At 48.6% G+C, this 142,027-nt stretch overlaps 2 protein-coding genes and 1 long non-coding RNA gene across 13 annotated transcripts in view; 2 read left to right on the top strand and 1 right to left on the bottom strand.

Moving 5' to 3' along the window:
• Positions 1–444, bottom strand: part of LOC118672838 — a 2,600-nt gene extending 2,156 nt beyond the window's left edge. Inside the window, exons 1-2 of the long non-coding RNA XR_004973225.1 lie at positions 291–444; positions 1–79 (exon numbers count right to left, since the gene is read on the bottom strand). The exon at positions 1–79 is cut by the window's left edge and continues 18 nt beyond it. This is a non-coding gene — a long non-coding RNA (uncharacterized LOC118672838). The remainder of the gene's footprint in view (positions 80–290) is intronic.
• Positions 445–13,475: 13,031 nt separating this feature from the next.
• ATP2B4 (ATPase plasma membrane Ca2+ transporting 4) lies at positions 13,476–111,416 on the top strand. Of its 8 annotated transcripts, none has more exons than XM_036343251.1 (22): positions 13,477–13,908; positions 60,651–61,279; positions 76,840–77,037; positions 77,647–77,904; positions 78,303–78,428; positions 79,059–79,184; positions 80,227–80,262; positions 81,778–81,939; positions 84,443–84,657; positions 85,000–85,242; positions 85,991–86,232; positions 87,174–87,405; positions 88,875–89,054; positions 89,705–89,792; positions 90,507–90,613; positions 93,253–93,444; positions 93,907–94,120; positions 94,646–94,857; positions 95,542–95,649; positions 97,382–97,558; positions 100,873–100,980; positions 106,913–111,416. In XM_036343251.1, exons 2-22 carry the CDS (start codon positions 61,087–61,089, stop codon positions 107,225–107,227), a joined length of 3,732 nt encoding a protein of 1,243 aa, XP_036199144.1. In that variant the 5' UTR covers positions 13,477–13,908; positions 60,651–61,086; the 3' UTR covers positions 107,228–111,416. The 8 variants fall into 8 exon arrangements, 6 of the variants coding, with proteins under 6 accessions (XP_036199143.1, XP_036199144.1, XP_036199141.1 ...); XM_036343248.1 differs by having other exon boundaries at positions 100,873–101,053; positions 106,913–107,074; XR_004973272.1 differs by lacking the exon at positions 100,873–100,980 and having other exon boundaries at positions 95,542–95,563; positions 106,913–107,050.
• A 10,645-nt stretch (positions 111,417–122,061) lies between these two features.
• On the top strand, positions 122,062–132,251 carry LAX1 (lymphocyte transmembrane adaptor 1). Of its 4 annotated transcripts, XM_036344214.1 has the most exons (7): positions 122,062–122,791; positions 123,400–123,974; positions 124,164–124,346; positions 127,546–127,655; positions 128,019–128,129; positions 128,965–129,050; positions 131,001–132,251. In XM_036344214.1, the coding sequence occupies exons 3-7, from the start codon at positions 124,258–124,260 to the stop codon at positions 131,793–131,795; spliced, it is 1,191 nt and encodes a 396-aa protein (XP_036200107.1). In that variant the 5' UTR covers positions 122,062–122,791; positions 123,400–123,974; positions 124,164–124,257; the 3' UTR covers positions 131,796–132,251. The 4 variants fall into 4 exon arrangements, with proteins under 4 accessions (XP_036200107.1, XP_036200109.1, XP_036200110.1 ...); XM_036344216.1 differs by lacking the exon at positions 122,062–122,791 and having other exon boundaries at positions 123,318–123,974; positions 131,028–132,251; XM_036344217.1 differs by lacking the exons at positions 122,062–122,791; positions 127,546–127,655 and having other exon boundaries at positions 123,318–123,974.
• Positions 132,252–142,027: the final 9,776 nt, after the last annotated feature.

The following is a 142,027-nucleotide window of genomic DNA, read 5'->3' on the forward strand; positions in this document are numbered from 1 at the left end:
TTTCCACTTCCGGTGAGTGTCCGTCATAATTTGAGATAAGAATGACTCAGGTTAGACTTTCTGAAGAATTTACTCGATTCTGATAGACAAAAGCAAGAATATTTAACGTGAGGGAGCAACAGAGTCTGCTTGGGGGGGGGGGGGAGCGGGGCGGGATTGAAGAAGAGGCCTCTACCGGTGGAGCCTGTGCAGGTCTGCTTGGAGGCAGAGTGACATCCCAGGAGGAGCACAGGTGCCTCCTCCTCCAGCAGAGGGTCGGGGGCAGAGCAGGGCAGCCCTTCAGGCCCTACCTTCACTTTCGGGTATGCTGTTCTTTTGCTTCCTCTTGCTCACCCCATCCGTCCCACTTCCCAGGTGAAGTGGTTCTCCTCTCCCGTCCTCCTTCTCCCTTGACTAAGAGCCTTTACGGTGGGCACATCTCCGTTCCTGCCTTCCGGAAGCTGTTAACCTGAGATGGACACACAGAGTAGCCAGATACTTAAAATCTCTCTCTTTCCTCCCTGCCGGCCACTGGGGCAACTGGGTCTAGACACGGCCCAGTCTTGTGTCTTTTCTTTCTAGGAGTCAGCCTGAGCAGAGCTGGCCCGGCTCTGCGAGCACTGGTCGCCCACCCTCTCTGAGCTTCATTTCCCATGGTACTAGTGAATTAGTCCCCACTTCGCAGGGACTGCCGGAGGGAAAGGAGGCCATGCAAGTGAAGTGGCTGGCCCATTGTCTGGCATATAATGGGGCTCCATAAATATCAGTTGGGTGGTTGACTGAAAGGTAAGTGTCCAACCTGAGCATTGGCCCAAACCCCAGAGGAGGCCTTCGGCTCACTAACTAGGTGTCTGGAAGGGGTCATGATGATGGGGCTAAGTTGCTGCTTAAATAATAGGGGAGGAAATGGGCTGAGCCTCCCCATCAGAGTAAATTCCATTCTAGTTCCTGTGAGGGCCCACTTCTCACTCCTCCCAGGTGAGAAGGAGAAGGCAGGAATCTAGTGTCAGCTTGAGAACCAGAAGGGCTAGAACTCAATCCTGGAAGAGAGGCAAGTTCCACTGCCGCCTTGCCTTCCCACTGCCCGTCCCAGCCAGGGCTGTTCTCCCCAGAACTCCCCAAGTTCCCCATGACTCCCTGTACTCCCCAAGTCTCCTCATACTCCCCAAGTCTCCCAGTGCTCCCACATCCCCTAGTACTCTCCAAGTCTCCAAGTACTCCCCTGTTCCCCCAGTACTCACGTGTCTCCCAGTACTCCCCATCCTGCAGCCTGAAGAACTGGCCTGAGGGGTGGAGAGTCAGAAAGCCTGTCTACTCAAGGGAGGGGACAAGAGTCATGGGCTTGCTTTCACAGGACCTCTGTTATATGCCTCCCATGAACCTCAAGCAATCAGTCAACCTGTCTGAGCCTCAGTTTCCCCAACTGTAAAAAACTGTGGCTGTGGATATGGGTGTGCAAGCAAGACCATGCCCACCTGTCCTGGTTTTTGGAGACTGCAGACCTGTGGGAATAATAACTCACATCCTAACCTGCCTCCCGTATAGGACTATTGCAAGGTTCAAATGGAATAATCTCTGTGGAAAAGCACTTGGTAAACTGCAAACACAGAAGCACAATCAAAGGCTCTGGAACAGAGGACCTGCGAGGTGGGACAGGTTGCAAAGGCTTCCTGTTTGACATGGGAGCCAGGAAGGATCCTTCCAATTGGCTTTGCTTTGATCTTATTTGAAACTTAATGAGCACTTAAGGCATTGCTGACACGCTAATTAGGACTGAAAATTAAATTTAAAAGTCATCACTTGTTCCCTTCCTTCCACATTCATTTCCTCAGCTCTATTGAGCACAACTATTAACTAAAATCTATTTTTAAATGGCACGAATTTGCTGTTCACTAAAACAAATGAGAGACAAATACTTTGTTCGAAAGACAAATTGCAAACCAAACTTGAGGTTAATGGGGGAAAATAACCTAGTTAATGAGTTCAACTGTCAACCAAACAACTGTCGCTTCGAAAACAATTGAACCCGAATGAACCTGGGACAGCAAGATATGCGCCCCAGGAAATCAAACGGATCCCACATGTCATCAAAGCACCTCGGGCCAAAGGCGCTTCTGGCCTCTCCTGGGTGGGTCGGCCTTCCCACATCAGATCCTGCGCTGCTTCATGTAACAGCGCGGCCCTGATATGACGAAGCGGGGTATCCCCTGCCCACTGGGTGCTGCTGGGGTTGGAGTTCCCACAATAGCTCGAGAAAAAGAATGTCCTGAGACTCACACAGGAAGATGAGAGATTTTTATTTGTGTGGAATGATATCCCTGGGTTTCTCTTAGTCCAGTCATCGAGGAGGTGCAGCTGGGGTTTCAGTACAGCGAGAAGCAAAGCCAGGGTCCAGAGTTTCCATTCCAGTTGCATTTGGGTCCAGTACAGCATCAGACTAGTCGCAGCCCATTAGTCCATTGTGGGGTCCACATGGCCGTGGGGTCCACATGACCCTGGGCCACAGGGGTGAATGCAAGAGAGCCCAGACGAGCAAGTCCCAAGAGTCCAGGAGCAGCAAGAGGAACCAAGCGCATAATAAGAGCACAAGAGCCCGAAGTTCTTTGTTCAGGGAATGAAGTATCCCAATTTTCCTGTGACCACGCCCCTCCAGGCCAACCATCTCTGTCCCCAGGAATGATTGATAGCAAGCACCTTCACTAGTCCCCCCAACTTTAATGAGCAGTGTCTATTTTCCCTGTGTTGGACCCCTGAGGGGTGTAAAGTTCTAGCTTCCTGGTGAAGCTGTCTAAATGACATGCCTATGATATTTGGCCTCCCCTTCTTTCCTGTTACTAATAATTAGGTTAATGACAATGGTATCGGCCCTAGATGTCATCGATGTGCTAAGTCACCAGCAATGCAAAGATGAAGAGGTGATGCCCGGCCGGTGTGGCTCAGTGGTTGAGCGTGGACCTATGAACCAGGAGGTCATGGTTTGATTCCTGGTCAGGGCACATGCCCAGGTTGCGGGCTCAGTCCCCACTGTGAGGTGTGCAGGAGGCAGCCAACCAATGATTCCCCACATTGATGCTTCTATCTCTCTCTCCCTCTCCCTTCCTCTCTGAAATCAATAAAAAAATTTTTTAAGAAGAAAGAAAGAGAGAGAGAGAGAGAGAGAGAGAGAGAGAGAGAGAGAAAGAGATGACCCTTCCTACAGGAGCCTGTGGCCCAGCACTCAGGGTTCTCCTATGAAAACAAACTCCCACTGCCCAGCTCAGAGGCCTTCTCCCCCTAACCTCCTCGAACAGGACATCTGCCTGAAATCAAAGAGTAGGACGGAACTCGGCACCCCCACTAAACCTAGTTATTGCCAGAATCAGAGCATGAAACCAGCAACACAACGGAACACCGAAAGTACAACAAACCAAAGTTGAGCCAAAAAGGTCTCTGTGGTGACAGGCTGCGTTCCTCTGACACCAGCTCCTCCAAGCCGCAGAGATGGCCTCCTTGGATGTAATTCTGCATCACCCTGGCAGATTGTGACACACGTTCTCTCATGATCGCAGGAAAGGCTGTCCCACCCGGGCCTCTCCACAGGAATCGCAGGAAGCGGGGAAATGAGAGTGTTGCTTGTTGAGTGTAGATGACCTCCCACACTCAGCAAGGGCGTGAGCTGGAAGCCAGTTCTCCTGTGGAGGGCCCAGCAAGGTTCCTACAGAGGAAGAATAGCAGGGCTTGCTGCTGAGACAGCTGCTATCTCGAATACTGCCAGAACCACCCATCCTTATCTTCCTTGGACCCTCCCAGCTGAAGTCATCCTTGTCTTCCAGGAACGGAGTTCTCCCACTCTGGTTCCTAAAGCAATGGTCACCACAGGCTTGAGAGTCAGCTGTTTGATTGTAGATGAACTTGTCTCGAAGGGTGAACCTGGGCTATCTGTGTTCTTATCTAGTTGCAGCCTTCCTTTAGCCCCTATCATCTTGGGAATTTCTTTTTTTTTTTTTTAAGTATGTATATATTTTTGTTGATTTCAGAGAGAGGAAAGGAGAAGGGGAGAAAGAAACATCAATGATGAGAGAATCATCCATGGACTGTCTCCTGCACGCCCCCTACTGGGGATCGCTCCCAAACCCGGGCATGTGCCCTGACCAGGAATAAAACTCTGACCTCCTGGTTCATGGATTGACACTCAACCACAGATCCACATCAGCTGGGCAAGGAATTTCAGCCTTGATATCTCTGCCGAGCACTTCAGCCCCCAGTCCCTTAGTTGGCAGTCTTGTGGGCCAGTCTGCAGCTAAATTGGTTTCCCACGCTCTCTCTTCCAGGATCCAGCTTCCACCCCATCAGTAACCTTGGGTTATGTATGATAAGGACAGCTAAAGGTCATGAGGGCAGATGTTGCTTAGATAAATGTCTCTTGTCCACACTGCCTTCAGCCATCCCCAGACTTGTTCTGCAGAGGCATGAGAGACACTTGGAAGAATTCCAAAGTCCAGCTGGCATCCCACCAGCTCTAAGAAAGCTCAAACCAGACTTCCATTGGACTTGCCATCTGGACCTAAGTTTTAGACTTAATCACATACTTTGTTTCGTTGTGTATCTGTTTTATGTATTTCCACAACTAGAGGCTTCTGTAAGAAAGGGACTGTGTCATATGTTGAGATAAGAATGTCCAAACTTGTAGAAAAAATGTATAAGCATTTATTAGAGTTTAGTTGAGCCAGAGAGGACACTCCTGGAAGCAAGATCTCAACAGACTGGTGGGAAATGTTTCCTAGAATGACAGTTTGTAGTCCTGTTTATGTATTTGAAATTAAGGAGGGAATGTAAGAAAGGTTTATGAATATGGAAGAAAGCAAGGCAGGGAACTCTCTATGATCAGATTATAGGATAGTTATAAGATTATGTTCTTTCTTAAGGGTGGTTACTCCTCTGAGGGGTCTGAAAAGGGGGCATTTCAAGGCTGTGTAAACCTAGGTGTACAAAAACAATGGACAGGGCTTGCTTAAGGCAAAGATACCTTTTACTAAAGAAGTTACAGGCCTGAGGCATGACTACCCACCATGACCTGCCCAGTAGGAATTTATGATCAGATCACTCTGTGAGGTTACTTTCAGTTAGATTTATTACAGAACACCTTTTTGTCCACACACACAGATCTATGTTATATAAAATTACCCCACATTGCACCAGGCACAGATTTTCCCCACCTGCCACATAGGTAGCCAATTGACCCAATAGGTTTCCAATTGAGCCAGATTGATAACCACAGACCGATGAAGCCACTCAGGGCCCTCAAGAGTTTAGTCCCAGCCTCCACTCTATTTTTCTACCTCCATACCTTGGCTCATATCATTACCCTTACTGCTCCCTCTAATCCCCTACCCAAAACAGTTTCAAGATTATTCTTCAAGATTTTCCAAATACTAGAACCTTCTAAAGTTCCTGTCAGAAGGAAGCACTCCTGGAATTTCTATAAGTGTATTTTCTTTCTTTCTTTTTTTTTAAAAAAAATATATTTTCTTTGGATCCTGTCTGGAGTCACAGCTGAAAAAAAAAAAAAAAAATATATATATATATATATATATATATATATATATATATAATTGATTTTTTTACAGAGAGGAAGGGAGAGAGATAGAGAGTTAGAAACATTGGATCAGCTGCTTCCTGCACATCCCCCACTGGGGAAGTGCGCGCAACCCAGGTACATGCCCTTGACAGGAATCGAACCTGGGACCTTTCAGTCCGCAGGCCGACGCTCTATCCACTGAGCCAAACCGGTTTCGGCTATAAGTGTATTTTCATACTTCATCTTTTCATATGTACTACCAGCACATAGTAGGCACTCAATAAATATGTTTAAAAGAATAATTATAACACCTTCTATTTTTATTATTTATTCTATGAATATATCTTTTTCCTCCACTAAATTATAAGTGTTATTATCTCTGTATACATCATCTGGGCCCAGTGGATGTTGAAACAGTAGACATTCAAGAAATGTGTACTGACTTGAATAGTAGGTAGTCATTCATGAATACAATTCCCTGAAATGAGTGCACCTAAATGGTAGGTACCAGCTCAAAGGATTCCTATATTCCTATCTACATTACATTTCTATATTACTTAATACAAGTGGCCAAAGAAACTCCACAATTTAACCATGCAGAATGAGCCGTGTGATTAACTCATTGCAGGAACATCAAGGGTACCGTAGGATATGCAATGGAGTTGACTCAAATGCTGCCAAGACTCATTCAGCGCTCTCCTCTGCCTCACTCCACCTATAAGCTCTACTCTTCCCTACTGGCAGGCTTCTTCCATGTGGCAGGAAGTGTGACCCCTGATATTCTCAGAGCTTCACTCCACACAAGTGTCCACTGCTGGAGGGACACTCTTTGGTCTAAGTTTAAAAATTCCAGGAAAGGATATAATTGGCTCAGTTTAGATCAGATAGGAGTGGGACCTCTAAAAAAAATAATAATAATAACAGTTCCCATATTAACAGTGAGGAGAAACCATCTTAAAGAAGCATTGGGTCTGGGGGTGGGGGGACACTTGCTGTTCTATACAGACAAACTATAGGTGCCCATGATGGGAAGAGTTTGCATTCAAGGGAGGTAGAGAGAAATGGCAAAGGTGGTTGGGGATCTCAAGTTGGAGCTCTCGGGAGGCCAGAGGAACATGTGTGTTAAACACCTAAGGGAGAGACGAGGCTGACTACATTTTCTTCCAGCGAGAGATGGGGGAGGGACAAGGTCCATGCCGACACCAACCTGCCCTGGAGAGCCCCTGACATCCAGCTAAGAAGAGCCAGCCTAGAGCTACAGAAGCAGAGAAACTGGGAAGTCAAGGAAGTGCTCTTAGAGTCCCTACTAAGCGGCTAGGGCAGCCAGCCTCGCACAGCAGCCTAACCAGGAACTCTTGATGGTGGAGACAGTGCCTCCCTCTTGCCACGGTGGGGGGAAGGGGCCCAACTCCACTTTCCCACATGCAGTGGTTATTTTTATGGGTAGATTTATTTTTATCCATTTAGACCTCGAGCTGCTGCTGGAAGAAGCAAGGCACCAAGACTTCTGGGTTTTCACAAAGCACAGGCTTCGATGGTGGGCTCAGCTGTAGTGATCCGGCTGCTGCTGCCCCTGGAGTCACTTGGACCCACCTCTCGCATCCTTCTCTCCTGTCTACATGGGGCTGAGGGTTGGAGTGAGGCGGGGAGTGACTCTTCTCTCATCCTGCAACCCCTCACCGGGGATGGGGAGCACTGGGCTCTTCAAGAAGGGAGGACCTACCTGCTGGCTACCACCGAACTCATCCTCTTGGCCTGCCCTGAATCCCAGTCTACCTGGGGTGGGCAGACATCAGAGACTCTTTGGGCAGTGCCTCGCCTGCAGAGCCTGCCTCCCTGAACCCAAGAAGTTTGAGGAGAGGATCTTGCCTTTCAAATACGAGCCAGGCATCATTTTCAGCTCCACATGCCAGGCAGCCAAAGCAGACTTCTCCTCTGATGGGACCACACATCTGGCCTAAATTGTGATTCACCCCCCCCCTCCAGACAAGTTTACTGAACCCTGAGGCAATGCCTCCCCTCACAGCCACTGTAGACAAGCTTAAAATAACTTTAGTATAGTGAAAGCACCACGTCAGAAACTGTCTTTCTCATGATAAAGATGCATTTGACACTCATTGGGCATCAAAATGTCAAACTGTTGCGATCCAGCAGGGAACCTGACAAGCCATTAAGTCTGAAGCCCTATCCAGTTGATTCCTTTCTATTCATTCTGTCTTTCCAACAATGGATCTGGGCTCCTGAAGCTGACATTTTGATAGGAATTTTCAAACTCCAACAAGGTACCATCTCTATTCCTGCCATTAGTTCTACCCCTGAAATGCCCTGGAGAGTAGGGTGGGAGGGACCAGGGAAGTTTGGAGATGGGCAGGGAGTGAATGAGAAAAAAGTCTCACCTTTGGTGTCCTCCTAGTGCAAGGAGGGTGAGACCTTCAATCTCTAGAAAGGATGCCTAAAAACCTACCCATAGGTGGCTTCCATAGAGGGTGGCCCTACACTCCCCTCCCCACTTCTGCAAGCTTCCATCAGCTGGGCTGGGCTGGGCTGGGGAGGAGAGGCACAAGGACAGACAGGGGGTTATTTTGGATTTGGTTCCCAAGATAGATGGCAGCAGGAAGTCTCTAGTACCACATTGGGAACTCCAAGTTCTGAGCCCAGCCCAACCAATCTGAAAAAACGTTTCTTCAGGTAATTCACGGAGACCCACCACCCTACCCAACTTTCAGACCCACTTGAACCCTTTCTGGTGGCTTTCCCATAAAAATAGCCTGTCTTAGCTCATGCTGCGCACTTTTCTAAAATCTCTCAAAGGCTCATAAACCCCAAACAAGCAGCAGCTGGCCTTGGTGTGCCTGTGCCTCTTGCTAAGTGGCCCCAGGCCTGGCATTAGTGGCAGCTGGCCTTGGTTTGCTGTTTGGCCTCTTCCAGTCACTCCAAGCCCAGTACAAGTAGCAGCCATCTGCAAATCACTTTGTAGCTCACACTAGGTGGCCCCAGGCAGGGCACAGGCGGTAGCTGACCTTGGCCTGCACCTCCTAGGAGGCCCCAAAGCCAGCACACCCTTCAGACCATGCCAGAGCACCATCCAACCACCTCCAGGAGCGACACACTCAAGGGGTGAACTTGTCAGGCATCAGAAGTAAAGCAAGTCCTGTTCTGTGGGGTCAGCCCCGGCACAGCAGATCCTCTGCTGTGGTTGTGGTCAGTCATCACAGCCAACTGACCTTGGGGTAAATCCCTCACATTGACATGACAACAGCACTTGAGCCTCAACTATAATAGGAGGGTGCACATAGCCCACACTGGGGAGGAGGGGACAACTGGAATGCCCAGCTTACGTGATCAGGGAGGCTGTGCAACTGGGCCCACAGGACCCAGAAGGCCACTCCACCAAGACCAGGAGACATAGCAGCTCTGCCTAATACATAGAAACAAACACAGGGAGGCTGCCAAAATGAGGAGACAAAGAAACACGTCCCAAACGAAAGGACAGGACAACAATCCAGAAATAAACAAACAAACAAACAAAATGGACACAAGCAATTTATCAGACACAGAATTCAAAAGACTGGTTGTAAGAATGTTCAATGAACTCAGGGGAAGAGTAGATGAACTTAGTGAGAACCTCAACAAAAAGACAGGAAACATAAAAATGAGGATAGAAAACATAAAAAAGAACCAGTCAGAAATGAAGAACACAATAACTGAAGTGAAGCATACACTACAGGCAATCAGCAGTAGGTTGATAAAGTAGAAGATCACATCAGTGATTTGGAAGATAAGGAAGCAGAATACACCCATAAGGACAACAAAAAGAAAAAACAATCCCCAAAAACGAGGACAGTTTAAGGAGCCTCTGGGACTACTTCAAGCAAACCAACATTTGCATCATGGGGGTGCTGGAAAGAAAGAAAGGAATTGAAAGCCTATTTAAAATAATAATAATGGAAAACTTCTCTATGCTGGTGAAGGAAATAGATATACAAGTCTAGGAAGTGCAGAGGGTCCCAAACAAGATGAACCTAAAGAGACCCACACCGAGACACATCATAATTAAAATGCCAAGGGTTAAAGACAAAGAGAATCTTAAAAGCAGCAAGAAAAAAGCAATTAGCAACCTACAAGGGGGCTCCCATAAGACTTTCAATTGATTTCTCAACCCAAACTTTATAGGCCAGAAGGGAATGACACAAAATATTCAAAGTGATGAAAAGCAAGTACCTACAACCTTTACAATCAAAGGACAGATAAAGAGCTTCCCAGACAAGAAAAAGCTAAGGGAGTTCATCACCACCAAACCAGTATTATATGAAATGTTAAAGTGTCTCCTTTAAGAAGGAAAACAAAAATTAAAAAATAGAAATAATAAAATGGCAATAGATACATGCATATCAATAATGATTTTATTTTTAAATATGTTTTAATTGATTTCAGAGAGGAAGGGAGAGAGAGAGAGAGAGAGAGAGAGAGAGAAACATCAATGATGAGAAAGAATCATTGAGCAGCTGCCTCCTGCATGCCCCCTACTGGTGTTCGAGCCCACAACCTGGGCATGTGCCCTAACCAGGAATCAAACCGTGACCTCCTGGTTCATGGGTCTATACAACCAATGAGCCACACCAACCAGGCTATTAACAATTACTTTAAATGCAAATGGATTAAACGCTCCAATCAAGCCCATCTATCAAGAATTACTTTATTTTTATTTATTTTTTATTTATTTTAAACATCAGGAGAGTTATATATATATATATATATATATATATATATATATATATATATATATATATATATATATAAAGAGAGAGAGATTTCAGAGAGGAAGGGAGAGGGAGAAACATCAATGATGAGAGGAAATCATTGATTGGTTGCCTCCTGCAGGTCTCCCACCAAGGATCAAGCCTGCAACCCAGGCATGTGCCCTGAGTGGAATCGAACCCTGACCTTTTTGTTCATAGGTCAATGCTCAGCCATGCCAGGTCAGGCAACAATTACTTTAAATGCAAATGGTTAAAAGCTCCAATGAAGCCCAGCTATCAATAATTACTTTAAATGCCAATAGATTAAAAGCTCCAATCAAGCCCAGCCAACATGGCTCAGTGGTTGAGCATCGACCTATGAACAAGGAGGTCAGGGTTCGATTCCCAGTCAGGGCACATGCCTGGGTTGCAGGCTTAATCCCCAATCCCTGGTAGGGGCTGTGCAGTAGGCAGTCAATCAATGATTCTCTCTCATCATTGATGTTTTTATCTCTCTCCCTCTTCCTTCCTCTCTGAAATAAATAAAAACATATTTTAAAATAAAAGCTCATATGTAGATGAATGGATAACAAAACATGACCCTTACACACTTCAGACAGATAGACACACAGAGACTTAAAGAGATGGAAAAAATATTTCATGAACATGAAAATACAGCAAAACAAAAGCCGGGGTAGCAATAGTTATACAGAAATATTTCATCACTTAGAATATTTCGTGCCATTCCCTCTGGCCTGCAATAGTTATACCAGACTTCTTGTTACGAAGTGTATAACAAGAGACAAAAAAGGACCCAGCAATTTCACTTCTGGACTTCTGTGTGTTTATCTGAAGAAACCCAAAACACTAAATAAAAAAGACCTATACATCCATATGTTTAGTGCAGCATTATTTACAATAGCCAAGATATAGAAACAAACTAAGTGTCCATCAACAGATGAATAAATAAAGAAGTGGTGCATATATACAATGGAATATGACTCAGCCATAAGAGAGAATAAAATCTTGCCATCTGCAACACCATGGATGGTCCTAAAGGGTATTGTGCTGAGTAAAATAAGTCAGACAGAGAAAGACAATGCCACATGATTTCACTTATACGTGGAATCTGAAAACCAAAACAAACAAGCAAACCAGAAACAGACTCATAGATACAGAGAACATTTGGCCAGTGACCCAGATGGGAGGAGTTCTGGGGGAGAGGATGGTGAAAAAGGTGAAGGGATTAAGAAGCACAAATTGGCCTTGGCCAGTGTGGTTCAGTTGGTTGAGCATCGTCCAGTACACCAAAAGGTCGCAGGTTCGATTCCAAGTCAGGGCACATACCCAGGTTGCAGGTTCAATCCCTGGTGGGGGTACATACTGGAGACTACTGATCAATGTTTCTCTCTCACACTGAGGTTTCTCTCTCCCCCTTTCTCTCTCTCTAAAAATCAATAAAAGCATTAAAAAGATTTTTTAAAGAAGTACAAATGGGTCATTACAGAATAGTCATGGGACAGCAGAAGGAATATAGTGAAGTACAGCATAGAGAATGTAGTCAGTAATACTGTAATAACTATGTATGCTGTCAGATGAGTACTAGATCAGTTTGTCCGTTACATAAATGTCTACTGGGTTGTATGACTGAAACTAAATAATAGTGCATGTCAACTGTAATTTAAAAATAAGAAATATTTTTAACTGTTTAAGTCTAATCAGATAAATATACCTTGCTTTAGGGAACAATATTTTTAAAAAATTATTTCACTTTTGTCTGTTTAACTTTCCCTAGCTCAGAAATAGGATGTCGATGAGTTGTTGAAAAATAGGAGGATAGGAAAGTTAAGAGTGAACAGAAAGGACCCAAATGTGAGGAAATTGGGAAGGGTGCTCATGGGCAGAGGAAAACCAGTGCCTAGGGTGTAATTCACAATTCTGTTTCTCAATGTGCATGTGCTTCTTTGGCCTGGGGCAGGAAGGACAGATGGCAAAGGAGGACCCTCCCGGTGTGAAAAGTTGGGTGGCGATGGGAGGATCAAAGAGGCCTCTTCTCCAAACCCTGAAGTTGTGGTGAGTCACTTTCTTCACAGCTCTTTGCAACTCTAACCTGCCTTCCACATAAGCATATGTAGATGAGGGAGTGTGTGTGTGAGGTAGGTGTGGGAACAGCTCAGTCAATGAAGACGTGGTGTGTTGAGTGAACCAGTTATGGTGCGTGTTCGTACTTGAAAGCCATAAGGTTCTGGGCGAAATCTATGGGTGGCACTGTTGTACAATGCTGGTAGGTGTGTGGCTGCGGGGGTGTGATTAACAGTTTGTAGGCTGTGCGCAAGTGTGCGCGACATCTGACTGTGTGCAGATTAAAATGGAAATGTGTGCTGGCGTGTGATACAGCTGCAGAACAGTCCAGGAAGCCTTGGTCGTCCGTCTGACTTGGTCTTGCATCCTGGTTCATCCAGATGTGTAACCTCGGGCCCATCACTGACCCTCGATTTTCTTACCTCTGAAACAAGGGTAATAATAAGGACCTTGTAAGAGTGTCATGTGTATTCAAAAGGAAACCCTGCATGCAAAGCGTTTGGTGCCACAGGCCACACATAGTAGGTCTCAAAAATAGGCAGCTGTTATCATGCACTGTGGAGGTGCCTCTTGGGGGTACAGGGGCAAGAGGGAGCAGCAAGCGACCCAGGACTGTGTGTGTGTGATCTGGTGAGGACTGTGTACGAGGCGTGTGCCTTCGCGTGTGCGCACCCAAGCCATTCCTTTTCCTTCTCCGCTGAGCCCCCTATTCAGACCGGGGCAGCGGGTGAGAGGAGATGGTACAAGTTTCCGCAGACACCTCGGGTTTCTGGTTCCTGTGTCTAAGTGAGTAAGAGGTTGAGGGGCCCCGAGGAGCTGCAGGAAGCCAACCGCCTGCACAAGCTTCCTTTTTTCCCTCCACCCAGCAACGGCTGAGCCCTGCAACCCACCTCCACGCCCCACCTCCGCCCGCACCTACTTTCCTTTCAACAAGTAAGCGAGCCGGGGAGGCCAGCACACCCCCAGGAGGAAGGATTCCTCCCCTTCCTTTCCCCCAGTCCCCCTTAAGACGGACCAGGAAGCAGCGCGGCTCGCGGCCGGGCCACCTTAACGGCGGAGCGCGGCTGGCCCCGCGCCAAGCCCCGCCCCCTCGCCGCTCGCGCTCCGCCCCTTCTCCTCCCGCGCGGCTGGGGAGAGCGGGCGGGCGGGCGGACTGGAGTCGGTCCGAGTTGGCCGAAGCTGTTGCCATGACAAGCGTTTTCTTAAGAAAGCTCCGCCGTTGAGACCAGCCGAGCTGGGGCTCGAGGGGGAAGGCGCGAACTTCCTGGGGAACCATCCTTCCGAGGAGAGCCGGACCGGAGGCACCCGCCCAGCTCCCCCGCAGCATTTGCTTCCAGGAACCTGAGGTCCTTCCCGGCGGGAGGGCCGGCGGAGGAGACCGGCCCGCTCTCGGGCCGCTGCAAAAAAAAAAGGCAGGAGAGCAAGCCGGCATCTCTAGCGTGGCTGCTCATTGGGGAGACCAGTGGTCACCCCCGCCCTACCCTGTCCATGGAACCCCGGAGGGAGAGAGCTGCTTGCAGAAGCCTGGATCTTTGCTAGAAAGAAAGCGAGGTAAGGCTTGCAGAGAATGAATTGACTCGCGATGTGCAAACTTTGTTTCTTTCCTCTCGCTGGCTTCTAAAACTCCCTGAATTTCCTGTTCCTGGCATATTTCTTGCTACTGGGTTTGGGGTGTGTGTGTGTGTGTGTGTGTGTGTGTGTGTGTGTACGCGCGCGCGCACAGATTTGTCAAATACTGTATTTCCTTCCTAGACTCAGTTCTGAGAAATCGTATAATCAAACAAGTGACTTATTTTTGTTTTCCTAGTGTTTGTCATTCCTGGGCCGTGGGGGTAGGGAAATGGAGGGATTGTCCTTTTCACACCCAAATGGAGCTTTTGGAAAAAACAGTTCATTGCCCCCATCTGCTCCTGCCCTCCCCCTCCCGCTCCCCCTGGGCTTGGGAATGAGCCGCTGAATGGAAAACTTGCAAAAATATTTTCCGCGTCTGTTCCCTTTCTCGAAAGCCCCAAAGAGAGATGGAAAAAAAAAAAAAAAGGAAAAAAGAACGGAGTAAGAAATCTGCAACGAGAAGGAGGGGCTGCGGTGGGGACTGGGAGATGGGCGCACTGGAGGGGGCGCGGGGAGGTAGCTGGGAGAAGTGGGGTGAGGAAGGGGTGCCCAAATGGAATTTCTTCGGCTTTGTGGAGAAACCTCAGCAGTTTCTCTCTGCCACTTGCAAAACATCCTCAGACTTTCACGTCTATAATTAGCTGTGGAAAAGCTGAGAGATCCCTGCGCCCTGTTGTTTGACTGTGTGCGAAGAGTCAAGAACCAACTGTGTGAGTGTCTCCGAGGGCAACGCCCCGTGCAGCTCTGGTCCCAGAGGGAAGAAAGGGGAGGAGGTGGCGTTGGAAAGTTTGCAATTTCCAGGCTGGTGCAGGGGGGGCTGGTGGGCGCTCCGCGGTGGGGGGCTGGTCGTAGGCGTCCTGGGGAGGAGCGTCCCCGAGTGTCTTGGGGCTGAAGAGGGAGACATTTAGGCTGATTGTCCCTCCCGCCCTCCCGTCGCACACGCTCACTCACATTCCTGGCTGGCTCTTGGGGTGGAGGAGGCTGACTGGCATCCTCCCCGGAGTGAGTGCAGCCTCACACTCCTCCATCTCTTTGAAGGACCCAGCGCGCTCCTCCTCGGCTGGGTGTGGAGGGCGCGGGAGGGGCCGGCCACATCCTGGGAGCGAGTGGGCACTCTGCTGGCCGGAGGCAGCTCCCTCCTGGGCATTCCTGCTGGACTCACAATCACTCGCAGACGCGACGTCGGCGCCGGTTGGCCTGGTTGGGGGGGATGTCAGATGAAGAAATTCACTGGCCCGCAACTGACGCCGCTGGGGGAGGGGAAGCGAAATCCATTCTGCTGCGCCACCTCCGCCTCTGGGTGGAGATCCTCTGCTGTTTTCTTATTTCTTATTTTATTTTTTATTTTACCCACCGCTCTTAGGGTCCTCCCTTCCCTCCTTGAGCCCCTCCCAAAGCTGCCCCTTCTGGTCTTCCAACGTGGAGGTGCCCCTCCAGCCCCCCCCTGAGCTCCCAGCCCTCTTTGCCTGGAAGGAGGGAAGAGATGAGGGTCTTCGTTGGCCGCCGGGACTGGCCCTGGGGAGGGGCCGTGGAGAGGGGCCTCGGGTCAGGAGGGACTGGGTGGGGAAGGTATGGGGGGAGGAGGCAGGAAGAGGCGGTGGCTCTGAGGGCTAGTGAGCCAGGCTCGCCCCCACACGTGTGGGGGTCAGGCAGGGGGAGAGGGAGCAGCTGCCCTCCGCCCCAGCTAGTTTGGTTGGAGGAGTGTTAGTTAAATCGAGCTTAGAAACTGGAGAGAAGGGGCTGGGAGGAGAGCTTAAATGGGGCCCGGGAAACAATAGGAACCAGTTTTTATTTTGAGGTGCTGGATGGTTGACCTGACTGCCCCCCAAAGCTGAACAGCTCTTCCCTCCCTCCCTGTATTCTGATCCAGACAGGAATGAGGGCTTCCCCGTTGGGCAGGAGATCCAAGATAGAATCCAGCCCTTGTCCTGCAGGAAGAAGGTGGGGGTCCATGTCTTCGCTCCTGCACGGGAGCCCTATCTCCCTGCCACCATCTTGCCAGGGTACACCCCCTAAATCATGACGCTCCCCATCCCCACGCCTTCCCTCTTGGCGCATAATCCCACCGTTCCGCAGCACACCTTCCTATTTTCAGTTCTCTGACTAGGGGTGGGTTCTGGTAGGTTCTAGGGGGAGGGGTCTCTATTTAGCGTGCTCTGAGGACCCTGCTCCCGCGGCCTTGAGCAGTGGGTCAGGAGCTGCAGGGCTGGATCCTGTTCGTCCTGAACCTGCTGCCCCTCCCTGGCGGCTCTGCGCCCGGTGCCCGCCTGCACCGCTGCCGGCTCCCCGCGCGCCTCGGCTCCACCCCCGGCTCTGCCTGGACCCGAGTTCTCGGTGCAGAAGGTGCTCCGAGCCGCCGAGGAGGGAGCCTCAGTCCTTTCCCCTGACAGTGTCCACCTCCGTGTCCCAGGCTAAGTTCAAGGTCAAGTCCAAGGAGCACAGTCCCTTAGCCTCTGGGACTCCCCGCACCTACCACAGTGCCCAAGCGTAAAACAGCGCTTGGTCAATGTTTGTTGGAAGAAGCAAGTAGCATTTGGGGGGAGCCTGGGAATCAACCTCACCCAGGCAGATGCTCCCACAGTAACAGTGGGAGGACGTGGCTGAGTCAGATTAGTCGGATTTCTATGGTCTTTGGTGTCAAAAGAAAGTTAACATGGGAGGGCCAATATAGAGCAGTTAAGAGTTTCCCCTTGGTGTGCGTGCTGGGAGAAGTGTGGTGGTGTGGTGGGAGGTGAAGTTCCTAAGCACAGGTATTGGGGAGCCTTCGTGTTCCCCACTCTCACACCCTGGAGGGTCTGGAGAGGAAAGGGCCTGGGCTGACGCAGCACTGAGCCAGCTGCCACCTGTCAGCAATTCAAGCATTCCACCGCAAACTGCCTCCTACTCAAGAATTTAGCTTCTCTCAGTAACCTCCAGGGGCCCTTTTCTCGTTTATTCTATGCTGCTGGCCGTGACCAGCACCCAAAGACATGGATAAGCCTGTCCATCGAGGGCAGCGGTTCTCAACCTGTGGGTCGCGACCCCTTTGGGGGTCAAATGACCCTTTCACAGGGGTCGCCTAAGACCATCGGAAAACACATATATAATTACATATTGTTTTTGTGATTAATCACTACACTTTAATTATGTTCAATTAGTAACAATGAAAACACATCCTGCACATCAGATATTTACATTACGATTCATAACAGTAGCAACATTACAGTTATGAAGTAGCAACGAAAATAATTTTATGGTTGGGGGTCACCACAACATGAAGAACTGTATTAAAGGGTCGCGGCATTAGGAAGGTTAAGAACCACTGATCTAGGACATTCCAGATCCGCCACGCTTTGCAGGAAGGAAAGGAAAGTGCTCATTCTTGGTCCCCAGGCATGTTTGGCTTAGGGTGACCCAGGTATTTGATTTGACCTTGAAGAGGAATGCCCTACCCTGGGCCTCACTGGCTTCCCTGGGGGAATTCTTCCTACCCTCTGACCTCTTCCCCTGAGCCTACCCCTTAGGCAGGACTCCCTTCAGTTCCCTGCTCCTCAGCTATGCATCGATTCCTGTCCTCCCCAGTTGCTATTTGGTGGTAGGGGTGAGAAGGAGAGAGGGATGAGAAAGGCAAGGCTCTGGGTCACAAGGAAGCAGAACTCCCGGCCCCCCTCAAACTGGGAGAGCATCCTTTCCCCCACTCATTTCCCCTTTCTGTAGAGTGGTCATAGCAATAAGGCAGGTGCCTGGGCTGGAGTCCAAGGGGCTGGTGTGGAATGTTTTATGCTCAGCTTCCTCTCCCGTCATCTCTGTCTCCTTTTTCCTTTGTATGAGCCATTCTTGTTCCACTGACTTACCTCCTCTGCACGTGTTAAAACAGAAATGACAGGGACTTTAGACATCTGCCTCCACCCTGCCCCAGTCCCTCGTGATCAATCGGCCCACGTGAAGGTGGATTGAGGAGGGAAACCAGGCAGGATCTAGTTAGAACCAGAGCCCAGGCAGGGGAGGAGCTGTCGAAGGCCGTTTGTGTTGGGGGATAGTGGAGAGGCCAAAGGCAAGAACAGGGAGGTGAGAACATAGGTGTCATGGGGCGAGGGTCCCCTGCTCTCCTTTGCCTCTCCTCACTATCACTCCTGTCTGGCTAAAGCCTTCAGCCTCATCACTTCTTTCTGCTCTGGTTTTCCGAATGGAGTACGGAAATTCAGAAGGATGAACTGGGATGGAATCAAGAGACCTTTGCTCTTGCCAGACCTCCAGGGCAGAGGGAGCTTGGGGTAGTGTGTTACTGGTGGGAAGGTTCAAGACTCTTAGGTTGGCTCAGAGAACCTCCCAGCTCAGAACACCTCCTAGATTTTAAATCAATGCCAGGCGTACAAACCAGCACCGCTCCTATGGCGGGGAAGTGAGCAATACCTAACAAAGCAACATAAGCATTTACCCAGCAGTCCAACTTCTAGGAATTTATCCAGAAAAATGCACATTCACGATTATAAAATGCATACGCACAAGGTGATTCTCTGAGCCATGTTTGTAATAGGTTAGGAAATCATTGGAAACTACCCAAGGTCCATCTTTAATAGACTGGTTGAATGAACAACAGTACATCCATATAGTGGAGTACTATGAGGCCAAAAACAAGGAATAGGAAGGAGCCCTATGAACTTATATCATTTTTAGGATGAGTTATTAAATGAAAAAAAGCAAGATGCAAAAGAATGTATGTAGTATAACACCTTTGGGTTGAGAAAACGGCAGATTTTTTTTTTTTTTTTTTTTTGCGGACATACATGCGCACACACACACACACACAGGAAAGACAAACTAGAAATTAATTAAAATGGTTACCTATATGGGGTGGGTGGGAACAAAGTAAAGGAGATAGGAATGGAAGTAAAAGTTTACAGATTATACCTTTTTAGGCAGTTTTTATTTTTAAAATGTATATATATTTATCGACTTCAGAGAGGAAGGGAGAGGGGGAGAGAGAGAGAAACATCAATGATGAGAGAGAATCATTGATCAGCTGCCTTGAAACTTGGGCATATACCCTGACTGGGAATCAAACCATGACCTCCTGGTTCATAGGTCGACACTCAACCACTGAGTCACACCGGCCGGGCCAGGCAATTTTGATTTTTGAACCAGGTAAATAGTTTACATATTCACAAATTAAATTAGATCCAAAGAAAGAAAAAAACAAACCCTAAAGCTGACCACACAGAGGCAATGAACTTACCTGTATATCAACTTGATTACTCTATAAGAAAAAAAGTAAGTCAAGTAATTGTTTAGTTTAATTCTTTAGTCCTGACTCTGTATTCTTAATGGAATATATAGTCTAAGGATAGAAAGAACTGAAAAAAAAATCTTAAACTTTACTCTGCAGGTCTGTTATTGGTCATGTCATTGATGTCATAAATTGGAAACTTTTTTGTTTATTGTAGAGATAGATCAAGTGAGGAACTATTGATATTACTGAAAAGTAGGGTTTCACTATGGAAGAAGAGAGACAAAAATATGGGCTGGGGAAAGGTGAGAAAGAACCCTGTGTTTCTCTATGTCCCTCCTAGGTCTGTCCACTGGGAGAGTGCAGAAGCAAGGCTGCACCTTAACACTGAACACACCTCATGCCCAGGCTTTCATTCCTAAGCACCACTCCCCAGTGACAGAAAGTAGTGCTCCTGGGAGAAATGGCTGACTTCAGGTCTGGGACTGGCAAACTACAAGTGAGTCATGTTATGCAGAAAGCTAGAGCATGCCCGTGACAAAGGGACATGGGAGTTGGCTTCAAGGGACTCCCACTGCGCAAATTTGGGACACATTGAGCATCAAAAAGAATAACATTAATAGACTGCAAGACACAGCATAAAAAATTCCATGTGTCTATTCTGACAGTTAAAATGGAGCAGGGAGGGAAAACTCTTAACAAATAAATGCCAGCTAATGAAATGTAGAAGTAATGACAGAATTTGAAATGGACCAGTTTGCAACCCCCAGTATAATAGCTGACTCAGGCTAGGCTTACTAATGGATGCTAACCCCATTGAGAACAAGGTTGGTCTCAGTGTATCACCTCGTGGATTACTTCTTACAAAAGGAGAAACCTGTCTGTACAGAGAGTCAGTGCTATCCACCTTAACCAAGTAACCAGTGCTAGTGGCATTACCTGGCATTAATTCCTCTTGATATGCTAGAACAGTGGTTCTCAACCTTGGCTGCACATTAGAATCACCTGGGAATCTTTTTAAAATCCTGACTTCTGGGCCTCATCCTCCGGAAATTCTGTGTCTTTGTTATGGGGTGGGGCCACAACATTAGTAACAAAGAAACAGAATTTCCGGAGGATGAGGCCCATAAATCAGGATTTTAAAAAGATTCCCAGGTGATTCTAATGTGCAGCCAAGGTTGAGAACCACTGATCTAAGTGAAGGGTCTGAGTTGTTTATTGTACTTTGTTTCCAATGCTTCAGGTTTGAAATTTTCCTAACACTAAGTTGGGGAGAGAAGTCAATTTCAAGAAGGACTCCTACAGCCCTAGACTCCACTCACTCATCCCCCAAACTCCCAGCCAAGTAAGCTCCCTGGTCCCCACTGGCACACACACAAGGGAGTCCTGACAATGTGATTTCCCTCTGGGAGTCTTCCCTCTCACCCTCATTGCTGCCAACACCAGGCTTTTCCTTCCAGATGGGAAGCAGCTGGGCACAGTGGGTGGGCCAGCTGGGCCCCGGGGCAGCAGGTGGGAGCAGGCATTCCCCCACCCCCCACCTCCTCCCATCCCATGGGCCAGCTGAGGAAGCCTATACACAGAGGGCTTCCAGAAGCACTCACCTTACCTTTTGAGGAGGGGTCTCCCAAGGAATCCATCAGAGACATCCTCTCTGAATTCTATAATCGAGTGATTTGGAGAGAACCCAGCTGTGCCTGCCCTGATATTTCAAGCCTGGGTTAAGCAAGACCTAACGCTGCCTAAAGACTTGGCACTGTCTGTGACCCAAATCACCATGCTGCCCCCACCCCCCAGCCCAGCTCTGGAGAGAGATCAGGTTTCCGGGACTGCTCATCTCTCTCTCTGTCTCCTCTCCCTGGAAACCCTGGGGCCAGGCCTAGCGTGACTCAGGCTCTTTTCATGTAGGAGAGGGCTATTATTGATCCGTTAGTCAATTCCCCTTCTGTCTTGCTAGGGAGCCTGAAAAAGTGGGAGCCAGGAAGTTGGAAGGGGGCAGACAGGGAGGAGTTTGTTCTCCGGTGCTGCCAGGGCTGCCAGAAGAGCACGGGACTGGGAGTCCGGAAACTGGTGATCTGGGCTGCGGTGGGACCCAGACCCGGGCAGCTGATGAAGAGGAGCTTGGATACAGGCATTTCTGATTCAAGACTCTCCTTTTCTACAAAGAGGCAGTGCTCTCAGTGCCTACAGCACACCCTTTTGTCATAGACCAGTGATGGCGAACCTATGACACGCGTGTCAGAGGTGACACGCGAAATCATTTTTTTTTTGGTTGATTTTTCTTTGTTAAATGGCATTTAAATATATAAAATAAATATCAAAAATATAAGTCTTTGTTTTACTATGGTTGCAAATGTCAAAAAATTTCTATATGTGACACGACACCAGAGTTAAGTTAGGGTTTTTCAAAATGCTGACATGCCGAGCTCAAAAGGTTCGCCATCACTGTCATAGACTGTAGCACAATCTAACAGCCTGTAGTTAAGTTCCATCTTTCTACTGGGGGTGACCAACGGAGACCTGAGAGGTTCTGCCTTGTGGGCAGCCACCCTTGAGGTCTAAGGGTAGGACGTGTATTAATACTCCCCATCTCACCTGCCTGGTCGTTCAACTGAGAAGTGCCTACTCAGTAGCTTCCGAGGCCACAACTCGACGATGTCCTAAGCCAGAAACAGAAAGACTGGCTGGAGATACAGAGATCCAAGCCTTCAGCGTGTTCACTGTCTCCTAGGGCTCATGATCCCCAAATAGTCACTAGGTCCAGCCAGATGAAATTGCCAACATGCGACCACTTTTGACCCACAAAAGACAACTGAATATGGTTCGATCTGATATTAGTATGATTAGACACTGGGAACCAGGGACCAGTCAATGCTATGGGATGCAGAGAGAAGGTTTTCATCTGAACTGTGGGTTGGGTTTGAAAAAAAAATTTGGGTAAAGTTTCCAGCTGCTAGGCCAGTCTGCCTTCCCTCTCTTGGCCCTGGAAGTAGACGCATTGGCTGAGCCCTTGTCCAGACTCTGGTTGAGAGCCCAGCATTAGCCTTTCTGGTAACTGGCCAGAGCTGCTGCCCATGGATAGAGAGGAGAGTACTGTCCATTTGTAGTCCACTATCCATGTGCCCTGAATGCCCTGCTTCATATCTTAGGAGCTAAGGAAGGAGGAACCTAAGAAAGGAGGCAGTAGAAAAATACTCATCCTATTCTTCCCCCTGTCTAGTGGCAGATAGAGCAGGGACACACCCTTAAGGCCTCATCTGGCACAGTGTCACATGATGCTGGGAGCCAAGGGGTATTGTGGGAATGGGGAGACCAGAATTTGGCAGGGCTCACCTGGAAGTCATCCTTGGAGGAGGTGCTTGCCAAACAGGATATGAATGAGGAGAGGGGACAGATTTGATGGAGAAGAGGATGGGGAGGGGAGGGGGTTGGGAGCAAGGGCGGTGCTGCTGCATCTGGTCGAGGACACTCAGCATCATGGAGAGTCAGATGCTCTGGCAGGTGAGGGAGGCTGTCTCCCTCCCACCCACACCCCCCACTGGGCCACCTCATCCTGGAGCCAGCACCGGTGTCCAGGGCAGGATGGCGCCTGGCCTCAGCAGCCTGCTTTCTGAAAGTCTGCTCATGGTGCTCATGGACCCTTAGGGTGATATCTGGATGTGGCCTCCCCGCCGTGTGCACCACAGCCTCTGTTGGGGAAGCATCAGAGGACATCTGTTAGGATGCTGGAACAGGTGCAGCTGCACCAGACTTCCAGGGGCTTTCTGACCTTGGTCCAGAGGACGTCCGTCACCAGGCTTTGGACCGGGTGCAGGGGTTGGGGAGGGAGGGTGTTTAGAGCATTTGAGATGGATAGAGTTGAAGAAATGGTCCAATTTCCCTCTTTTGTAAGTGAGAAAACTGAAACCTAGAGAGTTGCCCAAGGACACCAGACTAGTTTGAGCCTGAGCCAGAGCTGGAGGGGGCCTGTGAGTGGGCCCCCGACCCCATCAGTGTCTCACTTTGTGACCTAGATAAACGACAAACCTCCTCGGTCCCCAATTTCGCTACCCGTGTCAGAGGGAGAACCATTCCAGCCCCTGCAAGGATGCTGTGTGCCGTGAGGTCATGTGCTAGGAGCACTTGGGAAGAAAGATGCTAGAAACCCTAAGTTCTGTGCTGGGATGGTTGCTGCTATTATTAACAATTAAGGTCATTAGCATGCGAGAAGATGCAGAGAAGAAACACTCTAGGCACCACCCCCATCACCGTGCGGCTCCCAGTGGAGCCCTGAGCCAGAGAAGCAGCATGGTGAGAGGGTGCAGAAGTCCTGGGTAGGCCGGGCAGAGCCTTCCTCCTGCCTGGGCACCCTTGCCCCTGCCCTTTCTCAGCGTAGCTTCTCTGAAAGGTCAGAGGAAGTATGGAGGGGAAGCACTCTGACCAGTTTCTTCCTCAGCAGCTGATTCAGCCCGGGTGGCTGTGGAGCCCTGATTTGGGGGCTCCGAGTCAGCAGAGCGAGGTTGCTATCATGTGACAACACAGGCTGATTGTCTTGCCAGAGCCAACCTGTCATTCATTCACTTGCTCATTTGTTTATTCAACAAACATTGTCGTGGATTCAAACTGCAGGTCAGGCACTGTGCTAGGCGTTGGGGAGAAGTGGTGTCCAGGAGGCAGGGAGTGGCTGCTTTCAGCCACAGGATGAGTATCCTGGGCCTGGGGTGTGCAGCAGGCCCTGACGGGAACAGTGTTCTAAGGCACTTGCACTTGTGTCCCTAGAGAACACTTGGACCCCGACTTCAGGAATAGAAGGCCTTGACTCCATACACAGTTGAACTGGAGGGGCCTTGGAGATCACTGCAGGAGAGCCCCCAGGTACCAAGAGATTGCAGCCTGTGGTGAAGGACTTGCCCTTGCCCTTGGCCAGAGCCAGGCTTCTCCCGGGCCAGGGCCTGGCTCTGGTGCTGAAGCTGGGTGCTCAGCTAGCCTGGTATGTCTTTCCCTGGGGTGGGACCCCAGTGTTACCTGATTTTGACACCCCGCCCCCCGGCTTATACTTTGGGGCCTCTGGGTCTGCTGGGACGCCCAGAAGGGATCTGAATGGAACCTTGGAATGAAACCCTCAGTTTCTCTTGTAATCCTTACTTCTTATTTTGGCCCCTCGCCCTACTTTCCAGAGGTAGTGTAGTATTACAGGATAAAACAGTGGACTTAGATTTGGTTGGTACATATTATACACACTTTTATTGAGCCTCAGTTTCCCCATCTATAAAATGTGTAATATCACCTTCTATTATGCACCCTATAGAGTGGCCTGATAAACAATGAGACCTGGGAGGCGAGAGCACTGCACGAATGCTGACGTGCTAGGTCTGTGTGCTGCCCTCTCATTTCCGGCCCTTCTCTTCACTGCCCAGCCCCAGCACCTCACTCTCCACTCCAGAGCCTGCTCTTACCGTGTCTTATCTCCTCACCTAGCCCAGTGATGGCGAACCTTTTGAGCTCAGCGTGTCAGCATTTTGAAAAACCCTAACTTAACTCTGGTGCCGTGTCACATCTAGAAATTTTTTGATATTTGCAACCATAGTAAAACAAAGACTTATATTTTTGATATTTATTTCATATATTTAAATGCCATTTAACAAAGAAAAATCAACCAAAAAGGTGAGTTCGCGTGTCACCTCTGACACGCGTGTCATAGGTTCGCCATCACTGACCTAGATCAAGACCTACAACAATACTTGTTGCATCTTAAATAATAATAACCACAGTGCAAGCGATAGTCTGAGCTAACTCACATTCATTCATTATGTGCTAGGTATTAAATTTGGATTCCTCATTTAATATTCTTAGCAAATAATGAAGTCAATGCTAGTGTTGTCTTCATTTTGCAGGTTAGTAAGGATATTCATAAAGCATAAGGCTGAGGTCCTACCCTGCTGCAGCCCATATATGGATTTCCTCTTTCCATTGCTAAGTGACTGACTGCTTGACAAGAAAAGGGAGAGATTCAAGAGCATTTATTGAGTGTCAACGAAATGCCAGCTGCTTTCAAGTTTTGTCACAACAACCACCTTCTGAGACGGGTACAGGATTTGTCTTGGAGATTATCTGGTTGTAAGAACAGAAACCCACTCAAAGAAGTGAACGTAAAAGGGGCTTGACTGGGAGGTCACAGAGAAACATCACAGACGTGGTGCCTTCTGTAGAGCCAGAAAGACTCGCCCCGTAGCACTCCCTTATCCATGTGAGCACCCGGGGTGGCTAACCAAGCCGCAGGTTCAGTGGCCAAGTTTATAGGACCTTCCCACTTACCTCTCCAGGGTAAGTTAACTCAGTCTGTCAGTCCAAATGCCAGGAGATGCTGGTTCCAGCCAGGTCCAATGTGCATCCCTGCTGTCTGTGGCCTGCTGGGGGGGGGGGGGGGGTAGGTCTATCCCTTCATCGGGGCCTATGGTGGGAGCAGGTGTTTCTAGGGGGGAAATTCCTTGACCTTAGGTGGATTCAAATCAAAGTATGCTCTTCACCTCACCTGACTCTCTCTAAGATATCATGGAGATGATGCCCTGGTTGCAGAAATAAGAGGCCATGTGAGTTGTCCTGGAATATGTGGGTTTAGATGTGCCTGGAAAATAGGTTACCATTTTGAACCCTGCTCTATGCCAGGTGTTTCATATACATTATCTGTAATCATTATAACATCCCTACAATATGCTATTGTCTCTGTTTTACAGATGAGAAAGCTAACATTCAGGGAGTGAAGTAGCTTGCCCAGAGGTCATCTGGCTGGTTAGGGTTGGTTATTTGACCCAGGCCTTCTCTAACACTAAGATCCATGCTCTTTCTTTTAAAGAAAGAAAGAAAAGGAAGGAAGAAAGGAAGGAAGGAAGGAAGGAAGGAAGGAAGGAAGGAAGGAAGGAAGGGAGGAAGGAAGGAAGGAAGGGAGGGAGGGAGGAGGAGGGAGGAGGGAGGGAGGAAGGAACTATTTCACTTTGATTCTGTTGGAACATACGTTCCATGAGGGCAAGGATCTTATTCTTTTTGTTCACTGATGTGCCCCAGGCACCTGTAACAGTACCTGACACATTGTAAATGTTCAATAAGAACATTTCTGAGTGGACTTTGCTTTGGTATCATCTGCATGCCTGGGCTTCCCATGGTCAGAGAAGAAAAAGGAAGAGTCTAGGCCGTGGAAAAGGGGCCACTGAAATATGTAGGGGTGTGCCTCTGGGTGTGCCTCTGATTTACTCAACTCCCACAGTCAACTCTGATGGGGGCATTAGGCACAGTCCCTCAAAGTGGAGGAGTCCAGGAAAGCATAGCCCTAGAGCCCTATACATCAGACACTCAACCCAGTGAGGGGAGCAGGAGAAAGGAGAGACCCCTAACACTGGGTCACCCACTTACTGAGCCGAGGAAACGGATGCCAAGGCCCGATTTCCACTGGGTTTTCAGCCCCAGGGGTGAGAGTTCACCAAATCCTGACTCTCTCCCGGGGCCTTTCTCCATAGCAATTCCCTGTGTCCTCAGCCACCAGTCAGCCTTCCCAAGGCCAGCTGCATGGTTTTCTATCACAGCACAGATTTGGGAGTCAGTGGAACTGGGTTCCAGTCTGCCTGGCCAGCTGTATGACCCTGGACAAATTATTTAACCTCAAAGACTCCATTTTCTCTGGAAAATGAGGATAATACATGAATATCAAGGGTGATACATGTTCCAGGGGCCTGGCCCATAGTAAGTGTTCGTTGAATTTTTATTTTTCCTCTTCCGTCCTTCCATTTCTCTTTTCCTTCTCCATGGATGTTGGCACAAACCTGCCCATCTACTCTCTGCTAACCTTTGGCTTCACACCTCTATCAGAGGGTTATAGTCTCTTATCCGCCAGGAACAGAAAGGACCAGTAGCCCCAGCCTGCCGCAAAGGGCCTGCCGAGGCCCCGGGGACTCCATCATTTCCACATGACAGGCTGTCCTCAGTGCCAGCTCTGGGGTTGTGCTTGATGCTTGCGCAACAAGAGTCCCAGCAAGATAAGGCAGAGTGGCAGGTGCGGAGCTGCACCCACCTCGCCTTGTTTGTTCCTGCCCTGCATTCCTCCCCCAGGAGCAGATGCTGTCAGAGCCACTGCTGGGAAGGGAAGTTTCTCGTTGATGGAGAAAACCAGACTGAGCTCCACTTGCTCATGGAAACTGGGGCCGAAGGATGTGATCACCATTTGGTCCCCGAGAGAAGCCACCGGCTGTCATCCGAATGGAGCAGGCCACTGGGTACATAGCCAGGGGAGTCCCAGCCTGGGACTTCCTCTCTCCCCAGCGCACACCCACACAGAACTTTTAGGGACAGCTTGGCCAAGGCAATGCACGAACCAGAACTTGCCTTCCCTGAAAGGGGCTTGGCATTGAGTGGCTGGGTTGGGTCCCTGTTCTTGCTCCTGCTTCTGATCCATCACCTAAGTGCTCCAGGCTCTCTTGGGGTGGGGGAAGTTCTCCAGCCCCCTTGCAGTTTCTCAGGGATGGGAGATGCTTTCAGAAGAAGTGAGGGCATGGCGATGAGCTGAGAGCGCATGCGAGCAGGCCTGAGGCAGCAGGGTTGATGAGATGTGTCAACTGGTGAGTTCTGGCTGCGGCATCAGCCCAGCCCACTCACAGCCTATGACAGGGGTGGGCAAACTTTTTGACTCGAGGGCCACAATGGGTTCTTAAACTGGACCGGAGGGCCGGAACAAAAGCATGGATGGAGTGTTTGTGTGAACTAATATAAATTCAAAGTAAACATCATTACATAAAAGGGTATGGTCTTTTTTTTTTTTTTTTAGTTTTATTCATTTCAAACGGGCCGTAGTTTACCCACGGCTGGCCTATGAGCTCCTTGAAAGAAGTGGTGCCTTCGTCATCTCTGCATACCCAGTGTTTAGCACAGTCCTTGGCTCATAGAGTCATCATCCATAAACGATGGATGGATGGATGGATGGATGGATGGATGGATGGATGGATGGCAATAAGCAGATACAAATTTTTCTTTAACTAGAGTGCAGAGCACAGCAAAGTTTGCCTTTTTCTTTCCCGGGGTCATCATCCCTGTTGAACACTCCATCACCTCATGCCTGAGTAAGTGCAAAGGCACCCTAGTGACAGGCAGGTGGCCTGGAGGAATGAGTTCTAGCTTGGCAGGTGAGGGGCCTGGGATTTGAACCATTTATCACTTTTGGGAAATCACTAGACCTTTCTGGGCTTCAACTTGGTCATGTTTAAAGTGAATACTTTGGCCTAAATGTACTTCAAGGACATTTCAACTCTCAAATTCTCTGCCTCCTCCTAGCTAAACAGCCGTGAAGATTAATTATAGTTGGTTAAAATTTTTAAACATAAAATTTCACATAGAAATCCAAATGTCTTGCTTCTTTTCAAAAAACCAGAAGCTCTGACCGTCCCGGCCTGCCTTTCCCCAGGGCAGTGGTCAGCAGGGACTGTCCCTGCGCTCCCTTCAGACCAGCCTGTGCTTTCTGGCTTACCGCAGCCTCCGCCTCTCCCTGACCCACAGTGCTCAGCCTGCTTTGCTTATTTTTGTGCCTGTCTGGTCCCAGTCAGCATTTGAACGTGCAAACCGAGAATGGAAAAAATAAAACTTCTAAGAGCGAAGCCAGGGCACTTGGGTGGCAGGCACCGTGGGGATCTTCCTGGGACGTTGGTGACTGGGTTGTGTAAAGACACAGTGGTCAGTGCCCCAGGAGACTTTGCTTAGGGACTTGGCCTCCCAGAACTGTTGAGCCCTTGACTGACGGCTGTCCCCCTTCACCCACCTCCCCCACCTTGGGCCCCGCTGGGAGCTTGGGAGGCTCCCTGGGGCCTCCTCTGTGTAACTGTGTGTGGGCACTGCTTGGAGGTGGGGAGAGGGCTGGGACTCCATTGTAGGAGGACGTTGGCAATGGTGGCAATTCCCCTTTCACTTCTTTCTTTTGTCCAACCTCATCTCCTGGCACCTGTTGCCGTAAACAGCTGCACTTTAGAGCTCCCGGGGCAGGCCATCCCAATGTCCCTTGTCTCCCCGGAGCTCACCTGTGCCCAGTTTATGTCAGAGCTGTTTCCCACTCAGCTCCTTGGTCATCCTCTCTGAGCCCTGGCAGCTCTGCCATCTCCTACCCTACCCAGATAGAGCATCCCCTGCCTACCCCTGTCAGTCTCTTCATACCTGTGGGTTGCATACTTTTTTTTTTTGAGGGTTGGAGGAACCGGTTCTTTATTTTAAAAGGACACTTGTTAATTTTCAGTATCAAAACTGTTGCACTGTTGGTTTCTCTTTCTCCCAAATGGCCCCCAAAGAGACCGCACCAAAGGAGAGGTCGTTGTAAGCCAATAAGCTGCAGGGTGCACACTGCACAGACCTCGCAGCAACCTCACCGAGGAGGGGGTCTTGGGTAGGGGAAGGAACCGGCAAAGGTCAGCACAGCGCCAGCCCAGACCAGCGAGCCCTCACAGCCAGATGGGATGGCCAGTGCGCCCCAACCCCAAGGAAGCAACGTTTCAAAATAATACAAAATTTAAAAACAGTTTTGTCCATGTGTACATAAACTATTCAAGATTTCTCCAGCACCAACTGGTGTATACTTTTCTTAGGCTTGTTTTTTATAGTTTATTCTGAGGTCTGATCTAGCCCTGTGATTTTTTTTTCTCCCAAGAGCCTCTCTGTTTCCTTTCATCGGCCTGGCATTCCTCAGTCTTCTCTCCTCGTGTGACACCCTCCCCTTGTCGTGGCTTCCTTCTCATATAGACAGGGACATCTGAACTCCGGTTTACATTATGATGATTCTTTTTTAATTAAAAATAAATTTTTTCAATTACAGTTTACATTCAATATTATTTTGTGTTCATTTCAGGTGTGCAGCATAGTGGTTAGACAATCATATACTTTTACAGAGAGTTCCCCCTGATATGTCCGGTACCCACCTGGCACCATACACACTTACTACAGTATCATTGATTATCTCTCCTATCCTGCACTTTACACCCCATGACTGTTGTGTAACTACCCATCTGGACTTCGCATTCCCTTCACCTTTTTCACCTGGCCCCCCACTCCCTTTCCCCTCGGCCAGTCATCAGTCTGTTCCTTGAGTCTGTTTCTATTTTGTTTGCTTGTTTATATTGTTCTTTAGATTCCACATATAAGTGAAATCATATGGCACTTGTCTTTCTCTGACTATTTTCACTTAGCATGAGACCCTCTATCAGCGGTTCTCAACCTGTGGGTCGTGACCCCTGAAAATACTTCCTGCATATCAGATATTTACATGACGATTCATAACAGTAGCAAAATTACAGTTATGAAGTAGCAACAAAAATAATTTTATGGTTGGAGGTCACCACAACATGAGGAACTGTATTAAAGGGTCGCGGCATTAGGAAGGTTGAGAACCACTGCAAGTGCATCCAGGCTTTTGCAATCAATCCATTATGATGATTCTTGTCCCGGTCACTTTCAGAGACATGGCATGACTTTTGGTGTTTCCCAGGTATCCTTTCATCTAAATCAGGGGTGGGGGACGTCGGGCCTGCAGGCCCTGTAAGGCCCACAAAATCATTAGGTCTGGCCCTGCCAAGGCATTAGGGGTGAGTTAAATTAAATGTTGGACCAAATACAGCAGGCTCACATTTTTTATTATTATTATTATTATTATTATTATTATAGCAGGCTTTTAAGTTGATAGTTTTATATGGCCCACGAATGATGTCATATATATCCACATGGCCTTTGGCAGAAAAAAGGTTCCCCACCCCTACTCTAAATGGTGGGTTTTGAGCTAGGCAGGGCTTCAGTTTTTTAAAGATACTTACTTTCTTTTTTCCTGAGTGTAAAGCAATACATAACAATAAATCCCTAACAGTCACTGAGCACTTACTATCTGTCAGGCGCCATGCCAAATGCTGACATTCCATGACCTCATTTCCTCCTTTGGACAACTCTGTAAAGTAGGTGTCATTCCTGGTCTTTCCCAGAGAAGAAAGTGAGGTTCCAAGAGTGGAAATATTTTATCCAGGGTTCCATGGCTACTAAGTGGGGGATGTGGAATTCAAACCATGTCTCTTAAAGTCTGAACTCTGTTGCTTCCATATAAGATCTTTCTAGAAAGTTTGGAAAATTCAGAAAAACATAAAGGAAAAACATAAGATTTCTATAAGTCCAGAGATAACAACATTTTGGTATGTTCCATTTTATTCTCTTATTTCACTTTTTTTTTTAAATATGTTTTCCCTTTTTTATTGATTTTGAGAGAGAAAGGAAGGGAGAGGGATAGAGAGATAGAGACATCGATTAGAGAGGAGCATCATCGATCAGCTGCCTCCTGCACGCCCCCTACTGGGGATCGAGCCCACAACCCAGGCATGTGCCCTGACCAGGAATCGAGCCTGCAACCTTTTGGTTCCTGGGAGGATGCTCAACCACTGAGCCATACCAGCCAGGCCCCTTTTATTCTTTTATATATGTGAGTGAATATATACATTTTTTAATAAATTGGAAACACATTGAATATTGAATTGTTTTTAAATTTTATTTGTTGATTGATTTTAGAAAGAGAGGAAGAGGGGCAGAGAAATATCGATTTGTTGTTTCATTTATTTATGCATTCATTGGTTGATTCCTGAGCTACCCAGGCAGGGCAAATACTGAATTTTTTTATTCAGATCTTTTCCTAACTGATACTATATCATGAGTGTTTTCCTACATCATAAGGAATTGGCCACCAGTCAGTCCCAAACGTGGTTATGGAATCCAATAATAGCGGAAACCAGAGGTGACAGGTCAATGTGATTTTTGAAGGGAAATAATGACACTGATGCCTGCAGCTCTTGCCATGAAAGGGGACAGTCCGGAGCCAGCCTGGGTGGAGCGCCGAGGTCTGAGTGTGGGGTGAAGAGATCAGAGAAGGGAGAGAGCTTGGAGCTCTTGAAACTGCCTTTGAAAAGTTCCGTCCCTCCCTTTGTGTGCCTGGATCCCACATGAAGGTGCAGGCCAACCTGTGTTTGAAGTGAGAGTTAAAAATGCAGAGTGGCTTTTCCCGGGGCTCAGCTCAGGGCCAGGCTTTCTGGAAGCCGTGGAACACCCTAAATCCATCCCCCTGTAAACCTGTGGGTAGAGTTACTCATTATGGTCAGGGAGGCTGGCTCCTGCTGGGTTTCTACTCTTACCCTGGCCTCTGGTTAGAGAGAACCAGGAGGCTTTCCTGCCTTTGTTCTCCGGGATGTGTATGTGTGAAAGAGGCAGAGTATACTTTTTTAAAGAAAATACACTTTTTAAGGTGCGCTCTCCATCTGGGGAGCACGCCTGCACCTTTCTTCCCCCACAGTCAAGAGGGCATCTCCTAAACTCTAAGGGACCCCACCAGACTTGCAACCAGGGGAACAATGGGCGGCAGCAGCCCCCCCGCCCCAGCCTGTCTCCAAGGCCCCCCTTTTCTCTGACTCTCCAGTGAGCTAAAGCAGCCTTGCCTTGGCCCATTGCTTTCCTGTAACATTGCTAGGGAACCAGAGCGGCCCCACCTAGGTGTCTCCTGTTTGCTTCTTCTCTGCTCAGCCCTTCCTTGCTTCCATGTCCTCAGCATTTATAAATGTATCTTCAAAATAAAAAAATAAAAGAGACTTTAAAAAATGATCAAGAATAAAAGCAGGGAGGCACAGAGAGAAAAAAAAGTTAGCAAATGTAGGGCTGGGGGCCAAGACAGGGTCCAGTGTGTACGACAGGGACAGGGGTCCCGTGCTTGTGGCAGATGACTCAGCACCCTTAGCAGTCAGGGTGCTCTGGAATGACATCCTGAGGGGCCAGCCTCTTGGAGGTTGCCCCAACCAGCTCTTAGAAACTCGAGAGTGAGTGCCGTTGGCCTCCATCAGATGCTGGCTTGTCCAAAGAATGTTGGCACATGCTCAGTGCAGGCTCCAGGGCTGGAACACGAAGTCTCTGGTTCATCCATGAGCTGGTACCACCTCGTGTGTGACTCTGAGAAGCTTTCCACCATAGGAAGGTCTCACCCCTGCACCTTCCTCCTCCCTGGGCCATCTTAGAGGTGGATGAGAAAAGTGCAGGGAGATGCTTCGAATGTATGACTACAGAGGATTCTTCATTATTACATTGGTTACCCTAGAACAGTGATGGCGAACCTATGACACATGTATCAGAGGTGACACGCAAACTCATTTTTTTTAAAAAATATATTTTATTGATTTTTTACAGAGAGGAAGGGAGAGAGAGAGAGAGTTAGAAACATCGATGAGAGAGAATCATCGATCAGCTGCCTCCTGCACATCTCCTACTGGGGATATGCCCGCAACCCAGGTACATGCCCTTGACCGGAATCAAACCTGGGACCTCTCAGTCCGCAGGCCGACGCTCTATCCACTGAGCCAAACCGGTTTCGGCGCAAACTCATTTTTTTTTGGTTGATTTTTCTTTGTTAAATGGCATTTAAATATATAAAATAAATATCAACAATATAAGTCTTTGTTTTACTATGGTTGCAAATATCAAAAAATTTCTAGATGTGACACGGCACCAGAGTTAAGTTAGGGTTTTTCAAAATGCTGACACGCCGAGCTCAAAAGGTTCGCCATCGCTGCCCTAGAAGCTCCTGAGACAAGGCAAGAAGAGAACAGAGTGTTGTTGTTGCACGTGTCACTTAACTGTTACACTCCAGCCTTTCCACAGCCTTTTCACGCCTTAAAATGCCAGATAATATCATCTTGACTACCTTTCAGTATTTTTACAAGAATCACAAGGGATAGTGGATACGAAAGTGCTTTGAGCCCTGGCTGGGTAACTCAGTTGGTTAGAGCATCATCCCTATCAGCCAAGGTTGTGGGTTCGATCCCCGGTTAGGGCACAAACAAAAACATACAAGAATCAACCAATCAATGCACAAATAAGTGGATCAACAAATCAGTGTTTCTCTGTGTGTGTGTCTCTCCCTCCTTCTCTCTAAAAATCAATCAATTTTTTTTAGAAAAAGAAAGTACTTTGTAAACCGTAGAGTGCCTACACATATGTAGATTATGATGTATGAAGATTCCTGAATGGGGACGCCCCTGCTCCTCTGAGGACTGGAAAGCCATGGCTCCAGCTCTTGTAAAACGTTAGCCCTCTTTGTTGGGTGGGATGAGTTGAGTCCCAGGAAGTGAATGACTTGCCCAAAGTGGGTGAAAGATTTGGGAGTTTCCAGGCATTAGGAAGAGCCCTTGGTCGAGTTGCACTCTTGACCGGCCACTTGTGCAAGTCCCTTAACCTCTGAGCTTCTCTTTCCTCATCTGTCATTTGTTTCTAACCGCAAAGGATTATTAGGATAATCTATTCTAGGGGGGGAGTGTGGCATCCAAATGGAAGTGTGTGGGGGAATTAAAAGCACCCTATAACAAAGGACATTGTTAGGGCTCACCGGTGTCCCTGGGGATGCTGACATGAACCAATGTTTGATGAAGCCTACAAGTCCTCGAACTGGAAGGGCCATAACTCAGCGCCCTCCGTTCTACAGACCAGACCAGTTGAGGCCAAGGAAACCACGAGGTCGGTCCCTCACGCGGCACCGGACCAAGTCTCACCCTCTACTCCAGGGGTCGGGTTCCCCATATGCGAAGCGGGGAGCCCTCCAGTTGGCCTCCCTGTCCTCCCAGCACTGCAGCGCCAGGACTCATGAGATCACGCCGCCTGTATGTGCTGTGACATCCTGTGTTCGAGCAGACCCGCCGGACGCCAACAGCGTCTTTCATGCTGACATCCCGGGATCGCCCCGGTTTTTGTTCCCGGTCTCTGCTGAGCGAAGCCCGGGGCGGCCGAGTCCTCGTTCCCAGCGCCCGCGGCAGCGTAGAGCGGGAGGAAGCGGCGGGGAGGTCGCGGAGCCCTGAAACCCCAGGGGTTTGCTCTTGGTGTGTGGAGGGAGCCAGGTGAAGGGCGGGGTGAGAACTGGGCGGGTCCCGGCCTCGGAGGCTGCGGCGGAGATTCCTCCCCGGGGTGTGGCGGGGGAGGACGGGTAGGGGGGGGGAAGGAGGGAGGGAGGGAGGGCGGCTTGGCTGCTGGACCGATTGAGTCACGGCCCTCCCGTGAGTAATCCCTGGCTGGATGGTGCAGCCGCCGCCTTTTCTGCCTGCGGTGCAGAGCCGCCTGCAGAAGGGCTGAGGAGCTGCTGCCGCAGCTGCACCGGGGCGGGGCCGGGCGGGGCGGGCCGGGGCGCGGGGAGCCGAACTGCGCCTGCAGGTCTCGACCTGCGCCCCAAGCTCTGCTTCGGGGCTGGAGGGGGTGAAGCTGGAGATCGAGGCCCAGGGGACTTCCCGAGGGCGGGAGGCTCGCTCGCTCGCTGCCTCGGGCCTTCCCAGCCCAGAGCTCCCAGTATGGGGGGTGGGGAGGGGGTGGGGGGTGGGGGGTGGGGGAGGGAGGCTGGTGTCGGTTTTAGGGCCCAGGAAGTCGCGGTGGAAAGGGGTTGGGGTTCTTCCCGGGGTGTTGTACTCTGGATGCTAGAGGCCTGTGTCCCCAGTTGCTGACGCCCTGAGTTTCCCTCCATTGTGAAATGCGATGCCTCTCTTCTGCCTCCCTCGCCCCCCCCCCCCCCCCCCCCCCCGCACGCAACCCCCCAAAATAAGCTGGAGACCACGCCGCTGCCAAGCTTCCCCACCTCTGTGTGCCGCTCCCTGCTTCCCTTACGCCCCCTCTCCCCCCACCTCAGCTCTAGAATAAGAATTCCTAAGATTGATATTTTTTATTAGGCTGATATGGTCAACGCAGTCTATTGACTATGTAGTTAAGTGACAATTTTGGACCATGAAGTTGACAGAAGTTCTCATCTAAAAGAGTCTTGACAAATTTTGGTAGATCCATGGCTGTCTTTGATCATGCTGATGACAAAGTGTTGCTGGCAGAAATAGTGGAAACCTATTTGGTTTTTTTCTCTCTCTCTCTCTCTCCTCTATCTTTATCGCTTTCTTCCCTTCTCAGGTGCATTTTATATATTTCAATAGCCTAATGAAGACACCTGAACCCACTCCCCAAGCCAAAAAGTGAGATCCCTACCATAACTTGCATCCACCTATGTGCCTTTTCTAGCCTGTCCCCTCACCTCATCACCCAATGTAGCCACTATCCTGAATTCTGTGATGATCATTCTCTTGGTAAACATATCTAAACAAATATTATATTTCGTTTTGCTTTGTATTCTGTATTAAAAATATATACCACGCAAAGTCTTCTGGGGCTTGCTTATTTTCATTCAATATTATAGTACTAAATTTATGCCTCTCTTGAGTGGGGTACTGGATACTTTGGAATGACATCCTGAGGTTCATTCATTTTCACTGCTATATACTATTCCACTGGTGAAGCTAGCGGCCTTTTTCACCGTTGTGAAGAGCACCACCACGAACATTCCTGGCCATGTCTTCTGCTGTGCCTGTGCAAGTTTCTCCTGGGAAGTGAGCTCAGACAGGAATTGCTAGGTCTTGGTATATGAATATTCAAATTTACATGGTAGTGACAGGTTGTTTCCCAAGACATCTGAGGTAGTTTAGCCCCTGCCAGTGAAGTGTAAGAGATGCTGTTGATCCACGCCCTCTCAAGAACTAGGTATTGGCAAAGTTTTTCATTTTTGCCAGCAGAATAGTATAAATACTAGTAGTATCTCTTAGTGGTGTTGCTTTGTATGCCCCTGGTTATCAATGAAGTTGAGGAGCAGAAATAACATTCCACAGATCAGACCCACAAAAATTGCAGATATTGGAGTGGTTGTAACCCACAACCCTTCGGTGCAGGGGCCATCGGTCTAGCCCAGCCGTGGGCAAACTACGGCCTGCAGGCCGGATCCGCCCGTTTGAAATGAATAAAACTAAAAAAAAAAAAGACCGTACCCTTTTATGTAATGATGTTTACTTTGAATTTATATTAGTTCACACAGACACTCCATCCATGCTTTTGTTCCAGCCCTCCGGTCCAGTTCAAGAACCCATTGTGGCCCTCGAGTCAAAAAGTTTGCACACCCCTGGTCTAGCCACTGGGCCACACCGGCCAGAGTGGAGTGGTTGTATATAGAAAATGTAAAATCTATATTTAATATGTTAAAAGGAAGAGGGTAATAAAAGAATGGTGAAGGGAAACAAAACTCAATTGACTAGATTGAGCTCTCTTTAGATATCTCTTTTGTCTCAGATGTCCAAAGAGAACTAGAAATGAAAGAAAGACAATGAAGGAAATTAAAGTTTCAGTGAAGCCGAAACCAGTTTGGCTCAGTGGATAGAGCGTCGGCCTGCGGACTGAAAGGTCCCAGGTTCGATTCCGGTCAAGGACATGTACCTGGGTTGCGGGCATATCCCCGGTAGGAGATGTGCAGGAGGCAGCTGATCGATGTTTCTCTCTCATCGATGTTTCTAACTCTCTATCTCTCTCCCTTCCTCTCTGTAAAAAATCAATAAAATATATTTTTAAAAAAATAAAATAAAATAAAAAAAATAAAGTTGCAGTGAAAAGGTGTAATGTAATTAGAGGTGACGACAAAATTAGTGAATTGGAAGATATTTCTAGAGAAATTATATAGAAGATGGAAAAATGTGGAAGAGGCATCGAGGCATAGAAAAGAGAGCAGGAGTCAGTAAATTACTTTCTGTAAAGGGCCAGCTAGTAAATGTGTTAGGCTTTAGGGCCCAATATGGTCTCTGTCATAACTACTCAACTCTCCTATTGTAGTATGAAATTAGCCTGGGTGCTAATAAAACTATATATTTACAAAACCAGACAGCAGGCCAGATTTGTTACACAGTTTGCCCACTTCCAGAATAGAGTAAAAAGGTCCCCAATATGCATTAAACTAATGTTCCATAAGGAGATAATACAGAGAATAAGAATATGACAATAATGAAGAAGCAATGGTCAAGAGTTGGCTAAATACAATTATTATACTTATGAGGCCTAATGAATCGCATGAAGAAGAAATAAACTTCACCCCTAGAAACATCATAATGAAACTACCAAGGATAAATAATTTCAAAGTAAACTCAAAAGTAAATTGCCTTCTAGGGAATAACAATTAGAATGACAACTGATTTCTCCATCTCAATAATAAAAGCCAGAAGATAGTGGAATAATGGATACGAAAGTGCTTTGAGCCAAGACAATAACTGCTAACAAGGAATTCTATTATCAGTGGAAATCTTCCAAGAAAGAGGGCAAAATTAAGGCCCTTTGAGGACAAACAAAAAGAGGTTTCCACTAAAACAGCTCCTAATGGAAATAGTTCAAGAAGAAACATTACCTAAAAGAAACATCTAAGATTCAGGAAGGAATGATAGGCAAAGGAAATTGTGAGCATGGTGCTAAGTCTAACTAGTAATCGCAAAGAAAATACAGATAGCAATGTCTAACTTATAGGGATAAAATGAAGCTATAATTAATCAAATGAATCTCTCGTAACAATAGCATGTCAGTTGGAAAGTTAGTGATTGGAGTTTAAGTGGTCTAAGGCCCTAGTATGGTTTGGGAAGAGGTTAAAGATGTTAGGTTTCTAGGCTAACACTGAAAAACTAGGAATAATACAACTTCCAAACTACAAGAGGGGAGGAAAATCAAAAGAAAGAAAAGGAAACATGAAGACAATAGGAAATGTGGCAGTTAAAAAAATTAAGGCTGTGATGTAGAAGCAAATAATAAATGTTACCATTTATTATTTCAGACCCACAGTAGCTACTGTGTTAGTAATTTTGAGGCATTCATATTCATAATGTCAGGCAGTAAAGATAAGGGTGTCAGGCACAAAATAGGCATACCATTCAGGTTTCCTTATTACTGTACTTTTGTGCGTAAAACAAGGTCTGGAACTTAGTAGGCACTCATTTATTGAAGAGAGGATTAAATGGTAGTGGGTATCGATTCTTATCTCAGGATGAGCAAACTGAGGCTCTGAGGAGCAGCGTGGCGGTGAGAAAAGCCTCAGACAGCGTGAGTATGAAACTTGCCTCTTAGAAACGTCGTTGTGTTGAGCATAACATGCTCTTCTGTTTTCTCATCTGTAAAAGTGAGTCAGAGTGCTTGTTAGGTAATAATGTTCATTAAATGCCAGGCATTCGCTAAATGACGGATGTTACTGGCAGAGAACTTTTTCACAGTCACAGGGCCTGGATTTCAGGCATTTGGGATTCACCTAAACCGCTTTCCCCTCTACCATGTGGTAGACTGTCCTGTTCTCTAAGGCAGAAGTAGCACGTCACGGCTGAGAATGTGAGCTCTGGAGTCAGGCGGGCCTGAGTTCATGGCCCAGCCTGGTCACTAGTTACCTCTAGGACTTGGGGCCTTCGTTTCTTCAGCTGTTGAACCGAAATCAAAATAGCTGTCACAAAAGGTGGTTGTAAGATTGCAAGAATGTTGCTGGAACCGGTTTGGCTCAGTGGATAGAGTGTCGGCCTGCGGACTGAAAGGTCCCAGGTTCGATTCCGGTCAAGGGCATGTACCTGGGTTGCGGGCACATCCCCAGTAGGAGGTGTGCAGGAGGCAGCTGATCGATGTTTCTCTCTCATCGATGTTTCTAACTCTCTATCTCTCTCTCTTCCTCTCTGTAAAAAATCAATAAAATATATTTTTAAAAAAAGAAAAAAAAAAAGAATGTGTGCCCATCACTTTGGTGATGGTCACAAATTAGGTCCCAGTTTATTTTATCATTTTTTAATATGTTTTTAATGATTTGAGAGAGACATCAATGTGAGAAAGGTTGATTGGCTGCCTCCTGCACGCCTCCTACTGTGAATCAAGCCTGCAAACCAGGTCGAACCAGTGACCTCTCTGGGCATGGGATGACTTTCAGCCACCTGAGCCACACTGACCAGGGCTAGGTCCCAGTTTAATACAGGCATACCTTGGGGACGTCATGGGTTCAGTTCCAGACCGCCGAAAAAAAGTGTCATCATCTTCTTGCTGGTGGAGGGTCTTGCCTTCAACTTGTAAAAAATGCAACGTCTGTGAGGCCCAGTAAAATGAGGTTTGCCTGTATTAGAAAGAATAAGAGCTAATGCGCAGGCTCTTAGGTAACAGTAAGAAGAAATGGTTTCCAGTATTGGAAAAGAGATTCGTCTACATGACCTTCAGTCCCTTCCAACCTTGGGGTGTTTCTTTCTTCCTGAAACAGAAACAAGGGAAGTAGGGCTGTATCTGTCTGCTCACTCACATTCTGACTGATGAGCAGGTCCCCAGTGGCAGGGACTGACTGATAGCGTTATATAATAGCCACAGTGATTCCATTTGAATGCTTACCATGGAGCAGCACCATGTGCCTGTACATGGATTAATTATCTGAAATATTTTAAAGGGGGCCGCTGTTATTATCCCAAATGTATCAGTGCCAAAACTAAAGAACAGAGACATGGACTAACTTTCCCAAGGTCAAACAGGTAGCGATGGTGGATCGGGACTTGGGTTCATCCGCCCACAGGGCCTGTGCTCTTGATCACTGCACTGTACATTAGAGGTGACCTGGTCCCTGAGAAAAAGAGTTCTCGTTTCTGGAAAGCACCTTCAGGGCAGTCCTACAGAGCAAGTGCATCCTTTGCCAAACCCAGGTTTGAAATCTGGCTCTACTTCTTCCTGTGGCTCTAGACAAGGTATTTAACCAGTTTTCTTCTCTACAACATGGGGACAGTATTATCCATTTCCCATGTTTGTTGGGAGGATCAAATGAAATAACATCTGAGGTTTTCAAAAAGACTAGACTCTATATTTCCATTGTGAATCTGGAAGGCCTCAGCCCTAAGCAGATGCCTGTGTGCTCTGAGCTGATGCTGGGGTGACTTTCCGAGAGTGAGGAAATGAAAGCTGACTTTCCCCTGCTCCTTGAAAAGACGACTTGTCCATTGTTCTCAACGCCCTTCCACTCCCGTCACCCCCATGTACACGGAGCATGGTCTTCAGAAGCCCCGTGTGTTTCCCCTCCCCTTGGCTTTGCCACTCAGCCTTGCCAGGGGAGTTGTTTGATGTTGTGCCTCTGGGGGCTCCCAGTCCTGGGCATGTCAGAGGTCACTGTCTGGGATAAGTGACCTCTATCCCACTGGGCTTCCACCCCCAATAGAAGGTGGTCCTGAGGTCCTGGTGACTGTGGGAGCTAGGCTCACAGCCCTGGATTTACTTCTGCTCTTCCCTTCCCCACCCTTCTCCCCTCTCTATGCCAGCACTATTCTATTTGCTTTCCTGTTTCCTTCTTTTGAAAAAATATTTTTATGGTGGTGAATGGCTTTAACTACATTCACATTATTATTGTGCTACCATCACTACTATCCATTACAGAACTTTTTCATCACCCCAAATAGAAACTCTGTACCCATTACACAATAACCCCACCCTATACCTTCTCCCCCAATCCCTGACAACCTCTACTCTACTTCCCGTCCTTATGAATTTGTGCCTAGAGTAGGCACTTCATCTACGTCGAATCATACAATATCGACCCTTTTGTTTCTGGTTTCTTTCATTTAGCATACTGTTTTCTTTTTCTGTTTGTTTTCTTTTTTTAATTTAATTTTATTTTAACAAAATTTTAATTTGTTATTGAATTTATTGGGATGACATTGGTTACAATAGCGTAACATTTTCAAGTTTCACCCATGTTATAGCATGTATCCGAATTTCACTCCTTTTTAAGGCTGAGTATTATTTTACTGTATGGATATACCACCTTTTGTTTATGCATTCATCTGTTGATAGATGCTCTCTTTTCTTTTCTTTTTTGTTTTTGTCTTAATTTATCAATGCCTCTATCTTATAAGTAGAAAAATTGAGACATTTCCTGAAAAATGAAATCTGTATTACAGTGCATAATGCGGATGCTCTCTTTTCTTTAACCAAACTTGGGGCGATCAAAATTTGCAGTGACATGGAGAGAACAGCCTACTCTTTCCTTGAAGCAGGAAACTGGCGAGTCACCATCCCAGGTGGTGAGGAGTTACGCCCAGTGTTCTGTTTGCAAAGTCTGCTCTGAAGCCACTCCTGGGATGTCACACTTCCAAAGGTCTCTCAACAAGTGACACCACCTGGCCCCAGAAGTGCTAGTTGGAAAGGAGAGAAGGGATTGTCTGGGGCCCCAGCCACACCTTTGCTTGCCTTCCGGGGACAGAGCCCGTGTTGCCTGGGATGCCTGGGATGCTCTGTTTCGGGGCTGTAGGCAAAGGATCTGGAGACTAGAGCAGCTTTTGTTTTACCTGTTTATACTAGTAGTTCTGAGCTTGTGTTTGTTTTGTTTTGTATATTTCTTCTCCTTGTCAACTCTGTCATTTCTGGTCTCCAACTTGGCTTCGATGCCCTTCAGTATTTCTGTTCTACTCCACTGTAATCATAGGGCTTCCTAATTTGGGTGTGTAGTGTCTTCTTTATTTAGACTCCGAGTCTAGCAGTTCCTGGAGGGGAAGGGCCCCCTTCCTTCCTTCCTTTCTCTCAGTCTTCCTCCATCCTTTTTTGTTCTCTTTTCTCTGTTTCTTTTACACCACTCCATTCCCTAGGAATTGCATAACCTCTTTCTTGGCCATAGTCTGTACCCTCAAGGTGTCCCCACCTCCTCTAACTCGGCCACAATCTGTACCCTGAAGGTGTCCACAGCCTAAGAGGATGACACACCACATTACACACACACTCAGCATGTGTCACAGTTGCCTCTGGGAGGAAGTAGGAAAACCCATATCAATCATCTGAGCTCATCAGGGCAGGAACCCTCTAGCTCCAAAGGCCTGGGTTGGGCCTAAAATTTTTAGACTGTTTCATACTGGCTGCTCTCCTGCTCTCTTATTCCTGTTTATCTTTCTTTGTAGGACCTTGGAGCACAGAGTATATCCTAGCTTCTTTTAGGCTCTTTCTGCAGTTGCCTGGCCTTAACTGAGTCACATCACCATAACGACCATGTGATATAAAATCTGCAGACGGAGTAATGTCATCAGTGCTGGCTTTCTTAAAAGGCTGTCCAAAGATAACACATCAGAGTGCTTTACCCGGATGTGAGTTCTTACCACAGTCTTCTTCGACTCTCATGAACTTTTCTGCCTTTCTTTTTCTTTTTTTAATATATTTTTGTTTATTTCAGAAAGAGAGAGAAAGAAACATCAATGATGAGAGAGAATCATTGATCACCTGCCTCCTGTACACCCCCCTACTAGAGATCGAGCCTGCAACCCAGGCATGTGCCCTTGACTGGAATTGACCTGGAACCCTTCAATCTGCAGGTCAACACTCTAACCACTGAGCCAAACCAGATAGGGCGCTTTTTTTTTTCCTTTTTTAAAAAAGAAAGTGATTTTTATTGATTTTTAGAGAGAGAGGAAGGGAGAGGGAGAAAGATATAGAAACATTGATGAGAGAGAAACAGCAATCGGCTGGCTCCTGCAGGTCCCCTTCTGGGGATTGAGCCCACAACCCAGACATGTGCCCTGACCAGGAATCAAACCTGAGACTTCCTGGTGCATGGGTCCATGCTCAACCACTGAGCCACACCTGTCGGGCTCTGCCTTTCTCTCTTGCCAACGCCACTTATGAGGGAACCTTGGGCAGACAGATTCCCCAGATATACCTGCAAAAGTTGGAGATGCTGGACAAGTCCATGAATGGCAGTACTAGTGTCTGCCTGGTACACACAGGCCAGGATATGGAGCCAGGCCTGTAAAGTATAGGAGAAGGGCCCAGAGGCACTGGGAGCCTCTGACGAGGGGTAGCCTCCCTTTGCTTCCGAAGTTCAATAGCTTCTTAATTCAGTTGATCTTCATCTAAGGGCACTGGTCCCTTATACATGAAAGAAGTAATAATTTTTTCAAGTTCTGTGTGAGGTAGATTACTTTCATTATTTCCACTCTTCAGGTAAGAAATTAAGACCCAGGGAGAAGGGATTTGGAGGAAGGTGTGCTGAGAGGAAGGCCAATCTGGTGCTACTTGGAAGGAGCTGTGATGGGAGAGCCTGTGAGCTGTGAGGGGCAAGAGCCTGGCCCACACGGACAGAGCAGTCTGGCCCCCCGAACAGAGCTCCAGGGGGCCTGGGCCCATGGGTCTGGCTGATTTGACATCTTCAGCCCTTCTGGCGCATCCACTGGTCAAACTGGACTCACTTCTGGTTTTCTTCCTTAGATATTTCATAGGGCCTGTAACCCACAGCAATACTAGTATTTGGCAGTTTATTGCAGCTGCTAGCCCATAGCAGCTTATAAAGACGTTAGAAAGATGCCCCTTCAGATGAATGCAGCCCATCGGTGCACGGCCTACCCAGCAACACTAATGGCGTTTCGTCTCCCAACAACCTCCTCACCTGGTGCCCATGTTCAGGGCACATTTTGCACACGCGTGTGTAGCAGCTCTGGGAAGCCCTAAGGAAGCTCCCCGTGACTCGGGGTATGGGTCTGAGCCCGAGCCCATTGGGGGAGGCTCATGCTGTGAGTGAGTTCTTCCCCAGCAGCTGATGGCTGCACCTGGCCTGCGGGGCGACCCTGGAGGTGTCCTACCAGGTGATCTTGCTCTTCATTTGACACCTAATGCAGATTTCATTGCATCAGCTGCATCTGCCTATATCCTGCTTTCCAATCTGTAGCCTACCTCTTTGTCCCAGTGTCCCAGTGACTCATACATGCTTCACTGTAAAATATAATTCAGTGTAAAATAGTGTTCGACTTTCTCCAAAGTTCCCCGCACGGCTGTGATTCTGGGGTGCTCTGGGATGTTTGATGCAGTTGGAAAACTGGGGTACCTGCTCCCTGAAAAGGTCAAGAATTTACTAGCTAGTGCAATGACTAGTGATGAAATGGTGGTTAGGGCTGGCCTTCCTCCGCGCTCGTAGTCATTTGACCCCTGGCCCCTCTCTGCTTTGAGAAGATAACAGGGCGTTCATGGTCCTTACCCTCCAATGGTGCCACAGTCGCTGCCTTTGGGTGTAGCAGAGTCCTGAGCAGCTGTCTCCTTTCCATCTCTCCAGCGGAGCCAAGCTGGCACCAGCTCTGGAGGTGGAGGGGAAGGCATCCAGAGGGTACAATGCTGCCCAGGAATATGAAAGGGAACCCTTTGGCCAGGTGGCCCTGTTCAGCTGACAGCTCCTGCTGGGAGGACATGGTAGATTTTGGCACATGGCACTGTTCTGCCCATCTGGCTCCTTTAGAATGAGAGTTGAAGACTCCTGGCCAGGGGACCTGGGAGGTGAGGCACTGATGCCAGTGTAGCAGGGGCCAGCGGGCTGGGCCTTAGTTCTGGGTAACAGCATCTCTACATATCACTTCTGGGGATAGTTATCCCGCCTGCCTTCTTGCAGGCAAAACTCAGAGCCTTTGGAGGACCTTGCCTTTCCCAAAGCAGCTCAATTTGGCCTCTGTGTCTCCTGCCTCCTGTGGTAGGTCGGCTGAGCATCCAATATAGACAGCTGCTCATCTTCCTATTGACTTCCTAGGCTTCTCACTCCTCAGTGGTGCCTTTTTATTCTCTAAATGGGACCTTCCACCCTGGCCTATACAGGGAGAATGGGAACTGTCGGGGCTGTCCATTTTCTCTCCCCTGTAACCTCTGTAATCTTCTCATTTTACCCTATTCCCCTCCTATCTTGGCTCTTGAAACTATTCCCATAGGAAGAAAAAGGCAGTTCGCCCTCCCACCCCTCTTTAGGGCCAAACCTCTGTTTGTTGTCTTGGAAACCATGGTAACATAGCCTAAGATGCCCCTTCTACCATTTTGGAAGTTGATGTTCTCAAGCCTCGTACTCCCAGCTGTGAGTTTTCTACAGACGTTTCCCAAAGGGAGACATGAGCCTCTGATGTTTCAGATCTGCTCTAAGGAGAATGTTTCAAAGCAACCAATCCCTAGAAAATCCTTTTCAAAGTGGGTTAGGAAAGTGTCCGCCGTAGGATCTTTTGGGGTATGACGGTGCTAACATTGGCTGGGAGTCCAGAAGAGTATTCTGGGATGTGGTCTACACCTCTTTCTCTTGTGCCCTTTCCCCTCCTCACACTCAATTACTCACAACACTAGTGTTGGAGGTGGTTATCTTTCAGCTCCCACCAACTCTTTCCTGCTTTTTCTTCTCCTTGACATGTTTGTCCTTCTTGCTCTGGTGCTACCTTTTAAAGCCCCAAGTCGGGAATCCAGGCCGCTGGGATGATTAACTGCAGGAGCCCAGTCGAAGAATTCCACAGCCTTAGACGGCAAAGTTTCCATAGCCTCACTGCTGTGGGACTTCCCCGCGAAGGAGTCCTCTTTCTTCAGCTGGCTGTGGAGGAGGGCGGGGGAGAGCAGGCTGGTGTGTCCTCGGCTTCCCTTTGGATTTGACTGCTGGCAGAGGGGAGCGTCCAGTGGCTGAAACCCTGCAGGGAGGGCACTGATCCCTCCCCCCACCCCGAAAAGGCTTGCTCTCCTGGTGATGGAGATCTTACTGATTTGGACCAGCCAGCCCGGGTGTGTGAGACTAGAGAAGCTGGGACAAGAGTGCTCCTGCAACATTTTATTGAAGGAAATGTTGGGCAAATAGTGGGAGATGCCTACAAAGGTCTGGCTCTGCTGGGTTAGGGTGCCTTTTGCTCCTCCTGCTCCTCTGGTCCCTTCTGGGAACCTTTGAATTCTTGCATAGTGGTGAGGAGAGCTGGAAGAAGGCAGCCATGTCACCAGGGAGCTGGACTTCAGCCTCCTATGCCTGTTCCCTACCCAAGCTTTACAGGCTGAGAGTAGAACTGAGAGGTGACCATGGAGCCACAGTCTTGCAGCTTGTCGGTCAGCTTGTCAGTAGGAAGGGCTAGCTTATCGTGCTCAGTTCTTGAATTTTCAACTCCCATGTGAGCATTGAAAGGAGCCAGAGTCAGATTGTAGTCCTAGGTGCCTTTTATATTTAGTCTCCCAGCCTCCTTCCTCCATCAGGCTACTTCCCTATTTATGCTGGAGTGGAAACTTGGCTGAGCATACTAAATCCTGACTCTAGTTTTAAATTCATAGGAATAGTCTCATATCCTTCCTCTTCCTCCGTCTCTGTTAGGACTCCTCACTTTGAGTCCTCAGTGTTAGCCGTTTGCCTCTGCTCCAAGCATAGTGAGATGCTACATATTTGACTTAGCCAGGCCATCTCCAGTGGATTTGGGAGAGTGCAGATTGGCTCATGGAGTTCGTCCTCTGTGCCTTTGGCCCATCATCCATGACCCCAGTGACACTGCCTGGCCCTGTGTTGGTGCCAGCCATGGCAACCTACTGGCTTCTCAGCATATCCATATTCCTTCCACTGTTTGAACCAGTGTGGACTGGACGGGTGATTGATTTCAGAAATTACCCAGGTAAGGGGAATAGAATTCCATCCAAGTAGACTGTCCCTAGAGATGTGCAAAAGAGAGAATAAGAGAGATTCTGAGATTGAGGTAGATAAGTGGTGGTGGGGAGAGGGAGGGAGGGAGGGAGGGAGGGAGGGAGGGAGGGAGGGAGGGAGGGAGGGAGGGAGGAGGAGGAGAGGCGGAGAGGGAATAGAAGGAGGGAGGAAGTTAGGGAGACAGGACAAGATAGGGAAAGGGATATACATAGATCTGAAAAACAGTGAGAAGTTGGGAATGAGGTATATCGAGAAAAATGAGGAGGTGGGAAGAGTTTGGTACCAGATATCTTCCCTATCATTTCTGGCAGTTCAGTGCTTCAGAAATAATCTTGAAAGCATCCTTTTTTGCCACTTCCTACAGACTTCCCCATCACCACCATCACCATAGTTCTTCTCCCCTGTCTTCCCTCGGGGGCTCTGCAGTGGTGTTTAAAATGCTGTGTGTGGGAGTTCAGAATCCAATGGGTGTTGAGAGAACTTCAATTCTTTATGTTTCCCTTTGCTTCTCCCTAGAGAGGTAGATGGTTCCCACAGTGATAGCTGGTCTTCCTTCTCCCTGCACCGGAAAAGCCCTGTATTATGTCCTGGAGAACAAGGGAGATATGCCTCCAACCCATTCAGTCTACCTCCCCCAGGGCCCCAAAAGGGAGAGGGTGGAGAGGGGGAAAGTGCTAAGAAGTGGTTCTGGGAACTTACAGATAACGGTTTATCTCTGGAGATTGGCAGAGAAGGGTGGCTCTTTCATTCACTCCTCGTGTTAGGTCAGGCACTAGGGCAGAGGCTGGGATAGAGAGATGGTACCACCTTTCTGTCCACTTAGAACAGCAGTTCTCAACCTGTGGATCACGACCCCTTTGGGGGTCCTATGACCCTTTCTCAGGGGTTGCCTAAGACCATCGGAAAACACATATGTAATTACATATTGTTTTTGTGATTAATCACTATGCTTTAATTATGTTCAATTTGTAACAATGAAAATACATCCTGCATATCAGATATTTACATTACGATTCATAACAGTAGCAAAACTACAGTTATGAAGTAGCAACGAAAATAATTTTATGGTTGGGGGTCACCACAACATGAGGAACTGTATTAAAGGGTCGCGGCATTAGGAAGGTTGAGAACCACTGACTTAGAAGCATGCACAGTACCTTGCACTTTCTCTTCCCTGAGCCTTCCATCAACAATGACCAGCCGGGGCTGAGCTGCCTTTGTCTCCTACCCATTGTCTCTTTCAACAATGGGCCCTCTGTCCCTCACCTTGGATCCGAGCCCTGTGGTGAATAGATGCATCCTTTTATGTATCCCCAAGTAATGGCCACTCAGCTTGAGCTGATACCCTGAGACTCAGAAACAGGAACACTGGTGTCAGGGACACGAGCTCACCTGCGGTGTCTTTCCACCAGGCTGCTCCCAGCTGTCCAGGATGGTGCCCCACGTGGGACCCTTTCCTCACCTCCTCCAGCCCCCTCCTGCCCCACAGGAAGAGTGGAGCGCTGATGACAGTTGGGTTGACAGGCTCAGAAACCAGGCCTGCTCTGCTCTTCTGACCTCAAGGAGCTGCCAAGACTGATTTCTGCCCCAAGTCCCAATTTTCCCAGCAAGACTTTGTCAGCGAACCAGGGCTGTCAGTTGGGACGGTGACCACTCCTGGGGCAGCAGAGGGTGCTTCCCCGATGGAATCAGCAGCAGCCTCCCCCTTCTCCTGCCCTCTCTCCTTCCCGTGGGGTTCGTTCTCATTGATACTTTTTCTGAGCCATCGTGGCAGCTGGGAGGCATTCCATTTCATTCTGAGATGGTGCTCTTCTTAACGGTGCCCTAGCTTTACTTATATCTGATTCACGCGCCCATCAGCAATGGGGTAGGAGTAGGTTTCTCCTCTTAAGATCATATGAATCCAATGGAGCTGGAATGGGTGGAGGAAGAGGGATGATAAAATCCCACATCATCTTCCGTATTCCAAGTAGCTGTTTCTGGAAGGTGGTTCTCTTTCTCTCACTTGGATGTCATGTTGTGATGGACAACCTATAGCATATGTGTCAACGTCAGTATCCACTTCCAGCTTAGTTGTGTGTGTGACTCCCATGGCTGATTTCTGATCCCTCTCCACCTCCTCTGCCCAAACCTGGCCTAGGTGCCTGGGAACCTGGAGACGTATGTGTCCCAGAGGAATCAGCCTCACTTTCGATCATTCTTCAGCATCTGAATCTTGAATGCTGACTGCGTGGTGCTGGCGAGATGTCCTCACCACCTCGACTACAACTGAAATCTTGCTGTGCAGAAGTTCCCCTTCCCCCCAGGGCTCCCTAAGGAGTGAGGACAGGATGCAAGCTAGCACTCTACAGGTGGAGGACAGACCTGTGTCCCTTCCTCCAGAGGCACCTCTGAGGTCACCCCCTTCGGACCTCCATCAGGGAGTGGCCCGGCTGCATGCGGACGGCACTGCACCCTGGGAGGGGGGGACTCTGCTCTGAGGCTCTCTTCCCAGGACCCCTGGTGGATCCTCAGTCTCTTCATCCTGGTGACAGTGGGGATGGTGGCGAGGGGGGAGGGTGTGAGGAACGCTGCTGGCTGGAGCCCGGCTTAGCCAGGAAGGGAGAAGACTGAGTGTAGGTGGTGCACAGGTGAGAAGAGCCTGAGCCATGGCCTCTCTGTGATGAGCTGAGCCGAGGCTGCATGGACCAGCAGCCCGCCTTCCCTTTAGAGGAACTTACCCCGTCCCCGCACTGCTCACTTGGGTCTTCCCCTGGCTGGCTCAAGCCCTAAGCGCTGTTGGCCAGCTCTATTCTTCTTGTTCCTGAGAACGTTGTGGTGGCTCTTTTTTATTTTTATTTTTTGAGGCTGCTTTAGGGGGCTGGGAAAGGGAAACTTTCAAAGTAAAATAATAAAAACAGACCACTCTGCCATCACAGGCACATAAATAGCGCCGGGCCAGGCTGCACACTTGCTTTGCCATAGCAACCTAAACCGAGTGTTTACAGCAGCCCGTCGCCGACTGGAAAACAGCAGCTGCTGCTGCCCCGCCAGCTGCGCCTGTGCCCATGCCACTGCCTGTGCCCCTCAGAGCAGTGGGTAGGTGCCCCCCCTGCGGGGGTCGTGGCCAGCCCTCCTGTAGGGGCTTCGGGGGTGGCAGGGAAAAGGCAGCCAGGGTTCAGATGCGCCAGGGGCAGTGAGACTTGGGGAGCCTGAAGTGAGTGGTGGGTGTCTTTTGTCCTCTCATTTTCCCTTCCAGCTCTGTCTCCTGCGGATGGAGGGAACAGGAGTGCAGGGGATGCTGGGTGCCCCTCCACCAGAAAGGGTCTCGGTGTGTCTCTGACCCTGGGTGTACCTCGGTGTGCTTTGCTGAATACCTTTTGGTTCTGCCACAGGGACGTCCTTCCTCTCCACTCTGTGTTCTCACAGGACAGGGCCTTTCCTTGGGAAGACCAGGGGTCTCTGGGGAGGGGACTGCCCTGAGATGAATGGAAGCAGAGCATCCTGGGGAGGGGGCGCGGAGGAGGGAGAAGGGAAAGCAGGAGATAATAGATGGCGAGACCCTCCTGTGCCTCTCCTGTCAGCCTCGATCTGGGGCAGTGTTTGGACTGGACCCCACTCAAGGCCTTCCAGAGTGTTAGCCTTGTGTTGTTGGACGTTGTCATGGCACTATTTGCAGAGATGCTTCGTAACTTCTGCAGCGTAAGAAAGTCTGGTCCCCAAACCAGCAGCGTCAGCATCCCCGGTTAGGGAACTTGCTAGAAGTACGTGTTCCCTGGCCCCACCCCACAACTCCTGAATCAGAAACTGGGAGCTGGCCCAGCAGTAGGTTTTAACCAGCCCTCCTGGCGAGGTGATGCTCACTGAGGTGGGAGAACCACTGCTCTGAAACACGACACAAGTCCAGGCTGACTTAGTGGCTCCTGTCTGTGCAATGAGTGAACAAGAAGGAGAGGCACCGGGGCACTGAGGGGACAGGTTGCTAGGGAGTGCAGTGCGCCCAGCTCTCTTCTGGATAACGCCTCCTCTCGGCATGGAGTTCTTGCCCGATTCCCTGGGACTTCCAGGAAACAGTGGGCTGAGAGAAGGCCGGGCCAGGCAAAGCCGTGGTTCCCTCACTCTGTCAGGTGGCTGCCGTGGAGTGCAGGGAGGCGATGGAGCGCTGGCCAGGCGTGATGTCCAGTGTGTGGTGCCCTGGCTAGTGTCCGGGTCACACAGGAATGTTATTTTGCTTCCTCTCTTGCTGAGCCCCTGTGGGAAGAGCAGCTGCCCACAGCACTCCCTTTCGGTGTCTGTGGCCTCCTCTGTCGGAGGCCAGACAGCTTTCTCCTCACCCCTGAGAGCTCCAGTAGAACCCGCGGCCTGGGAACAACAGGATCCTGACCCAGTAGCCCAGGGAGACTGGCCTTCCTCTCCCTCTCCATGGGCAGGCGCGATTCTGCTGAGATTTGTGTCTAAAAATAACGCAGGACCCAGTCCAGCTGCTAAAAAGCCCCTTTGTGCCCTTGGGACCAAAATGTGGAAAAACCACAGCAGCCCCAAGAAAGGCAATCTGTGTTGCCCAAGAGAGGGCCCAGGCGAGACATCTGAATGTTACTGCTCAAGGCTGCGTCCTGTCTGCTAGCCTAGTAGCTTCCTGTCCCAGGCCCAAGGAGCTGCACCTTACTAGTACTGAGCGTGAAAGACAGATTCTTTGCTCACTCATATCCTGAGCATTTCCCACAGTCGGATGCGAGGGATCAAGAGGGGCTGCCAGCACCCCTTTCCTTAAACAACAGGCCTTCTGATGGCACTGCCACTCCCACCTGAAATCAGCCCTGCCCTCCTTCTCGGAAGGAAAAGGTCAGTATTCCTGTTTCATCTCTGGCTTGCAGCGAACACCCCCACCCCTGAGTTGTAGGAGGTGACCTGGGCCAGCACGACTCGGATTCTTTGGAGGAGGGTACATCCCCCCTGGCTCTTTCATCTTGATATATTGATGCTATTTTTGGATGGAGACGGGAGGTGGGGGCTGGAGGCATTGCCCTCTTGGGCACATTCCTGGTTCGGTTTCTTGATCCATGCCATGAAGCGTCTGTCTTCATCTTTCCTGGGGTCTCTGACATGGGCTGGTTCCTCAGGCCAGATGATCAGGAACAGAGGGGCAATCCTGGATCAGTTCTTGGTATCACTCTTTTGAGAATGTCTATGCTCTCTGTGGGCCCTACCTTCCCCCCGACTGCTGAAGGCATCTGGCCAGAGCTGATAAAATGAGTTTGTCATTTTCATAACAGGTCTTAGTCCAGCTCTTCCAGGTCTGAAAGGGTTCAGCAGCGTGGTGTGTTTTGGTTTTAGCTTTTGGACCTCACGCACAGAGCACTGAGTTGATCAATAATGGACTCGTGGCCCATTTTTATCATTTGGCTCATGCGAGGCCCTTCCTGTGCTCAGTGTTTCCCCACATCCCACATCTGTTGCCTTTTGTGTGTGTGAGCAGCATTCTAATGTGTTCTTTTGTTTAAATATGTTCCTTCAAATGTATAGAGTTGCTTTTTTTTAAGTCTTTATTGTTGGAAGAATTACATGTGTCCCCTTTTTTCTCCCATTGACCTCTTCTGGCCCACCCCCCGCCCCAGGCCCTCACCACCCCACTGTCTGTGTCCATGGGTTATACATATATGCATACAAGTTCTTTGGTTGATCTCTTCCTCCCTCCATTGAAGAGCTGCTTTAGATGCATGTGTTTCTAATTCATGTAAAAGCTGTTACAGCACCCTTTGCCCCCACTAAGCACTGTTTTTTAAGATAACCAGTATTATCTTGTGTACATCTGATCTGTATTTCTAACTGTTGGCAAAATATCCCCTTTATCACCTCGCCCATCGATCCCAGGTGGCCTTCAGTTCCCTGTCACCACAAGCATGTCCCGCTGAGCCTCCTTGCACACGTCCCCTTCTGGACCTGTGTGAGACTCTCTCTGGGAGAGGCACCCAGCGGTAGATGACTGGGGCCTTCGTATCCATGGTCTCAACTTGGCCAAGAAGTACCAAATGGTTCTGGGAGAAGGAGTGAATTCTGGGTCCCTGAGACCCAGCGGTGGAGAGTGATATATCTTCTCCAGACAGATGCTTCGATTTTAGTGCTACATTTTGCTGCTAGATTGAAAACGCTGTCAGGATGGACCTGGAAAATATTATGCTGTGAAATAAGCCAGTCTGAGGAAGACAAATATCACATGATCTCGCTTATTCATGGACTATAATAAACACAGTGAATTGACCAACGAAATAAGACCTGAAGCAGGGAGGCATGGGACAGACTGACATACTTCAATGTGGGGTTGGGGAGACAAAACAAGATAAACCGAAGAACTTACGTGCTTATATGCACAGCCCATGAACATGGGCAATAGGGTAGTGAAGACCTGGGGAAAAAAGAAAAGAAAACACTGTCAGGATAGTCAATCTGGGGTAGGGACGGGGGTGGGCGAGGGAGCCTGTATGTGTGTGTGTGTGTGTGTGTGTGTGTGGTGTGTGTGTGTGCGCGCGCGCATGCGCGCGCACGTATGAACCACCTCTTAACCAAGAGGTGATGTTCTCTCTTTAGGACATGCTGAGAATTTGCATAAAATTCCAAGCCCAGGCCCACAGGCTACAGTGTGCCATCCTGTGGGCAGTGCAGAGACCTGGTTTTGGTGCCCCAGCCCTCACTGGGCTTCCTGCATGGCCTAGTGCCGTGGTCGGCAGACTGCGGCTCGCGAGCCACATGCGGCTCTTTGGCCCCTTGAGTGTGGCTCTTCCTAAGCCTTAGGAGTACCCTAATTAAGTTAATAACAGTGTACCTACCTATATAGTTTAAGTTTAAAAAATTTGGCTCTCAAAAGAAATTTCAATCATTGTACTGTTGATATTTGGCTCTGTTGACTAATGAGTTTGCAGACCACTGGCCTAGTGGTTGCTGATGATAACAGGTGTGCCACCTACACCTGAACTTTATCCAATATGCTCTGCCTCTGACCTCCTTCCCACAGGCCTCCACAGAGCCTCAGCAGACTGAAGGGGAGGGTGTGTGCTCGGGTCTGCTTCTGCAGGCCGGCAGGCATAGAGGGGCGATGACGGCGGGCAGGCATGGGGAGCGAAGGAAGACCCGGGACCACGACTAGTCCTGAGGAAACCTTCAGAGAGAAGGTCCAGCGAGGGGAGGTTGGGGGAGGGCGGGGACTTGCCAGAAGTTTCAGGGATCCTGGAGGAGCTTGCCAGAAGCACAGGAGTGCCTGAGAGGAGTAAAGACCCTGTAGGTGATGGCACAGGAAGTGCCCTGCTGGAGAGAGGAGGGAGCATCTAGAGCAGGTCTCTGAGCCTCTCCCAAGTCACTGCGGGTTGCAAGGCCAATGGTGTGAGATGACAGAGTGGAGGAAGCCCTCATTCCCACTCCCAGGTCTGCAGGTGGGAAATGGATATGCTTGGAATCATGCCAGTCCAGGGCCTACTGTATTCTGGCTGGGGAGGAGGGGTGCTATATGTGGTAGAGGAAGGGCTGGGTGGAGTGTTTGCCCCTGAGAAGCCCTGGGTCTAGCCCTACACTGCCCAGAAAGTTCAAAGAGCTTAAGGAGGTGTTTCCCTGTTTCTGAGCTTTTATGGGTCATGGGCAAGGCGCAGGTAGGTTTATGTGGGCCAAGTATGTCAAACTCGAGGCCGGCAGACCACATGCCTCGTTGGCCTGCCAGCCGCGAGTTTGACATGCTTGAGTGGGCCTTCTCATCAAACTGTAGGAAGTAAACCCATAGCTTTGTTTCTGTTTTCTTCGTGTCCTTGTACTTGAGGCAGGGTGGCTTTGAGTTCAGGCTAGTCACACATCCTGGCTCTCTGAATCTGGGTTTCCCTGCATGAGATGGGGTGCCCTCCTTAGAGGGTTGTTGGTGAGGATCCGTGAAACAATAGTCGTCATAATGATACTAACTACTGTGCATGGACCATCCACTACATATCAGCCACTATGCTAAGCACAGCATAAGAATACGTGTGTGTATGTATCTGCGTGTATATGTGTGTGTGCATATATATGTAGGTGCATATATATGTACATATATATGATTTTTCACATGAAGTGCTTAGCATGGTACCTGGCTCATTGTAGATGCTCAACAAATATTATTTCCCTCCCTGTCCAACCCCACTGTCGCTCCTGAAATTAGGGAGAAATAGAGCCTCATTTGGGATGAGGAAGGGAGCAAGCATCTGGATCAGAGAAAAGAGAACAGGTTTAATTTGGGGGGGGGGGAGTTGGGAGGGACCCTGAAGCAGGTTTCAGATTTCAGTGAGTGCATCCTAAGGTGGGACCAGCCTACCCCCTGCCCAGGTCTTCCCTTCTTCTCCTTCTCCTTCTCCTCCTCCTTCTCCTCCTCTTCCTCCCCTTCCCCCCACCTCCCTGCTTGGCAGTGATGCTGCCACTCAACTGGAGCATCTCTGAGTGCTACCTCCCTCCTGAGCAGGCGCCCAGCCCCGTGAAGCGTGAAGCGGGCAGGGGAGGGCAGGGAACAGCAGCCCTGCCTGCAGCCCAGAGGCCAGAGCTCGGTGTAGCTGCTTATGATTCCAGGCTGGTCCAGCTGCAGTGCTGCCCCAGCCTGAAGCCCTAGCCCCCGGCCCCTCCTGTTTCCTTTCTCCCATTTCCATTCATGCTTCATCTCCCATGCATCGCGCCAGATTTAATAGGTGCCTTTGGCAGGGAAGACTCAGGGAGTGGGTTCCTTTTAGATCTTCAAAATACCCTCTTCTCTCCCCTTCAGGGGAGTTACCCTTTCTCCTCAGAGCCTGGAGATCTGTCTCTTCTTTAGCATCCCGGGAACTTTTCCAAGAGTAAGAGATTCTTTGGACAAAACTGGAGGAGACAGAGCCCCTGACGATTGTTTATGGTTTGGTGGCTTAGGCCATGATGTTCTTGCCCAGGCAGGTCCTCTTTTCTGGAACTTGCTACTGAGCCTCGTGCAGACTGAGTTGTCAGGAAGTGTGCGGTGGTTTGTTTCTCGGAAATGTATGGCAACGGGACGTAGGGTCTGTTTCACCCTCACTGCCTGGGGTATGATGGAGGTGATTCTGAGAAAGAAAGAGCAAGGGCAAGAGTCAGCATTACCTTTAGATGGAAATGGATATTTTCTGTGCCTAAGAGGGTTCTAGATATATTTTTCCTGCAACTGGGTTCCCCTCCCCACCCGACACTTTTTTGCTGCACAACTAATTGGCCTAAAGCAATTTTGTTTTTTTATCCTTGCCCGAGGACATTTTTCCATTGCTTTTTTAGAGAGAGTGGAAGAGAGAGGGAAAGACAGAGAGAAACATCGATGTGAGAGAAACACATCAATTGGTTGCCTCCTGCACAAGCCCTGACCAGGGCCTGGGCTGAGGAAGAGCCTGCAACCGAGGTACGTGCCCCTGATGGGAATTGAACCCAGAACCCTTCGGTCCGCAGGCCAATGCTCTGTTCACTGAACCAAGCCGGCCAGGGCAGCCGAAAGCAATTTTGCCATAAAAGATAAAATAATACAAAACAAACAGGACATAATGATCATGAAAGATGAAAAATTAAAACCAAAATTTAAGACTATGGAGAAAAACGAAAATACATCTTCCTTTGATAGCATTTATACTTTTTTTAAAATTTGCTTGCTGGTTGGTCCCCTCGTAAGGCATAGCACCTTTCCCTTTTTGCTACCATTTCTTCTTCCTCCACTAAGAGAGGTATCAATTTGCGCCGCCCGGTCAACTTGGTTTTGACAAGTGGGAGGGCTCACCGGGCTCATGGAAGGATTTGCTGGCTGATCTGTGATCATTTTCTGGTAGAGTGTGCAGTCTGGCCGTCCACAGGGCTTTGCAATCTGCTTTATACGTAGCTGTTAGGCACTATTTTAAGAACACCACGTCTACCCCTCACTGTACAGACCGCTGTGAAGGCTGAGATTTATACAATGTGAAATGGGAGTAACTACAAGAACTTCACTCCTGGAGAAATAAAACCCAGCTGACAACTGGCTTAAATACATGAAATCCGCCAAACGTAAACCAAACTGTCAGCCAGTTATTTTATCTTTTACGGCAAAATTGCTTCATGGCCAATTAGTTGTGTAGCAAAAATGCTTGCAACATAGATATTTATAGGGAAATTACCAGCACAAACCCAGAGATGCCTGCATTTTAAAAGACCTCGTAGGCCCTAGCTGGTTTGGCTCAGTGGATAGAGCACATGCCCGGGTTGTAGGCTCATCCCTGGTGGGTGGCGTGTGGGAGGCAGCCATTCAGTGGTTCTCTCTCATCATTAAAGTTTCTGTCTCTCCTCCCTCTCCTTTCCTCTCTGAAATCAATAAAAAATATATATTTTTTTAAACAGACTTCTTAGGTGTTTGTCAGAAAATGAGGAGGTTCAGACTCAGGGAAAGGAGTAAGGTGGAGCAAAAAGGCCGTGAAGTCAAGGTCACTGACTTGCCAAAGGCCCAATAAATCACTTTTTATCTCCTTGGACCACACTGTCTTCATCTGTAAGGTGGGGGTCGCAGCTGTCCTACCTAGAATTGGTGTGACAATGCTTCTACGTATCATTGCAATTTGGAGAACACGTTACAGGACTTTAGGAGGAAAAAAATTAAAATAATTTTATGATCATGTCGAATGATAGGATTTCTTGGCCCCACAGAAGGGACGAGAGATTTCTCTCTCCCATCCTATCATCCCTTAGGCTGGCTAAATGCTGGAAAGGGAGTGAGAACATACCTTACCCAGAATGCCCGGAGGAATGATTAATCCTGACCTGACAAGAGGTCTTACCGCCCAGGCATTGTGTCTGAGGCCGAGGCAGTGGAGCGCTTACAGAGTATTCTTTGCTGGTTGCCTAATAAGGTTAGGGACCAGGCAAGTACAGCAGTTGTAGGGAGCTCATGTTCTCAGAGCTCAGAGCTCAGGGAGACAGGGGCACCTGCCTCACCTCCAAATCCCAGAAGAACTTTCCTGGAGAAATAAATAGGCTCTCAGCTGGGCACTGCCCCCTTGACTTTGTGCCAGCAGCTTAAGTGTCTCTAGCACTGGGCATCTTTCATCTAAGATTTCCAAGCACTATTTCTATCTATAATCCCATTCCTTCATCACTTTTTTAGGATGGTGTGCAAAGGTAGGGCTGATTCTTCTCCCCGCGGCCCCCCGCCCCCCCCCCCCAGCTTAAGGTGGGAGGAATTGAGCCCTAAGAAGGCTAAATGACTTGCCCAACGGGTGCCTGGGAAGATGGTAAATGTGGTTCTGAATCTGCTATTGTTCATTCAATAAAAGATTTAGCTGGATGCCCACCACGTGCAGGTTCTCCTCTAGGCACTGGGGATAAAGCTGTGAACAGGATGAGTAAAATCGCTACATTTGGAACGAACAGTGTGGTGGGCAGAGACAGAGGACAGAAGATCTGAGTTCCAGTTTAGCACTGTCAGCGCGGTCCTCAGCATCCTCTTGAAAGCTTACGGAGGTCTACGTGAGGATCAAGGTGGGCTTCTTACTACGATAGAATCTTTGTCACCTGCTGCTCCAGAGTAGCTTGGAGGAGAAGCTGAACCGGAGAGGAAGCTCCGTGGAGCTGCTGATCTCTGTGCCCGTCTGAATGAAGGGAGTTGGACACCCTGCCGCAGGTTTTTCCCAGACCTCCTTGTTTCCAGGATCTCTGATGGCATCTAAAAGAAAGGGAATGTGATGTTAAAAACAATAACAACAACGAAAGAAAACCCTGCTTGCTTAACCCGGTGTAAGTCGGGAGAGCTCTAAATATCTGGGATAGGAGGCGGCGGCAGAGGCCCATTGGGACAGGGGGTCTGCAATCACCTCTCTCCCCGGGGACCCTGCTGAGAACAGGATTGATCGGGATCAGCAGGAACTTTGGCCACATGTGATTTCTGGAAAGGTAATTGATAAAAGTCCTCATCTGCTAGTTCGTGTGCTTTGTTCATCTTCTAAGAAGCGAGGGTGTCATCTATGTATTAGAGGGCGGCTGAGCAGAGCTCCTTGCTGATGGACAGTTTAACGAAGGCTGGCCTCCAGGTTCTGGTGCTGCGTTCAGGAAGAGCCCCTTCACATGTCAGTGGCTGACGTGTGGCAATGGTCCTGCATGACACACAGAAGCCTCTCTGAAGCTGAAGCCGAGAGCAGGGCTCTGCATAAGCCTTCACGCCTCCAGCCCCCATATCCTCACCTGCCCATAGCTCTGCTCCTCTGCAGCCAGCATGTGCGAGAGGCAGCACATGCCTTCCTGGATGGCGGGGGCGGGGGGCTGGGGACTGGGGGGGGGGGGGATGCTGATTTGAGAGCCTCGGGTGCTCACTCCTCGGAGGCTAACTCTGTTTCTCTGCAACCTTGCTGTGGCCCTAGGCTCTATCGGAATCAAACGCTGTCTTATCCCTGAGCCCCCCCTCCCCCCCCCCCCCCCGCCCAAAAAACACTAACACTCACAGGCTTTAAACTCACTATCTTTTCTCCTCAGAGGTCCTCTCCCCCTTTGTGTAAAAAGGTCCCACCCTGTTTCACCAACTGCCAGAGCATGTCACTCTCCCCTTCCCTCCAGAAGCTTTGTGGAGGAGGGAGGGGCTGAGCGCCAAGGCCTGAGCTGGCTTGCCTGGCCTGTTGACAACTGCAATCTGCGGGATTTCCATACAGCTGGAGGCTGGGTATTCTGAGGGGCCTTAGAGAATTGGGCCGTCTCCCATCGGTCATCTTCCTGGTTTGTAAATGTACGTGCTGAGAGTAGGGAAGGGTATGGAGCAGGAGGGCGCGTGGCAGACTGGCCGGCCATCCTCCTGTGCACTCAGGTCCGCGCTCCTCTTCTGACCTCTTCTCACCTCATAGAAGTGAGGTCGGGATGAAAGGATTCTGCAGCGGGTCCCACAAACAGGGAGGCCATCAGAGCCGTGAGAGCTCAGAGCCTTTTATTTCCAAGTGTCTGAAGTTGTGGGATTTGTGTTGCTTGGTCTGGGAGAGAAGAGCTAGGAAGCCTGGGTGTGTCTGAAATTACTTCCCTACATTGGACTTTACAGGCTGCCAAGGCCTCTGAGGGAGGAAGGGGCCTCTCCGGAATGAGTTCACTGATCTCAGGATTCCGCTGTCAGTTCGGGTCGGGCACCAACTGTCATCTGAACCCTTGTGCTAGAACGAGTATCTCTTGCCGTGGCAGGTGCTGGCTCACCATGACTGCTCTAATTGTTTCTTTTTGTCTGTCTTTGAATCTTTATTCCAGAGATCCAGTTGTCATTGGTATCCAGGGAGCCCTCCTCCTCCTCCTGCTGCCTCTCTACCATCGCAGTTCCTGGTTGTTGCTAAGGTTGCCTCCATGGTAACATGCGCATGCTGTTTACACTTCCATCTGGGCAAGCTGGTCTGAGCTAGGAACCTACCTACCCTAGACGACCACGGTCTATCGCCACCTGGGGACACCAAACATCGTGACACGTGGTCCAGCTTCCACTCGGTTCCCCCGTCCTCTTCCTCTTCTTGCTGCCAAGCTTCCTAAGGAAAAAAGGACCAAGACAGAGCCCATCAGTTTCCTCACTGGGCTCCCACAGAAGCAAGGAACAGGAAGTAGGCAGAGAAGCAGGAGACCCTGGCCAGTTGAAGGGGAGCTCCACATTTGCTCTGACTGAGGGTGTCTGAAGGGCTTGGAAACAGCAGGCAAAATGACCAACACTACAGAACATGCCTTGCCGGCCAACTCGACGGCTGAGAGCCGTGAAAAGGAATTTGGCCTCACAGTCATGGAGCTCAGGAAGCTCATGGAGCTGCGTTCGACGGATGCTCTGATCCAGATCAATGACCACCATGGAGGTGTGATGAATCTCTGCAGTAAACTGAGAACCAACCCTGTGGAAGGTAAAGGCCGTAGGAGGCGTGGGGAGTTGGAGGAAGTGGCGAGGGTTAAAAAATAGTGTTTGTCCAGCTTCTGAAGAGGCACCTGGAGCCATGACTGGTATCCCTGTGTCTCGTGGGGAGAGTATGGCATATGAAGCACTAAAAGGTGGTGAGGCCATAGAGAGCCATGTTCCCCCACACACACAATGTAATGTTGAGGGAGTGTGCTGTTCTCTGAAAATTATTCTTCCCTCCCTTTTCTATATCAATGGACAGAAAGGAGGATATTTATCTCTATTTTGGAAACATTTATGTTAGAGATGCTTTTATCAGTAAATAATCATCAAGTCCCTTATTCTGCCTTAGTCTTTTATTGCAACAGGATTAAGATATAATTTTCCCCCACACTGATCTCACAGTGTGTGAGATATACAGTTGTAAGGTATACAGTTGAAAATAAGGGGGTGAGTCATAAGGGATATAATTATAATAGTACCCACCAAATTTTTGGATTACTCCTATTTCCTGTCACGAAATTATTGATGACTTTTCAACCCTGCCTGATGCACTTCTAATGTGGTTCTTCTTAATCTATACAGTACTTAAAAGAAACTGAAATATCCAGCTTTTTGCTTGCCTGGCTCAGCCCAATTGCCCAGTGAGCCATGGTAATATGAAATTTTTGCCTCATCAAAAATGGAGAAAGAACAAAACGAACCTTGCGCCTCACTTTTGCCTGGTTTCAGCATCTGTGCTACAGGTTCTTGTTTGGTCCTATCAGTCAGGCAGGCCGTGGTTGAGTAGCATGAGGTGAAATAAAGATCTTATCCTTTAAATGCCTTCAGCCTCTGAGGTATACTATTTCTGAGCCTTCCGTGGAGGCCACATCATATTTTTTGCCAACTCTAAGACTCTTTAGGATTTAAAAGAGGCGGGGAGAGGGGGGAAATTTTTATCTCGATATCTGTTCATTGCCCATGACTTGTTTTCTTTGCAATCTAAGAACTGCTCTACATGTTCTCTTTACTTCTGGAATTCAGTTTCCTGTCTTACAGGCTTTGATTCCAATAGCAGCTCTATCATTACTACCTGGGTAACACGGAACAGTTTACTCGGCCTCTCTGAGTGTGTTTCTGCTTTGAAAATGATTTTAATGCCTAGCCCAAGGAGTTATTGGGATTAAATACTGCAGTGCATGTTATAGTGCTCCGATTTATGATGGGGATTCAGGAAATTAGCTGTCTCAGATTAACCTGGGGCCCATGTGTCTGAAGATCTTGCCCGAATATGAGTGCAGTGCATTATTATATCTCTAAAGGTTACTTCATGTAACTGCAACCACTGTCCACTTCTTCCATTCCCCTCTTGATGTCAAAAAGAGATCTAGTTGGGGAAAACAAAAGCAGCAAAAAGAAAGAGAGAGGGAGAGAGATCTGGTTGAGTTGGCTGGGCTTAGTTGCTTTCAGGTGGCTCTGTCTTATCAGCTACCTTTCTTTATTCTGCCACTCTTGTAGGAGTATTGACCTTATTAAAGAGAGGCGATTCCTGTTAGGTTTTTACTCAGATAATGCACCCACCAGAATTTAGACGGGATCTCTTCTCCCCCTTTCTATCCTGCTCTTGATCCCTTGGGTGAGTTGTTTCTCTCACAAAGTGAAACTATGGAGTCCAAATAAGCTGGAACCTGGGACCCAGACTTCCTCCCCAAATTTCTAAGTCCTTTGTCATAGCTGCTACTGTTGACTTTCTGGTTCCTAGAGAGCTTCCATTCCCAAAGCCAACGTATATTCTACTTAAATTCAACGTCAGGTATCGAATGTTACAGAGTTAATGCTCTTAGATTCTTTCCCAGTCCGGTTTCTGGACTTGAAAACCTCCTCTTTGGACAGCAGGCGCCTCTGTTGCCACAGACCCTGGCCATGCCTAGAGCCCATACCTCTACCGTTGGCACAGTTGGTCACTGCCATTCTCCTGCTTCCTAGATCACACACGCGCATCCTGGTTTATTTCCGTGCAAGATTTATCCTGGTGCTGGTAGTTGAGCTGGAGAGTTAGGGTGTTAGAAAACAACTTTTCTATGAGTAATCTTTTACCCCCCAAATGCCAACAATGACGTCTTCATATCTGAAAGGAATAAAGGGGCAGGAAAAGGAACCACCAAATAGCTCTGATACAGGGCTCTCCCCCCAGACACGGGTAGTGCTGAGCTGTTTAGTTGGGCTGGCTGAGAAAAGACCAGTGATATCAAGTACCCCATTGAGCTGATGCTGTAAAAAACCAGCCTCTTCACAGAAGACCACACTGAAGTGCCTAACAGCCTAGCACAGTCTTGTCACCTGTGGGAGGCCCCTGTAGACCAAAATATGGGTAAAGAAGTTTACCTGGTACTTGAATTCTGTTGTTTGGAAACCAAGGTGAAGTAAGGCTGGGAAAATGGATTCCTAGCGTATGACCCTTCACCTTCATTTTTTGTCAGTTGACAGCATCTGTAGTATAGATTGACATTTTTTTTTTTTTAACCATAGCAACCAAGGGGCCTTATTGAACTTGGGAGTTTATAACATTTCTGACACTAACATTATTTATTTTTTTAATTTTATCTTTCAATTATAGTTTATATTCTGTGTTATTTTGCATTAGTTTCAGGTGTACCACATAGTGGTTACATAATCAAATATTTTACAAAGTGTTCCCCCTGATATTTTTAGTGCCCATCTGGCACCATACATAGTTATTATAGGATTATTGGCTCTACTTCCTAGGCTGTACTGTACATCCCCATGACTATTTTGTAACTACCAGTTAGTACTTTTTAATCCCTTCACCTTTTTCACCCAGTCCCCCAACCTCTCCCCTAATCTGGCAACCATCAGCCTGTTCTCTGTGTTTTTGAGTCTGTTTCAATTTTGTTTGTTCATTTATTTTGTTCTTTGGATACTACACATAAGTAAAATCATATGATATTTGTCTTTCTCTGACTGACTTATTTAACTTAGCATAATACCCTCCAGGTCCATCCATGTTGTTGCAAATAGTAATATTTCTTTTTTTTTCTGACCAAGCAATATTCCATTATATCTATATATATATCACAGCTTTTTTATCCACTCATCTATTGATGGGCACTTGGGGTGCTTCCATATCTTGGATAATGCAAATAATGCTGCAGTGAACATAGGGGTACATATATTATTTTGAATTAGTGTTTCAGGTTTCTTTGGATAAATTCCCAGAAGTGGAATTGCTGGGTCATAAGGCAATTCCATTTTTAATTTTTTGAGGAACCTCCATACTGTTTTCCATAGTGGCTGCACCAATCTGCATTCCCACCAGCAGTGCACAGGGCTTCCTTTTCTCCACATCCTCACCAACACTTGTTGTTTGCTGATGTATTGATGACAGCCATTCGGACAGGTGTAAGGTGATTTCTCATTGTGGTTTTAATTTGTATTTCTCTGATGGTTAGTAACATTGAGCATCTTTGCATCTGTCTATTGCCACATCTGTATGTTCTCTTTGGAGATGTGTCTGTTTAGGTCCTTTGCCCATTTTTTAATTAGATTGTTTGGGGTTTTTTGGTGTTGAGTTCTTTACAAATTTTTTATGTTTAACCCTTTATTGGATGTTTCATTGGGAATATCTTCTTCCATTCAGTACGTTGTTTTTTCATTTTGTTGACGGTTTCCTTTGCTGTGCAAAAACTTTACCCTGAAGTAGTCCCATTTGTTTATTTTTTCTTTTGTTTCCTTTGCCTGAGGAGATCTATCAGAAAAAAATATTGCTAAGAGAAATGTCAGAGATTTTACTGCCTATATTTCCTTCTAAGATATTTATGGTTTCAAGTCTTACATTTAAGTCTTTAATCCATTTTGAATTTATTCTTGTATATGGTATATGAAGGTGGTCTAGTTTCATTTTTTGCATGTATCTGTCCAATTTTTCCAGCACCATTTTTTTTTTTTTTTTTTTTTTTTTAATATATTTTATTGATTTTTTACAGAGAGGAAGGGAGAGAGATAGAAAGTTAGAAACATCGATGAGAGAGAAACATCGATCAGCCGCCTCCTGCACATCTCCAACTGGGGATATGCCCGCAACCCAGGTACATGCCCTTGACCGGTATCGAACCTGGGACCTTTCAGTCCGCAGGCCGACGCTCTATCCACTGAGCCAAACCGGTTTTGGCTCCAGCACCATTTATTGAGTAGACTGTCTTTACCCCATTGTATGTTCTTGCCTCCTTGTCAAATATTAATTGACCATATAGGTGTGGGTTTATTTATGGGCTCTCTGTCTGTTCCATTGATCTATATGTATGTTTTAGTGCCAGTACCATGCTGTTTTGATTACCATAGCCTTGTAGTATAGTTTGATATCAGGTAGTATGATACCTCCAACTTTGTGCTTCTTTCTCAAGATTGCTGGAGTCTTTGTGTTTCCATATAAAATTTTTGGTTATTTGTTCTAGCTCTATGAAACCACCATTGATATTTTGATAGGAATTGTGTTGAATCTATAGATTGCTTTGGATAGTATGGACATTTTAATAATATTAATTCGTCCAATCCATGAACACAGTATATGCTTTCATTTATTTGTATCTTTTTCACTCTCTTTCTGGAGTGTCTTATAATTTTTCAAGTACCTGCTTGGTTAAATTTATTTACAAGTAATTTTTTGTGGCAATGACAAATGGGATTGTTTTCTTAATTTCCCTTTCTAATAGTTTTATTATTGGTATATAAAAATATACTCAATATCTGAATATTTATTTTGTATCCTGCTACTTTACTGAATTCATTTATCAGTTCTAGTATTTTTTTGGTGAACTCTTTAGGTTTTTCTATGTACAATATATGTCACCTGCGAATAATAGCAGTTTTACTTCCTCCTTTCCAATTTTTATGTCCTTTATTTCTTTTTCTTATCTGATTGCTGTGGCTAGGACTTCTAGAACTATTTGAAAAAGAGTGGTAAAACTAGACATCCCTTCTCTTTTTTTCTGATCTTAAAGGAAACACCTTTAGTTTTTGCCTATTGAGTATAAATATTGGCAGTAGGTTTGTCATATGTAGTCTTTTTTATGTTGAGGTATGTTCCCTCTATTCCCACTCTGCTGAGAGTTTTTATCACAAATGGATGCTGAATTTTGTCAAATGCTTTTTATACATCTATTAATATGATATATGATTTTATATATTTTATTTTGTTTATGTGGTATATTATGTTAATTGATTTTCAGATATTGTACAAACCTTGTATCCAGGAGTAAATCCCACTTGATTATGGTGTGTGATCTTTTTAATGTATTCCTGAATTTTATTTGCTAATATTTTGTTAAGGTCTTTTGCATCTATGTTCATTGGGGATATTGGCCTATAATTTTATTTTCTTTGTAGTGTCTTTATCTGGTTTTGAAATTAGGATAATGTTGGCCTCATAAAATGAGCTTGGGAATCTTCCCTCCTCTTGAATTTTTTAGAATAGTTTGAGAAGGATAGGTGTTAGTTATTCTTTGAATATTTGGTAAAATTTACCCATGAAGCCATCTGGTCCAGGACTTTTGTTTGTTGGGAGTTTTTTATTACTGCTTCGATTTTGTTAGTTATAATCGGTCTATTCATATTTTATGTTTCTTCTTTGATTCGACTTTGGGAGATTGTATGTTTCCAGGAATTTAACCATTTCTTCTCGATTGTCCAATTTGTCGGCATATAGTTTTCATAATATTTTCTTATCTTTTGTATTTCTGTGGTGTCAATTGTTACTTATCCTCTTTCCTAACATGGTTTTATTATTGTAAATTTACACATTCTAGAGGCAAGTGGGACTTAATTTTAAAATTTTAATTCATATATACCCCTTCTCTTAACAGGCCAAAAGGTGCTAGATTAGTCGCCTAAGGTCTTACTACAGGTTAAAACACAATGGAATGTTTCATGGTTTCCGACTCACAGTCCTCATGCTAGAGCAGCAACAGGGAATCTCAAATCACAGATAATTTAAGTTTATTTTATTTACAACATGAGAACATCCAAACTTGTAGAGAATTTTTATAAGAGTTTGTTTGAGCCAAACCATTGACATGCTGGGAAGCGAGATCTCAGATGCTCCAGAGCAGGGGTCCTCAAACTTTTTAAACAGGGGGCCAGTTCACTGTCCCTCAGACCGTTGGAGGGCCGGACTGTAGTTTAAAAAAAACTATGAACAAATTCCTATGCACACTGCACATATCTTATTTTGAAATAAAAAAACAAAACGGGAACAAATACAATATTTGTATTTGCATGTGGCCCGCGGGCCGTAGTTTGAGGACCCCTGCTCCAGAGAATGACAGTTCTGCAGCTCCTTTTACTCATTTAGAATGAAGGAGGGAATGGAAGGAAGATTACATGGAGGCGGGAGAAAGCAAGGCAGAGAAATCTCTGTGATTGGATTACAGGATATATCAGTTCTTTCCCCATAGAACTTTCCCACATTGGTCCTCAGCTGTGCTACCCTTTTTTAGGAAAAAGAAAGATGAGGAGGAGCCAACAGTAGGAAGAAGATCTATGCCCAGACTAGAAAGGACAGAGAAGGGGAGCCTTCACTAAAGAATAAATCATTGTCTCTGGACTTTGTTCTGAGAGGTAAAGATGATTCCTATTGAATTTGGATCTAGAAGAATGTTGGTGGGAATTATATTTCATGTGCCCTCTGTACCCTGCTACTTCTCTCCTCTGCAGAGTTGAGGGTATGACATGGGATACAGAGGGCTTCCAATTTCTTTGCAATCACATTCAACAAATAATTTAATATCTAGCTAGTGCTGGGGACGCAATGATGAGCACAACAGGCACAGTTCCTTTTTCCATAGAACTTATAGGCTATAAAAAGAATACGCAGAAATTAAGGCAATTTCAGAAATATTGTCAGAGTGCTATGATGGGTGTTACAGGAGTGCACACGTGTAGGGACCGAGGCAGAAGGGATTGCAGGGGACAGGAAGGAGGCCTAGGAGTTGGAGACAGAACTCCTGTATCATCGGACTGCCTAGGGAAGCTGTGGGCTGGCCATGCTCCAGGGTAACGCTACTCTCAATATTCTGGCTGGTCTAGTCATCAAATAGACATGAGACAGATTAGCGAGAGAAAATAACCAAACTTAATACATACATATGAATAGAACCCCACATATAGGAGAGGGTTAGAGACCCCCCCTTGCATGAGAGGTTCAGAGACAGAAAGGGCAATTGAGGTTCTAAGACACTGAGCTAGGGATGAGGTAAGGTGCCTTGGGGCTTCAAAGGGTCATTGCAGGATGATAAGAAGAAAAAATAAAAGTTTGTTCTGCCGTTTGGATAAGTCAAAATGTTACCTCTAATAATCTTATATATGGGAAGCTCCCTAATTCAAGTTCTTCTAGGAAGTTAAAGGGAGGGGCCTAAGTTTCTCCTGAGCCTGAGGCTAAAATTGCCTTTAGCTCAAAACAATCCACACACCACAGAAGAACATGTCTGGGTAGCTGTCCTGAAGGCCCAGGTGATTGCTACCACTTACTGACTGTTCCCGGCTGAAGGTGTGAGCATCTTTGCATAAGTACTGAGCATCTACTAGGTTTAGGGAGCTGAGATTCTTTGGGGAGTAAATGGCAGGAGGGGAGAGAATCTATATATATAAAAGCCTAAGCAACCATTACGACCTGTCGACTGAATGACCAGTCGACAGGTCACTATGACAACACACTGACCACCAGGGGGCAGACAATCAATGCAGGAGCTGCCCCCTGGTGGTCAGTGCACTCCCACAGCCAACCTCCCGCAGCTGGCCAACTTCCCACGGTCCCTCCCCCTTGGCCGGCCCCAATAGGCCCCCATCACCAGCCAGGCTGAGGGGACCCCCCCCCCACCCCCCACCCCCCACCCCCCCCCACACACACACCTGTGCACAAATTTGTGCACCGGGCCTCTAGTCTATTATAAGATAATCAGCCCAAATTTCAATTCTGGTTCATTAACTGCAGAATTTAGGTTAATATCTCCTCCACCTTAAGATCTTAGGGCTCTAACTGTTCCTTTTACCATGTTCTTGTGGCATGTTCTACCATTTTTCCACAGCTGGGACATCCTGGGGTTGTGGCCGATTGGAATTTCTAGTACAGTGGCTGGCAAACTGTGGCTCGGCAAACCGCGGCTCGCGAGCCACATGCGGCTCTTTGGCCCCTTCAGTGTGGATCTTCCACAAAATACCGACTTCTGCACATGGGCCACGAAGTTTCAATCGCACTGTACGTGCGTGCCCACACATGGTATTTTGTGGAAGAGCCACACTGAAGGGGCCAAAGAGCCGCATGTGGCTCGCAAGCCGTGGTTTGCCGACCACGGTTCTGGTAGAATTGTCGATCTAGTAAACAAATTTGAACACATAGCCCCAATAAGTGTTCACCTACAGCACTACTGCATTACTATTAGTACTTCTAACACTAATATTACTTACATAAAATATTCAAGAAATAAAGATGTATGAAGTAATATTAAAAGTTCTAGTATTTTTCCAAGCCTCGACAGATGGATGCACACCCACTACTTAGAGACCACTGCTTTAGAGACTCTTAGTGTTGAGGGGGATGAGTGACTGTGGGTGGGACAGATATAAAATGGGCTTCTTTGAGACTTTCTTCTCTATCTCTGTTTGAGAATATCCATTTTTAGGGGCTCATCAATTTCAGGATAGAAGCATAGCAGAGCTACCTCTCTTTCCTCTCGACCTCTGCCCCGTAGCCATCCCCTTGCCCCCTTGCTCCAGTTCTACTAAAGATGCCAAGTAAATTATCCTAAAAGCAATTTATGTGCGCATAGCTGCAGAGATTCACAATCGGCAGCGGTCACACTTTGGGCAGATATGTTAGCCCCGGTCTAAGATGCGAGAGAAACTCAAAACAAGAGTCTCTTGGAGGGAGGAGGGGAGAGGGTGACAGACCGGCTCCAACAGCCAGAAAGCAGCTCTGCTGTGAAGTGAGTCGCTCAGGCAAGCCCAGTAGCTCCATAAGAGGAATATTTAGTACTTGGTAGAGGGGTGGGCAAGATGTTCACAAAACCTGGGGGAAGCAGCATCCTCAGCCATATGGCGGATGATTGAGAAAAAACGGGAGAGTAAACGTGCCCTCCCTCCGTCCCTCCTCCCTGCAGGGAATTCCACGGTGCATCCTGGGAGTTCTGTCTGGTTTGCGCTCCTGCCTAGGGTTGAATTAGGCCAACAGTGCGTGACAGCTGTGGGCCTTCTCGCGCCAGCTCAACCCCAGGCTCGGGGAATTCTTTTCTATCCAGCCCCTCCCTGCCCAGGGCTGGACTTCTGGGTTAGTTGGCATGATGCTGCCAGGCAGGGGGCTGAGGAATCTTGATGGGGAGAGCAGCTAAATCTTCCTGAACCTGAGCAGCCCACCCCCCACCCCACCCCTTGCTCTCTCCCCTCCCACCAGCCTGGAACCCTCTGCGCTGCTTTCCTTGGGCAGCTCCGCAGAAGCGGTTGTGAGGTTTGTTTTGATTTGCACCTTCTTGGTGCTGCCTTGAACCATCGCGGGGGTCAGCTCCTCTTGACCCTGGACTGAGGCCGGTGCTGCCTCTCCCTGGAGGGGGCCCTCACTCTTGTTGAGCTGTGAGGTGTGAGCGCTGGGAGTGTGACCCCGATGGAAGCACCTGCGCGCCGTGTGGAGAAGGCGGCCGAGGAGAGGGCTGTGGGGGCCCTGGGGGAGCTTGCTCTTCCCTCTGACAGAGTTGAGTGTTCAAAAGGGGCACAGAGCAGAGGGCCAGATAAGGGGCTGTTCCCTGAGGACATGCCCACTCCCACTCCGCAGGGTGTCTTGGAAGAGAATGCGGCGAGGGGGGCATTCTTCTCCAAGCCCCCCCACCTCCTGCTCGCCCCTGGGGAAGGTGCTTTATCTCTGGGGCTGGAAGGCCAAGCTGTGCGTGTGCTCGGCTGGAGAAGCCAAAGAGTGGAAGCAGTTCTGGTCAGCAGCAGGCGCTGGCTAAAGCCTGTGGGTTTCTTTTCTTTCTTTTTTAATATTTTTTTAATTGATTTCAGAGAGGAAGGGAGAGGGAGAGAGAGAAACATCAGTGATGAGAGAGCATCATTGATCACCTGCCTCCTGCACGCCCCACACTGGGGATCAAGCACACAGCCTGGGCATGTGCCCTGATCACGAATCGAACCGTGACCTTCTGGTTCATAGGTCAACACTCAACCACTGAGCTGCACTGGCCGGGCATGCCTGTGGCTTTCTGCATTGACTTGAAGTTACTCCTCCCCGTAGCCCCTTGCCCAGGGTTTACAAGGTAGGACTTGAAGGCCTTCTGGTGTCTGTGCTCATGTCCCAGAGAGGACTGCCTTCGAGTCAGCCCAGAGGAACCCCGCCCTTGCGCTGTCTGTGTGGGCGACGCTCTGGCAAGGTGTCATAACTCAGCCAGCTGGGAAGTCCCTCGTGAGGCCCAACCCGGCCACACCCTTTCTGGGGCTGAGCTGGTTCCGATAAGGGTGCCTCTGCAGACAGTCCTGGGCCTCCTCGGGCGGCTGGCCTCGGCCCTTTCTGCTGGAGCCGGGCCACTGAGGGCTGGGCCGCAGCGTCCCGCCCTAGCCCCGGGTCCCAGCACAGCGCTGCACACACAGAGTTTCCATCTCCCGCCAGCCTGGGCAGGGGCCTGTCACTCCCAGCGTGGGGTGGGGGCGATGACTTCACGGCCTGCGAAATCCTTGTCACCTCTCCCAGCTCATGTGTTCAGTCTGGTCCTGGGGCCAGAGCACTCCTCTGTGGGTGGACTTTCCCATGTTCTTGCGGACAAGGTTTCCTCTCATTTGCTTGACATATTTTAGGGGAAACCCTTTTCCTATGTGTCCAGCATTGTCTCCCCGCCAAGTCTTCCTTCCCCCTGCAGGAAGCCATGCGTTTGAGCAGCAATGCAGAGATCAGGGCGAAACCCCTCTCCCGGGCTGGACAAGTATGAGTGTGCAATGACGGCTGCTGGGCTCGGGCCGGCGGCCTCTCGGGGGCAGGGAGAGTTGGAATGGAAAGCCCAGAATCGGGGATTGGCCCGGCTCCCGGTCCCACATGGCCTTCTGTGCCATGCCACAAGTCAGAGGGAGGATTCCCAAGGCTACTATGCTAATAGCCCAGCCCGCCCCTCCCTGCCACCGGGCATGCTGGGAACGGGACAGCCCCTTGGCTTCTTAAGGTAGCTATTGAAGAGCTTAGCGTGATTAAGGTGGAGCGCACGGATGAGAGAAATGGCACAAAGGGAGTACGTGGGGGACTTTGAGGGCCTCTGGGTGAGAGCAAGGCCTGACCTTTTTTGTTTCCCAGGCTGTGTCTTGTTTCATTTGCTTGGGCCCAAGAAAGGCCAGAATGAACCTTTGATTGAATACAGCATGTATAGGTTGGACTGACAGACGTGGTGTCACCGCCCTTGAGGGCAGAACTGATTCACCCCAACTGTAGGCAGTGGGAACGGGCTGATCTGCTCAGAGGCACAGGAAAGCACCTTGCGGGACTGCCCTGGGTGAATACAGCGGGTGGCCAACCCTCTCTGTCTGCCTGGGACTGAGGGGGTGTGCTCGGGCATTCCCAGGAGGCGGGAGCTTCCTTGCTAAAACCAGGGAAGTCCCAGGCAAACCAAGACGCGCTCGTGGCACTAGGATGGAGCCTCGGGGGCGCGGCTGCCTCTGCCCCAGCCCCTCTGTGGACAGGTTGGCATCCAGGTGCTTCCTGTGGAGCGGGGCAGCCTCGGTCACATACTCCGCTTGAGTAGTTACATACACGTCTTAGTTTGCTTATATGTAAAATGGGCTTAATAGGAGCTACCGCATGGGGTTATTTTACATGAGAAGACACAAAAGTACCTAAGGAAGCATCAGTAATCGCTTAAATGTTAGCAAACTTATTTATTGCTCATTTATTCAGCTCATTCAACAAATATGTATGCGTACCATGTGTCAGGCACTGCTGCAGACCTAAGGAACAAAGTCAGTTTCTGCCCTGGTGGAGGGGGACAGACAAACAATAGATGAATGCATTCATGTATTAGGGGAGAAGGCCAGGAGAGGGGACAATGAGCTGGGTAAGGGAGGTGGGGCGTGCTGGGGCAGAGAAGTCCTAATGTTAAACACAATGGTCAGGGCAGGCCTCACTGTGAAGATGACATTTGTACAAAGACCTGAAGGAGGTGAGAGAATGAACCCTACCTAGTGAAGAGAAATCTGAGCCAAGGGAACAGGGGCCCCGAAATAGAAGCATGTCTAGTGCGTTCGGAGACTGGGAGGAAGGCTCGCTTGGCTGGGATCTCCGTGGCCAAGGGGAACATGGTAGGAGTTAAGGAGTGGGGCCTGGAGGCTCCTAGGGGGCCTAATTGGCCTTCAGTGCCCAGTTTCACCCCAAGGAAAAGCCACCAGAGGATTCTGAGTAGATGGGCGTCATGAGTTGGTTTGGAGAATATTGTTCTGGCTACTCTATTGAAGAGAATGAGAATAGAAGGCAAGGGGGGAAGCAAGGAGACCAGTTAGAAGGCAGTTGTAATAATCCAGGCAAGAGATGATGGTGATGATGATGATGATGATGCTTTAGACATGGATGGTAGCCATAAAAAAGGAGAAAGGAGTAGGCCTTCAATGTACTTTGAAGGTAAAACTAACAGGATTTCCTGACTAAATGGATACAATAGATGAAAGAGAGAGGGCGAGGGCGAGGGCGAGGGCGAGGGAGAGGGAGAGGGAGGAGTCAAGGATGATTACACGGTATTAATATGAGAACAGAGAGAGGCAGGGCCACCTCACATGGGTGGTGGTTGCTGTTGTGGTTGTGGCTGTGGCTGTTGTTGGGCCTTCATTAAGCTACTGTGAAGTTCCTTATGATCATCTCTAGCATCTGATGTCATGGTTTGCCCTCATAGGCGTGAACTCGCTCTTGTAAAGGAGGCAGTGACCACCTCTTTACATTACGAATCCCGTTGCATTGTGAATCCCATTACGCTGTGAATCACTTTATATTATGAATCCTGCCTCCTTGAGAAAGGCCCCAAGTAGACTGACAGACAATCAGAACTCCTGTTCCCTCAAGCAAGGCTGGCCCTCCAGCACAGCAGTCCCAACTTGGCACAGCCTTGCTGCCTCGGGTCCCTGGGGAGAAGGAGCCAGCAAGGCCCTGCCCCTGGCAGCTCTGCCTCTGCCTGCCTGGGGATCACGATGCCCTGCCCAGGAGCACTCCTTTCCCAGGCCCTCGCTTTCCTTCCCTGCTGGGAGCCTGACTTCTCAGAGCCTCTGGGAAGCAGCCTACTTGCCCCTAACGCTCTTGCCGAAGCGTGCTCCCCTTTAGAGCTCAGCAGTGCCACCCAGAGGCCAGGGTGGTGCACCTCGGCCCTGGGAGGCAGGAGTCTGGGGACATGACCATCGGGCACCACTTCCCCCACCAGCTCCTGTTTTCCTCCCCTGAACACTAGCAAGTGGAGGGTTCTCCAATCCCAGACTCCCCAAGTGTGGATGCCAGTTCACCCCCCCTTTATATCCAGGCAGGGTCCCAAATCTACCTTCCCAGGCAGATGAGTATCTCATGTACCTCTCTCCTGGTGGCTTTGTTTTTAGGATAGGGACGTGGAGGCTGTCTCAGACCCTGTAAACAAGAATCCCTTTTAAAAATCATTTTTTTTCTGAAAGTCTTCCTTCAGTCTAACCCACGTCTTCCCTCTTGCTAGTTAAGATAACACTCTTGGGGCCTATTCAGTGGAGATGGAGAGTCGATATTTGCCCTCATGCTACACCCCGCAGCCCTGCCAGGGGAATACCCTGCATGTTGATTTTAGTCTGAAGAAGCTTTTTGGCACCAGTGTCTCCGTTTTCTCCTTACAGAGTCCTGTCATCTGCTTTTCTTTGCACTCTTTTTTTAAAAATATATTTATATTGATTTCAGAGAGGAAGGGAAAGGGAGAGAGAGATAGAAACATCAATGATGAGAATCATTGATTGGCTGCCTCCTGCATACCCCACACTGGGGATCCAGCCTGTAACCCAGGCATGTGCCCTGACTGGGAATCGAATTGTGACCTCCTGGTTCATAGGTCAATGCTAACCACTGAGCATCCCAGCTGGGTTCTTTGCACTCTGTGAAGCTCTATTCTCTGAGTCTAACCTTCCTCATCTGCTGACTTTTTTCAGGACAAAGGTTGCCCCACCCTGCCTGTGAGGAACCCACCCAGCTGTGCAGCCCAGTAACTCCAAGTGCCAAGAAGGGGCTAATTTGCTGTTGTGTGGAAACAGCTTGAAACAAGCCAATTGGCAGTAATGGAAATTTTAGGATTTCCCCACTTCCCTTAAAGTGTAAACCCCTGGGGGCCCAGCAGAGAGGCCCAACTATAAGGAAAGCACTGGGACTAATTCTGTTTTCTCTCTGGGAACATGCTCAGAACATGTGTGCACACTGGTGCCGGTATGCAAGCATAGGTGTGTTAGTGGGAGCATGCTGGTTATCAAGGATGGTGTATTGTCTGACTTTGTGGCTCCAGCTTTCTTTGTTCTCTTTGTATTCAACCTGAATAGCAGTACTTCTCTTAGAACCTAGTACTTAGTCTACATACATAGTACTTAGTAGAATAATAGTACCTCTTAGCGGGGTGTGTTTTTGTTTCTTGGTGTGTGTATCAGAAAGTGAAGGGTATGTGTGCGCCAAGGGGATGCCCAAAGTTGGAGTCTCGGCGCCTCTTTTCTGTTGCTCTCCTAAAGCCACTGAAACTCGAAATCGGGACACCTGGTGGGGCTGTGTCTCCTCCCCTCCGCGCATGATCTTGAGCAGACAGCTTATTCTTTCTGGCCTTCGTGTGTGAGCCAGTGGATGGAAGCTAACTCTGTTTTTAAATCATCACCAGCATTTACATGGTCATATGAGAGAGAGGTACTGTGTGAGACCCAGGAAACATTTTTTTAATATATTTTTATTGATTTCGGAGAGGAAGGGAGAGGGACATAGAAACGTCAATGATGAGAGAGAATCTGTGTGTTCTTAGAATCTGGCGCCTGGTGCATAACTCAATAAGGAGATGAAGTTTAGGAACAGGCTAGCTTACCCTGGGGACTAAGAAGGGTGAGTGGCCGCTATGACCAACATGTTGCAGTTTTTTTGACTGAAAGTTTCACACCCCCTGAGTCCTGAGCAAATTGGGGTGGTTTGACCACCCTAATTGGATCTCATACTTGGGCAGATCAGGAAGCAAGAGGTCTTTTTTGTTGTTTTGTTTTGTTAATCATCACCTGAGGATATTTTTCCATAGATGTTTTAGAGAGAATGGAAGGGAGAAACAGAAAACCATTCACGTGAGAGAGACACATCAATTGGTTGCCTTCGTACATGCCCCGACCATGGCTAGGGATCGAGCCTGCAGTCGTGGTACATGACCTTGACCGGAATCAAACCCAGGATCCTTAGTCCTCAAGCCGATGCTCTAACCACTGAGAAACCTGCTAGGGCGCAAGGGGTCTTCTTTGTACAGGGGTCTTTTCACTGCTTTCCTCTATCATTCATCTCTTCCCCATTTTTCCAGTTCATTCATCCCACTCCTACCTCCTTTTCAGGTCTATCCGGGAACCCAGCAGATCTGGAAAGACGTAAACAAGTGTTTGGACACAACTTAATCCCCCCGAAAAAGCCCAAGACCTTCTTAGAATTAGTGTGGGAAGCCCTTCAAGATGTCACCCTCATCATCCTGGAGATCGCAGCCATCATCTCCCTGGTTCTGTCCTTCTATCGTCCCCATGGTGAAGAAAACGAACGTGAGTGTCGAACAGCCCTGCAGAGCTCTGATCTGGTTCTTTCCACAGCCATCAAAAAGCACTCAGTGGTTGACAGATTATGGCTTAACAGTGTCCCCCGTTATTCAGGCTGGCTTCTCCAAAGGAAACAACAAGTAGCTAATAAGCTTTTCTTCCAACCCATTCTGATCCCGGGGTCTTTCCCCGCTTCTCCCATGAAATTCCTATGTAGAATGTCACAAATCCTCTAGCCTCACCCAACCAACACAGCCCCCTTTCCCAACATGCCCCACACCAATATTGGCATCTGGGGACATACAGCAGGCGCCTGACCGTGCCGGGAGTCATACGTTCTTTACATGTGACCTGCCTTTAATTTGCGTTGACGTGTTTTGCGCTATTTAGTCATTTGCTTCTTTTGGGTTAACATATAGTGATGAAATGAAGCCCAATCCTGCTGTCCTCCAATATCCCTAGAGGGAAGCTCTTTTGCCCAAGAATTTGCATTTTTTTATTATTCTCTTTCCTTGACTCCATTCTGAGGGATGGCAGAAGCAACTACCCCCCATTTCTTTAATGTCAATCAAAGCCCCTAGATCACCCTTTCTTTCTCTCCTTTCGCTGCGCTAGAGTGTGGTCTACCTATCAATAGCCCAGAGGACGAAGGGGAGGCAGAAGCCGGCTGGATCGAGGGCGCAGCCATTCTGTTCTCGGTGATCATCGTGGTGCTTGTGACGGCCTTCAATGATTGGAGCAAAGAGAAGCAGTTCCGAGGGCTGCAGAACCGCATTGAAAAGGAACAGAAATTCTCGGTTATTCGAAATGGTCACATTATCCAGCTCCCCGTGGCTGAAATCGTGGTGGGTGATATCGCCCAAATCAAATACGGTGAGAGCTCCGCACTTCTCTTACCCATGCCACTCTCCCTATTGCTGAGGCCCAGGAAGGTATGATCCCAAATTGGGTCAGCCTCTCGGTCACATTTAAGGGGGTTATGTAAGGAAAATCAGAGAAAGAACTAACGGAAACGCTCCCAAAAGACTGTCAGACTTACGTGTCTTCGGGTTAAAAGTCGATAATATTCAGGCCATGTGAAGGTGTTTTGGGGGAGCAATTGTTTGAAATTGTAATACCTGGAAAATAGTCTTGTCCCAGGTTGTCTTTCAAAGGCTCTCTGGGCCATTGCTGCTAGGTGAGAGATCTGAGGTGGGGTTGGGTGGTCCCCATCCTCCGCCAGGCTCTTACCGCCCCCCTTTCCCTGGCTCCCCTTCCCCTCTGTGCACTAGGTGACCTGCTGCCTGCAGATGGGATCCTGATCCAGGGGAATGATCTCAAGATTGACGAGAGCTCCTTGACTGGGGAATCGGACCATGTCAAGAAATCCTTAGAAAGAGACCCCATGTTGCTCTCAGGTATGGCTTTGGCCACCTTGGTTTCCATCCTGCCTCCTCCCACACAGCCAGGCCACGGAGACCTGATTCAGGCCCCGCTCTGTCTCCTCTCCCCGGGGCAATGGCATATGAGTGGGTTAAATACAAGGATCTAAGGTAACCTAACAGAAGTTCTCGGTGGAGCAAGTGCTGGAAGAGGGTGGGTGGTGGGGAGCCTCACCCTAAAGCCGTTAGACACACTTATCTCCTTATCCCCCAATTTACTTGATCTATTTTATTTTTTTAATATATGTTTATTGATTTCAGAGAGGAAGAGAGAAGGAGAGAGAGGGAGAAACATCAATGATGAGAGGGACTCATTGATCAGCTGCCTCCTGCACACTCCCAACTAGGGATTGAACCTGCAAGCTGGGCATGTGCCCTGATCAGGAATTGAACTGTGACCTCCTGGTTCATAGGTTGATACTCAACCACTGAGCCACACCAGCCGGGCTACTTATTCTATTTTAAATGGCCCCAGCTCTTGACCCTTTCCTTCTCTCTGCTGAGTATATCATTATCCACAGGGGAGGAAGGAAGTCTGTGTTTTACACTGGAGCAGGCCGAGGTGTAAAACACAGCACTCCTCCCACCTTCTCCTTTCTCCCACAGGGACCCATGTCATGGAAGGTTCTGGCCGGATGTTAGTGACTGCTGTGGGTGTCAACTCCCAGACTGGAATCATCTTTACCCTCTTGGGGGCCAGTGAGGAGGAAGAGGAGGAGAAGAAGAAGAAAGGTAAGAGGCATTCAGAATGAGACTCTCTTCCCTCCTGTCCCCATGGACAAGCCAGGAGGCAAGGGAGCAGATCTGATGGGAGACTGCTGGATGAAGAGCGGAGACGCAGATGGCCACCCCGGCTCTCTAGGGGGCTCTGGTGAACCCCAGATCCTGGCTCTAGCTCCCAAATCAGGTTGCACTTGAGCCTCCATCTCTGTGCATATTGGTGGGTTGTAAAGAGGTGAGTTAGAAAGCCTGCCCTAAATACCCCTCCGTGTAGTCCTCTGATCCCCTCCCTTCCTTCCTCAAACATGGGGGTGGAGGGGGGCAAATGAACAATGAGGGCTAATGGAAAACTGGCCAGGAGATGGCTGGATTCCTGCCGAACGATGGGCTGCCAGTGGAAGAGAGAGAGCAGCTAGGAGAGTGAGCAAACAGGTAATGCCTACTGTGACGTTAGCCCTGCCTTTGCCATTCACTTGTTCTTGAAGGAAGGAAACACAGAAGGCAGCTGAGAAAAGCATAGTAAAACCAGATCTGCAGCTTCCACTAAGCGTTCCTTCTTCCCTGGAAGGAGAGAGGGACTCCACCACTCAGATGGAGGGCCGTCTCGGGCCGTTTACTGGAGGGCAGGGTATGACCAGGAAACAACACGCTGTTCGTCTCTGCAGCTACCTGCAGATGAGTGAGGAGGAGGCGGCCTGGTGCTGGTGATGACGTGGGGACTCTGCCGCGCCTTTGCCGTCAGGCCAACAGTTCACCCCTCTTGCTCCAAACCCCACCCCATTTCTCCACGTGATGCAGCCGTGCTCGGGAGATGCCGCTGTGTGAGGGTGCGCTCACCTGCATGAGTGGTCTGCTCCATTCCCCGTGGTGTCATGAGAAGCCCTAGTGAGAAGGGGTGTGAGCAGACGGAGCTTGCTTCACATTCCCTTCCCTGCAGCTCAGCCCCTTTGCTGTCGCCCTTTTGGGCTCTGAGCAGGACCAACAAATTTGATATCTGATCTCTTAATAGTCACTTTGGGTCTCCACCCCACTTTTTTCTTTCTTGTTCAAACAGGTAAAAAACAAGGAGTCCCCGAAAATCGCAACAAAGGTAACCTGTCCACCCACTCATCTCCCATCTCTACCTGACTACACTCAAACCAGACCTTCCAGGCCATCTGCCTTCTCCCTTTTCCTCGCCATAAATCTGTTATCTGCTGCTGTGGCCCAGATGCCTCATCCTGAGGAAGGTGCAGAGATTTGGGGTGGTCTCAAGGTCCCGGTCTCAATCCAAGATGGGACAACAGCACCCTCTGCTGTTGGCTCAGGGAGCCTCGTGTCAAGGTTTCTCTTGGGGAGTGTGGGTTCGATCCGTTGTTCTTCCCAGGGTGCCGAACTCTTTCCCCGTTACCCTAGGCTGGATTTAATCATCAGTGTCTGGGTTGGAAGACTTCAGGGTCCTTATGGTGGAGGGCGCCGGGGTGGGCAGTCCCTGCACCCTCCTCTTGCTGGCTTCCTCATCGGTGTTCTCTTCTGGTCTGGAATCCTCTGCTGGTCTCAGGTGCTCGGAGAGAGCCTTTTCTCTGTGCCTCTCTCCTACCTCTTTCTTTGTTCTTTCCACAGTCTGTTTTCTTCCCCCTGATCTGATGTGTGTTCCTCTTGGTGGCTGTGCTAACATCCGTCTCTGTCTTATTTGTGAGTCTGACAGCAGAGACCACATCTCAGGAAGGGCATCCTATGCACAGGGGCCGAGCTCTGCACGGGTGAAGTTGGAGGGTGTGGGAGCCTGAGAGCACTGCTCTCAGACAGTGCCTAGGAATGTGGTCCTCAGTCGCCCGTATCATAGCAGTCTTTAAAAATAAAGTCTTCACATTGGAGAACCAGGGCGGCACAGAAATGAGTCTTTAATTTTAGGTCTCTCTGTCTCTTCTTTAAAGAGCAAAATGGATTTATGTGTCTGTCTTTATCCCTTCTTTCTCTTACTCCAGGGGTCCCTCACAGCAGCTTCTTCCCTCTCCCCCAGAAGACTAGCCCCAGGTCCTACTCTGTGACTCCCCACCTTTACCAGGGATTCCCTTCCCTTGTTCACCCGATAGAAGAAGGAGCTGGAGAACACCCTTGAAGGGGGTCTGTGTTTCTTCCCTGGCAGTCTATGTGTAGAGAGAGAGGAACCTTTTCACAGAGCAGACTAGGACACTTACGCTCTGGAAACATCTGCCAGCCTTCCACTCAGCCCCTTTCTGCAAGAAAGATTCACTGTAGCGACTACTCACTTCCAGGAAGGGTGGTTGTTGGTAATAGCACGTAATGGCATGACTAACCCTCTCCCTAGAATAAACCTGGCTTGGGGCTCTGAGGTGGTGCCAGGAAGCTGCACCATCTGAGGGAATCTGTACCCCCAAAGCACCCCTGTTTTGTCTCCAGTTCTTAGAATATTATCCCGTGGCTGTAATAGAGGGTTGAAGGCCAGTGCCCTCTCTGGCCTAGGTTGAGAGTTGTCAGGACTGATGTCAGGGGTCCAAGGTGTATCCAGGAAGAAGACAGAAGGGTGTTTTGGTTTCCACCTGTCTGCTGCTCCATGCTGCTACCTGCCTGCTCACCTGTCCTGTTTGTGTGTGCACCCTAGCAAAGGCTCAGGATGGGGTGGCCCTGGAGATCCAGCCACTCAACAGCCAGGAAGGCATCGACAATGAGGAGAAGGAGAAGAAGGTGGTCAAGCTGCCCAAGAAGGAGAAGTCGGTGCTGCAGGGCAAGCTGACGCGCTTGGCTGTCCAGATCGGGAAAGCTGGTGAGTCGAGTGGAGCCTTCCGGTTGTTGTGGTTTATCAAGGCTGTTCCAGAGTCTCACTGCATCGGTTCCTTTCCCTCCACACCCGCCAGGTCTGGCAGAGGAAGCTGAGCCTTCCCAGGGGCTGGTGCGGTCTAGGCAGCCGCATCATGACCCCTCCTAGGCTCTCAGAGGGAAGCGTTTGCCCACGTGTAAGGGTTTAAGGTCCAGAGGTCTCTCTCATCCAGACACATGGGAAGTTAAGAACTTATATCACAACACGGGAGATTTACATTAGCAAGAAGGGAGACCATAATAACTGCTTACCTGTCACATGTATGGGCTTGTCAATTCCTTAAGGGTAGAGAAGGTTGTTAGAGGTAGTTCCCTAGCAGAGTAGTAGCATCAGGCCAGGCACAGAGCCATAAACTCAAAATAAAGATGGGGGTGGGGGGGTGTACAGAAGATAGAGGGGGAAGGGAGGCAGCGGCCACAGTCTGATGCAGAAAACAGGTCACTAGCGTGCTCTTGTGAGTCGCAGGAGGAGGTGGCTTCTCCATGACTTCCCGCCATAAGTCTGTCCTCTGCATTCTTTCAGTGGTGGGATGGGGTAAGGGGTTTGGAGGCGGAACAAAAGGAAGATTGCTCCTTCAGCGACAGGTCCCTCCAGGCACCACTGTTGAATTACTTCCTGACCCCACCCCTCTGCTCACTACAGTCATAGTCTAGCTCAGTGCATCTGTGTGTACAGTTCCCCTGGAACCTTGGGAAAGCACGGTGTCTGATTCCAGAAGTCTGGGCAGGGCCTGAGAGTCTGCATTCCTAACAAGCCCAGGTGAGGCCGATGCCACTGACCCACTAAGCACACACTGGAATCTACTGTCCACTACCGTAGCCGCCAACTGTGTTTGGTTGTTTCTAGTTAAATTAACTAAAATTAAATATAATTAAACACTCAGCTCCTCAGTTCACACTGGCCTTATTTTGATTGGTCAATAATGACATGTGGCTGGTGGCTACTATATTGGACAGTGTAAATAGAGGATATTTTAAACACCACAGTGAGTTCTGTTAGCGCTCGTCTAGCCTGTGCACTCAGTTCTTTTACCCAACTAATGTTGACTACCATGAAATCTCTTAAATATAAGCTAGACACGGATGGGATGAAATGCAGGTGTGGAGTCAAGTTATTGAGCCTGTCACACAGGTTTGGAACATTAACCAGACTCACCTAATCCTTCCTATTTTCCTCCTAATCCCCGTGTTGTTCTGTGGGAAGTACAAACTTCCTGATGGCTGGCCAGTCATCTCCTCTGTTGTTTTATTTTACATTTCAAGCGAGGCCGGGACTGGGATGAGGAAAATGAGGTGCCTTGCGCCACCCAGAGAGGAATACCTCCTTCAGTTTCATACCCTGGACACCTTGTTTGCCTCACCTGGGCCCTGAGCCTGATGAAGCAAAGTGCAAAAGAATATGTTCTCATTGCTATTCATTGATCACCTCTAGCCTTGCTCAGCAGGCCCTCAGGAAAAGTGAAGACCCAACCGGACTACGGTGTAAGGCAGACATGATGCCACAGACATCGGTGCCTCTGCCCGGATGCTGACCCCAGGGCCATTGGAGCCCCTGGGCCAGTTGTTTCTAGACCTTGAGCAGAGCCTTCCATGTGCCTTGGTGTGTAGGTTGACCAGCTGTCCCAGTTTGCTTGGGACTTTCTTGATTTTAGCACGTTGACCACATTTTAAAGAGAATTCTTTTCCTCCTGAGTTCTCCCACATCCCCAGGAAACTGCTCACCTTCAAGCCAGATGGTTGATTGGTCACCAGTGTGCCCTACCCAAAACCTCTCTGTGCCTTAGTTTCCTCAGAAAAGGGGACAATGATAGTAACTTATCTCACCGGGTTGTCGTGAGGATGAAATAGGTTAGTTTATAGGAAGTGCTTGCCTGGCCCATAGTAGGCACTACATAAATATGTACTGTTGTTGCCTCCTTTCGTCTGTGCCATGTCAGGGGAAAGGTTGGGAGCCACTGAACTAGAGATTGGTCTTGGAGGTGCTATGCTAACACCGTGGGGACATCGCTGTAAACAAGTTGCAAAATTGCCTGGCATTCTCAGGCTGCTATGGGGAAAGTCTACCCTGAAAAACTACTAGGAAGCAGGCGAATATAATCACTGCATTGTGACTCGTGGGAAGAGAGTAGGTCTGAGATAAGATCATAGAACGCTGTTTCAGAACACTAGGCCAGCCCGCTTACTTAGTGTGAGGAAACAGGCCGGACAGGGCCATAGACTAGACCAAAACCAGAGTCAAATCAGTGCAGTGCTGAGACAGAACCTGTGTCTCTGAAATGCAAAACCCATGGCTCCCCTACACTCATGCAAGCAACAAGAATGGGGAGGGGATTTTAGTATGACTTCCTGGAGGTAGCGGCTTTGAAAATTGGTGACAAAGGCCACAACTCAAGCCACGGGTCCTAGGAATGACCAAGTGCCGGGGTTCACGTGACCTGTTTCCTTTTCAGGTCTAATCATGTCTGCTGTCACCGTTCTCATCCTGATTCTGTACTTTGTGATTGACAACTTCGTGATACAGCGCAAACCATGGCTAGCCGAGTGCACCCCCATCTACATCCAGTACTTTGTCAAGTTCTTCATCATCGGTATCACTGTCCTGGTGGTGGCTGTGCCGGAGGGGCTGCCACTGGCCGTCACCATTTCACTGGCCTACTCTGTGAAGGTGAGACCAGAATGACACTTTCTCTTCCCTCAGGACACAGGTGGGAGGGGAGAGTGCCACACAGCCTTTGACAAAAGGAGGGCCACCTATGCTCTATAGACTCCGTGTGGTGCCTCATAAGGGCACCAGTCCCAGGCCCTGTGGACAGACCATTGTGATAGTTGCATCAGTGTTTCAATGACCCAGTGGAATCTAAAGAGGACTCACAAGAATAGTATCCTGCATTTTTCTGTGGGACAAGAGAATGAAATGTGGAAAGATGTTCGCTAGGAAATGGCCTTTGACCTATCCTGGGGGAGTTCAGTGGCTCCCCTCTCAAGTCTTTTCTCTTGTCCTCTGTAGAAAATGATGAAAGATAATAACCTGGTGCGGCACCTGGATGCTTGTGAGACAATGGGCAATGCCACCGCCATTTGCTCTGACAAGACAGGCACGCTGACCATGAACCGCATGACTGTGGTACAAGCTTACATCGGAAATACCCATTACCGTCAGGTCCCAAGCCCTGATGTCTTGGTGCCTAAGGTTCTGGACCTTCTTGTCAATGGCATTTCTATCAACAGTGCCTACACCTCCAAGATCCTGGTAAGCTCCTCCTTTGCCTGGACGTTTAGAATGGGCGGTTGGAGGGAACATTCATTTTCTCTGAGACAAGTCATCTTCTCTTGTTCATTCTGCCTGAGCTGCCATTCCACATTGCATTTCCTACTCTTAAGTGAATGCGTTTGGGGTGAAACTAGGGAGTAATCCATGGAAATAGATTGGGGGTGGCAGCTGGGGTGACAGGTAGGAATCTATTTTTTTTCTTCTCTTTAAAGAAAGTTTTATTTTTATAATCAGAACATTCTAATAAAAATATTATTATAACATTAGCTACCCGTATTTCCTGGGACTTGACTGTGGACCAAGCACACCGCAAAGCGCTTGCCTGTGCCAGTCAGCCCTGAGGCCTCCCGCTTCCCTGAGGAAATGCCCTCCAATTACCATGTAAAGACAATATCTCCAGGGAGACGCCTCATGCTGAGAGCAGAACTGGGCTTATCAGGAGTAAAGTACTCACTTTCCAGAAACTCAGAGAGGGGATTAGAATGAGATCCACAAAGGGTGAGCCACCAGCACCGACCCCAGGGCAAACTGGAAACCCATAACCCAGGCGGCTCAGGGACCAGTCCCACTGACCACTGTCCACCTGCCCTTGAAAAAAACAAACGCCGCCCTCCCACCCCCTGGGCTCTGGGCAAACATGTGAAAGGTCTGCAGGGCGTTCTTTCCCTCCTGAGGTCTCCCTGGCAGAGGCATCTTCTTCAAGGGTGCCTGTGTGTTTCCCTCCCAGCCTCCGGAGAAGGAGGGGGGCCTGCCGCGGCAGGTGGGCAACAAGACGGAGTGCTCGCTGCTGGGCTTCGTCATCGACCTGAAGCAGGACTACCAGGCCGTGCGCAACGAGGTGCCCGAGGAGAAGTTCTACAAGGTGTACACCTTCAACTCGGCGCGCAAGTCCATGAGCACGGTCATCCAGAAGCCCGGCGGCGGCTACCGCATGTACAGCAAGGGCGCCTCCGAGATCATTCTGCGCAAGTGAGCTCCCCCCCCCCCTTCCCTTCCCGGATCCTCCCTCACGAAGGTCCAGGGGGCGTGCCCCGGGCTGAACCCACGGAGTGATGCGCCAGCTCCTAGCCTCTGAGCACTTACTCAGGCCAAGAATTGTCTCTAAGTCCCTTCGGTGGCCCATTTTACCTAATCCTCACAAATCAGTGAGGAAGATGCTATCATCATCTCTTTTACAAATGAGAAAACAGAGCTACAGCGAGGAGAAGTACCTGGCTCAAGGTGATGCAACTAATAGTAGCACAGCCAGGATTCAGGCCGTTCAAGCTTCCATCCCCAGTCTGAAAGCAGAGAGCAATACCCACCCATCGCCCGGGGTTGCGATAATTAAATGATTCGATGTATGTAAACACCTTCCTTGCACATGGCAAGTTCGAGAAATGTTAGCTCTGTGTTCCCTCTTCCTTCTTATTCTCAATTCTAATTTCAGGGAAGTCAATAACCTACTCAAAGTGGCTGGGTAACCCCCACCCCCACCCCCAGGCCATTACCAGTTGACCTGCATGGGTATAGGACCAGTAACTGAATTAACCAGCACCCCAACTTGGCTCTGGCCACCTTTGTCAATGAACACATTCTTGTTGAACACACCCTACCCACGGAGCACCGTTGTAGATACTGGGCACAAAAAACATCTCTCGACCTTTGAGAAGTTCCACAAATGACTCTTGGCACTGCGTCCCACATGCGTGGGAACAGATGACATGGGAGAATCACACGCTCTACCTCTCTAGATGTGCCTGTCGACCTACAGGCCACCCCACCTTGAAAAGGGGACCCGGCTGGGTGGTGGATAGAGGTTTCTGGCCGGGGAACAGGGTTTTTAGAAGACCTGCAGAGTTGCCAGAATGTCTGTAGAGACACACTGGGTGGGAAGGGGGAGGCTGCTTTCTGACTGTGCGCCTCCCCAGGTGTAATCGCATCCTGGACAAGAACGGAGAAGCAGTGCCATTCAAGAGTACGGACCGCGATGAGGTAGTGCGCACTGTCATCGAGCCCATGGCCAGTGAGGGACTCCGGACCATCTGCTTAGCGTATCGAGATTTCAATGACGTAGAGCCCCCGTGGGACCACGAGAACGAAATCCTCACTGAACTGACCTGCATCGCAGTGGTGGGCATCGAGGACCCTGTGCGCCCAGAGGTGAGACGTTGGGTTGGAGAAAGGGCGAGAACGCCTGAGTGGAAGTCTTCCGGTGGCCTCTGGCCCACGTGTAGGCCCCACGTGACCTACTGGGAAGCCACCCGGAGTCACGGGAACGAGGGTACTGGCTCTGCTTCCAGTTGTGACCCACACAAGTGACCTAACTGCTGCTCGCCTACACGGAGAGCTGTCTCTGTGCTGCCAGCCCCACAGAACTGCGGAATGCCAAGCTGACAGAAGGCGCCCTCCCTTCGGTTAGCGTTGCTTCGGGGTGCGCAGCACAGGGCTCACTGGGCTCATCGTTTGGCTCGTGAGAATAGTCAGGAGGAAGAATTAATCAGGACACCAGCTTTGTCTCTGGCCACCTTCTTGCAACCAACATATTTTTGTTGATTCCCCCTCCCCTCAGAATAGCCCAACACTGTTCTTGACCCTAGGGCAGTGATGGCGAACCTATGACACGTGTGTCAGAGGTGACACGCGAACTCATTTTTTTGGTTGATTTTTCTTTGTTAAATGGCATTTAGATATATAAAATAAATATCAAAAATATAAATCTTTGTTTTACTATAGTTGCAAATATCAAAAAATTTCTAGATGTAACACGGCACCAGAGTTTAAGTTAGGGTTTTTCAAAATGCTGACATGCCGAGCTCAAAACGTTCGCCATCACTGTTATAGACTCTTCATCTGTTCTCTGATGTTAGTTTTCATAAGTCAAAATATTCAGTGTATTGTTATCATATATTATGAATTACACTCCAACTTCAAATCCCCTAGGGCCTAGGCCAGTGATGGCGAACCTATGACACGCATGTCAGAGGTGACATGCGAACTCATTTTTTTGGTTGATTTTTCTTTGTTAAATGGCATTTAAATATATAAAATAAATATCAAAAATATAAGTCTTTGTTTTACTATGGTTGCAAATATCAAAACATTTCTAGATGTGACACGGCACCAGAGTTAAGTTAGGGTTTTTTTAAATGCTGACACGCTGAGCTCAAAAGGTTCGCCGTCACTGCCCTAGGGAATTGCAAAAGCCTCTGCTCCTGAGAAGTTCAAGGAGATAGGCTATCAATTATCAAGACCCAGAAGCTTGGGAGGGTGTCCTGCATTTGGGAAACCACAAGGAGTTGATGTGGTTGGAGAGTGGGCCGGGGAGCGGGGAGAGAGGGTGGAGAGTGTAAAAACTTCTGCTAGAGAGGAAGGCAGTGGCCACATCTCAAAAGGCCATAGGTGCCCCGCTGAGGAGTCTAGATGGCACGTGCGAGAGTGAGCTTCTACTCCTGGCTCCTGCAGCCAGTCTCCCCTTCAACGCCTGGTACATGAGGCTAATTCTAACGCGGCAGAAGTGGGGTGGCACTGCTCCGAGGGGGCCCCGGTCCTGTCCATGATGAAGGGGCAGCTGAGCAGGCCGCTCACCAGCATCACCAGCTGCTCCTCTCCTCCTGCCTCCCCCTCCGCAGGTCCCAGACGCTATTGCCAAATGCAGACGAGCTGGCATTACTGTCAGAATGGTGACAGGGGACAACGTCAACACAGCCCGGGCCATTGCCACCAAATGTGGCATCATCGCACCCGGGGACGACTTCCTGTGCTTGGAAGGGAAGGAGTTCAACCGACTCATCCGCAACGAGAAGGGCGAGGTGGGTCCTGGGTGAGCGGAACCGGGCCCTCGTTCGGCACCCGGGGCACGCGGGAGAAAGCGGTGCTTTTCAAACGGGAAGTTACTCACAGTGAACATCCCTTCCACCAAGGCTGCTCCGGTGGTGGAATGAAGAGCTTCCTTCTCACGACCTTCATTCACAAGCTCACTTTTGAGGGGGTGTCACTGACTTTTCACATCTTTCCATTTTTTTTCAGTCGGCCTCTGTCCTCCTGGGCCACTGCCCTGTGACTGACAGTGGCAGGGTTTGTAGGAGGACGTGGTCTGGGTGTGGAGCAGACCAGAGCTTCCTGGTCTATGTCGAAATCACACCTGAGGCCTCAGAAGCACCACTTTAGCCATTTAGCTGACCCTGGCTCACCCCCCCGTCAAGGGTCTAGAAATAGAGGATCAGCTCCAGGTAGGGAATCGGAAGGAGAAGGCAGACAAGCAGGGCCTGGAGGGGCACCATCGGTGAATCTGCCCTTGGAGACGGGGTCAGCTGCTGCATTTGCACTGGGGCAGGCGACCCCTCCCCTGGCCGTGGAGCATAGCTCTCCCCGCAGCTTGGAGTGTGCAGAACAGGGGTTTTTTTGTTCCTGGGGGGCTCTTCTGAACTTGACTGACCCAGGTGTGGTCTGGTATTGGCAGGTAGAGCAAGAAAAGCTGGACAAGATCTGGCCTAAGCTTCGAGTCCTGGCGCGATCTTCCCCCACGGACAAGCACACGCTGGTGAAAGGTGAGGTCAGCCCCTGAGCAGGGACGGGTAGGGAAGACAGGCCGGGGCAGGGACAGGTAGAAACCAGACGCCAAAGCTACTTCCCTGTCCTGAGTAGGGTGGTCCTGGGAGAGCTCGCTGGCTCATGGGGACAATATACATGTTAGCAAAAGCTGAGCCCCTGGTGAGTATCAGACGTATAATAAAGTTGTTTTTAAACATTATCATACAGGGTGGGGCAAAAGCAGGGTTACAGCTGTTTGTATGGAAAATAATATAATAATAAATATAAAAATAAACTTATATTTATTCTTTACCTGCTCACAACTGTAAACCTGCTTTTGCCCCACCCTGTATGTTGTTTGCCAATGATACTATGAACTAGGCAGGGCAGGTTAAGTCTGAGGCTGAAAAGACGGGTGGCGTGCCCACGCTGCCCAGCTGGTGCGTGGACGTGGTAGTTCGACCCCAGGTGTCTGCCTTCAAGTCACGTGGAGGTTTTGGCCACGTAACAGCCGTCTTGGGGCCCCAGGCGCTGTGTGAGGAGGACCGACTTCCTTGCTCAGCGCGCTGCCCTTGGGTGATGGTCGAGCACGTCCAGCAGAGGGCAGTGGGGAGGCAGCAGGAAGGGCGGTGATGGCGGGATCCGGGAAGAAGACCTTGTGTGGGGACAAGGCTTGCCAAGTGGCCTGCAACGGCACAGGCGGACTGACCGAGGCTGTCTGCCGTTCCCAGGCATCATTGACAGCACGGTTGGGGAGCAGCGACAGGTGGTGGCGGTCACAGGTGATGGCACCAACGACGGGCCGGCTCTGAAGAAAGCGGACGTGGGTTTTGCGATGGTAAGCAGCTGCTCCTGTCTCTGACTCCATCTCTCTACCTACCCGGCCAGTAATAATATGCAAAAACGGGGACCGTGGAGTCCGAAGGGTCGGTGACTCAGGCAGGGAAATGAGGAAGTGGCATGACCCAGGAACTCGAGGCCAACTTGGACTTGCCCTGTGGGCATGGTAGTAGTCTGTGTCTAGGCTCACGTGGAAAATTCGTGTTCCATGTGGAATGTGTGCTCTTTTGATGTCTAAGGACATTAACATAGTTAGTATTTGCTTTATATGTAAAAAATATACATAATGGTTTCAAAAGAGCAACAATACTACGGTTACTCTACTAAAAGCAGTTAAAGGTTTTTCTTATGGTTCTTTTCACCCCACAGGTGCATCCTACTAAGAATGTGCCATCAGCTTGCTGTGCTTTTTAAAAGGTCACTTGGGACATTTTTCCTTTGTACGGTTGTGCTACCAACTGGTCATACCAGTTCATTTACATCATGTTGCTTTTCAATTTAGAGATTGCTTTGTTTTGCTTTTTAATTTTATACCTTATTCAATTGTGAGTGAAGTATAGAACCTTATGTTTGTTTGTTTTGTAGTTGTTAATCCTCACCCAAGGATATTTTTTATTGATTTTTATAGAGAATGGAAGGCAGGGGGAGAGACAGAGAGAGAAACATCGATGTGAGAGAGACACATTGATTGGTTGCCTCCTGCATGCACCCCAAGCAGGTCTGGGGGTTGAGCCTGCAACTGAGGTACATGCCCTTGACCAGAATTGGACCCTGTGGGCCGATACTCTATCCACTGAGCCAAACCAGCTAGGGCATACCTTTTTTTTTTTAACCCTCACCTGAGCACATGTTTTTACCGATTTTAGAGAGAGAGGAAGAGAGAGAGAAAAAAAGGTTTGACGTGAGAGAAACATCAGTTGGTTGCCTCTCATATGCACCCCAAACAGGGACTGAACCTGCAACCTAGGCATGCGCCCTGACCAGGAATCAAACCCATGACCTTTCAGTGCACAGGACGACACTCCACCTAACCGAGCCACACCAGCCAGGGCTAGGAACTGCTTTTTAAACTTAATTTTGTTTAGTACTTATATAAAGTAGTTAGATAGTTCTTAAGTCAAATATAGAAAATAAGGTCTATTTATAGAAATCCAGCTTCTATTCCTATCACCTCCACCCTATTACCTCCCTCTTAACCCCACATGGAACTTATTTCTTTAGTTTTTTGGTTTATCCTTCTGTTTGCCTCCTATAAAATACATGTACTATGCACTTTTTTCCATTTGCTTTTTTCACTTAGCAGCATAACTTGGAGATTATTCCATGGTGGCAGTATAGAGAGACATTCCTCCTTTCTTTTCCTCCTCTTTTTAAGGTGCATGGTACAGCATTGCATGGGTGTATTAGAGAACTTTTGATGGGGAAAGTGAATTGTATAGTCTAACAGATACTCCTCTGTTGCGCTCTGGATAGGAAATTAATACTACCAGGTAAAGAGAACCAATAATCTAGTAATGCAGGCCAAATTAACTAACAAGGTCCTCCTTGGGTTACAGACGTCGCATGGCATGTTTGATGTGGAATAGAAGCACGGGCCAGGGGTGTCAGGGACAGCTGTGCAAAGCAAGTAGCACTTAATTGAGTGGAACATTAAAGATAGGTAGGATTTAAGGAGATGGGGAAAGCGGATGTTCCAGATAGGGGATGGGGTAAGTAGAAGTCTAGGCTCTAAGAGTGAATGAGCCCTAACCAGTTTGGCTCAGTGGATAGAGCGTCGGCCTGTGGACTGAAGGGTCCCAGGTTCAATTCCAGTCAAGGGCATGTACCTTGGTTGCGGGCACATCCCCAGTAGGGAGTGTGCAGGAGGCAGCTGAATTGATGTTTCTCATCAATGTGTCTAACTCTCTATCCCTCTCCCTTCCTCTCTGTAAAAAATGAATAAAATATATTTAAAAAAAAAAAAAAAAAAAAAGAGTGAATGAGAGATTCAGGGAATATACCAGTGGGTGTTTCGAGTCGAAAGATATGTAAGAGCAGGTTGGAAGTGCTGGTTGGAAGTGCTTCCGGGTTCACTTATTAAGGGCTCTGACTGCCAGACAAGAAATCTCACTGTTTCTAAAGCACAGCTTTCAACCCCTCACAGTCTATTCAGAAACCTTCAGTGCTTGCCCAGTGGCGAGGTTTTGAACAAGGACAAGACTTGTGCTGCCAGACTGCTTCTCCTACTTAAAGTTGCAGGGCAGATAAGCACTTAAATGAGATACTGGCAGTGGCAAAGGAAATTTAAGAATTTGGAGGTAGGATAGGATTTGTTCCTTATCTTTTAATTCGTTTCTAGGGTGGGGGAGTAGGAGGAAAGAGAGAGGAATAGCGAAAGATAAGTAATTTGCAATCTGGGTTCAGGAGCGCGGTGGGAGCATTGGGCCTCTTTTCTGTAAAGTGATGGCAGCACATTTTCCCTTCATTTTCTTTGGGAAAGAAAATAATTCGTCTTTAGTATTTGTGTGGCTGGTGTGCCCTCTAGTGTTAGCCCTAGTTCGGCAGCTTCTTGGAAGTCAGGAAATGGAGTCTGGGTTCAGAATGCTGGTAAACGCTGCTTTATCCAGTTCCTCAGTTTTCCTTCCCTTCTCCCCTCAGGGTATTGCAGGCACAGATGTGGCAAAGGAGGCATCAGACATCATCCTAACAGATGACAACTTTACCAGCATTGTGAAGGCAGTGATGTGGGGACGAAACGTCTACGACAGTATCTCCAAGTTCTTGCAGTTCCAGCTCACTGTCAATGTGGTGGCCGTGATCGTGGCCTTCACCGGAGCCTGCATCACTCAGGTGAGGGGAGTGTGTGTGCAGGGGGCTGAACTGGGAGAGATGAGGCAGGGGCTACGGAACATGGGGAGCCCTGGCCGGTGTGGCTCAGTTGGTGAGTGCCATCCCAGGCACCAAAAGATGGCTTGTATGCATCCATATAAGCATAACCCATGGACACAGACACCAGACGGGTGAGGGCATGAGTGGGAGTGGGGTTGGGAGCAATGGGGGGATAAGCACACATACGTAATACCTTAATCAATAATAAATAGATAAATAAGTAAAGGTGGCCGGTTCGATTCCCGGTCAGGGCATGTGCCCAGGTTGCAGGCTCGATCACCAGTAGGGAGTGTGCAGGAGGCCCCTAAGTCTAGGTGGACAGCGGGAGCTAGGCCATCTCGAGGACAAAGGCGAGGCTGACGAGTGAGGGGAGGGTGGCTTCTGAGGAAAGCTAAAAGCACTGGTTCTTCTTCCCCCACCCAGGACTCTCCGTTGAAAGCTGTGCAGATGCTGTGGGTGAATCTAATCATGGACACGTTTGCCTCACTGGCCCTGGCCACAGAGCCCCCGACCGATTCCTTGTTGAAGCGTCGCCCCTATGGCCGAAATAAGCCTCTGATCTCACGGACCATGATGAAGAACATCTTGGGCCACGCAGTCTATCAGCTCACAATCATCTTCTTCCTTGTCTTTGCCGGTGAGCCGAGTGTGGGGAGGCCTGAGGTGGTGGTCGGGGTGCCGGACGAGGATGGGGTGGGGAGTGGCCCGAGGACAGAAGGCAGAAGGGAGCAAGCTGAGCACAAGACTAGGAGGAGCAGCAGCTTCACTCACGTGTGTCCTCTGTTCCCGCTACAGGGCCGTCATGCCGGGCTCTGTGCTTCTGTTAAGAGTTTCGTTAGGCCTTTTTTTATTGATCATCAGACGAAAGCTCAGGCCACGTAACAGTGGCGCTGAGATTCAGACCTATGTCTGCCTGACTCTAGTGCACATGGTTTTACGACCACACTGCACTACAAGAAGATAAATATTGGGGCACACTGAGACAGTCAGGTATGTGGAGGTCAGGGCGAACATTTACAGATTTAATCATTAGCGTAGCTCAGGTACTGACCACTTTGCACACCAGCCATCAGCAGGCGGTAGGGCCGCTCCAACGTGTCTGACTCAGCCCGAGCCCGTTGAGTTCATACTTACCCTCCAGTGCTTCCCCTCTCTCCACTAGGTGAGAAGTTCTTTGACATTGATAGTGGGAGGAACGCGCCTCTACATTCCCCGCCCAGCCAGCACTACACCATTGTTTTCAACACTTTTGTGCTGATGCAGCTCTTCAATGAAATCAACTCACGCAAGATCCACGGAGAGAGGAATGTCTTTGGAGGCATCTTCCGTAATCTCATCTTTTGTTCTGTGGTTTTGGGCACATTCATCAGCCAGGTGAGATGCCAGCTGGAGTTGGGGTAGGAAGTCTGAGGTGATACAGGCCAGAAGCTGGGAGCCAGGGTTCCCGAAGTACCTGGGAAAAAGGAGTGAGGGAGTGATGGGGACCCGGGCTGTGGACTGCTGGGTTCTCCGTTGGCTTCCATTTGCACGTGGCTCTAGACTTGGAACCCACTGTGTCAAGCGCTCCAGCTCAAGGCAGCATGTCGGTGACAAATAAAACAAGACATGCAGAATCCTTTCGTTTATCTGCCTAAAACACGGAAATCTCACAACGTGACCACCCCCTTCCCAGGCCTCCTGCCAGCACACATGAGATGTGCATGCACGTGCTGTGGGCTCTCTCAGTAGAACGTGCTGTGCAGTTCACAGAGAAAGGGCAGTGACGGCATGGTGTGCATTAGCTGACAGATAAGCCTGGCTTGGGCTCCCGTGGGGTCAGGGGTCAAGAGCATGGGCCCTTCCTTCTTGCCCTAGTCAGGGTAAGACTGTCTCCTTATCAGAGTGCTGAAGCCTGTGTCTTCCTCCCCTTCTCTCGTTCTGGATTTTTTCTTTCTCCTCCGCCACAAGGAAATCAGGACTCCTGGGGCGAGGACTTATGTGGCTCTGATGGCCTCAGCTGGAGGGCTAGCTACCTCTTACGCACCTCCCTGATGGCGGGCTGCGCCTTCTCTCTTCTAGATCATCATCGTGGAATTTGGGGGTAAGCCTTTCAGCTGTACGAAGCTCAGCCTGTCCCAGTGGTTTTGGTGTCTCTTCATTGGCATCGGAGAACTGCTGTGGGGCCAGGTGAGTACAGGCCCACCCTCCCTGAGCGTGCGTACAGCCTGCAGACCTCACGTTTGTAAATGTTTCCCATCTTGTAGGATCCCAAGGTGGAATGACCACTGCCCATCACTTTAGAAGCTTCGGATCTTTCTCTGACCAGGCCTGAGCTTCTCTGAGATGGGAGTGGGAAATTTAAATGAAATTTTGCTTTAAAATAATAATAATAAAGCAAGGGTCTTAGAGGTAGAAGAGTTTACAAAAGCATATGTCTTTCTTCTAATGAGGCTTCCGTCTGGCCCTGGCTACTCTGCTGGCACAGTTTAAGGCTCCCCCACTCTTCTGTTCCTCACCGTGGCCTTCTCTGGGTTGCATGCCTGGCTCTCGCCTCAAATAAACCCAGACTCACAAGGTCTCTGGAGAAGCAGTCTAGCACACAGCTCAGGGCATGGAGGTTGGACCAGCTGCCTGAGTTTGAATTCCCGCTCTCCTTTTTATAATTTGAAGAAGTTTCTTAACCACTCTGTGCCTCCGTTTCCTCGGCTTAGGATAACAGGGTCATTGTTCGTTGTTATTGATCAGAAAATCAGTTACTGTATAGAATGACTGAGAACCGTGTTTACTATAAGTACGCAACAAATGTTCGCTGTTAAGATCATAATAGTATCATCAGGTCTGGTAAGAGTATCATTCCTGTCCTAACACCACTTAGCAAGGCCCCTGCTTTGCTCTAACTGACCCCAAAGACCCCTCCAGGGGCTGCAGGCTTCCCCTGGAGACCTGCTGGTTGTTTCTTTCATACCTCCCGGGTCCCTCCCTGATTGGGTGCTATCCCAGCTCCTAACCCAGGTCCCTCCACCCTGTTCTGCTTGCTGACGTTCATTTGCCAGTGGTTCCCTAAAGCAGCTTACACTAGGGCGAAGCTTGGTTGTTTCACCTACTGTTTGAAGCTCTCATCTGCGTCTAGTCTGTGACTGTGGCCTTTCTCCTGTATCACGGCAGCTCCTTCCAAGATCCGAAAGCACAGCTTTGACATTCTTCCTATTTGAATGCCCTTGGGTCCATGTTGGACTGCCCAGCAGCCCTCCTTTCCCACCCGCGCCCTGTCTACTCCTCCTCTTGTATGTGGAGGACAAGTGATGGACAGGCACTGAGCTCACCAACTGGTTTATTGTGAATTACAAGCCTACCCTACTGCTCCGTGGCTTCTGGTCACACTCATGTGTCCTTTCTTCCGTGGCCTGCCCCACCTCCTTCCTCACCCAAGTCCAAGAAGGCTTTAGTATCCTCTCACTACAGTTTTATAGCAAGGAATTGCTCTGCACGTGGTCACTAAGAAGAGGCTCATTCTTTTCCAACACCCTCTCTACCCCTTACTCACACACATGTAACGTGACCATCCTTTCCCCAGACTTGTTTTCCCCTGAGTCCTGGTCTCTGTCCCCTCCTACTATATAACAGGCATCATAGTTCTACTTCCCGGAAAAGACACATGGCATAATGAGAAGGAAGAACTGAGACAGAAGGAGGAGAAGGAAACATAACTAGGCAGACGACTGGTCAGATGCTAGAATATAAGTTCTCTGTTGGATGTCCACAAAGACAGAAAGCCCTCCTGAGGTCCTCACAGCTTATGGGCACGTCTAGTGCTTCTCCCGCTTTTCTCCCAATGGGATGGGTGATAGGGCAAAGGGAGGCTTTCCCAAGGGCCTGACCCTGATTCTGGCGTTTCCCCTTTTGCCGCACCTGTTCTCAGGTCATCTCCACAATACCTACCCAATCCCTGAAGTTCCTGAAGGAGGCCGGGCATGGCACTGCCAAGGAGGAGATCACCAGGGATGCAGAGGGGCTAGACGAAATTGACCACGCGGAGATGGAGCTACGCCGAGGCCAGATCCTCTGGTTCCGGGGTCTGAACCGTATCCAGACTCAGGTACTTGGATAGTGGTCTAGCCTCATCCTGGGAGAAGAAGTCTCCCCATCATGGGAGGTTTGGGGAGGGCATCAGTTCTTGGTGGCCAACATCTCTTCCCTTCCAAGGCCCACCACTAACAGGCAGCCCTGCTCCCTGGCTTTAGGACAGACAGGGGCACAAGCTCCTCTGACAGGAGAGTCGTGGACCTAGAGCTCGGGACACTAACGGTAGCTCAGTCCCTCCGCTTTGGTTTGGTTCTAAGGCCCCTTTCCCACCCTCCATTGGGCTGGGCTAGCTTCCTGTACGAGGTCTCTCGCAAGCACTAGACCTAACCCAGGGTGGGAAAGCTCAGAGTCCTTCCCTATCCTTCAAAAGGAAGGAGTTAGACAGTGTCTCCATGCCAGCAGCCCCAGCAGACACTTAATATACATCCTCAAGCCGCTGCCAGGGTAATGTCGATGTTACCTGGAGGGACTTTTGTAAAAGAAACTCACCCTCTTAAATCTTCCCCACTTGAAATTTTAGGTCATGGTGGGGAACCTGATAGCTAAGTGTGTATAAATGACTGGTCTCTCAATGCCTGAGTATCGTTTGCAGGATCCAGACTTGCTTCCCCAAAAAGAAGCTATCATTTCTTCAAACTTCGTTTTCTTGCAATTTCTGAGTGAGAAGAGAAGCTGTCCTCTTGCTCTTAAGTCCCCTGCCTACAGCCTTACAGAAACTCTCCCCCACTTTTTATGCCGCTGTATCTACCTTCTGCTGGGTGAGCGGGCTGGTCTAGGCACTGGTAACCCTGTCACTTTCCCTGTTCTTGCCCCACATGCCTCAGTTGTGTTAGTCCTGAAATTTCCCACTTCAAGAAACTTTAAATCCCAAGATATCAAGGACGTTCTCCAAAGAACAGGCCTATTCCTCTCTACTGATTGGCTGAGACCCAGAAATAAGTGTCACTCTCTAAAATTAGCCTTGCAGATATTTAGAAAGTTCCCTAGTCAAGCCCACCTTTTCTCCTTAGTACATAGAGAGGAGGTACAGTGGCTATTCTAAACTAAATGCCTGCTGAGAACTTGTCTCGCGGAGGCAAGGAACAAGTGGAAGCGGGAAAGGGGCCAGATAGGAAAACACCGGGACTCCCTCCCCCTCCCTGAGTTCCTCCTCCCAGAGAGGGCAATTCCCAGGGACCTGCACACACTGCCTCGGGGCATCCCGAGTCCCCACCCTCCTCCCACCACTCTCCAGGCTGCTGGCCCATCCAGCAGTGGCCTCAGGGCCCAGGAAACCTGGCACCTTTGGCTCCTGTCTCTAAGGCCCAGTGCTTTCCTTCACATCTGCTGTTTTCGAAATAACCTGTCTGCTTTTCTCCCCCTCAGGATCCTCTGCCTCCTCTTCTACTATGTGGTTTCTTTCCTAGCCAGGACTCCCTTGTTCCAGTGTCTCCTGGCTCCTGGCCAGTCTTCTCTCCTGGGGCTTGAGACTCATGGATCTTCCTTCCTTCCCCCTCCACCACCAATGTTCACTCCTTGGACTGTGTAGTTTCATGGCCTACAGAGCTTTAAGAATGCTACCTTTCCCGATTGGAGCCTGAGGCGGTTGGGCCAGAATGGCATTAAAGCCTAGACTTAGGCAGCCTGTGAAAGATGCCACAGTAACCAAATCCATGCCATTACAGTGTGCACCTGACTGTAAGCAGACGAGGCTGCCTGTGCCAACCTGTATCCGGCACCTGAAGCCCTCTCCTGGCACAATTCTTCAGCCTCAGCAGAGTCCTAACAAAACCCCCTGCCATCTGATCTTTGTTGCCATTCTCATGGCAACACTTAGGGCGGGAGGTGTTGCCAAGCCCTTGTCCCGTCCTCGTCCCTTTCGCTGGGGAGAGCTAAAAGCACTAGAAAGCAGAAGTTTGGGAAACAAGGTCTAGAACCTGGGGAAGGTAAATCTGGAATCTGATTTCATTGTGGAAGATGAGACCTCATAACCCTAGGAAAGCGCTGAGGGAGGTGTCTCCACAGCCTCTTCTCCATGTAGCTGAACCCTCCCTCCATGCAGACCCTGTCCTCCTATGGGATCAGGCTGCTCTGTCCCTGGAACTGAGAACTGGCGAAGGGGTGGTGTTTCCGCTCAGAATCCAGAAACTAGCCCTGCACACTTCATGGCTTCTCGGGAAACTTTATAAGTAAGACTAGCTGACTCGCAAGGTGCCTGCTTTCCCACCTTCGCTCCTGGGAAATGCAGTCAGATGAGTGGAATCAGGTCCTTTCCAGCATACCTGGGAGATTGGCCATTGGTACTATGCCCGTGGGCGTTTTTAAGATGATCCTACCAGATTCTTAAGGATAAAGGAACTCCTTTTGATTTGTTCCTTGTTACTTAGGGGTCAGGGATAAGGATGGTAGGTTTGACCAAAGCCCCACACCCAGACCATCACTGGAAAACAAATGGCATGGATTGCCTCTGTCCCAGATGAGTAGGACCCTGGAGACCACAGACCGCTATGTAGGGCTAGCCTTAAGGCTGCTCACCACCCACCAACTAGCAACAACTCTTTCTGCCCCTCCCTCCCTCAGTCTCCCTGATGAGTTATTGTCAGCATTTCTGCTGGACATTTCTGGATCTACAATGCATTAATGCAGCTAGTGGCATCCTCTCTAAAGAGCCTGGCCATTGGATTTCTGAGCTCCGTTCTCTGTCCCTGTCCACCTCAGACCAAGAGAAGGATGTCTCAGAGAAGAACCCCCTAAGAGAGTGAGCCCAGCAACCCATGACCCGGGAGCCTTGCCACCGTGGCCCCCTATGTATGGGCTGTTTTTCCTTTAAACACATGAGTTATTTTCTTGGAAAATCTGTAAAAATAGGTAGTCGATTTCATTGGTTTAGAGGTTCCTGAACCTCAAGATTCAGTAATAGATACTTTGCCTTCTACTTTAAATTGCACACCTGATTTTTTAAGAGTACAGATGAAAACAGTGACCAGGCTATCACTGTCTGAGGCACCATAGAGTGTGGGAGTCCCTAGAAATTTTAGATGCCTTGGACACCGGCATACCTAAAGTAGCCTCCAATTGGCTAAAAGGGGAGAGCAGGCCGGATTCTGGCTGGGTATTTGGACTCCATGGCAAAGTGTTCTCTAAACGAAGTGTGATGTGCAATGGATACTTTTCCCCCTGCTCCTCACCACTGCTTTGTGTGTGAGGGAATATCTGGCTTTCTCTCTCCTGTCCTGTTTCCCAGCTCCTTCCGTCCCCCTTCCCAAACCCTCCACCACCTTCCCTTTCTCTCTCTTCAACTCTCTCTGACTGTGGAGCAAAGCTGTTTCACTCTCTGATTCTTTGCAGATCGACGTAATTAACACATTCCAGACGGGAGCCAATTTTAAGGGAGTCATAAAGCGACCGACCATGGGTCAACACCTTGATGTAAAACATGTTCCTAGCTCATCCCATGTAACAGTTCCACCAGTCAAATCTTCCCCCAACACTTCTGTTCCTGATGCTGTTCCATCTCCTACTCTGGGCAGTGAGTGATAGTCTATTATGATGCATGATTTGCTAAAATGACCACAAGAGAGCACGTGGCATCCACTTTAACCAACCGTGGTTATCTTTTTCTTTTGGTTTTCCCTTTGAACTCTGACTTAAGGGAAGAAAAACTGGATAAAAAGCCCACTCCAAAACCAGCCTATGTGCCTGCCTATTTATTTATTAATTATTTATTATTTATTTATTTATTTATTAATAATGTTGAAAAACTATTAAACCATAACCATTTTAAAGACAATAGCCCTGTTTTCTAGTTGTTCCTCTGCATTGCTTGTTTCTTCCTCAAGTTTTTTGTTTTGCTTTTTTTTTTTTTTTTTTTTGTATTTTGCTTTGTCCTGATATGTTGTTGTTCCTCTCCGTCTGCTCCTCAGAGTCTAAACTCTATTTCCTGAGGCTAGATGTAAGGTTAGGTCAAATGAAACCCAGAACTCTCTTCATCTGGAGGCAAGTTTGAGGTTTCCTAAGAAAGGTATGAAGGGGGCTATTGTTCCCATGGGTTGTTGTTTTTTTTTACCACTAGGCCTGTCATAATGAACCAGTATTGAACTTTGCCATTAATGATACTCCTTTTTGGCGACCACTCTATTGTCAGCTGGCAGTGTTGGCATAAAAGTTAGAATTGAATGTGAAAAAGACATGGAAGTGTTCAGTGCAAATGCACAGGGCTGAGAGGGCCTGTTGTTCTATTTTTCAGGGACTTTAAACCAAATTCTGGTTTAAGAGTCAATTAATTCACATCCAGGGAGGAAACTATATGGAAAGGTCAAAATAACATTTTTCTTCACCTGTTAAACTTATTTTTTAGGAATTTCTGAAGAGCAACCTTTTTTTTTTCTCCTTGCTTCTAGGAATAGACTAGAAAGATAGAAGCAGGAAGTTTGAAAACTATTGCCTCGCCTACAGTGAGCCCTTATATCGCATTTTGCACATAAAGTTTCAAGAACCCCTTTCTTAGCCAGCCTATCTATTGGGATGCTGCCAACACTCAACCAGTGGTGCTCTCATTGGTAGATTATTGGATACTTGCTAATGCTTATGCCTTCCTGTCCCTAGTCATTTTACCTTTCCCAAATGGGCTATAGAGAGGAGAGAGAAGTCTGTTTGCTGGTAGTGCTATTACAGTATTTGGTAGGAAAGGAATCCCTCTGTATTAAGTATATTGTGAGTTTCAGATATCTGAGGGTTTGTCTCTCCCTTCCTCCCAACCCCCCCTTCCAACCCAGGGATGGGGGGTGAAGAAACAACAGTTGCTCTGTTTGTAGTTCACATGGTTATGAGCTGCATAGATTGACCAGGCTTAGATTATTTGTTATCTTTTTTTAAAAACCCTCACCCAAGGATATGTTTATTGATGAGAGAGAGAGAGAGAGAGAGAGAGAGAGAGAGAGAGAGAGAGAGAGAGAGAGAGAAACATCAATGTGAGAGAGAAACATTTATCAGTTACCTCCTGTACGCACCTGACTGGGGATCAAACTCACAACCTTGGTATGTGCCCTGACCAGGAATCAGACCCAAAACCTTTTGGTGTACAGGACAACACTCCAACCAACTGAGCCACCTGTCAGGGTAGATTACTTGTTTTAACCAACTGCAAGTGTTCTCATGTGAGGTATTGGGGGGGGGGGGGGGGATTTTATATAAATACATATTTCTTTTGGCCCAAAGGCAGTCAAAGAACTAAAGAAGTCTTACCCTGCAAATATCCAAGAGCCTCTCGCCCTAATTCTCCCGTATTCCTCTCTTATTTCCATTTCTTCTAGTTTTGCCATATCCTTCTAACTAATTTTTGTTCTTTTTTTTTTTAATCATGCTTTTATGCTAGGAAGGGTTAGTATCAGATATCCCAGCAATTCGAAGGTAGAAGGAGCAAAGCAGAAGACACAGAGCCCACTGGCTCTTGTAGAATTGCTGGTAGAGGGTAGGCTGCAAACCATCAAAGACTAGAAAATCCATCAGGGGAGACAGGTCGTCCTTGCTCTTTCTCTGGCTTCTTCTTCCTTGGAGGTCCTAGAAGTTATAGTCATGTTTAAAACTCCCTTTCCCATTTTAGATCTCCACATAAATTCAATTATTTATCTAACCTTCAGTAGGTAAATCCCTAAGATTTCCCTCTATAGGAAGGCCCTAATCTCTTCTCTCCCACTCCTCCCCACCCCGGTGTCTGAAAAGTGAGCAGAAGACTACAGAATACCAGCTCAGGAAATGGAGTCTTCATCTGCCTGTTCATTGAGCTAGCACTAAGGTCTAGCCTGGTTGGGGCTCCTGAGTCATGAGAAAGAGTTGCCCTTCAATCCACCACTTCACCAGTAGGACAGGGACCACCAAAGAGACATTTCCCAAAGGTTTTCAGAGACGATGACCAGGGAAAGAAGGGTTGATTGGCTGAGTGGAGAGACCCTAATGCTTTCACAGCACCTGCCTCACTGGCTGTCTTGTGTCCCGTACACCGCTCATGCACCACGCAGCATGCCTCATGCAGGGAAGAGGACCTGGGTGGAGTGATGATGGTTATCTTTGTGATTGTTCATCAACATGAGTTATGTATTCTCTGAGGCCCGTGTGGGGCTTGAGGAGCCTTCTGGTACAGCCCCATGCCCTCGACCCCCTCACCCTTTCCTCTGTCCCCAGACTCCAGATGATGCTCCCTAGCTTTCTGACTCCACTTCACTTGAGCTTCCTTGCAGGTGACTGGTTTCCCTTTTGATTCCAGAAGTCCTGCAGTCTAGCCAGATGGCTGTTCCTTGCTCCCCCAAAGAAGAAAATTTCCCTATTTTTTCCATTTACCCACCCCCAATTCACTTTTCTATCTCCCTTATTGTTTACCTGTAACAGTTGTTATGATCACCCCAACAGGTGAGAGGAAAAGCCAGCAAGTAGGGGTCCAGACCCTCACTACAACCCCAGTTTTTAAAAATATGTTTTATACATTAGACTTCAAATATAATTCTTTCTATAAAGTACTCAATGCTTAAAACAACAGAAGCAGGAAGTTTGAAAACTACTGGTATCGAAGATGATCAACTGGTGGTATAAAGGTACCTGCAGCACTTGTTAGAAATTTTGAGATCTCAAGAGCAGGTGGAAAGTATGGGCTATCTTATCACCCCTGTAGGGAGTGGCATGGCTTTGAACCCTTCTCTTGACCAGGGCCAAGGGAGAAGGCATTGGGTTTAGGTTTACTCAAACCAACTTGCCTTGCTCTAAGTTTGACGTAGATCAGTTAAAACTTGGGGCCTCCTGAAGACCAGATGGAGACTCTATTCCATCTAATCTCACCTAGATCTGGATCAAAGAGAACATAACAGGTAAAATTCACCTATCAGGTGGTCAGTAGGAATCACAGAAGGATGGAAAAGCAGGTCCTTACTTTCTCTTCAGCATGGTGAATGTGTGCCCTGGTTCCTTGATTCTGCTTGGCAGGGGTGTTGAATTGATTCTGTTGAGTGGCAAAGAATCCTTTGCCCTCTAAGCCCTGAGCACCCTCAGTCCTGGTGGGTCTTCCAGGCTGTCATAGAATAAGGAAAGTCTAGCCAGCAGAGCTACAACTTTAGTGAACCTTCTTTGCACACTATTTTTTTTTAAATATATTTTATTGATTTTTTTACAGAGAGGAAGGGAGAGAGATAGAGTTGGAAACATCGATGAGAGAGAAACATCGATCAGCTGCCTCCTGCACATCTCCTACTGGGGATGTGCCCGCAACCCAGGTACATGCCCTTGACCGGAATCGAACCTGGAACCTTTCAGTCCTCAGGCCGACACTCTATCCACTGAGCCAAACTGGTTTCGGCTGCACACTATTTTTGAAGGCTCTATACAGTGATAGGAAGCACTGGGACAGGCAATCCAACCAAATTATTTGCCTGACTCTTTGTATGCTCTGCTGTCTCCGCATTCTTACCGCTTCTCCAGGAATGTATTCTTTGGTTACACAGCAGAGGAATGTGTGAGGTGCCCTAACCCGACACTCATCATTTCTCCCTAGCCCCCATCCCCACCTCAGCAGTTTCTCCTGTGTTACTCCCACTTCTTTTCCAAGGGGAGAATTTTCGAACAAGACTAGGATCAGCCACCAACGAAAATCCTACAACTGCTTTCTTTTCCCCTGGCCTCTCTCTCCAGCCTCTCAGGATTCAACTTTCTCTCCCGATCCCAATCCTACTAAAGCAGGTTCTAAAAAATCATCCCTTGAAGCAGGGGTGGGGAACACGCAGCCCATGGGCCATATCAGGCCTGCAGAATCATCTATTCTGGCCTTGCCAAAGCATTAGGGGTGAGTTAATTAAATGTTTGACCAAATACAACAGGCTAATTTTTAAGTTGATAGTTTTGTGTGGCCTGAGAATCTATATATATAAAAGCCCAGCAACTGGAATGGTGGAATGACTATAATGACCCAGTGGCTATGATATGTACTGCAGCAGCCAACCAGTCTGATCCAGCCCCAATCAGCCCTCTCCACCCCCCCCCCACCAGCCCAGCCCCTAATCAACCCCCAACACCCCGATCGGGGGTGGGGCCAGCTGGCCAACTGCCTGCGGCCCCTCCCCCCCTGCTGGCCTGGCCCAATGGGCCCCCATCGGGGCAGGCCGGCCGGATCCCACTCATGCACAAATTTGTGCACCGGGCCTCTAGTGATGTTATAAATATCCAAATGGCCCTTGGCACAAAAAAGGTTCCCCACATCTGCCTTAGAGAGACCTGCAGTTCAGAAAAGCAGGCTACCAAAGTGGGTGGTGTTGGGTAAGGCACAGTCTGGTCTCAGAGATTAATTATGGTCAGTTCTTTCCCCTTTCTCTAAATTGACTGAATCCCTTTCTTGGCACAGTAAAACTACACGTTGGTTTTTTTCCTTCATCTTCTTCATCCACCCCATGAGAAAAGCCCCTTGTTTGTAGCACTGCCCCCAGGATTACACCCACCCTAGGTCCCATCCTTTTCCTTCTCCACGTAAGATCATGCTTCTCTTTGCAATTTAAGAATAGCTGGAGGAAGCAATGAGACTGGGCAGAGTTGCCGTGTGTCAGAGACATAGACATGCATCTGAGTGTGAGAGCCAGGTCTTCTCTCAGTATCAGGAGGAAGGTGTCTTTTGATACCTTTGGTACCTGTATTTCATCCACGTCTTCCAGGGGAAGGACAGAAGGAAGGGGACAGGGTGGAGGTTGTGGGATATAAATATATGCGTGTTACCTGGTGAAAGAGCAATTCTTCGATTGAAAAGTATAAGTTCTAATTTCTTGCATGCTGCTGACACACATGAAGATTGGTTTGTCTGCCTTGCTGCATTGTATCCATGGTTACTTATCACCCAAAGTGTATTATGTACAGATTGGTATGTGTTGGGCTCTCTGAGGGTCTTAAACAGATAACTAAACCTCAATGTGTAATCTTTTTATTCCACATTCACAAAATGTTTGGCCTCAATACAGAAGTCCACATGTCTGACTCACCTTTTAAATTTGGCTATTAATTTGCACCTCGTTCCAACCTTTGTGCCCTCTGTTCAAAAGAACTAATGAATCTTTTTTTGTTTTTCTGTTTCATTTAAGAGTGAATTGTTTGGGAATGCTAACTTTGCTTTGGGTTTTCTATTTTTTTACTGCAGCTTTTAAAACATCCTAGTTGTTTGCCATTCCTCACCTCACCCCACCCCCGTGCTTGAAAGTTGAGCCACGTAAATGTTTTTCGTGTCCTATTGTATGGTTTTTGTCGTTGATCAATAATGTTTGGTAGTTTGGGTTTTGTTTCTCTCCTCAAACCACCAGTTTCTTGTTCTACTGGCCAATTCTCATATCTGTATTTTCTCATCCTTCTCTTCCTCCCCCTGGTATAGATCAAAGTGGTCAAAGCATTCCATAGTTCCCTCCATGAAAGCATCCAGACACCCAAGAACCAAAACTCCATCCACAACTTCATGACCCACCCTGAATTCGCCATAGATGAGGAGGGGCCACGAACACCACTCCTGGATGAGCAAGCGGAGAAAATTTTTGAAAAGGTTCCTAAGTCTGGGACTAGGGTGCTCCTGTTGGATGGTGAGGTCACTCCATCCGCCAACACAAACAACAATGCCGTGGATTGCAGCCAGGTGCAAATTGTTCCCTCCTCCACTGACAGCCCTCTACATAGCCTGGAGACATCAGTTTGAACTTCATTCTCTGCCTCCCATTCTTGCTTTTTCTATTTCCTGTTCATCTCTCCCATCTATGAGATGATGATGGGACTTTTTGCTGTCATGTCAGCTGCTCCCAAGTATGTGTGAGCCCTACCTGACCACGAAGAGGCAAGAGAACATACCTAAGGATTTCAACTTAAACTTGAGTTGGGGTTTGTAGCAGGACCTAGTCAAACCCCTGCTGGGTGGTGAACAGTAAAACCTACTCCTTGAGTGTATCAGTTGTCATTTTTAAAGAAATGATACAATCTTCTTAGCATTCATTCCAACCGAATTCTCCCCCAGTATTCATGCTTATGTTGCCATCTCCTGACTTCTGGATTTTACCTTACGAGTCTGTGTCATTTATAACCTCAGTTGAGGGTTCAGCAAGACAAATATTCTCAAATGAAATGTGTGGGAAGCAGGAATGGAATGTATGGAATTAGCCTATAGAGTGATTGTTTTTAAAATTGTTTTCCCATTTTGAAAGCTTATAACTAAAGCCCTGTAGCTCTTTCTACCCTTCCAGTCAAACTTCTCCACTCTCTCTTAACTATTGTCTTCCTTACCTACACTTTTTTTTTTTTTTAAGTTGTGATGATTAAGAAAGTGGAAAGGACCTGGCTGAATTAAGTCAAATTTGACCATTCTTCCTTCTGGCCTCTATGGAACCGTTGATTTAGATCTAGAGGCAGATAGGTTTTCTTTGCTAACAGGGTCTTTTGAAGCAATTGAAAGCTGGTAAGAATGTGTTCTTGCTATTATCGGTTATCTACGTCTACACTTGTCAGGTATGTGTGGTGTCTACGTGCTAGGGAGATCAACCTTGACCATGAAGCTTTCACATGTGTGGTATTTGGTTTTTACCATCACCCTGAGATTTCTCATATTTCTAAAGTGATGGTAAATGAGTCTGTTGAGATGGCCCTGTCTCCTAACTGAGCTTTGGTATCGAGGACCAGGAGCTGGCATGTCTAGGACCAGACAGACCATGAAAGCCAACTCTTACGGAGTCCTGGGGTGGCCACTGCTGCTTTCAAAGCCATCTGCCAAGGCTCTTCCAGGGCAGGACCTGGTTACTGGGGGAGTGAGTGTTGAGAAGCCTTGGGAGAGACCTAAGGGCCGTCTAGGATCTGAGCTTGGGGTCCCAGCTTTGATATTCCCGTCAGTTGTCTAACTCTACTCTTTGCTGTGTTCCCTAACTTGTCCTATCTCTGAAAAGGTCCCAACCTTCCTCAAATACTTTGATTTTGAAAATATGAATCCAGAGTGGGAGGCTCCAGTGACATTTTGCTGACTGAAAGGAGCGAAAGACCCACCCTGCAGAGCTCCCCTCCATCCTCCCCACCTTCCCCTCTTGTGCCCCACCCAAGCCCCTCTCCAGAGCGTGCTCGCCTGCTGCACAATCAAGCCCTGTGCCTTCTTTCCCTGAACACTGCCCAAAGCTTCCCCTCTCACCTGCCTCTCAGGAGCTGGGGACTTCACTAGGAGACTCTCTAAGTGTTCCTTCATGGGATAAGGTGGAGCCACCTTGGCAGCAGCTCCATTTTTATCTCCGAGCAGGGGGTTCTTTCGTGTCTGTCAATTCCCTCCTCCCGTTGGATAGCTGGGGAAGCCTGCCCCTCTTTGCAGCGCCATGGGAGAAGGGAGAAGGGCTTGAGGCTCTTGTGAACAACCAGATGTCCATCCGTGAGAGGAAGGGCACCCGAACCTGTCTTCTCCAGCCTCTTCTTCTGGCTGCCACCCCTTCTCCCCCTTTCACCTGAGCTGGCCAAGGCAGGAAGAAGAAAGAAACATGCTCCCTACACATCCCGTTATTACAGAATCAACCACGTTGGATTTTGGTTTTGTAAAGGTGACCTGTGTCAGTGACCTTTCCTCTGTCTGTAACATGGGGGAGGAAAGACAGCTCATGCGAGGTCTTAGGTGTTCACCTGTCTATTTATTAAGTACATTGGAAGATTTCGTTCTGTCAAGTCTTTTATTACCTCAGATCAGTTTAAAAAAAAAAAAAAGCCAATAACAAACTTTGGAGGCTATTTTACCATTCCTGCTCCAAAAAGACTCTCATGGTGCCCGACAGGTTACTCCTGAGAGGTAGTGTCTACTTTTAAAGCCAACGGTTTTTTGTGTGTTCTAGTTTCCACAGTAGGAGAGAACATATAGAAATATTATGCAAAAAAAATATATAGTTTTCTTTAGATCAGAAACGTATTTTTTGAGTCAGCCATATGTATTTTGTTTAAAGGATGTAAAATAAAGTGCTGTCATGTAACCCTGTGGAGGGAGCACATAACCAGCTGTTTAACATGACAGGTGACTTAGTATATTTGTCATTGGTTTCCAAACCAATGCAGCGTAATTCCTTTCTCCAAACAGCCATCTTTATACTTAGGGGGGGAAACTTGTTGGGTTCTAGACTTTTTTAATATAAATTTTGTTGCTACAGAACTTGGTAAGTTTAAGTGTTTATGTGCCTCTGTTTTTATATATAAGTTTTTTCCTATTCCGTTTCAGTGATCCAACTGGCAGTGAGTAAATACGGCAAAAGTTAAAGCTTTTCCCAAAAACGGTGCTTTGGGTTTGAAAAGGGTCTGATGGGGAGGAGGGGGAAATAGTGTCCTAGGTTACTCTCTTGATAAATCTAGAAAAATGGGCAGTAGGCTGATGGGGAGGGAAGCACCCAGCAAGACGGGAGGGCCAGCAGCGAATGAGCGTGGGCCCCTGGGAGGTGGGTGCCAGGCTCTGGGGGCTTAGGGATGAGGGTCAGAGGCCTTAGTTGGATTTTGTTTCTTGAGGCATAGCTGGCAGAGTAGAACCCAAGATACGAACATCTCTTGGGCTGCAAGGATCCTCTGATTTGGGGTTTGCGTTTTTTACCTCCGGTAGGAGGTTCTTTTACCTCCGGTTGTCCCTGGAACTTTCCATCAGGGAGTTTTTATGCAAGGATCTGAGTTGGGACTTCCGGCCCTCCCCTAGAAAGGCTTCATGCAAGATATAAGATGGGGGATAGAGCTGTAAGTGGAAGAGGACAAAGGCTGGTTCCAGCCCTGGCCGGCAGTCTCGGGGCTCGGTCCCTCCCGTAGGTGCCCTCTGACCTCTGAAATGAGTCGCATCCCTGAAAGTTGTAGAGAGACCTCCTAGAAACACCGTGGGTTCTGTAGGTTTCAGTTTCTTCTTCCCCTTGAGTGTCAGAGGGGAGCGTTTGCACTTAAATCTGAGTGACTGCCTCACTGCCGATAACAGAGGGACGTGGCAAACTCACCTGTGCCCTGAACCCACCCCCCCCCACCCCCAATGCAGAACTTCCTTTCTCTCCTGCTTCCTTGCCTATCGACTGAAGCCGCCCCTGTACCATCACAAAGTGCACATTTCCTCACTTTCAGAACAAGGGACCGCCCCGCAGCGGTGGGGGTGAGGCATTTGCCATGCCTGCTGTTTCTAAGCCATCCCAGCCCCCCCCTCAGAGTAGACCGGACACCCTTGCCGTTAGCTCAGTGCCAGTCTTTTCTGCCTTCCCAGCCCTGCTGTGAGGCCTGCTGTCCCCTTTCCTCCTGACGAGGAGAGATGGAGGGAGGTGAGCTCCCCTGACTGAAGTGGCTGCTGGTTCATGTTTTCGCCCCATATGTATATATGCCATATGTGAATATGCCATATATATGTGCCAACCAATCTAACCACTCTGTTCTTTTCAAATCAGCACGGAGATAGGAATTTTGAGTTTCTTTTTCTTTTTTCTGTAACTAGTATAGCAAGCACTGGTTTGTGTGTTTTGTTTTGTTTTTGTTTTTTGTATAAAATAATAAAAACAAAAGATAGGCCACTGTGGTCTGCATGACATCAGTAAGCAAATGGTGATACCAGAGCAATGTGTACCCGTGTGTGTTGCCATAATTTGCAGTTCGGCTTAACAGTGCACCCAATCTGTATTTGCATTTTGACATTATTTAAGCTCTCTGTACAATGTTTTGCATGTATTTATATGGTTCTTAGGGGGGGGCGGGGATGCTATAAACTGACAAATCTGAAATTCAAACATGTTGTTCCACTGAGACAGGAAGAGTAGGAGTTGGAAAAGATGGAAAAAAGGGATAATTTTTTGGAACCAATAAAACTTGTTGCTGATGAGCAGAACGCAGTACTGCTGTGCACTGAGAATAAAGCCCGTACCCACTTGTGACTGCGCTGTCCTCATGTGTCTCCCTTTGGGGCGATGTCCCTGGTTGTCTGTTGAAGGTGGGAAAGGATGTCACAGCCATGTTGAGAACCCCTCTCTTCAAGCCCAGAGCTCGGCTTAGGCATGGACCCTGGTCTGCCACATCCCCCTCGGCGATTCATGCCCTAGTTGCCAGTTTCATTCCCTTGTAGTCAAGCTTTGCTCTGCCCTCTTCAGTTAGAATCTGCAATCGGGGCCGGAGCTTTTAAAAAAGGATGAATTTGGAAGGATAAGGAAAAAGTGAGTTTGACAGCCCTTTCTTTTCTTTGCTTTGTTGATTTGTTTTTTTAATAATATTTTTATTGATTTCAGAGAGGGAGAGAGAGATAGAAACATCACGGATGAGAATCACTGATTGGCTGCCTCCTGCACACCCCACACTGGGGATCGAGCCCACCACCCGGGCATGTGCCCTGACGGGGAATCAAACCATGACCTCCTGGTTCATAGGTCAATGCTCAACCACTGAGCCAAGATGGCTGGGCTTATTTACTTATTCTTAAAGTGAAATGCCTTTTGGGAACATTTGTTCCCCTTATATTAGCACTTTCTCCTACCTCCCCTCTGGGTTCTCCAGCCCCCACTTTCCCAACATTTTTGTTTTTGTTTTTGTCAATTATCCCGTTCATTGAGTCACTAGCATGACTGATATGAGGCCCCAATTTTAGGTCAAAACAGCTTTCTGGCAAGTCATTGAGGTTCTGAGCTTTCATGTCTCAGAACTCAAGCCTCCTTCCTACAGCTCCCACCCCGTGCACAGTCAAGTTTGCAGCTGTCTGAAGACAAGCGGAAGGACTCTGTGGGCTCCCCGGGCTCCCCACGGCTCTGTAGGAGCAGTGTGATGCTGAAGAACAGCCCCGCCTCCTGGCTGGCTGAGCAGGCTGCTTGTGAAGGAGGAGGCTGTGCAAGTTGGAAAAGGCTATCCCCACTTTTCTTGCCTCTGTCCCAGGCTGCTCTCCGCAGGCAGCCACGCTGCCCCTTGGTCCCTTTAAACAGGCTGCAGAGAAAAAGTAGGTAATGACAGGGGCTGGGTCTCATTTGATACCAGAAGTCACTCACAAACAGAACTGATCTTTTTTTTCTTCCCAATTACCCTTGCCAAAAAGGGTGCAAAACACATACACACAGAGTCCTTTGTAAAGCTTGTCCCTATGCTTCCCCTCGTACCCTCACCTTTTCCTTGCTAGGCCCTAGGTCTGCGCCTCTCTGCTAAGCCAGACAGGATCTTAAGGATCCACACTCCTAGCCCCAGTGCACAGTAAGGCACTGAGAATGAACTTCAAAGTAGCTTTCTGGCAGAGGCCAATGTCTCCTAAGATGTTGGTTTAATGGAGTATAAAGCCAGCTCGGCTCCTTGGGAGTTACCACATGGAAAAGACCACACTCTTTCCTTCCATCCTTTTCCCTACCCCCAGTTCTAGAAAAGAATAGTTTATGTGCCCTCAATCTATATATATAAAAGCCTAAGCAACCATTACAACTGAACGACCAGAACAACTGGTCAACCAGTCGCTATGACGTGCAATGACCACCAGGGAGCAGACACTCAACGCAGGACCTGCCCCCTGGTGATCAGTGCGCTCCCACAGCCAACCTCCCGCAGTCCCTTCCTCCAGCTGGCCAGCCTCCCGCGGTCCCTCCCCCTGGCTTGCAAGCCCCAATCGGCCCTGATCTCCAGCCAGGCCTAGGGACCCCACCCATGCACAAATTCGTGCACTGGGACCTCGTCTTTAATAACAGCTGGTGAGTCTCCCCTTTCTCAGCCACCGTATCCTCCCCCTACAGTCACTGGGTTTGTTGGTTTCTCTCCATCAAGACTGACTGGTTCCCTCCCAAGTACACACACAACCTGGCCACTCTTTGAAATCCTCTGGCAAATCCAGAGATGACTCTTTGGGTACCAGTGAGCTAGTTACCAGCTCCTGACCTGAGTGTTAGGGCATGGTCCTCAGGTCACTCAAGCAGGAAGAAGAATGAAAATGGCATGTCCTTTACCAGCAAATAATTTTGAAACTCTGTTGTAAATAAAACATGCAAGCATGTCACCCTCTCTGTGTGGATCATGTCCCCAGCTTGAACCTAAGCCAGGGGAGGTCCATTGCCTGTGATACTCTTAGCTTTGGAAGGCAGGAGCATCTGGGTTCTGGGCTTGCCTGTATCCTGATGTGGAACTAACCACAAGTCTTAACTTCTCTGAGGCTTGTGTGGGACACCTCCCTGTCCTCAGGAGACACACACATAGAAGGGAGCCGTCTCCTTGGAGGGGCCTCCCACTGCCGCCTCCAGAGAGGCTGCTGGTGAAACCAGAATGCCATGTCACACTTACTGACAAGAGGACCTTAATAACCTACATGTTTGAAAGCCAGAGTACAATCAGAAGTTTGGCTTCTGCTTGTGAAATCGTAGGCGGGGGAAATGCTGTCTGAGTGGCCGGTGCCTTCACACTTGGCCAGGTACGCCCCTCTCTGCTGGGATGGACCCGGTCCCTGAGTTCAGGCTCAGGCACCAGTTGGTTTTTCTGATGTCCCCTGTAATGGAGGTCACGGAGGTCACCCTCCACACAGCCCTATTGGTCAGTTTAGATCCAGGAATACTACATTAAAAGGCTGATGGGAGTTTTATAGCTCCAGATCTTCCTGTGCTGGCCTCATTTAAAGCAATGTGCATGAAAACTTGCTTGAAAGAGGAAGTGAGGCTGGGGAGGGAAAGGCTAGGAACGAGTTAATTGCCCTCAGCCACATATAAGGGAGAACAGCCCCGGCCAGTGTTTCCCAATGGTTAAAGTGTGGGCTTCACACCAAAGGGTTTAATTCCCGGTCAAGGGCACGTGTCTGGGTTTCGGGTTCACTACCTGCCCCCAGTTGGGGTGCCTGTGGGAGGCAACTAATTAATATGTCTCTCTCACATTGATGTTTCCCTCTCTCTCTCTCTCTCTCTCTCTCTCTCTCTCTCTCTCTCTCTCTCTCCTTTCCCCCTCCTCCCTCCCTCCCTTCCACTCTCTCTTAAAAGCAATGGGAAAATATCCTCAGGTGAGGATTAACAACCAAACAAAAATAAGGGAGAATACCCCCCAGATGACCCCAAGCCCTTCTCTTCAGAATTTCCACATCTTCTCTTCCAAACCTTTGAACTGCAACTGCTGCTGATCAGTTGGGAGAGAGAGGGTTTGAGTAATTCCCTGCTCACCTTCTGGTGGAGCAGCGGTTCTCAACCTGTGGTCGCGACCCCTTTGGGGGTCGAACGACCCTTTCACAAGGGTCGCCTAAGACCATCGGAAAGCACATATATAATTACATATTGTTTTTGTGATTAGTCACGATGCTTTCATTATGTTCAATTTGTAACAATGAAATTGGGGGTCACCACAACATGAGGAACTGGATTAAAGGGTCGCGGCATTAGGAAGGGGGAGAGCCGCTGTGGTGGAGGATCTAAAACAGAAAAACTGGAGAGCTGGAGGAAGCAGGAGACTCTGTCCTGAGCCCCACCCTGTTCTCGGCCGGCTTCATTTCCCATCTCTACAGGGAGGCTGTTCAATTACATCAGCGATTTCCAGTTACATTTTGAAAATCTGAAAGGTTTTCTCAGAGTTGACTCAGCCCACAGTGTTCAACAAAAATGGGTTTGTTTGTTTTTTAATGTATTTGGCTTCCAGGTGAGCCGTAGCTTTATAAAAAACATAATTTAAGAGCACTGTGAACTGACCATCTCCGAAATGCTGTGATTCTGATTAAGAAACCAAATAATCAGTGCTGAAATGACTCGAACATGGGTGACAATGTAACAGAGTTGTGTGATTAAGTGCACAAAGAAGCCAAGCTTGGGTCCTGTTTCGATGGCATCCCATTATAATTTTCAATATATGCACAAATAATACAGAGTCCAACTTTGCGATTAGAGTTCAGCCGCTGAGATTATTATGAAGCTGATTCTGTTGTGGAAAGAGCAGTAGTTAGTGAATCTAGAGATCCATCCCACTGCAATGGCTTGAAGTTAGAGCAGGGGAGCTCCCGGGAGCTGCGGAAAAAGCTGGCCTGGGAATTGGAGGCCTGCGTTGCCATCCTGACCTGCTGCATATTCGCTGTGCGACCGAAGGTTTCTCCAACTCTAACACTGTCCATTCTTGCTCTAGTCTCTAAGACTGCTGTTAAGCCCTAGCCGGTTTGGCTCAGTGGATAGAGCATCTGCCTGTGGACTGAAGGGTCCCGGGTTTGATTCCAGTCAAGGTCACATGCCCGCCGGGTTGCAGGCTCAATCCCCAGTAAGGGCCGTGCAAAAGGTAGCTGATCAATGATTGCCTCTCATCATTGATGTTTCTATCTCCCTCTCTGAAATCAATAAAAATATATTCAAAAAATAGAATAAGGTTGCTATCAAAAACTACAGTATAGTTGTTCTGAAATATTTTTATTGAATTTGTTAAACTAGTTCTCTTGCCCTATGATCTATAAAAGTTTAGTGATTAAGACTTCAAAGAACAAACCAACTTGATGTGAAAAGTACAGCTCTATGGCCTTGGCCAGCGTTTCTCAGTGGTTAGAGCGTCAGCCTGTGCACTGAAAGGTTGCGGGTTTGATTCCTGGTCAAGGGCACATACCTGATGGGTTGTAGGTTCGCTACCCATCCCAGGTCGGGGCACAAGCAAGAGTAATCAATCAATGCATCTCTCTCACATCGATGTTTCCCTCTCACCCCCCCTCCCTCCCTCCCTCCCATCCTTCCTCCTCTCTTCCACTCTCTCTGAAAAAGCAATGGAAAAAATATCCTCAGCTGAGGATTGACAGAAAGTACTGCTATAGGTAGTAGTGATGCCACAACAAAGTAGTCTTATTTTTGTTAAGTGAAAGTGTTGTTGATCCTTGTTGAAAAAAATCTCTAGATTGGGCTTTATGATGTTAGGCATATGACAAGAAATAAAGGGACTGCCATTGTAAAATGAGGCATCCTTTAGATTTTGTGAGTATTTTTTAAAGAATAAATATAATCATCCCTAAAAATAAATAACCATCGGAGAAGGCCCACCAAGCGTTTCCCTGTCATTGTTGAACTCCGCTGGAAGTAGCCCCGTTGTGTGTGCACTGACACAGCAGCATCCCGCATCCCGACGCATCCTGGACATGTGCAGGCTGGCCTTCGCGTACACCTGCAAGAAGACAAACTGCTCCCCAGCCCTGGCAGGACAAGAAATCAAATCAAATGCAGCGCGGGACTAGCTAGCACTCACCAAGGTCTGAGAGAGGTCTCTCAGTTGTTTTAAGCCCAACGTGGAACTCCAAAAAGGCCGGTAGGCAAGCTCCGCCCTGCTCCCAGACCTAAAGAAAGGGCTCTCTTACCTGATCAGCAATGCCAAGCCAGCGAAGGCTTAGCCTGCGGGGGACAGAAACCATCCCCGTTAGTCTGGTCTCACTCCTTTTGCTTCCAAATTCTCCTCCCTCTCCCCAAGGGCCTTGGGTGAAGTGGGGACAAGGAGCAATATTTCTGTAGTTTCTAAATCTCTCTGTCTTAACGCTGCTCTCTCACAACTTGAACTTAAAAGGAAGGTATTTCTGCCTTTGTTCTCTGTTTCAGACTTGTCTGGACTGGAGAAGGCCTCCGGGATAGAAGCAAGTGAACAGGGAGGGTGGGGGATGGCCACCTGGAGGCTCCTGTTGTAACCCTGCCTGGTTGTTTCAGCTCCCAACCTTCTGAAAGGGAGCCTGGCTGGAGTGCTTTCACCAGGGCCCAGCCACACTAACGCCATGGGAACCCCTCCTGAGGGCCAAGGAGACCCCACACAGGAGCTCAGGGGTCCCTTCCCACGGAGGGCAGGGAGGGCGGTGCCTGGCTCACCTTCTTCCTTTGGCTGATGAGTGCACGGCAGGAAGGAAGACTAGACACTGATTTCGTCCTCAATATCTCACCCCGTACACACTTAGGTCGTAAATTCACAGCAGCAACAAGTACTCAGGGAACTTCCCAGAAGGCCAGGTGCTGTGTCAAATGCCAGAGATACAACAAATATTCTTCTTTTTTTTTTTTTTTTTTTTTTTTGACTTATGGGTTACTTATAATACTCCACCATTGTAATGATGATGGAGTGAATTTTCTGTGTGTGCATGTCTTACAACGAATATTGTATCTTGCCCAGAAGGGGTTCAGAGTCTACTTGGGGAGACAGACATTTCAAAAAGGAATCCCAACAACTGAGAAGCACAACCATGCCTGGCCCTGGGGACACAGAAGGCAAGAACCCCATTCTCAGGCGGGGGAGGCTTCACAAAGAAGGTGACAGCGAAGGCACTTGGTTTTAAAAAGTAGCAATTTTGTTGCTGTTTTTATAAAAATTACACTTGATCTTTGTAATAATTCAAGCAATGCCAGGTAAGTGTCCAAAGAACGTACCAAAATACCTCAAGTCCCAAACCCAAAAATAACCAATATAAATTCTTAAATGTGATTTAAATGGAATTCTACGAGAGCAGCGGTTCTCAACCTGTGGGTCGCGACCCCTTTGGCAGTCGAATGACCTTTCACAGGGGTCGCCTAAGACCATCCTGCATATCAGATATTTACATTACAATTCATAACAGTAGCAACATTACAGTTATGAAGTAGCAACGAAAATAATTTTATGGTTGGGTCACAACATGAGGAACTGTATTTAAAGGGCCAGAAGGTTGAGAACCACTGTACTAGAGAAAAGGAAACTGCTGTTAAAATTGAGAAACTTGTCGTTCAAAGGCACAGAGTACAAAAGTGGCGATGAGCTGGGTGGGCCTGCTTGGCATGCAGAGCACCCGCAAGGGGTCCAGCCCTCGCTCACCACTGCATGAGGGCAGGGACACGTCTGTTTCATCGCCATGCCCTTCAGGAATAAGGTAGCACACAGAAGGCAGGCAGGCTGAGAGTCAAGAGGGAAAGGCAAAGGGGCCAGTCTATTCAGTGTAAAGAAATGAGCCTAATGCATCATGAGATAATAATATAAGAGCAGCCGCCCTATAATGAGCTCTTGTATATGCCAAGTGCAAGGCCAAGCATTTTTCATTGTTAGCCCAATTAACGCTCACAACAGCGCTACCTAAGTACTATTATTATTGTCATCTTACACCCTAAAAATACGAGAGGACCTGCCCAAGATCACCCAAGTAGTAATTTAGGATCTGAACTCCTGGTGATACTCAACATGGGGCTTCTGTCTTCCCAAAGAGGATTCCAAGAGGTTTTTGGTGTTTTAAAATAAACCCTAATGCTGGTAGAGAACAAAATTCAACCAAGTAAATTTGAAGATCTAATTGGCAAATTAATAAAGCAGCATCCCATCCAGCAAATAGAAGGGTACTCTGCAGGGCTGTAGGAAAAAGGGCAGGGCAGGGGTGTTTTTAGTGAAAAAAAAAAAATAATAATAATAATAATAATAATAATTACTTCTAAACCAGGACATCTTTTGGGAGTGGAGGGAAGGAAAAGGCAAGGATTTTATGGTGCAGATTGTCTCTTCTTCCTTTGCGAGGGAGGCAGAGGATAGAGACAGGGGCTTGGCTAGAACATTCCAGACTGGTTGATTAAGATTACATTTCTGGAACCAAGATGGCAGCATAGTAAATATGGTACTCACCACCTCCCACATCACAATTACAACTAAAATGCAGAACAACCATCATTCAAAACCACCTGAAATCTGGCTGAAAGAAAGTCCTACAGCTAGAGAAGTAAGGAAGAAAGCACATGGAGACTGGTAGGAGGGGCAGAGGAGCAGAAAGGGCTGGTCCAACACCCACATGTAGCGTTTGTTTAATCAGGGGAGATGTCTAGGCTGCAGAGGCCTCCCATGAGGAGCAATGGGTTCCAGCCCCACATCAGATCCCTAAGCCCAGGGTTCCAGTGCTGTGAAGAGAACCCCCTGAAACTTTAGGCTAAAGCCAGCAGGGATTGTGGCTGAGTGACACAGAGGCTGCTAGAGACCCAGGAAGTTCCTCTTAAAGGGCCAGCCCATGGACTTACTCAAATTTGCTCCCTTTGAGCTCCTACACTGGGGCAGCAGCTTGGGGGGAGCCAAGGACATGTGGGGAAGAACTGGAATGGCTGGCAATGGGGCAAGAACTTGGGGTCAGCTTTCTCTTAGACAGGGGTCATTGTTCCTATGCTGAGACCTCCCCCATTGCAGAGCTGACTGGCAGGTGCCATATCTGAGTCTCCATCAACATGGCTCACACTGTTTGCTCCACCCTGGTGATTCCCTGAGACCCACCCCACTCAATTTGCAGTCCCACCCAAGCTGTTTGCAGCAGCTTTTCCATTTGAATGGTTTGCCCTGCCTCAGGCTTCAGACTTTTCTGAAATCTCTCAAACAACCAGCAGTTGGCATCAGCATGTCTCATACCTATCAATAAGAGGCCCCAGGCCCGGCACTAGCAGCAGCCTGCCTTGCTTCACAGCTTGGACTTTCCTTGGCACTTCCAAGCCCAACACAGCCATCTTCAGATTGCTCTGTAGCTCTTGATGGGTGGCCCCAGATAGGGGCATAGGCAGCGGCTGACTTTGTACCTTGGAGGGGGGAGGGAGGGGAGAGAACCAGAGCCAGTGCACCCAGGGGACAGCTTCAAACCACACCAGATTACAACTCTACACATCCACAAGCAACACACCCAAGGGACAGACTCAGTGAGCTCCAAGGCCCCAGTGAAGCAAGTCCTGCTCCATAGGGGTGTCTCCTGCACAGCAGCTCTTCTGCTGTAGTCGCAGCTGGTCCTCACAGCTAATTGGCCTAGAGGTCAATTCCTCCCAGTGACCAATAGCAATCAAGGCTCAACTACAACAAGACAGTGTCTACACAGAGGTGCACCTAGAATGCACAGCTCAGGGCCCTACACAGGACACTATAATTAATGCCACTATACAAAATCCAGGAGACATAGCAGCTCTACCTAACACATAGAAATAAACACAGGGAAGCAGCCAAAATGGGGAGATGAAGGAACATGTCACAAATGAAAAAACAGGAGAAATCTCCAGAAAAAGAACTAAATTCAATGAAGCAAGCAAACTAAAAAATACAGAGTTCAAAACAATGGTTATAAGGATGCTCAAGGACCTTAAAGAGAGTTTCAATGGACTTAGTGAGAATTTTAAGGAAATTAATGAGAACATCAAATACATGAAAAAAAGGACTGTCAGAAATGAAGGATACACTAACTGAAATGAAGAATAATTTACAAGGAATCAACAGTAGAGTAGAGGATGCCAAGAATCAAATCAGCAATTTGGAATATGAGAAAGCAAAAAACACCCAATCAGAAAAGCAGAAAGAAAAAAGAATCCAAAAATATGATGATAGTGTAAGGAGCCTCTGGGACAACTTCAAGCAAACCAACATTCACATCATGGGGGAGGAGGGCAGAAAGAGAAGAGAGAGCAAGATATTGAAAACCTATTTGAAGAAATAATGACAGAAAACTTCCCCTACCTGGTGAAAGTAATAGACTTACAAGTCCAAGAAGCACAGATAGTCCCAAACAAGATGAACCCAAAGAGGCCCACACCAAGACACATCATAATTAAAATGCCAAAGGTTAAAAACAAAGAGAGAATCTTCAAAGCAGCAAGAGAAAAGCAGTTACCTACCTACAAGGGAGCACCCATACCACTGTCAGCTGATTTCTCAACAGGAACTTTGCAGACCAGAAGAAAGTGGCAAGAAATATTCAAAGTGATGAATAGCAATGATCTACAATCTAGATTACCCTACCCAGCAAACTATCACTTAGAATTGAAGGTCAGAAAAGAGCTAAAGGAGTTCATTACTACCAAGCCAGTATTACATAAAATGCTAAAAGTAATCTTGAAGGAGGAGGAGGAGGAGGAGAAATTAAAATATGAACAATAAAATGGCAATAAATACATATCTATCAAAAATTGAATCTAAAAATAAAAATAAATGAATAAGAAATCTGATGAACAAAAGAAACTGATGAATAAAATAGAACCAGAGGCATGGAAACATGGAACAGACTGATGAATCTCAGAGGGAAGTGGGGGAGGGGTTTGGGAAGAGATTAGCCAAAGAATTTATAAGCATTACCTATGGACACCAACAATAGGATGGTGAAGGCCTGGGGCAGGGTGGGAACAGGCAGGGAGGGGGGCAATGGAGGAAAAAAAGGGGGATATCTGTAATACTCTCAACAATAAAGATTTATTTAAAACGATTATATTTCTGGGAGAAGCTGAAACTTCAATTAAGTCAGATAATAAATCTAGGGCTTTAGCACAGGCGACACCATTCTGGGCCTATGGTTTTTTCTTCCACAAAACTTTAGCATCATATGTCACACTCAACGCCTGAAATCATTAAAAGTGACTATAGGGAAACATTAGAGCAATCAGGTTTAAAACATCTACTATTTATTTCCCAGGAATGAGTAGTTTCTTCCACGGTTATGATGAATAAGTTCAGACACCTATTTTGTGCTTTTTTTTTTTTTTTTTTTAAATTTTTTTAATTGATTTTTTAAAGAGAGGAAGGGAGAGAGAGATAGAGTAAGAAACATCGATGAGAGAGAGACATCGATCAGCTGCCTCCTGCACATCTCCCACTGGGGATGTGCCCGCAACCCAGGTACATGCCCTTGACCGGAATCGAACCTGGGACCCTTCAGTCCGCAGGCCGACGCTCTATCCACTGAGCCAAACCGGTTTCGGCCTATTTTGTGCTTTAATTGTTGGTTTAGTTGGTTTGTGTGCCATGCGGAGGGGAAGAAGAGCAGGTGAAAGAGTGCTCCCAGGGCCTGGAAACCCGAGGTCCATCCTTCCCAGGGAGCCTCCTTTGAGGAGGCTGCTCCCTCCAGTGTGGGCAGGAGAGACTCAGAAGACCAGAGGCAAGACGAGTCTGGCCCTAGCCAGTTTGGCTCAGTGGCTAGAGCCTTGGCCTGCAGACAAAAGGGTCCCGGGTTCAATTCCGGTCAAGAGCACGTGAAGGAAAAAAAAAAAAAAAGATGAGTCTGACTCAAGCAGGCTGAGTAGATAAGAGATTATCACATGCAGGAGGAAGTTTTAAAAAAAAAAAAAGTTTTTTTAAAGTAGTAGTCAGGGTTCTAAGGTTTTGTTCTAGCTGCCCTTCCCCTGTATCATCTTCCAAATTCCCAGTTCACTCACAGTCCCTCTTCTCGCCAGTGGCTCAGGACAGGCCAGGGAGTGAGCCTCTCTTGCAATAGTCCCAGCCACCAACCAGAGCAGAGCCATGGACCTCTTTCCCATGAGGAGTCCTCGTTCTTACTAAGTCCTGACCCAAAGCAGAAATGGACAGAGACCCAGATTCCAGCTCTAGAACCAGCTGCCTCTGAGCCATCTCAGCTTCCTGCCAGGTAAGGCTGCCTGGGCAGGAGGAGGGAAGTGGGGAGGGGCAGTGAGGATGTGGAGTGGCAGAGCTTGGGGGAGGGGAGCGGTGAGCCACAGGGGGCCCTCACGTGGGGGGGGGGGGTGAAGGGGGGTTGTGAGAGCTTGGCCAGGGCTGGCAGCTCAGGAAGAGGTGGGAGAGAGACATGGTGCTCAGCGCTGGCTGCCTTCCCTGCCATTTATCTGAATCGCTTTCCTGGTGGAGAGAGAGGCTCTTCCTCACACCCTCATAATAGCCTTAGTGACCCCTTGTCTTCAGATTCTCCCAAGATGCAAAGAGGGTTTCAGGAGATTGGTCAGAGGAAGAGGGTAAGAGAGTGAGAAACAAATGGGGAGCAATCCTCAAAGCTGGGACACCGGGGCTAAACGATTTGACTTCTGAGACAGGTGTGCAAGGGGCTGGATCCATCCTCCAGAGAGCCCTGTGAGCGAGACAGCCAGCGGGGGGGGGGGGGGGGGGGGGGGGGGGGGGGGGTGCTGAGGGTGGACAGAGTGGACTCCAGGGGGCCTGTGAACCCAGCGTAAGCTCCATGCTGGTCACACCCAGAACAAAGGTTCTCAAAATCTTGAAACACAGATCAGCTCCATCAAAACCATCTGGTAGCTTTTATGACGACAACCTTTCCACCCTCCGCCCACGATTCAGCATCAGGTGCCAGAGGTCCGCATTTGGGCCTAAAAAGCACCCTCCAGTTCTCCTAGACCTGCAAACACCGCTATGAACCTGGGGGCCGATGAAACACGACAGGCCTCCGAAACCCAGAGTGAGCGGTCACCCACCTGCCACCTGGCCCCTCCGTCATCCCTCTCCCCCAGACCACGGAGCACCTGCCAGCCCAGCGAGCAGCGGTGGGGGCGGGGCGTGTTCTCTGCCATCGGCTGAGAGCTGAGCACTTTTCCGGTGCCCATGCTTCGTGAGCATGTTGGTGGTGTCGCTTCCTGTCTCTGACTCTCTGTTTCCATTCTGGCCAAGTGTTTGCTCTCTCCTCTCTGCTCTGGGGGTTGGGGAGATGCGCCTCTCACAGAGCCTCTCTCGGCCTCCTGGCAGCTTCCACCTCGGTGCCCCTCGCACTCCCACCAGCGGGCAGAGACTGTGCTGCCCCTCAGGGAGTCCCACGCCCAGATGAGCTCTGCTCTCCTGCAGTGGGCAAGGTAGGCACATCCAGGTAGAACCAAACCTGTCGTTTTTGTATTTGGGGTCAACTCAGCCTGACATTTTAGGCATAGAGGGGGGGAGGAGGAGGAAGATGGAACTTTAAAAACCAAATGACTTCCTCCCCACCCTCCCCCAGGATGATATGTAAAATACTAACTAATTTTGCCTTTTCTCCTGGGAGTCAGCCACTCAGGAAAAGTGGCACATATGCAGGCAGCTGGCTTTGATTGAGAGAAGGCTTAGAAGGAGAAGCCGAAGCCAGAGGGGCTCCTGGGGACCATGGATGCCATCACCCCGACCCGTTCAGAACTCGGAGGGGGGACTTCGGAGCCCAGCACTCTGCAGGGAACCCCCAGCAGGCTGGGCAGGTGAGTGGCCCAGGGCGGCTCACCCTTCCCTGAATTCCTGAGGGCCCTGGCCTACCCTGGGGGCCTCCACCCCGGCAGCTGCCTCCCCTTACAACAAGGCTCAGGTCCACTGAAACCACCAAACTCGAGGCTCAGAGAAGCTCGCTCTGAGGGGAAAGGGAGGGGTGTTGAGAAAGAGGAGTCGTGGGGGAAGAGGAATATCTGTGATCACGCAGGGTTTTCTCAGCGCAAGCTGCCTGGCCCCGTTGAGTTTCTCACCTCTCAGAGGCTCTGACCGCTGTCCTCAATCTTTCCCATCTCAAGTCCCACCAGTGGCTCCTCAAACAAGCACTAGGTCCCACCATGAAAAAAAACAAAAGGCTCCCTTTTCCCAAAGATGTGTTTTTAGATCCTAAAAACTTGCCATGAATGAGAAATGTAATCGCAGGTATGATAAACATCTGCTTTAGGACATAAAATCTCACCAAACTAATGGCAGATACCAATTGTTTGCTTAATCTTTACGTTCCATGTCTTCCTAACAAAAATAAAAGTCCAGCAGCAGTTGAAACTTTAGCAACACTGGTAGGTATAAATTTCAGTGCTGTGAGAACAGTACAACGCAACGATAATGAACTTTAAATCTCTGTAGTTTGGGGAAAATAAAAGTTATTTCCAAGACAAACATGTCACTGGCAGATGGAGAGGGGCATTGATGGGGAATGAATTCATAACATCAGAACCCTGGATTCCCCACCCCACCCCCGAAGAAAATGAAGTCTGTATTCATTCATTTGTTTATTAATTCACTCATTCCTTCATTGAACAAATATTTCTCAGGCCCTTACTGTTCCAGGCACCAGGTGAACACAATAGACAAGTCCATGACTTCCTGGAGCTTATAGTCAAGTGGGAGAGTCAAATATTTTTTTTTAAATATATTTTATTGATTTTTTACAGAGAGGAAGGGAGAGAGATAGAGAGTTAGAAACATCGATGAGAGAGGAACATCAATCAGCTGCCTCCTGCACACCTCCTATTGGGGATGTGCCTGCAACCAAGGTACATGCCCTTGACCGGAATCGAACCTGGGACCTTTCAGTCCACAGGCCGACGCTCTATCCACTGAGCCAAACCGGTTTTGGCGGGAGAGTCAAATATTTTTAAAAAAAACAAAGAGATAAACAAATGAACATAGAATAACGTCTGTCATAAACCCCATGAAGAAAAACCAGGGCAGAGTAAGGGGACTGCGGGTTACACGGTGTGGCCAGGGAAGACCTGTTTGAGGAGGTGACATCTCAGAAGAGACCTGAATTAAATGAGGGGCTGAGCCAGGCGGGCAGGTGGGAGAGACAGCCGAGGCCTGAGACAGGACGGTGCTTTGCATGGGCAAGGAGCACAAGCAGTCCTGGCCGTCAAAGTCAGAGGAAGCGGTAGGAAATGAGGCCTGGAGGTAGGAAGAGGCCAGAACAGAAGTGCCGTGAAGTCCTCCCGGGGGTGGGACTGCGGGTGTTATCCCAGGTGTGATGGGAAGTCATGGAGGGTTGCACGCAGAAAAGGGCGCAACCTGGTTTACTGTTTAGGGGCTCACGCTGGCTCCTGTGTAAAGATGGTACGTTGAGGCTGAGAGTGAAAGCAAGAAACCCATTAGGAAGGTTATTGCAAAGGTCCGTGTGGAACACACCGAGGCCCAGGCTGGGTGGAGGCAGAGGAGGAGTGAGGGGTAACTGCGTTCGGAATTGATGCCCAGGGTTGAGCAACAGAACCTGCTGGTTGACGAGGAGTCGGACATGAAAGAGAGAGAGCAGCCAAGGATGATTTCCGATGGAGCCGCTAGAGCAGTGATGGCGAACCTATGACACACGTGTCAGAGGTGACACGCAAACTCATTTTTTTGGTTGATTTTTCTTTGTTACATGGCATTTAAATATGTAAAATAAATATCAAAAATATAAGTCTTTGTTTTACTATGGTTGCAAATATCAAAAAATTTCTATATGTGACACGGCACCAGAGTTTAAGTTAGGGTTTTTCAAAATGCTGACACGCCAAGCTCAAAAGGTTCGCCATCACTGCACTAGATGATGGGAAATGCCAGAGGAGGGGCAGGCTTATGAGGGAGAATGGGAGTTCTGTTTCACACAGATTTGGTTTGAGATCATGTGGGGCAGCCTAGTGGACATGACCAGTATCAAGTTGGTTACGCAAGCCTGGAACCCAGGAAGACAAAAGCCTTCCCTGACACATGACCTGGTTTCTAATAGTTGGCGGTACCGGGTCAGCTAGTAATTCCTTCTGTAGCCTCACTGGCTGCTTGCTGTTACAACAGGCAATGAGGAGCAGCAGCCCGCCCCATCCCTGCAGGGAAATGGCAACTGGCAGGGAACACTCTCAGTGCGTTCCTGTTGGTGAAATTCCACGGAACAGAGTGTTGCTTGGAGACCAGCTCCACAAGTTGGTGCTGTGAAGGTTATTCAAGTGCACACAAGCTGGACCCTGTCACAGAGCCGCTCCCTAACTGTCAATTGGGTAATCCTTTGCTCCTGGAAAGACAGAAAGCCCGGGAGTGGCAACAAGGGGAAGCAAGGACAGAGGAACTTGCCTTTGCAAGTTTGGAGGCCAATGTGATGCAGTGGAAAGAGTGTGATCTTGGGGCCCAAACAGATCTTGACTCACATTCCATCTTTGATCCTTCCTATCTGTGTGATCTTTGATGTGTTATTTACGTTTCTGAACCTCTATCTCTCTCTCTTCCTTCCTCTCTGAAATCAGTAAAAATATATTTTTTAACAAAAAAGAAAGAAGTATCACTGATGAGAGAGAATCATCCATCAGCTGCCTCCTGCACTCCCCACACTGGGGATCGAGCCCACAACCTGGGCATATGCCCTGACCAGGAATCAAACTGTGACTTCCTGGTTCATAGGTCAACACTCAACCGCTGTGCCACATCAGCCGGGCTAAACCTCAGGTTTCTTAGTCACAAAGAGAAGTAGGGTTGTTGTAAAGATGAAATAAGTTTCACAGGCAAACCCCTGGCATCCAGTGAGCATTCACACGGGACAGTTCCTTCCGTGTCCACAAAGAGAGGACCCGCTCCCACCACACAGCCCACCCCAGCTCGGCCTTCCTTCTCCGGGCTCCCCTCCCAAGTCCTTGGGAAGCATCTTCCTCAGCCTCCCCGCCCGGCTGGGCATGGCACTCCGTTTCCTTGCAGAGATCAGGACTGGAGCAGCAGCATCTTTGCTGGGTTGGCGGGACTCCTTGCCATCCTCCTGGTCATCGCGGTGCTCTGCGTCCTGTGGAACTGGACCACACGGAAGAAGCGTGAGTCCCCCGTGTGTCCAAAGTTGAGGCACATGAGGGCCAATCATCTAGCCGGGCATTTGAAGCCGGGTTTATTCTCCGGGGGTAAACTATTTGCGCAAGGAGTCCTTATCGGACACGCTGGTCCTTGCCTCCCTCAGGGTCCAAAAGGCTGAGTGCTGATTGGAGAGAGTGGAGATCCCTCTTGAAAGTCACTGCTCTCCTACCCCTGGGCCCTGCTTTCTCTCCCAGCTCTGTCAACGGAGACCCCTGTCCCTGCAGCTCAAATGGCATTTGTCCAGTCTGGACGGGTATTTGTATGGTGCAGGGTGAGAATGGAGCCATCTCATCCCCAGCGTCCCCCTCTGTGTCCTTGCCCTGCAGGGCGAGTTCCTTACCTGCGGGTTACCACGGCGCCCTTGCGGACTCTGCCTCCGTCCAGACAACGAGCCAAAAATATTTATGACTTCGTGCCCCGAAGGCAAGGAGTTCTAGGTAGGTGTTTCCTTCTAATCCACGGAGTCCAGACCTACAGAACTTCTGCCCCATGAATGCACCTCTCACCACCCAGAAGCAACTTTCTCTAAGCTTCCAGCAGTGGCAAGAGTAAGGTCTTTGGACTTAAACAGACCTTGACTCACATTCTAGGGTTGGGGTTTTGGTTCTTCCTGATGTTAAGGTAGCGGAGGACAGATGGGTGAGTCTGGGGATGGGGAAGACATTCTGAAAAACAGAGAACGTGGCCGCCAGCATTCCAGGCAGGGAGGGTTCACACCAGGCACTCCCTTCCCAGCCCCCCACCCCGGGGCTGGTGTCCTCTGGTGCCCCGGATGCTGAGGAGGGCCCCCGGCCTCAGGGCGCATCATCCTTACAGCTCGGACCCTCTCGCCACAGAACAGCAGCTCCCACGTGCCAGGCCCCACACAGGCCCGCTTCACCCACCATGCGGGGCGTGTGCAGGCTGAAGCCAGGACTGGCTACACCAGCGGTTCTCAACCTATGGGTCGCGACCCCTTTGGAGGTCGAACGACCCTTTCACAGGGGTCGCCTAAGACCATTGGAAAACACATCTATAATTACATATTGTTTTTGTGATTAATCACTAGGCTTTAATTATGTTCCATTTGTAACAATGAAAATACATCCTGCAGATCAGATATTTACATGACGATTCATAACAGTAGCAACATTACAGTTATGAAGTAGCAACAACAATAATTTTATGGTTGGGGGTCACCACAACATGAGGAACTGTATGAAAGGCTCGCGGCATTAGGAAGGTTGAGAACCGCTGGGCTACACCATCAGGCTCTGTCCTCTGTCCTTCCAGGGAGACACCAGTCGAGGAGTTTCCGTGTATTCAGTATCGAGAGCCTCCTCTCCAGAAACTCTGACAGCCCTCCCTCCGCACACGTGGTAAGTCACGTGGGACAACCGGCCCTTGGGAAGAATTGCCTGTGTCTGGCCCAAGGACGGAGGAGAAAGAGCTCTAGGCCCCAGATCTTGTGTCCCTGCATATAAACCTTGGCCCTATTAGATCAGGAAGATTCGCCTCAGGACCTCCTGCTGCCCCAGGAGAAAAATTCAGAAAGATGAGTAAGAGCTTGGGGTTTTAAGGCATGAGTCCTCCAGGGCCTGATGTTGGAACTGCAATGGGTTGTTTGATCAAAGACATGGTAACATGCTTATTCAAACGAGCCCCCAAGGGTCACAGAGAGTCCCCATTGCTGTTGGTGCTCAAAGCAGACTTAAAAGCCTGCTTTGGGGATTACTTCTGGAGCTCCTGTCACATTATTTCAATGATTCCCCATCAGCAGAAATAGTCATAAATCATTGAGAACTATAGCTAGTTTCCAAAGTGTTTGACCCAATGGGGTTGGGTTGCAAGGAGTGTGTTACAATTAGTAACAGCAACCCCTTGTGGCTTACGCTGTGGCTGACGGGAGCTCCCAGGGCGAGGGGTCCCGCGTGGTGTGGGGCAGAGGCAGGGACAGGGGAGGGACTGCTTCGAAGGTCAGGATGCTCATTATTCCCAGAGAGAAGTTTTGTTTGCTTGTTGAAGAAATTCTGTTTGCTCGTTGGTTTTATGGTCATCTCGAGTAAATGCCATCTTGCTGCTGATGGTGTTTCTGTCAGTACCCAGCCCCCCTTTACCCTGCGGCTACCTCCATGTCACTGCCTGTGCTTCCTCCCCTTCCTGCAAGGCCCATGTTGGACTCCACTCACAGGGCAGGGAAGAGAAACTCCATTGCCAAAGCTAGTTCCAGGGCGTGGGTGGGTCCTGGGGGGATTCTGCATCCAGAGCTTCGATCCCGAACTGACTTCAGCCCACAAGTGTGGTTAGCTTGGGCTCTGTGTGTTGGAAGAACATTTAAGCCAGTTGCCAACATTTAAAAATCTAAAAGATCTCACATTCAAGCCCAGATGTCCAGCTTTTCTCGAAAACTCAGAAATTTTGGAAACATCAGACCAGCATCCCTAAATGGCCATAATCAGCTGGGTCTGTGCCAGCTGCCCCTTCAACCCCTTTAGTGATGATAATGGCAAGCATTCTCGTATTTTCTGTGTGCCAGGAGCAATTCTAAACACTTCACCTGCAGCAACCCATGTACTCCTCACAGAAAGCTTATAATATAGATACTATAATCATCCCTGTTTTATTACTTAGGAAACGGAGGCATGGAGAGAGTAAGTAACTTGCTCAAGTGGGGGGCCAGCCTTTGAGGTTGCAAGGAGAGCATTCAGAGGGGTGAGGCTAGGGTCTGCACCCTCAGTCTGGGCCTGCTCCACCTTTAGCCACTAGGCTATATTACCCCTCAGTGTGCTCTGAGCTGGCAGGCTCTGTCCTGTTTATAGTATTTTCTCCATTGAACCCCCACCTTGTGGCCAAAATACAGTTACTGTTTATCGTCACATTACATTTTTGCTTTCCCTAAACTCTGCTCATGCCCACCTAGCATCCAAAGTCTTGTATTTTTTTTAATTTATTTATTCACTTTTAATATATTTTTATTGATTTCAGAGAGGAAGGGAGAGAAAGAGAGAGAGAAACATCAATGATGAGAGAGAATCATTGATCGGCTGCCTCCTGCACGCCCCCCCCCCCCCCCCACTGGGGATCAAGCCCACAACCCGGGCATGTGCCCTTGGCCGGAATCGAACCTGGGACCCTTTAGTCCACAGGCCGACGCTCTATCCACTGAGCCAAAGCGGCTAGGGCAGTCTTGTATTTGATTCAGAACTCTTCTCCGAGGTGGAGAACTGGGTGGAGGAACGATCCGATGAGAGTACTGGGTGGGGAAGAGGAAAGGCTTCGTCCCTGTTTCTGCTTCTGTCCTGTCCCTGGCTTTCTCTTCTTGCGCGCAGACCTCCCAAGCCAGCCGTGCCCTCCAGGTGCACAGAGCCCAGGCTCACTCCGTGGGCATCTACGACAACGCCACGGGACCCTGGGTGTATGAGAACCTCACCCCCTCGGCGCACTCCGTCCACGTCAGAGCAGCTGGAGGCGACCTGAGCGTCTCTTCAGAGGACTCCAGAGACTACGTCAACGTTCCCACAGCAGCAGAGATTGCTGAGCTGCTGGCTGCTCCTAGCCACCCCCCTGGGAACCTCTTTGCCCGCCCAAGTGCTCGGGAGCTGGAATCCACTGAGGAAAGGGACAAGGGCTGGGACCATGCCAGTGACTACGCCCGATTTTTGCCTCCAGGAACTGAGGGCAACGATCCACTCAGCGATGAGGAAAGCTCTTCTCAGACCTCAAATGACTACGTCAACACGGCAGAGTTGGACCTGGGGGCCGCCCAGGGGAAGCAGCCCTGGATGTCCTTTCAGTGCTGCCCAGATTATGAAAATGTCCCACCAGCAGGTCCCAATGGAAGCCAGCAGCTGGCGGAAGGAGTGACATCCTCACACACAAACCCTGTAGAGGGAAGGACAGAGGGTACGGAGACTCATGGCCCCCTGGTCATGCCATCAGGGAGGTTCCTGGTTTCAGGGGATTTTGGGGCCTATCAGCCATCCGCACAGAGTGAGAGCCGTCAGATGAAACGTGGAGGAGAGGGGTCAAACCAGGGCTCCGGGGAGGATGACATTGTGCTGGCTGCCGCGTTAGGAGGCGACGCTGAGCAGGAAGAAGACACACGGCCCTTCCTGTGGAATTAAGGGCTTCCCACCCAGCTGGAAAGCCACGGGTACTAGTCTCTCCTGCCACAGCCAAGTGAAGACCCTCGACCATCCTTTTTTCAGTGGATTTATCTGGTTAGACTACAAAGAGGCTGAGATGAGTAGGGAGCTAAGAGGGTTTACTAAAGCAGAGGTTTGGGAAAGCCAGAAAGAAATTCTTTTCAAACAGGCCGTGATCTCTCATACCAACCTAAGGATGTTTCCTAAACTGCCTTTTAGGACTATTAAGAGATTTTTTTTTAAAAAAAAATGAGAGAGTACTTTAGTGCACAGTGGAAATATAAAGTAGTCTAAAATCATTACCTTCATGCCCTAGCTCAGTGGTCGGCAAACTCATTAGTCAACAGAGCCAAATATCAACAGTACTTCAAAATAGACTCGCCCAGGCCGAAAACCAGCTTCTGCGCATGGGCCACGAAGTTTCAGTCGCATTGTACGTGCATACCCACACGTGGTATTTTGTGGAAGAGCCACACTCAAGGGGCCAAAGAGCCGCATGTGGCTCGCAAGCCGCAGTTTGCCGACCACTGCCCTAGCTGGTTTGGCTCAATGGATCGATCGTCAGCCTGTGGACTGAAGGGTCCCGGGTTCGATTTCACTCAAGGGCACATGCCCAGGTTGTGGGCTCGATTCCCAGTTGGGGGTCTGCAGGAGGCAGCCGATCAATGATTCTCTCTCATCATTGATGTTTCTATCTTTCTCTCTGAAATCAATAAAAATATATTTTAAAAAAACAAAGTCATTACCTTCACTAGTACCAGCAGACTGCAAAGCAAAAATGCAGACTGTTTTGTAGAATGAGCAGGGGCCAACAGGAAAGGAGGAGTCAGAGTGGGGGTGCAGGACAGTTTCCACTTCAAAATGAGGATGGACAACCAAGGCTGGAGATGTGGGAGGACAGGAACTCTCACTCATTGCTAATGGGATTGCAAAGCATAACATCCACTTTGGAAAACTATTTGGCAATTTCTTACAAACTACTTATGTGACCGAGCCATTCCACTATTAGGCATTTACCCAAGTGAATTGCAAACTTGTGTTCAGCCTGGCCAGTGTGGCTCAGAGGCTGAGCATCAGACCATGAACCAGGAGGTCACAGTTTGATTCTCAGACAGGGAACATGCCCCAGTTATGGGCTCCATCCCCAGTTGGGGGCATGCAGGAAGCAGCCAATCGATGTTTCTATCTCTCCATCCCTCTCCCCTCCTCTCTCTAAAATCAATAAAACATATTTTAAATAAATAATAAAACTTGTGTTCACCCACACAAAAAGAAACATACATGACTGTTTACAGCAGTTTTATTCACATTTGCCCCAAACTAGAAATAACCCGGATGTCCTGCGACAAGTGAATGGATAAACGGTGGTATATTCATACAATGACTGTCTACTGTATACTCAACAGTAAAAAGGAATGAACTATTGGTTCATGCAACAACAGGGACAAATCTTAAATGCATTTCTCTACGTGAAAGAAGCTAGACCTGAGCATCTACTTATTTTAGGATCCGTTTATATAACATATGGAAAAGGTGAAACTATAGGGATGGGAGATAGGTTAGTGGTTGGGAGGTTTGGGGAAGGGGGGATTTTACTACAAAGGAATTTTTAGAGTAATGGAGCTGTCTCTATGGTACTGTGATGGTGGATACATAACTCTATGTATTTGTCAAAATGTACAAAGCTATAGTGTACAGTGACCTTTATTGCATGCAATTTCAAAAATTAACCAGGCTTTCAGGGGAACCCATGATGGAATGCAGTTTGTGACAAATGAATCTAACTATATTACAAATATATGACATGACCTCACTATAGAGGGTGGGGGAGAAAGAGCTGGTCTAATTAACTTTGGAAAACAATGCTTTTACTTAAAACCGTAAGATAAAAACACAAAGAATGCTACAAAAACACTATCCTCTAGTTGGTAAATTTGTATTTCACAGGAGTTTAGGTTAGCAATTCTGAAACTACTTTAAGTATACAGTATACTAAGGTTAAACAAGAAAATATTGTAGATAAGGAGAGACAGGTTTCTATCAGAGAAAGAAGTAACACATAAGCAAGTAGGAAAGGCTCCAGTGAACTTTGGATTAGAGCTGGGGTATAGTTTGAACTTATGTTTATTTTAATATAAATAAATGGATATATATATTGCCCTAACCAGTTTGGCTCAGTGGATAGAGCGTTGGCCTGCGGACTGAAAGGTCCCAGGTTCGATTCCGGTCAAGGGCATGTACCTTGGTTGCGGGCACATCCCCAGTAGGGGGTGTGCAAGAGGCAGCTGGTCGATGTTTCTCTCTCATCGATGTTTCCAACTCTCTATCCCTCTCCCTTCCTCTCTGTAAAAATCAATAAAATATATTTTAAAAAATAAATAAATAAATGGATATAGAACTCAATATAGATATGTGTGTATACATAGGCTAGTGTTTATACATTCCTTAGCTCTGTCCACTTGAGGGTCTAGATGTGATGTGACCTCAATAACAATGAACACACTTAGTGCTCAGAGCTTGGTTTCTAAATATCATTCTTCAACAAAAGTAACCAGAGCTCCTTGGATAAGTGGCTGGTTCTAGGGCTGGGGCAGAGAATGCACAGGTTGAGCTTGACCATCTTATAGAAAAGAAAAGAAAACTAGAGAGGGTGAGGGGGAGAAAAGACAAGAAAAGATGAGGGCATGTCCCAAGGCGCCAAATGAAAGAGCCCCCAGAGGCAAAGCTAGAGCAGTTTAAGCAATAAAAATAAGTAATTATAATATAAATTTATAAAAAAGAATAAAATAAATATCCACAGCTCATGACTATATTCAGGGCTCTCAGATTCACCCCATAAGTGGCCAGCATTTAAATTCCAGCCAAACAGAGGACATGGTGCCAATCTGGTCTTGATGGCCAGGGCAACAACAACAAGCACATAGAGAGGATGGCAGCCCAGTCAAGTGCGGGAGGGTTTGCATCAGATGTGAGAACAGAGATTGGACAGAACTGAATCTTAAGTATTGGCATGAGGGAATTCTTATGACCAAGAGGGGATGAAAGTTACGGGATCAAAATAAGTTGTTAAGAAAGCTACCGCCTAATAGGAAAGGGAAGTTCACACTACCACAGTTGGGGGACAGAGCCTGAAAAAAGTAAAGCCAACTCATATTTATACCCCAATAAGACAGTTACACTTATATGCACTCTTCCATTAATACTATATTGTAATTGTAATCCTATCTAATAAAAGAGAAACATGGTAATTAGCTGTACCTCTGCTACCCTTCCCATTGGCTAATCAGGGCAATATGCAAATTAACTGCCAGCCAAGATGGCGGCCGGCAGCCAGGCAGCTTGAAGCGAACATGAGGCTTGCTTGCTCCAGTGACAGACCAAGCCAACGTTCCCCGCCTGCCGCTGCCGGCCTCTGAGCTTGCAGTTTGAAACGTTACAAATATAGAATCTAAACAAACTCCAGAAACCTGCTTTCAGCCAGCCGGGATCTCAGAACTGGAGTTGAAACAGTGTTTCGACTATAGAACCCAAACAAACTAGATACCTGCTTTCAGCAGCCGAGGCCTCAGAGCTGGAGGCAAGCCTCAGAGCTAAAGCTGACCCAGAATTTAAAAAAGAAAAAAAGGAGCGGTTGGGAGCTTCAGTCACCCACCAGCCTGAAAACAGCCCTCAGCCCCTCACCCAGACTGGCCAGGCACCCCAGTGAGGACCCCCAACCTGAAGGGGGTGTGACCAGCTGAAAACAGCCATCAGCCCCTCACCCAGGCTGGCCAGACACCCAAGCGGGACCCCCACCCTGATCCAGGACACCCTTCAGGGCAAACCAGCCGGCCCCCACCCATGCACCAGGCCTCTACCCTATATAGTAAAAGGGTAATATGCCTCCCAGCACCGGGATCAGCATGACAGGGGGCAGCGCCCCAACCCCCTGATCATCCCTGCTCTGTGCCTGATAGGGGGGAGCTCCCCAACCCCCTGATCGCCCTGCGGCTCTGTGTGTGACAGGGTGCGGCGTCCCAACCGCCCCCCATGAGCCCTGCTCTGTGTGTGACGGGGTAGAGTCATAACCTCCCATCGGCCCTGCCCTGAGTGTGACAGGGTACAGCGCCCCAACCCCCTGATCCACCCTTCTCTGTGTGTGACAGGGGGCGGTGCCCCAACTCCCCTATCGGCCCTACTCTGTGAGTGACGGGGGGAGCTCCTCAACCCCCTGATCGGCCCTGCTCTGTGCATGACAGGGGGGAGCTTCCCAACCCCCTGATTGACCCTGCTCTGTGCGTGACAGGGTCCTATCTAATAAAAGAGAAACATGGTAATTGGCGTATGACCGCTACCCTTCCCATTGGCTAATCAGGGCGACATGCAAATTAACTGCCAGCCAAGATGGCGGCTGGCAGCCAGGCAGCTTGAAACTAACATGAGGCTTGCTTGCTTCAGTGATGGAGGACTGCAGTTTCAAACATTGTAACAAATACAGACACTAAACAAAACCCCAGAAACCAGCTTTCAGCGAGCTGGGATCTCAGAGCTGGAGTTGATATAGAGTTTCGATTATAGAACCAAAACAAACCAGATACCTGCTTTCAGGAGCGGAGGCCTCAGAGCTGGAGCCTCAGAGCTAAAGCTGGCCCAGAATAAAAAAAAAAAGAAGCAGTTGGGAGCTTCAGTCACCCACCAGCCTGAAAACAGCCCTCAGCCCCTCACCCAGACTGGCCAGGCACCCCAGTGGGGACCCCCACCCTGAAGGGTGTGTGACCAGCTGCAAACAGCCATCATCCCCTCACCCAGGCTGGCCAAGCACCCCAGTGGGGACCCCCACCCTGATCCAGGACACCCTTCAGGGCAAACCAGCCAGCCCTCACCCATGCACCAGGCCTCTATTCTATATAGTAAAAGGGTAATATGCCTCCCAGCACCGGGATCAGCGTGACAGGGGGCAGAGCACAAACCTCCTGATTGCCCTGCGGCTCTGTGTGTGACGGGGGCGGGGCCACAACCTCCCTATCGGCCCTGCTCTGTTCGTGACAGGCTCTGTGCCTGATAGGGGGGAGTTCCCCAACCCCCTGATCACCCTGCGGCTCTGGTGTGACAGGGTGCGGCACCCCAACCCCCTGATCTGTGTGTGACGGGGTAGATCCATAACCTCCCCATCGGCCCTGCCCTGAGTGTGAGAGTGGAGGCGCCCCAACCCCCTGATCGGCCCTGCTCTGTGGGTGATAGAGGGCAGCACCCCAACCCCCTGATCCGCCCTGCTCTGTGTGTGACAGGGGGCGGTGCCCCAACTCCCCTATCGGCCCTACTCTGTGAGTGACAGGGGGGAGCTCCCCAACCCCTGATGGGCCCTGCTCTGTGCGTGACAGGGGGCAGCGCCCCAACCCCGATTGGCCCTGCTCTGTGCGTGACAGGGGGTGGTGCCGCAACCTCCCCATCGACCCTGCCTTGAGTGTGACAGTGGGCAGTGCCCCAACCCCCCAATCGGCCCTACCCTGAGCGTGACTGAGGGTGGCATCGCAACCTCCCAATCTGCCCTGCTCTGTGCATGATGGGGGCGGCGCCCCAACTCCCCAATCGGCCCTGCTCTGAGCCCGACCAGTGGCTGCACCTAGGGATTGGGCCTGCCCTCTGCCACCCGGGAGCAGGCCTAAGCCAGCAGGTCATTATCTCCCGAGGGGTCCCAGACTGCGAGAGGGCACTGAGGCACCCCCCCTCCCCCCCGAGTGCACAAATTTTTGTGCACCGGGCCTCTAGTCTTATATAATAAAAGCCTACTATGCTAAGTGTGCAGTCATCCGGTCATCCGTTCAACCAATCAAAGCATAATATGCTAATGATATGCTAAGGCTGCTCAATGCTCGCTATGACGTGCACTGACCACCAGGGGGCAGACGCTCCAAACAGTAGGTTAACTTGCTGCTGGGGTCCGGCAGATCGGGACTGAGTGAGACGAGGCCAGACATACCCTGGAGCCCTCCCGTGGCCCCTACCTGGCCCCTTTCTGTTTATTTCTTGTTCTGAGAATTTTTACAAAGAAGTGGATGATAGACTTTCTATTAAATTATAATTCTTTCTCTTCCTGGATAGTTTTATTTTCTCACATTAGTTGCCAGGATGTTTTGAGTTCAGTTGAATGCCCAAGTGCAGGAATTATCTGACCTCATATGCCTGCTCATGTTAAATAATGCTAAAAATGTTACTGCTCTAGCTTTGCCTTTGGGGGCTCTTTCATTTGGCGCCTTGGGACATGCCCTCATCTTTTCTTGTCTTTTCTCCCTCTCACCCTCTCCAGTTTTCTTTTCTTTTCTATAAGATGGTCAAGCTCAACCTGTGCATTCTCTGCCCCAGCCCTAGAACCAGCCATTTCTCCAAGGAGCTCTGGTTACTTTTCAAGATCAGGATGAGAAAATAGATACAAAAATAGCTAATCAACTATGATCCCTTAATTAGTTAAATACAGTGACTGAATTATTCAGACTTACGTTACATTGAGTGTGACCTCATTGCTAATACTGTGTCGTGTGAAATATGTTTGCTAAGTCCTCTCCCTCCCTCTTTGTCACGCGCCCTCTGATGGCGAGGAAAGGACAAGATTCCGCTGTCCCTCTCGCATGTCTCCTCCCTGAACACTGCCGTAGTGTCTTGGAGCTTTATTGTCCCTTCCAGCTTTCCTGTGCGCTGGGGGCCTGTACTGACCGGAGAAACTCTGAGTCTTAAGCCAGTCAATAAGTCGGTGTCACAGAAAGAAGGCAATGGTATTCTAAGAGACACAAGTGACCAAGGAAACCCATCTTACTTCTGTCACTTCCTTGTATTAGTCAACCACTTATGCTGAAAATAGATCAAGAAGTGGATATAAAAATTCTGATCACCAGATGTAGCATGTGTGGCACTGCTACCCCTCCAAACAATTCTCTGACACCCCTGGGTGTCCTATGACTCAGCTGAATTCTGACCCTAGCTACCTGGAGAGAGCATCAGACCACAGGCTACGGGCTCAGTCCCACAAGACGGCCGGCTCCTTCAGATGCCAATTGCAAGTCCACACTGTCACGCCTGCTTCTGACAGACTGGCTATAAATCAGAGGCTCCCAGAACCATCTCCTCGGGTTTGATTAATTTGCTAGAACGGCTCACAAGACTCAGAAAACCAGCTTACTCACTAAATTACTGATTTATTACAAAGGTTATTAAAGGATACGAATCCACAGCCAGATAAAGCTTCCAAACAAAGGAGCTTATAGCTATCCTCATGGTAAAAGCACTCTGGCTCACCAACCAGAAGCTCTTTGAATACTGCCCTTATGGGTATTATGGAGACTTTATTACGTAAGCATGATTAATTAAATCATTGGCTATTGGCAATAGATTGGACATCCAAACGCTCTTCCCTCCCTGGAGGTCAGGGGGGGTGGGACTAAAAGTTGCAACCCTCTAATCACATGGTTGGTTCTCTGATAATTGCTCCCTTCTTTAAGTGTGATCCAAAAGTCACTATGAAGCCCTGGCTGGTTTGGTTCAGTGGTTAGAATGTCAGCCCTTGGACTGAAGGGTCGCAGGTTCAGTTCCAGTCAAGGGCATGTACCTTGGTTGCAGGTTCAATCTCTGGGCCCCCATGGGGGTGCGTGTGGGAGGCAACCAATCAATGTGTCTCTCTCACATCGATGTTTCATTCTCTTTCTGTCTCTCCCCATCTCTTACAGTCTCTCTAAAAGTCAATGGAAAAATATCCTCTGGTGAGGATTAATGACAACAAAAATCAAAAGTCACTATTAACATTACCAAAGGTGCCTTTGTCATTCTCATCACTTAGAAAATTCCAAGTATTTTAGGAGCAAACTCCAAATATAGTTTATTTCTTATTATAAATCACAGTATCACAGGAGTAAAAACTGTTATTTTGTGCAGTCTTTCCACTGTTTTGGTAAGAATGAAATACAATTCGTTTGTGTCATTCATGGTAGTTATAGTCTAGAAAGTCACAATAAACACTGAATTAATGAACACTACTGAGCCACACTGCTCCTAAGGGAAATATACATTAGGTTCGTCTGAACTTCTGGTCACATTTTCATTAACTGATCGATACATAACCTTGTTTTATGTGTAGTTCCTGTTTAAAGACACCTTATTTAACATACATTGTCGACTCATTAACATTGGCACTCACTATACTATAATGCCCGCCTGAATGAGGCTTAGCTAACACCCATTCTCTCCACCCTTATTGCCTTTTGAACACTAGACAGCACTTCAGCACTCCATTTGGAGATCATCTGAAATAGCGAAATCACCAACAAAAAGCACAAAAAATGAGGGGGGAAAAAGTGTCACTAAATAGACCCCCAAAAAGACACTTGTTTACAGTTTGAGAGCTGAAATGAGAAAGCAGAATTTTGCCTTGTTCAATCCCAGGTGGGGGGACATGCATGCTGGCCCATTGAAAATGTTCCCGCTCTGCACCTGGGCATGTCCAGGAATGACCGAAAGTGCTAAGAGTATTGATTTTGAAGTTATAAATGAATTTTAGCAAGTAGGTAAATTTGCAAACACAGAATCTACAAATAATAAGGATCGGCTGTATGAATGTACCAGCTACAAAATAAATATTGTGCCATTTTGGTGATTCTACATATGAGTTAAATGCTGACATATTTGCATTTAAAATGGCATTGCACAGTATAAAGATGAGTGGTAAAATTCATGTTAATAAATTAAAATTCTAACTGTTCTGTACTTAGAATGGCATTAAATAGGAAGGAACGCCATGAGACGTTAAGAGGCAGACTAGAAGAAAGGAAAAAGCGGAAAGTAAAAAAAAAAATAAAATAAAAAATAAAAAAAAAAAAAGAAGAAAGGAAAAAGCTTTATATTTTAGATAGAACTGCTAACAGCACTTTTTTCCTGGATAATAATCACACTGCAAAGTCCTTTTTACCATGTAAGGTAACATATTCACAGGTTCCAGGGATTAAGACATGAACATATGGGGGGAGGGGCATTATTTTGTCTACCACAGATATGTAACAGGTTACTATCTCTGATGATAGATGACTCTGATAATAACTCTAGCCTTATTGTAGGAATCAGAGAAGTGGCGCTCAGGGAGGCCAATCGGAAGCTCACGTTTAGTCACCCTGGCAACAGCTCCTCCCACTCACCACCCACAGGAAATAGGTCCCTGCATCCCACAGCCCAGGATCAGCAAGCTGGGAGCCCACGAGTTTCGGGGGCCCGTTTGGACTTTCACCATCAGAGATGGCAGCAAAGGCGGCATCATCGGAACCTACCACGCCGTGGTCTTGTCATCCAGGTTATGCAAGATACCGGCAACATTACTCTAAAGCAATGGCTTGGGTGCGAAGCCACCAGAATGCCGATGGGAAGGCCGGGGAGACTTATTTCCGTCCCCAGTGGTACTTCACTCCGGGAGATCTCCCCCCGGAGAAACGTGGGCCTCCTCGGTCCTGCTGTGGCCATCGCTTGGCCTCCCAGGACTCCCTCTGTGGTTATTCACATTCTCCAAGGTCTGGGCAGCATCCTCATGGCAGCACAGGCGAAGACCACGCTTGGGCCACAGAGGAGGAGCCGGAGACGGTGCACGGGAAGAGCGGCGGGGCGGCGGCAGCTGGACGCGCAGCGCCTGCAGGCCTGTGTGAAGCCGACCGTGACCTGACTTAGCAGACGCGCCGCTGCATAGACCCTCCATCCGAGAGCCCCAGCGGCTGGAGCCGCGCCAGGCCCAGATGAAGCGCTTGTACTGGGACAGCGCCGCCAGGAGGCAGGCCATGGAGGCAGCCGTGCAGCTGAGCTTTAACAAGCAGTTTGACCCAAAGCTGCCCAAATACTGGCCGGTCTTTCGCTGAAGTTCTGAGTCCTGGGTCCCCAGCCATCATGCCCTTCCTCTGGGATTTGCTCCTTCATCTGCTTCTATGCATTTCCTCAGGGAAAGGGGACGTTGTCCTGAGAAATCAGCCTGTTCACCAAAGTGCCAGTGGGCTGGGAGTGTGGGGGGCAGTAATGTAATATGTCAGCCTTTTTTAAGCAGCAGGGCTGTACTGTTGCCTGAGAGATTTTCCTTTGACATAAAATGATCATCTCATATGCATTAAAAGGAAATCAGAGAAGTAAAAAGATATGTGCACACACAGGCACACACAAACATCTGGGTTTCAAAAGAAGAAATAAGAAATGATATAAGAATGCTGCTACGCCTG

The sequence above is a fragment of the Myotis myotis genome, unplaced genomic scaffold (genome assembly GCF_014108235.1).
Source record: "Myotis myotis isolate mMyoMyo1 unplaced genomic scaffold, mMyoMyo1.p scaffold_m19_p_18, whole genome shotgun sequence".
Classification (NCBI taxonomy): Eukaryota; Metazoa; Chordata; class Mammalia; order Chiroptera; family Vespertilionidae; genus Myotis; species Myotis myotis.

What these genes read in the sequence shown, in the direction of transcription:
- ATP2B4 (XM_036343251.1), top strand. Translation starts at nt 61,087, where the DNA reads ATGACCAACACTACAGAACATGCCTTGCCGGCCAACTCGACGGCTGAG. An exon ending in CAAGCACACGCTGGTGAAAG is followed by an intron (nt 89,793 to 90,506) that starts GTGAGGTCAGCC and finishes TGCCGTTCCCAG; the next exon opens with GCATCATTGACAGCACGGTT. An exon ending in CTTCTTCCTTGTCTTTGCCG is followed by an intron (nt 94,121 to 94,645) that starts GTGAGCCGAGTG and finishes TCTCTCCACTAG; the next exon opens with GTGAGAAGTTCTTTGACATT.
- LAX1 (XM_036344214.1), top strand. Translation starts at nt 124,258, where the DNA reads ATGGATGCCATCACCCCGACCCGTTCAGAACTCGGAGGGGGGACTTCG. An exon ending in CTGGACCACACGGAAGAAGC is followed by an intron (nt 127,656 to 128,018) that starts GTGAGTCCCCCG and finishes CTTGCCCTGCAG; the next exon opens with GGCGAGTTCCTTACCTGCGG. An exon ending in CCGAAGGCAAGGAGTTCTAG is followed by an intron (nt 128,130 to 128,964) that starts GTAGGTGTTTCC and finishes CTGTCCTTCCAG; the next exon opens with GGAGACACCAGTCGAGGAGT.